The following is a 135,269-nucleotide window of genomic DNA, read 5'->3' as shown; positions in this document are numbered from 1 at the left end:
TATATATATATATATATATATAATTTGATAATTTAACGTACATCAACTGGGTTTGGATTTTACCTGAACTCAAATCTGAAAATTGGGTTCGAGTTTTACCCAAACCCAGTCATAACAGGTTTTCCCTAATAAATTTGGATTTGATTCAAATTGAGTATTCACGATTTCAGTTTTCATTGACATCCTCAATAAGAATAATGAAATAATATTATATTTTAAAAGACATAAAATTAAAAAGAATAGTTGTAGAAGATGAATGGTTTTCAAAGGTATATCATTTTACACAATTTAACTCTCTTTCCTCAACTTTCTCTATCTAGTTGGTGAGAAAGAATTTTTTAGGGTCCTAACTCATTTTTATCATCTTTTTCCTTTCTTCCTTATCAACATGAAAAACACTCTTTCTATAATATTTCTCTATCTTCATCTTTTATTCTATTTGGAACCAAATGAAGACTAAATAAACCATATATAATAGATCAACAAGATAGCTATATTATATTCAGATGATCCATCAAACTCTGAATTGTAAGAGAATAAAATATATTATCTTATTTATCTCTGGTCTCTTATTAGAATGATTAAACAAAATAATTTAAAAAAATAGATTTTTTTTTTTGCATAACTAAAAGTATTCCATTACCATATGAATATAATAATTGTTGATTATATTAAAAAAATCATACTTTTTCATTAAACATTTAAACCTTCACTAGTCTTTGGTCATAAAGTTTACATTTATTATTTCCTTATCCAATTTTGTGACTATCACACGTCTTTCCTATAAATATATCACTTCTTTCCTATTCTTGATAGGATTGTGATAGTCTTACTTTTACGTGTAATATCATCCATACTTTATACAAGATATATGTGAGTTATAGGTTGAATATTTATGTATTTTGAAAATAAGTTAAAAAGTAACATGATATTAATTATTTTTAATTAAGAATCAATAATAATGTTATTTACATAAAAGTGTATATACATTAAGAGATTTTGTTGCTATAATAAAGAATATTTTCTTACCTTACGGATAATGAACTAATCTTTTTTCGGAGTTTATAAATGTTATTATCAAGAGTCAAATATTTGACATTTTAATCATTTTAAATATATAGTTAGACTTTATAATACTAAATCAAGAATTTGTTGGTTAAATAGAGATTTGAAACAACTTCATTACTCATTTCAATATATAATCTGCCTTAACATCTCACATGTAAGTATGAGAAATAAAACATATAGGAAACTATGGTTGTTATTATTTTTTCTAGAATGATATGATTCTCTATATGTGGTGATCCTTTGAGTAGGAATAGTATTACATAGGTTTAAGTGACACGTATTTATGAACATATATGGATATCTAATAATTCTGAATAATTTCTTCAAATAAAAAATTAAATACATACAATTTAATAGTATATTTTAATTATTTAAATACTTATAAAGTCTAATATGCACATGGTTGGACAATCCATCATGTATCATAAAATTTAAAGTATATACTATATTTCATCTTATAACAAAAAGTAATGTGTAATGTTTATATATTGTTCATATAAAGTTTTACATATAATTTATATGTATTACTTATATTTAAGAGAAATGATTGTTAAATATAAATAATTGATGATGTACACTATTAAGTACATAATTTTCCATCTAAAAAAGTAATGTACCATGAGTTAAATATCTATACAACAAAGTATTTCACACAATTAATATATTATTAATATTTATTTGTATTACATTTTGTTAAGATATGAATTATGAATGATGATTTATATATTGATAGCATAAAAAATATGGTGTATAAATATTAAATCAATATATATATGTATACATTGAATTTCTCACTTTTCTATGTTGAATGTATTATTATTCTGCTTCCTCCCCAGCCTTATTAATGAGTATTTATTTTATTATAAAAAGAGGAAAAACAATATGTTGTGATAGAGATTTTTATAGTTTCAATGGATTATCCTCTATTTATATTTAAATATTATTGATTCTTAAATATAAGTAATATAAATATATAGTGAATGATATATATATTATATATATATATATATATATATATATGTATGTATGTATGCAACTCTATTATTATAAGCATGAGATTCCTGAGGAAGTAATCACTTTTGAGATGCATACTCTTCCAACAAATGTCATTTACAATAATCAAATATTCGACCTTTTGATTTTTCTAGGAATCTGACAGAGACTAATATCATTAGACCAACATCTTATTAATATTAACTAGAATAAATTCAATAAGATTTAATTTAGAGGAAATTAAATATAAATTTTACCAACTAAATATTGTTTCCAAGACAACTTTTTAAGGATAAAGTTTAATCCATCACACCTTTGACCTGGAATTAAATTTGACCATAGTAGATAAATTATTAATTATGTTATTTATTTTTTCAAATGTCAATAGTTTAAAAATAAAAATAAAAACAGAGACTATATATAGAAACGTGTACCTTAAAAAATACGAAGATTTCTTTTAGAAGGTCAATCAAGTATGAATACTTTCCATGCATAAACAGTAAGAAGGATAAATCTAGGTCTTATAATCATACATAAATTATTAGAATTAAAAATTAATTATTGATTATATAATTACTTAAAAGAATAATATGCATTTACCTTTTAATCATGGCCGTTTAAATAAGAACAAATTATTTATATTCATTGTTTTATTTCTTAGAACAATAATTTTTTTTGAAGAGATGCGGTTTTTATAAGATTATTTATTTAGCATGTACATGAAATTATTTTATGAAACAAACACTAGACCCAAACCCTTTTCACTTGGACTAATATACATGGAGGTATTTTTATCCTTATAAAAAAAAACTTTAGCTCGCAGTTTTTTCATAAATCTTTTTTCTCTCTCGCTTTTTTGTTTCCTCCAGATATGATCTTATCCAAATTTAAAACAAAAAAAGGAAAGGATTAAAGTTAAAAGATAAATTTTGAACTTTTACCCTTGCTTTTATATAAATGACTTCGAGAGGAAAGAAAGAAAGAAGAATGAGATTGAAAAGAGATTTATACTTTCCTTCGTTTGGTTAAGGAGAGAAATATAGTAGATAGGGAAAAATTAGTGAGTCTCATTCAAAATCTTTTTTCCTCAACTTTTAGAAGAAGGAGAAATGACACTCTTTATGTCATGTTTACAAATTTGGCGTGTATTCATTTGTCATTAGTAATATGTATTTCTAAATTAAAAATAAAAATGCACCTTCTAGAAATTATATTCTATACAATGTTCAATCTATAAAACTTACCAAAATTAAAATTAATAAACTTAAGTTGATGGTATATATATAAAATTGGGTTATTGCACATTATATATACTTGATTTAATGCAATCATACATATATGATAAAAAGTTAGAATAATTAAAAGATTATAAACTATAAAACAACATTTCCCTCTCTCTTTTCTTTATTTTAGAGGCATTTTTGTTATTAGAACCCCAACATTATCTATCTCTTCTCATTTTCTATCCAACCAAACAAAAGAGAAACAGAATAAAATATTTCTTTCTATTCATTTTATCTCATTCTTCTCTTATATAAAATATCACAAAAATCTATTTGTTTCTTTTCTTTCTCTTTCTCACATCTTTCTCTCTTCTTATTATTTTATCTTGTGAATAAAGAAGTTGTGAAGAGAGAAACAAGATAGAGTTTGTATCTTTCTCACCTTTGGATTACATGAGAAATATGAAAGAGAGAATGAAATTGTGTGGACCCATGCATAAAACCACTCTCTCCTTATATGCAAAGAAAAGAGAAGATAAATATTTAGCATTGACAAAAATATTTATTAATTATCTTCTTTTCTTACACAAACTACTACCTAATAAATTAATTTATTTAAAATGTTGTGACAATTGTATTAAATGAGCAAATTTTAATATTTACTTTACCATATTTAATTTAAAATAAACTATAATATTAATATTTAATTAGTAGTGAAAGTGTGAAACACTCCTTTATACTCTATGTGTTGCATGGATATTTTTGTCATTCAAAAATTTCTTTCTTTTTGTTGCTTTTTTCTATCTCTTTTTTTTCTCACATACCAAACAATACAAAATATAATATAATTCTCCTCTATCTCTTTCTCGGAGGAGATCCTCTATCTCTTAAGCTTCATATTTTCCTGACCCAGAACAATTGATGATTATCAACAAATAAAAAATAACATTTTATTTTAATTTTTATTTTACAAAAATAATATATTAAATCTACATGTCTAGATAGAAGTGAACGCACTTGATTTTGTACAAAAAAGAAAGCAATATTAGTCTTAAAATAAATAGAAAAAGAATAGAAAAAAGGTGTAGCATGTAACCGTCTATAAAAGCTGGTCACGCTTTTTCTCACTCTCTATTGCAGTTAGTAACAATGGTGAGTGCTGCTATTGCTCGTAACGTCGTTGGTGCTATCGGTTCGTATCTTTTTCTCTCATCATATTTTCTCTCTTTTTATTCAAATCGTGCATGAAAAGAGATTTTCACTCTTCAAATTTAATAATGCAGGTAATGTCATCTCTTTCGGATTGTTTTTCTCACCAGCGTAAATTAAATTCTCTCTTTCTCTCCTTTTTATTTTATTTAATTTTAGTAAATGTTCTATGATCTAGTACTGCTGATTCGATAGATTCTGCATTTTTATGGATATGTAGTCAAATTTATTGTTGTATATTTCTTTATTTGTTCAGTATTTATTTATTTACTCCAAATTTTTGACGTCAAATTATTTATCGATTTACCTGACTTTTATCGAATATTGATTTATTTATGTGTATTTGGATTTGGTTGATGATGCATCCGGTGCATGAATTAGTGCGATTCTCTTCAACGCACGCACCATGTATTGTTAAAGCTAAACTAGATGCTATGAGCAGTGATTTAAATTGAGGTTATAGTGATCATCGCAATTATATCATATCATAATTATGGTATAATTCCGAATTACGATAATATGGTGGCATTTGGTTATAATGTAACCGCATCAGACTGTATTTAGACCGCATCCAACCATATCGAACCACATCATATTCAAAAATATTTTTTAATTACAAAATAATTCATACTATAGCGACCATAAACTATATCACAATTATCACAATTACTATCCTAATCACAATTTAAAACATTGATTATGAGCATTAAGTTAATAATTATTTAATATTGAGATGAGTTTTGCATGTTATTACAGGCGGGTGAAAATGGAAAATGGGTACTTGGACCCACTACTACCTGAAGTTGTAATTCCTAAATTTAGATATTTATAATAATATAACTAGACATATTCTCTGTTATAATTTAGATGGTAATATGTTATATTGTTAAATAATAATGTTATCTAATCCATAATTATAATGAAATATTCGATTACCGGATGTTAGATGTTTGATATATTTTATTTTAAATTATGTTTTTTAGTAAAAAAAATTATGTTTAAGTGAAAATTTAAACTTTTATAATTATACTTTTAATTATGGATTTATTGATTTATCTTGAATAATGAGGTTGGATAAGGTTAATGACCACTATTAAAAATCTTCATCAATTACTGATAACTTTGTAAAGAGAAGAGTAAACTTAAAAAATTTATTCATATCTTAGCCATCAATTTTAGAGAATTTTATCCACTTTGTAAAATTAAAAAAAAAGACATATGTTTGAAAGGTAAATTATGATAAGGTAATATACAATTACTTTATTTTAATATATGAATTTTGAGTTTATTGTTTTGGTTATTTGAATGAATTTCAGACCCACATTCTATGGAATTATAAAGAAGAAGAACGTGGAGGAGTTCAAGCCTGATCCATACTTAGCTACAGTGTTGAACTGTGCCTTCTGGGTGTTCTATGGTTTGCCTTTTGTGCACCCAAATAGCCTTTTAGTCCTTAGTATCAATGCTGTTGGGCTTGGATTTGAGTTCATCTACCTTACCATATTCTATGTCTATGCCCCCACCAAAGGAAGGGTGCGTTTACTTCCTCTTTTCTTTGAATCTTCTAATATCTTTGGCCTTTCATTATGTCATTACTTGCTTATTTCATGATTTGAATCCTACCCCATTATAATTTAAGATCCCTGATTCAGTTGCTTATAATGTAGGTAGTGTTTGGTAAAAGACTAAAAAAATGCCCTGGAAAATGACAATGAAAAAAATTTCGGGGACATCTATGTGCAATATGTGGGTAGAAATTTTTTATTCCTACACTTTTAGGTGGGAAATTTTTTTTATATATTTTTGGGCATCACATTTTGAAGAATGTAATCAAAATCACACTGATAACCTAATGCCTAGAATGGATCCTTTACTATTCCCTCTCAGTCAAATTTTTGGGAGTTATGTGGGAAAGATAATGAGAGTGATCATGGAGGAAGGTGAGGAGGAAATGAAGAAAAAAGGAAAGAAAATCAAGTTAAACTTCTTCTTAGTGAAGTGTGAATTTTAGATGAAGATAGAATGAATGATTTATTAAAGAATAGTGCAAAAATGTTGTTTTACATTCCGTTTAAAAATCTAGTTAATAATAACAAATTGATAAAAATATAATTATAGATTTTACTAAAATATTTAGGTAGTTTAACATGTTTACATCTAAAAAGTTTAAAATGTGGAGAATAATGAAAATGAGCATGCACAAGATTTTAGACAGAAATTAGAAAATCTTCAACAACAAAATTGTCACTTTTCAATGTCATTTTTTCCTTATCAGGAATTTGCCAATTTAGATTTGAATTATATACTCGATTCACTTTTTATTAATTAAGATAGTGTTTAGTTCCCCAATTGTTTTTACATTCACTGTATTTGTGAATCTCTCATTAGAATTTTAAAGGAAGTGGAAAATTTGGATTTCTACATTTTAGGTGGGGATGTTTTTTCATTTTTTTAAGCATAAAGTTTTCAAACCAAGTGATGCCTTATGTGTAAAGTGGTATGCCCTTTAATATTCCCTCTAAGTCAAGCCTTTACTTATTGAGTTATTGGTTACATAATTTAATCAATTTGCTATATGCATTGCCCTGCTTTGCCCCTTTTACATTTTGTCCCTCTTGTTAACTATTTTTAACTTACTACTTAAGTTTTATTATTATTATTATTAAAATCTGACTATATTTAGTAAGTGATTTTTTTAAATAAACTATACACACCAAATGATTTATATACACTTTCAAAGAGAGCCAAAACAAATTCAAATTTATACATACAACATAACACAATTAGTTAGCTCTATCCCCACCAAAGGCAGGGTATGCAGTTTTGATCACTTCCCCCTGTTCCAGGAACCATTAGAAAAAACCAGCAAGACAATGATTTAATGGTGCAAAGTTCCGCTAAATCCCAGAACAACAAAGATCGAGAGTTTGATTCTTATGAGTGATATTTGTTAAGATGGACAATCATATACCTCGAAAGAGATTAGATCTTTACCTATAAGGGGATAGACATTCTTGGTAGTACCAGAAAAAAAAAGAAACAGTTAGAAAAAGCATCCCATAGACTATTTGAATTGTTCTGTTTTTTATTTATTTAAGTAGCTTTGATGTCCCTAAAACTAAGATGCTTATTTGAATCTTAAAGGGATGCTCCAGTAGCATTATGTGAAGGTGGACTTTAATTCCTGTTTTGCCACTCATTCTCACTTCTCAAATTTCAGAAAAAGGTGCTGCTTTTTCTTCTGATTGAGGGTATTTTCTTTGCTGCCGTTGTTCTTATAACAATGCTGGTACTGCATGGCACTTACAAAAGGTCATTAGTGGTTGGAATTATCTGTGATGTCTTCAATGTTATGATGTATGCTTCTCCTCTTACAATCATGGTAAGTCTTTAATTTGTATCTCATACCTTACATTATAAGCTCATATATACTTTTATATATATATATATATATAATATATGAATTGAAGTCTTCTATCTTATAAAATGATTTCACTCATCACTCTTGGTAATATATAATAAACAGGCAAAGGTTATAAAAAGTAAGAGTGTGAAGTATATGCCATTCTGGCTCTCTCTTGCAAACTTCCTTAATGGTGTATGCTGGACAACATATGCTCTAATCCACCCTTTTGACATTTATGTCCTGGTAATTAACTAATTACCTCAATTTTCACCTTGCTCTATGCCAATAATTGTCTCGAGGAAATGTGTACACGACAATGGAAGAGTTTTATATAGTATCATCCACTATTCATATTAATCATCATTGACTCTTAATCACAAAATTCTTAATCAGAAAATTAATAATAACGGTGAATATTATGTTGATTGTGTATAAATCTTTAAATTAACGATACATAACTATTATCCTCTCTCGTAATTGTAAGTGTAGTTGTTGAATGAATTATTTGTTACATTGTTGCAGATTAGTAACAGTATAGGAGCATTTTCTGGACTTATTCAACTTACATTATATGCTTGCTACTGTGGCAACAAGGGACAAGACAAAGATGATGTTGAATCAAAGCCAAAAGAGGTTGAGCTTCCTACCTCAAAAGCAAATGATACAATTTTGAGGACACCTTAACTTCAAACCTTTATCTTTTTTGGAATTCTTTACTACCTGGTTGAGATATTATATTTCTATTTTTCCTTTAAGCTTTAGGTGACAACCCAAAATTTATGTTGAAAATGGATACTACTATGGTATATCATATGCAAAGATAGAATAGGTAGTTGGATTCATATTCTGGGTTTATGCATTATCAAATACTCTATTATTGTTGCATTTATATATAGGTCTTGATAAGAATGGAATGAAGCAAGACTACACACCTTTGTTTTGTTTGAGAGTATGATTTTGGAGGGGAAAGAAAATGATGGTTTTGGAAATTTTCCCCTTGTTGGATGAAAGAGAGAGGACAAAGTTTTAGACGGTTTCTCACCTTCTCAAATTAATTTTCCATGTGTCTATTTTTAAAGTTATCCTAATTTGAGTTTTTTTTAAGATAAAATATCAAAATACTTAAATACTTATAGTAATATTATATAATTATATATTATTGTCAATTAATAATTAATAGTATGATGACACAAGTATTAAAGGTGATTTGCATCAAATTATCCAACAATATACCAATAAAATTAGTCAAATTGAAAAGGTTACTAGCCTCAAATTAGTACCATAACAAGGTAGTAGGCTAGTAGGAAAGGTGAAGCTACAAATAAACAAGATCAAATTTTCAATCATTCATTGTATTTATTCTCTTCATGTTTTGTACACCAAAGAATTCAACATCAATCAAATTTACAAAAGCTTAAACATTTTCCTTTCTCTACAAACAATATTTGTCATCAAGTCAATCCCACCTCAAACAATAGATTGTTCACTTAACTTTGAATCAAAATCACCAATAACTCTTCCTTCCACATAAGCTTCTTAACTCAAATTTATTTTCATCCACTCATATAAACTCCTTTCAATGAATATTAATTAATAGAGAATAAAATATTTTTTCATATTAGTACATAAATTATCCGATAAGAGTGTAAGACTATTGTTTTCCATTTGTCCAAGAGGTGAACAAAGATCCAAACACTTGCATATTATAATCTGATGTTGGTCCTATAATATTATATATTGAAATCATAATCAATAATAATCCTATCAAGATGAGGTACCAATAGTCTTCTCATTGTATGTGTGGGCTCAACATGATAGTATCTTATCTATAGCATCAAGATAAATGGATGATGATATCCATCTTCTCAACCAAAATAATTTCTATTTCACATAAGATAATAAAACCTTATCTTTTCTTCCAACTCAATTAAATAATATATTTTTGTGTATTCCTCTGCTAAGGAACTAATATATTTTAAGATATGTGGTGCCTCTCCCGACAAATGGTGTTATCATAAATCAAACCATTGATTTTTTAGTTGTCTAGTAGGACCTTGCACTACTAAAGTAATGACTTGTTGATATATTAGATTTAATATGTATACATTTATAATATAAGTGTTTTTTATACTGACAACAAATCATCAATGGTTTCTATGTTAATCACTATTGACTTTGAAACAAAAATAAAAGTAATATAAATCAATGATAGATGATATATCGATAAAATAAAAAACTTTTCAATCATGTTGCATAGATTTTAACTTTATTGTTTAATGTTTATGTTGTCTATCTCTGTCTTTTTACTGAATACACTTCCTCACACATGACATAGATACATAGATTTTCTTCAATGGCATCATCAACTATTATCACTTGCCACCATTACTATGTTCCTTCATCCATTGCATTCTTCAACTCCACTCCTCTTTCTCTTTCTCTTTCTCTCACAAATCCTCCTCTACTTCCAAATTTCAATCTTCGTTGTTCTTATCAATCACCCCATCATTCTCATTTTCATAACAATCATGTAAGTATCTTCAAATATTTCATTTTTATTATCATTTCATAACTTAACTTCAATTTGGTTTCTTTCATTAACATCATAGCTTAATATGACAGATTTATCTATACTATTCAATTATCCATCAATTTGGTAGCTGTGAAAAATCACCAAATTGATCACTAGATCAATTGTAGGGATGAAATTGACATTTTACACCATCTATATTCTTTGTTTCACATGATTAAAGATTGTTTTTTTATTCTCAAGAAGTTAGAATTTTGCACTTGAAAACATTTTTTATTGAATGGGGTGTTTCCAAACCTATAGTTAAGAGCATTGTAAGCAAACTAGTAGTGTACTAAGTGATTGCGGTCGTGATTACGGTCGTTGTAGTGTGAATTATTATGATTAAAAAAACATTTTTGAATTCGATGTAGGCTGATCGAATACGACATTGTCATTCAGTGTCATACCACAATTCGATGTAGGCTGATCGAATGCGACGGTCACCACAGCAGCAGTATTGCAGTCACATTACATGATGCAGTCGCAATTTGAATGACTGAGTGTACTATTAGTGACTTATTGTGCCCTTATGAATACTATTAGTTGCTTCAAATTCAATTTCCAATACCAACGGGTGTTGGTTCAAATGGTACATGCTTAATTCCCCTTAAGCAAGGTCTCGGGTTCGAGTCTTGTTGATGAAAAAATACCCGTTGGAAAAGTTAGCTCCACATAAATGTGGATGTTCCCTGCTCGGACAGGATTGCCTCCAGTGCAAGGATACCTATGGAAACCAAAAAAAATTCAATTTCCAATGGTACTTGCCAAGTTGTTATTATCTCTATGTACTTCTCTTACTTTTCTGTTCTGAATAGAAACATTGTACATAACTATACTTTCTTTAGTTGCCTTGTCTTGTTATGTTTGTTTTGTGAGAGATTGCTGCAATGTATGATCATAGCCCCTAAAGCTTATTGTGTTACATTTTTTGGTGCAGAAAGGGAAATCATTTTCGTTGAAGCAGTGCGCGATCTCTATAGCACTGGCAGTTGGGTTAATAACAGGAGTTCCAACATTCGGATGTCCTACCGATGCGCATGCAGCTAACCCTGTGTTGCCCGATCTGTCAGTGTTAATTTCAGGACCGCCAATTAAGGACCCCGGGGCGTTGTTGAGATACGCTCTTCCTATTGACAATAAGGCAATTAGGGAAGTACAAAAGCCACTTGAAGATATCACTGATAGTCTCAAGATTGCTGGAGTCAAAGCACTTGACTCTGTAGAAAGAGTAAGAGACATAAGCTTCATATTCTTTTATTCGTAGATCGTGTATGAGATTTTCTGTTTATGTTTGGTTTTCCATTAATGGATAGAAATTGAGTTACTTTACATGGAATGTAGAATGCAAGACAAGCATCGCGAGCTCTCGAGCAAGGGAAGACTTTAATTGTATCAGGTTTGGCTGAATCAAAGAAAGAACATGGAGTTGAATTGCTTAATAAGCTGGAAGCTGGTATAGAGGAGCTTCAACTGATAGTACAAGACCGGAATCGAGACGCAGTTGCATCGAAACAGAAGGAGCTTCTTCAATATGTTGGAGGGTGAGTCTCTCAACTATCCTTCAATTCATGTGCTCAAAGGATGTCTTTACTTTAATATAAGATGGGGTATGGGTGTGTGCATGTCATTATATGTTTTCACTGTGTCAAGATGAATTTTAGTATGATGTTTGACTCATTTTCTTCGATGAAAAAAGTGCTTTTATCAAGAAAAAAGCCAAAACAAATAGGCCCTTAGTCAATTATCCCATGAAAAGCCATTGGTGCAAGTTGGTATTGCAAACGAGATCGGCAACCAGTTCATTGGTACTTTATATCTAGCCCGGGTATTATACCTATGCTATTCATATATATGAATTTCAATTAGAGAACTAACTTGACTTGCCCCCTGGAGCATTGGTCTATTCAGCCGACCCAGTGCACGAGGCTCCCACCTAGTGGTGTCTGTCCTTATCATCCCAAGCGAAAGAGACTATTTCCAGTATATAACAAAGGGCTATGGAGGGAAATTTCCGTGATTTCAGATGTCAACAAAAACTGTGTCCTCTTTCTAACGAATAAAAATTGAGGAGGACTTGGAAAATTAATCTTCTTGAGAAAGACTTTTCTCATATAGAACCTTTCATTTACTGCAGCTGAGATGTTCCTGGGGCATTGCATTTCTGCAGTGTTGAAGAATACATGGTTGATGGCTTCCCATATGAGGTGCCCGAGGAATACCGGAATATGCCATTACTGAAGGGAAGAGCAGAAGTGGATATGAAGGTCAAAATTAAAGACAATCCTAATCTAGAGGAATGTGTCTTCCACATAGTTCTTGATGGTTATAATGCACCTGTAACTGCTGGAAATTTTGTTGACTTGGTAGAAAGGCACTTCTACGACGGCATGGAAATCCAAAGAGGTAATAAATCGGATATTCATACTCGCACTTTATCTCTTCAGTTCTTTTTAGTTATAGCTGGTTTCGTATAGAAGATAGAAAATAGATACTAGGTACAATGGTTTTGCTCATTGCACAAACCCACAAATGCATGCAATGAAATGAAAAGATTGTATTATGTATTATTACTTTATACTATTACCAATGTATGACACTAAATTAACAATATTTTATACTGCATTATCCTCTTTGGTTGCACTATCACTAAGAATCCAAGAGATAGTCTTGAAATTTCTTCGTTTATTTTTTTCAGCCGACGGGTTTGTTGTTCAAACTGGTGACCCTGAAGGTCCTGCTGAGGGTTTTATAGATCCAAGTACGGAGAAAACAAGGACAATACCGTTAGAACTTATGGTGGAAGGAGAAAAGGCACCGGTTTATGGAGCAACACTAGAGGTAAGTGTCAATTGTTTTCCACTCTAGGTACATGTTATGTTTGTACATTTGCTTTGTTTAATGCGTTAGACTTACCACACAACTGTCGTGACCCAATTTTCGGTTGGAAACCGGTTCTACGACTGGTAGTTTACATCTATTTCATTGATCATAAAGTGGTTTTTTATGAAGATTTGGTTTTTACTTATTTTACATCTATTTCATTGTGGCCTTCTTTCAAACCTTTTCCTCATATCTTATCAAAGTTTAAAACTTTCTCATTTGTTGTTGGCAATAACATGTTTTGAGCAGGAACTTGGTCTATACAAGGCTCAAACAAAGCTTCCATTTAATGCATTTGGAACAATGGCAATGGCAAGAGATGTGAGAATCTATTCTTTGAAATATCTCTTTTTTTAAGGGTCGATTTCGTTTGCGAAAACATTTCCTATTTTCATTTTGTTCTCATTAACAATTACAAGTATGTCACCTAATTTTTATGTCCTTAAGAAATAGTGAAAACATGTTTTTCCCCACTGTTTTAACAGAAAATAGAGTGAATACAATGACACAGTGTGTGATTGGTAGAGCTTCTATAATTAGATTATACTGAACCAGTGTTTTAAATTGCAGTCATTGCAGCTATTGCAGTGTGAATTATTTTGTGAGTAAAATGATATTTTTGAAATCGACGCAGTTGCATTGCGGCCCAAATGTGGTCCGATGCATTTCGTTCGGCCCAATGCAGCCACATCATTATAATTAAGTGTCACACAGCAATTGCGGTGTGATGCAGTTGCAGCAGTCATCACAACCGCAATATTGCGGCTGCATCACGCGATGTGGTCCGCAATTTGAATAACTGTAATGAACACAACTTTTTATGCAAATAAAAACCCATTTTTTCTTCAAAAAGAAGCTCTACCAAACACACACATACTCTAATTATTAATAAAAGTCATTTTCATAAGCCAAACAATCCCATGCATAGTAATAATCACTTTTTCCTTTTAATCACTTTTTTATGTTGTTGAATAGGAATTTGAGAACAACTCTGGGTCTAGCCAGGTATTTTGGCTATTGAAAGAAAGTGAACTAACTCCAAGTAATGCCAATATATTAGATGGTAGATATGCAGTGTTTGGTTATGTAACAATCAATGAAGATTACTTAGCAGATCTCAAAGTTGGTGATATCATTGAATCAATTCAAGTGGTTTCTGGCCTTCAAAATTTAGTGAATCCAACTTATAAGATTGCTGGTTAAGGATTTTTCTGTGCTTTTGTTACTACTACATGAGTGTTTATCTGAACTTGCTTCAACTTATTAGTGCTTTTCATGGTTAGAGAAGATTGTAACATTGCTTTTTTTGCTTAATTCATTGTCAAGTTTGTAACTTTAATTAAACCAACTTATTTACAATAAAATTTTGATTGTTGAGTGAGGACATTGTATGATAGAACACATATATTCATTTTTCTAATTTTTTTTTGGGAAAGTTTTATCACACGACTATTAGACCTATAATGTTATATGAGACTGAATGTTTGACGATAAAATATCAACAAAAGAATAGACTGTGTAGCATATATGAGAATATTGCGTTAGATGGGTGAACACATTAAACAAGATAGAATTAGAAATGAATGCATTTGGGAGAAAATTGGAGTAGCTCATGTAAAAAAGATGGTAAAATCGCATCTTATGTGGTTTTGACATGTGCAGAGAAGGTTAGAAGGCACCACAAGGAAAGTAGATCAAATAGAAACTAATTAGATTCCTAAAGGGAGAATAAGACCAAGAAAAACCATTGACGAAATAATTAAGAAAGACTTAAAGATTAATACTTTGCCGATGAATATACTTATATTAGAGGATTATGTTGTCATTCGATTCACGTAACTGAGCCAACTTAGTGGGTTAAAAGCTTAGTTGTTTGGGGTATGGCTAAGCTTCATCTTGATCCTTACATGACAAATATGCAAACAAACATACTTTCAATACAACCATGCATTAGTTGGTTCATATGATATTGGTTTTGGACAAATCCATGGTACCAACTACCAAGTGTTAATTGTATAAAAACTTACATAGAAATATTATAAAAATGAGTGAAATGATAAGAACCATTAGCTTTACAAAAATTATAGCTCCAACAAAAGTAACAATAAATTGCAGAGCTTTTCATTGCCTATTTGGCTTTCACACTTTTTTGTGTATATTCCATCTTGAGTCTTCATCCTTACCTATGAAGTAAAAATACAAACTGATTTTCCAGAATACTGTATAACATCCCTTGTATGATCGATTTCGTTGACAGTGAAACAAATACTTTCAAGGTCCTCGATATCGGCGGAAACATAAACAACCCTGAGGTTGGTCACCAGGGATCATACCTCCACCCTTCGAAGTGTCAATAGCTTCCAACATTGTCACCACTTCATCCATCTCTGGCCTCTTATCAGGATTGGCATCCCAGCATCTTTTCATCACATTTGACAGCGCGCTTGGACAACATCGCGGAATCTCCGGCCTCAGGTTCTGCAGTTTCACAAAGAATCTAACTACATAAAAAACAGACAGCATGGACACTAGAATATGCCACATTTTAAAAGTTATAAGACATGGCAAAGCATAAAAGAACAAAACTTGATTGAAAAGTTAGAATGAGTCATTGTAAAATGCTAATATTTACTTAATTATTGTGCCATTTTCATCTTAAATAATATAGATATAAGTGTTCAATACAAACTTGAACACAAAATGAACATGGCAACTACATTGATGTATCCGCGCTTCATAGGGGAGAAGTTGTAACTCTTGGTTTTTACTAAGAAATGTTTTTTTCTCTTTCTACAAGTTTGAATGGTGAGGGTGAGCTTGGCGCAACGTAAGGTAGTTGCTTAGTGACCATGAGGTCACGGATTCAAATCCTGGAAATAGGCTTGCGTAGATAAGACTGCATACATCTACCCTCCTTAGATCCTAGTAAGTAGGAGCCTTGTGCACTGGGCCGCCCTTTCTTACTGGTGTGTTCGGTTCAGATTGTCAAATAATCTGAATGATGCTTATTTACACCAAAAGACAGTTGCAGGATTAGATTATACTTTTGCAGTTTTGCCAAACACCTTCAGCACTACCCTCTAAACTTATGCTTATTTGATCTTCCAACCACTTCTTTGACCAAACACAGTTTGTGTAAATTTATGTTGGTAGAGATACTTAATACATTTCATATACCTGTCGTACGACGGCCGATGTAACTTCTGAGAAACTAAGGTCGGGATATGGCATGTCACAGCAGTATATCTCCCATAAGCATATACCAAAACTGTAGACATCACACTTTCTATTGTATGGATTACCATTTAGAACCTGCCCAATATAGAACAATTCTTCAGTTTAATATACCAATACCAAGGATCTTAAACAATTCAAATAAAGCATGAACTAGTTAATAATACAAAGGTATGCAGAATGAGTAGAAAGAGTGAATGGTACCATAAGATTGATGCAAAGTGAGAAGGAGATATACTTTTAATGTTATTGAAGCATATACCTCAGGAGCCATGTAACCGAGGGTGCCGGTTTCACCAGTCATATCATGAGGATTGGAAGCTTCGATACGAGCTACTCCAAAATCAGCTATTTTCAAGGTTCGTGCCTTGTCAAGAAGCATGTTTTCTGTTTTAACGTCTCGGTGGACAATCTTCTTCAGGTGGAGATAGCTCAACCTATAAAGTAAAACAATTAAAAGTTCTCAGGCTTAGAAAGAAGCTTCGTCGTATTAAACTGACATGACAGAGATTAAGCATAGATAGGGATTCAACCCTCTCGCAAGATCAAGTGCGAGTTGAACAACGACTTTGAAAGCTAGCTTCCTTCTCCGATTTTTAATCAGATAAGACTTCAGCGCACCACCAGGACAATATTCAACAACAACACAACAAACATTACTTGGCATGCCTATATGTCCATTTTCTGTTTGTATCTGTAGCTCTGAGGATCCCATTGTTGCGCCAAGAAACTGCAAAAATTGATTTGGAAGTAAGCACGAATGAGGAAATTCTCACGTAAATGTTTGAAACTATACCAGAAGTAAAACTTGTTGCTATCTATTTCCTTCAATACCATTTCAACCATGGATACCCTTAATCAATAGTCGATAATAGGTTCTTAAATGCGGTCCGTGGCTGCAATTGCAGCTGCAATATTGCACTGTTTGCAATCTCCGCAGCCACAATTGCGATCACTTCGGCTGCATTTTCCCACAATTCTCTATGTTATTGTGACAAGAATCAAGTTATGATATCACATCTATACTACCAATCATTCAATCCCTGTGCTCTTATTTATCATTCATTCGTCCCATTCCGTTTTGTTTATTTATTTTCCCTTCTTATCTGATTTGACTCATAGCAACAAATAACAGCATATAAGAAACACAAAGCAAATAATGAAGGGCTAAACATTACCTTGGTTACATTAGGATGATCAAGCTTGTGCCAAACAGCAACTTCTTGTGTAAAAGCTGCTCTCAGAGAAGCTATTTCAGCATCCGACCGATGACCCTCTTCTCCCCAGTCAAGGAGCTTAACTGACAAAACAGAAAAACAAAGATAAGCTGCTTGATACTAAATCACTAGAAATTTTAAGCTGTTCATTTGTTTAAAGTTCAGCGAAAAGTTGCAGGGTTAACAAGTTCGGAATGAAAGAATCATTAAGGTAGCGTTCGGTAGATATGCTAGATTGAGACGGAACAAAACATATTAGTGTTTGGTGCATTTTGTAAATAGAACAAAACATGACGAGGTTAAAAAGTGGTAGTTTTCGGTTCCATTAGAAGAGAACGAAGCAGGACAGCGCATTATTTCCGTGTGCCGAACGCTGGCTAACAGAACGATGTTCGACTTTCACTCATAACATCATGATTCATGACAATCATAAAAACTAAAAAATGGCACTGATATTAGTGATGATTTTAATTTGAACATCTCCTCTAGGAAACTTTCAGTAGAAGAGTATCTGCAGAATGAGAAATGTAAAACTATGTGGCAACATATTAACCAATAAAAATTTTCAATTAATATTTACTAGTTTTTGTTGGACCAGACTACGACCGGAGAGCCTCCAACCACTAGTGAATTCCATTGTTACTGAGGTATGGGAAGAGCGGAGAGTTACGAGTGAGACACCACGTCTTGAACCAAAACCTTAAGGCATTAGTTCCATTGGCCTTTTCCACTTATAAACTCTTTCGCTCCTCCCCTGATATCCAATGTGAAACTTCAGACTTGAATAAACCCGACAGTTTTTATTTTCTAGCCTTATGCTGCATCATAGTAGTAAAGTTAGGTGCACATGAGCAATAAACTAGAACACATGAAAGTTCAGAAAAGAAAAGAAGAATATTAATGAAGTTCATGCACATAACTGTTAAGTCAACTAGATCTTGTGAATTCTAGAAAAGTAGATGAAAAAATAAATAAAGTAAAAAGAAGTGAAGTACACTCAATCTTGTGAATCACGGATTTTAGAAATCTAGATCTAGAAAGTTCCATTACTTGTGACTTTCAGCTCAAAGTCAATACAATATTTTCATTCAAGAAAGAACATATGAACATTATGAAACTAAAAAATAAAATAAAAATGAAAATCTTAGCAACTTATGATCCTGCTATATATATGTGTGTGATGTTATACAAAAGGAAAGGAAGCAATGTGTGTTGTTTCCGGTGTTTTAAATTGCACTATGTAACCGCGATTGTGGCTACAATAGTTCAATTTCGATAGTTTCCACAATAACATCGTCTACCGCAATTGTGTCACATCGGTCACATTTTCCACTAAGGTAAATGAAATGCAATGTAACTACAACCGCAATTTAGAACAATTGTTACAAATGGAAGGGTTTGAGTAGCTTAAACGTGTTCTCTTTGAGTTTAATCCCAAGATTTAAGTGTTTGAGGAAAAGAACATGCTTGAGAGATAAAACTTTGTTGAGAGGAATCAACCCTTAAGTGCCTTAAAATATTGGATCTTCTCCTAATGTTATCTTTTAAGGACCACTAACTACATTCCAAAAAAGGGAAGTGGAAAAGTTAACTAGAACTCTATGAGAATAAACATTAGAACCACATAAAGTAAAAAATGTGTCTCGAGTTTTATACCGATAGTGCATAGATATTAGACTCGAACAGAATGCAATGCATGAAATAGAATAAGAATACCTGCAACATCTATGCCATCATAAATCCCACGATGAACAGTACCAAAAGTGCCACGAGCAATAACAGTTTTGATAATAAGCTTAGAAGGATCAATCTCCCACTCTTGTCTTGTTCTTGAAGTAGACCTTTCTCCTTCACACTCTTCTTTTTCTTTCTCTTTATTCTTCTCCATTGTACATGCTCTACTTAGATGCCTCTGAAGTTGTTCATCTAATCTCTTTAGATCTATCTGATCTGCTCTTACATACCCTCCACTTTCACTCTTCTTCATTCTTCTTCTTCTTCTTCTTCTTCTTTTTCTTCTTCTTTTCTTCACTTCAAGCTACTTCAAACTCGAAAATAAGTGATACCCTTTATGGCTTTTGATTCTGGGGTTACTTGGAAACATGAAAAGTTAACAACTTTGGATTCAAGTTCTGATTTTGAGCAAGTTTTGGTTGGTGGGTAGTTTTTTGTGTTATGTCTTGTTTTGTTACTGATGTTGTTGTTGTTGGTGCTGATGTTGAGGTCATAAATATAATGGTGTCTGTGTGTACTTTACTAGTAAGGAAAGAACTTTTGATTATGTCATGTACTTCTCAAATAAGTGTATATTTTGTTGGTTACTAGTAATTAATTTGTTTCTACTCTCCCAACCAATGTTGTAAAACCGGTTTGTGTCGGCATGTTTAATTAGTAAACTAGTAAATTGGTCTTAATATTGGTATGTTATATTAATTATATCGGTCAAAACTAGTTATATTGGTCAATTTTCAATTGAACCATACTGATCATACTGACTGATTTTATTTAAAATTAAATTTGTATTGAAAAAAATTATTGGTTTTAATTGATTTTTCAACATTAATGTTAATATATTATATATGAATATCTAAATTCACCGGTATGCGATTTAATTAATGAAATACTAGTTGAACTGCTATACCAGTATACTAATACCCTGACTGGTTTGATGACCGATACAACATCAATAACACTGCTCCCAACAACAAATGTTTTTTCTAGAAATTTAATCTTTGATTTTTTGGTTAATCTGAAAATTTATTTCAATCTTATATTATTGCTATACCATCATCTTATTGGTGGATAAGTGTATATAAAACAAATTATTTGAAGTGAGATTATATATAATGAAGCAAAAAATTGAGAATCTATCCATGTTAAAAGGATATATATATATATAGTTTTGGAAAGAACCCTATTTTGGAAGATTTTGTTTTCTTTATAAAATAGAACAATGACATGTTTGTTTAAGCTTACAAAGATAGCTTTTTTATTATATAGAAAGAATTATTTTTATAGTTTTAGTATAAAGTAAAAGTTTTTTTTGTACTATGAAGATTATTCTCTCACCTTTTTTAATAAGGAACTAATCTCTTTTAGGGCGTGTAACTGCCACTCCCAACAACTGTCTCACAGAAATCGAACCGTTGAACTTTTGGGAAGCTACTAAAATAACCCAAATCAAATAAGCTTAGAAAATAGGATAAATATATTGAGTGTATTTGATAGTAAATGGTTTATAAGGTTTAGTGGGGTAAGGTCTCACTCGATCTTTAAGATCGATGGTTTGATTCTTGATAGTGACATTTGTTGGGTGGGTCAGCCACGAATCCCAAAATAGATTAGTTCCTTACCTAAAAAGTGAGGGATACCTTTGGTAGTACCAAAAGAATGGTTTATAAGTTAATCAACTAACATGTGATTTTTACATTTTCAATTTAATAAGCTAACTTATTATATTTTAATTAATTTATAAGTTTTTAATAAGCCGGACAATATTTTATATCCCGCAAATTGTGTCATTTACTATAATTGATCAAAAAACACCTAACTTATAAATTTTTAACTTAAATATATTTTTCAATCAATCATAATAAATAATATATGAAATGATATACATTTTGAGGCAGTAGATATGGTCCTCGTATTAAGATATGGTCCCCTTATTAACAAGTACCTCTCTCAATCTCATTCTCTCTTATTCATGTGGGCACATGGACTCTCAAAATAGTTACTAATTCATCAAAACCAAATATATCTACGTAGAGAATATATCTGTTGTCTCACTTTTTATATCATTTTATATCTTATCATTTCTGATTGGTTGAAAAAATTATTTAAGTTAAAAATGTAATTATTAAATAATTTTCTGAACAATCATGTCTTCTGACACATAAAATGACACAACATATGTGACCCATCTTTGTGCGTATGTGGCTATGCATTTTTGGGTGTTGTTTATTTGTTATTTTTGTACTTTTTTTTCAAACTTAGTTTTTCTTTTATGGGATTCACGGTCATTGTACCTTTCCTATGGCCCATCTCTTTCACACAAGATTGGCTTCAATAATCAATGATGATGCAAACAGTTGAATAGAGTCGGTGGCACAAAAAAGATAAAAACATTTACATTGAATTCATAAAACAATTATTTTGAATAAATATATCATTATTCATTTGTCATTATTAATAATAATGAATTTGCAAAAAACCACACTTCCATGATTCCAACCTTTGGAATCATTTGTGTATAAAGTAAAAAGTCAATGAAATAGAACCATAGTTTTGATGAGGTGAAGCCCATGAAATAGAATCATAATTAACATTTAATTTGATCATTTACCACACATATAGACGGAAACAAGTTAAGCCGCATATCAGGGGCCTATAACAAGTTAAGTTGATCCATATTTTTTTATGAATAGGTCAAACTCAGGCAATAAGTCAGACTCATATTTTCTAAAAAAACGTATTTAGTTTAACATGTTAGATTTTAGGCCACCTAAAAAACATATTAAGTTTAACAGATCGACCTATTTAGTTATATATAAGAATGTCATTATATAGAAAGAATTATTTTTATAGTTTTAGTATAAAGTAAAAGTTTTTTTTGTACTATGAAGATTATTCTCTCACCTTTTTTAATAAGGAACTAATCTCTTTTAGGGCGTGTAACTGCCACTCCCAACAACTGTCTCACAGAAATCGAACCGTTGAACTTTTGGGAAGCTACTAAAATAACCCAAATCAAATAAGCTTAGAAAATAGGATAAATATATTGAGTGTATTTGATAGTAAATGGTTTATAAGGTTTAGTGGGGTAAGGTCTCACTCGATCTTTAAGATCGATGGTTTGATTCTTGATAGTGACATTTGTTGGGTGGGTCAGCCACGAATCCCAAAATAGATTAGTTCCTTACCTAAAAAGTGAGGGATACCTTTGGTAGTACCAAAAGAATGGTTTATAAGTTAATCAACTAACATGTGATTTTTACATTTTCAATTTAATAAGCTAACTTATTATATTTTAATTAATTTATAAGTTTTTAATAAGCCGGACAATATTTTATATCCCGCAAATTGTGTCATTTACTATAATTGATCAAAAAACACCTAACTTATAAATTTTTAACTTAAATATATTTTTCAATCAATCATAATAAATAATATATGAAATGATATACATTTTGAGGCAGTAGATATGGTCCTCGTATTAAGATATGGTCCCCTTATTAACAAGTACCTCTCTCAATCTCATTCTCTCTTATTCATGTGGGCACATGGACTCTCAAAATAGTTACTAATTCATCAAAACCAAATATATCTACGTAGAGAATATATCTGTTGTCTCACTTTTTATATCATTTTATATCTTATCATTTCTGATTGGTTGAAAAAATTATTTAAGTTAAAAATGTAATTATTAAATAATTTTCTGAACAATCATGTCTTCTGACACATAAAATGACACAACATATGTGACCCATCTTTGTGCGTATGTGGCTATGCATTTTTGGGTGTTGTTTATTTGTTATTTTTGTACTTTTTTTTCAAACTTAGTTTTTCTTTTATGGGATTCACGGTCATTGTACCTTTCCTATGGCCCATCTCTTTCACACAAGATTGGCTTCAATAATCAATGATGATGCAAACAGTTGAATAGAGTCGGTGGCACAAAAAAGATAAAAACATTTACATTGAATTCATAAAACAATTATTTTGAATAAATATATCATTATTCATTTGTCATTATTAATAATAATGAATTTGCAAAAAACCACACTTCCATGATTCCAACCTTTGGAATCATTTGTGTATAAAGTAAAAAGTCAATGAAATAGAACCATAGTTTTGATGAGGTGAAGCCCATGAAATAGAATCATAATTAACATTTAATTTGATCATTTACCACACATATAGACGGAAACAAGTTAAGCCGCATATCAGGGGCCTATAACAAGTTAAGTTGATCCATATTTTTTTATGAATAGGTCAAACTCAGGCAATAAGTCAGACTCATATTTTCTAAAAAAACGTATTTAGTTTAACATGTTAGATTTTAGGCCACCTAAAAAACATATTAAGTTTAACAGATCGACCTATTTAGTTATATATAAGAATGTCGAAATTATATTATTTTAATATAAGTAATATTATTATATATGTAATATTAATATTAAAATGTATACAAAAATATAATTTTATTATAGAATTAGATGGACCTAACTAAAAATAAGTCTATAAGTCCATTTAAATGTAGACATTGTAACCTATTTTACGATCATATAGTATAATATGCTTTTAAATAGGTTAGATGTAAGTTTTGAATTTTTTTAAACAAACTAACAAATCAAGCTCAGGTTCCCATGCTATATCGGCTGAGTTTGTTTAAGGCAAAATCTGGCCCGACCTAACTTGTTTCTACTATTGTCAGAAGAAAGTTTTGTATTAATTTTATTTCTTACCCTCTTCTCTTTTATTTTTATTGGCTTTTCCCTCTTTAAAATAAAAAGGAAAACATTACTAACAACTAGCAAGTATCATAAGGATTTTGGTTGGGGAGTTAAAATTGATAATAATATATATTTTTCAATAAAATTTCAATTAAAGTGTAAGTAACATTGCACTTGGTATATTGATATGTATAAATCATAATACTCACACGTGAAAGTTTACTTTATGAATTGAAAATAAAAATGTTGCAACTAAAAGATTTATTGATTCACGAGAAGAAAAGGGAAGGTACCTTTATATCATAAAAACAAAAACAAAAATTAATAATTATAAAGAATTATCTTTAATGTAGACATGAAATATGTTAAAAAATGTGGTATATCGATATAGCACCACAAATTCAGTGTCACGAGATGCACGTGTAATTAGATATTTAGGCAACTAGAGTCATAAATGATAAATCCAATAATCATTTTCAACTTTCAACCAATAATTTTATAATTGATTAATAGAAATCAAGTGTGAATTGGGTATTGAAAAATTCCAACTTTTTATAGGAAGCTTGGTTTTAATTAACTAAGGTTATCCATATATAAGGAAAAAGAAGCATATTTTTATATGGGTTATTAAATTCGAATTGGGTCTTGATTCATCATGGTACTTGATTAATAAGTCATTGTTTGGATATATTGATTCAATTTTATATTAAAATTTTATAATATTAGTTAAAATTATTTAATAATTTTATTTTAAAAATATTATCTTTACATGAGTACTTAATTAAACAACCAACAATAAATACATCTTTGCAACAAAATATCACAAATAAGTTGAAAACATGTTCAAACAAAATATATATTTTAAGCTTTAATGACAAAATAATTCATAAATACGTTTAAAACTTTATTAAAGATATATATGTAAAAAATGTCTCATTTTTTAGTAATATAGATTTAATGTTATTTTTCTCCTATTCAAGAGTCCAAGTATGAACCATCCATAATAATTTTGTCCTAGCTATCTATAGATCACATGTAGACAATCTTCCTCACAAAAGGAAAAAGGATGGAATTCTATGAATTCCATTTTATTGTATGATATTTATATCTTATTGGATATATATTCGATGAAACACAATTACTAAGATAAAATATCTTATTTTAGTTATGAAATCCAAATATATCTTTCTCCTTCTCTTGCTTTAGAAAAATATATTATTTGGTGGTATATCACAAATAGAAAGTATAACCATTAGAAAGGACGATTTCGTAATTGTTTCATGCTTAAGCTCGACCTCAATCGAAAAGGAAAATGGTGGTACTTTGAGATACTATTTTGAAATAACTAGAATTCTAACCTTATGCTAAGACCTATGATCCAAGAGACAATTTCAGGTAGAGAGTTTGTATAGGGAGCAGAAGAAAGAAATTACCTAGTACACGATCTCGTCATTTACTTTAAAATTTGATGGTCTATTTACTCGAGACAATTGATACTGAATAAAGGAAATCTTAGTTTTTGTTTCTCGTGTGGTGTACCAAAAAGAGGTATTGTTAAGTCTCACATCGAAGAATCCGTGTTTAGCATCCCTTCCTTTTTCATATATATAAAGGTAACACACAAATTCTCTAATCATTCAAAACCCAATAATACTTGGGCCTTTAAGTATATTTTGGGCCTGTTGTTTTTGGCAAACAATCTTTTGCTCTGGTTACTACAATTAAGGTAATTTCATTCATTTCTCTCTTTATTTTCAGCACTTATTTATCCAAATAGTTTCCTTTATTGTTTTTATTTTGTTATATTGTTTTTTATTTTAATATTTTATTCTAATTTATATCTTCTTTTCTTAGTCAATTCATTTATTTATTTATTTTATAATTAGCTTTGTAATATATATTATTTAGTTTTGGGTTGTCCAATCAACAATGCGTATCTAGTGGTGGAATGTCCCACTAGATTTCAAGATCGAAAATTGGGTTATCCTTAAACTAGTTTTTGACTCTTGCCACTGATATTTTCGAGCTATTTTCATATTTTGTCCAATTCAATGATTTCCAATCCTTTAAATAAGAGTATGCCCCGGTAGAAAATTTATATTATATTGAAAATCTGGATGTAGAAATAATTTTAAAATTTTTATATTCATTTTTTTATATTAACCTCTTCATAAATATTACTTTTAAATTTTAGATCACTAAAATTTCTTGTTGTTTATGAATTCATTGATAGGGCTTGGAAATTTTGAGAATGTTGATAAGAAGACTCAAGAAAATAAAGAAGCACCCTACATATATGTTAGGTGAGTATTACTATTTTCTAATCTTATATTCATCATTAAATTATGTAATTTACTAATACCTTTTATTGGTGCTTATTTATAGATACATGGTTAATTTGCCACCTAGACAAAATAATATTCAATATCCTACCTACAAGGTATGTGACTTATGATTTATGGTATATTGCTTAATCATATAAAACATATTCTATACTTAAAAGTTTGATGTTGTTATAAAATCATTCTAAAATAGAAGCTTGAAGATTTTTAATGAGAATAATATTAATAAGGAATACCAACATTATAAATCTCCTAATTCAATAAACTTTTCCCTTAAAAACTATGCCAATACACTACTTGTACCCAATTAATAAGGTGTGCAATATTATGTTATCAGTGTAAAGATTTATAATAATCACTATATCATTTATTAATCATTTGTATTAAATTTTTTGAAAAATCAACCGTAAATGACATAGTGACAGTATATAAAACTCAAACAATATTTTTTTTATTTAACTTTCTTTTTCTCTTATAAAAAAACATATGGTATCTTTATTTTCCTATTTGGATCATATGAATTTTGTTTATATTATGTCTTCAATATGCACTACCTTTTAAAGATATTGTGCAAGATATGCTTGATATATGATTTACTTTACTAATCATAATATATATTATGCATGTAGGGATTATTCGAAAAACAAGAATTATTTACACACCAACAATTATATGAATCAATTGGATGATTGGTATGCATTTCATTACAACACGTCTTAGTTTTTTAAGGTTATCAAACGTTGTTGTTGATGAAAACTATGACGTCACTTTATGGCAGCAATGTCATAAGCTTTTGTGGCATCTTTGGTGTTGAATGTTCCTAAATAAAGATCTTTATGTCCTCCAATAGATTAGTTGTAAGAAAATTATCAAACCCCACTTATTTACCTTGTATTTATGTTTGTGTCTTAATTTCACAATTTGTAACATGTTCAATATTCAAAGTGATTCAATACATTTTATTCTTTAAGGTACCATTAATTTTGATTAGTCACAAGGGACAAAGCTATTGTTATTTTGATTTAATTTGGCACTTTCATGCTTTAAAGTATCTTTAGGTCACAAATTCAAAGGCTCTTCCATTTAAAATACTTAATTGAAAGACATCTAGTGTTAAATTTTGGTATGAATCATGAAAGAGACTTTTTGATGAATAAATAAGTATGAGAATATGCATGAATGAGAAAATGAAAACTTGAAGAAAGAAAGAGAAAGAATATAAACTCTGTTTCTTATTATTGAATGAATCTCTCAGTACTGGATTATATTTTAAATTATAAGGAATAAGAGAATTACCATTTATATACTATAATGCCTAAGTAACAACTAATCAGTTAATCGACTAACTATACTGTTAATCGATTAACGAATACAGTATTACAACTAACAAACTGAAAACAATCAACAGTTAATCGATTAACTCTTACATAATTACAACAATTTCAATATTCATATAATCGATTAACTATAGTGTTAGAATCATTGTCATTCTAACATCTACATTGAGTAGTTTGATTAAAACCTAGATTTCTACAAGTAAAGTTTCACCTTGCTTATGATCAACAAATGAATGTACTTATATTTTTACATAAGTTTCCCTCAAAAAATAAGATATGATTATCTTTAGCCTTCACCAAAAATTCTCCAACTCCACTGACAAACTCATCTTTTAGGCCTCTCCTATAAGGATTTACCCTATCATAAATCTAGCTACACTCCATTTTCTACATATCAACAATAGTATGATATAAATATTACTTTTGCAATATAGAGATTTTCAATGAAAAGAAACCCAATTGGTATTCTAAATAATTTTCATCCACCTCATACATTATTGAATTTGAGACAATCATTATATATGATAAGCATTATATCATATTCTCACTCATTTTGTCCAATCTAAAAAATTAGCATTATGTGCATATAACTTCTTGAACTAACAACACGGAGAAAATAAGGAATTAGAAACTCTTACCAACAATATAATATATAATATGTAACGTCTCAAAAATTTCTCTAACAATATTACCTAAAAATGTGTAATATCTCACTCATTTTTACGGTGTTACATAATGAGGTGGAGGAACTCTTACCCACAAAAGGAAAGGTTGCATCCAATAACTTGTTGACAAGGGGGCAATCTTGTATGCTTTATTTATACACATTTTGTTTCCATATTTGGATTTTGCTTTGTATAAGTTGATATGATTGAAATAAAATGATGTTGTGTCATGGACTATGCCAAATCATTCAAAAATAAAATGATTGATACACAAGCTAAAATAGCAAGACCATTGGTGCTTGACCGAGTCAAATTGATTTGTGGTCGAGGAATGATGGATTGTGATTCATGACTAAGGAATATTGGATCGTAACCGTAGAACACTTGGTCATGATCAATGGAGGCTGGATCGTGACCAAATATCACAAGTGCATAACCATGATACATAGAACTTAGCGCATCATCATATAGCGCATAAATTTTCAATCTGGCCAAAGTAAGCCACACATGACTTAGACACATGGGCGATATGACTCGATCACTTGACACGATTTTAAACATATGGGTTGTATCAAGTTTTTATTAATTGTCTATTGACTTGATTGTTCCAAAATGTTATTTTAACAAAATTTGTTAAATTGTTTAAGTAGTTAGTTGTTATTTTTCTGTTTTTGGAATAGTAAAATAGTATTACTTGTTAGACAAGTAATGGGATCTCTTAATCTTTGTATAAAAGCCTATTCAAGGCATCACTAATAATTAAGAATTAAGTTTATTTTCTCTCAAGCAAACCTTATCAATAATATTACTTAGAGATTAATTAGGTTACATTGTTGAGAAAATGATGTATATACCAATAATATAAGAGTTTTTACACTATTATTGTATCATCTACTATTCATTGTTAATTATAATTGATTTTTAAATAAAAATAATACAAATGAACAGTAAATAATGTACTAATTGTGTATAAATCTTTACACTTCGTATAGATTTTACACTTTATTTGTATTTTACACTTTATTTGTTTAATGGAAATTAGTCACTAACTAATCACTTTCTTTCTTCTAAACAATATGTCACATATATGGTTGGTTTGTTATACATAACTTTTCTCATTCAATTAATATCACTTTTATTTTCTCACGTCATTCATCTCTCAATATTATTTTATTATTACATGACTTTGTTTTTCAACATTAAACTTTAAACATTGCAAAAATCATCTCTCCTTCATAATTAGTGTTCAAAAGTCATCTCAATGCAATACCCTATAATACAGGGTAAATAAGATTTATTATTATTTTTTTTAAAATGAAGACATATACTAATACTTAAGAATAATTACATACATGTAACCTTAGAAATAAATAATTAAAATAAGTATATGTCCATTGTTAATTATTAGTGGTTATAGATGAGACATCCCATTAAATCCAGAAGAAGTTTTAGGTAAGGATGCATTAAAAATAATGAAATTGTTTGTTGGTGTATCAATTTAAAATTCCATATCATGGAATTGGTGACTTGTCTACTTCCCTATGAAAAATTATGCATCACCAAAATAAATATAGTGTTTGGTGGTGTCCAATTCTAAGATAGTGTCTTATTCATAGTGATGTATTATTTTTTGTACTATCATTTTCACTCTTTTCGGGTAAGGAACTAATCACTTTTGGGATGTGTGGTTGTTCATCCTAATAAATGTCACTATTAGAAATTGGATCATTAATTTTTTGGTTATCTTAAGGATCTAGCAGGACCTTACATCACTAAACCAAAATATTGTTGGTTGTGTTGTATATTTCTTTAATATCACAACTCGTTAAAAAGAGAAAAAATATATTAAACAAAACTATATAAGAGTAGCACAAGATTCCTATCAAGTTTGGGTTCATATCTTTTTCAATCAACTTCAATTAACATTCATATATGTTCCAAAATTGGGTCACTTAATTAAAGTTCAGAATTAATTAGCATAGGGTCTTTCTTTTTTCCTAATTTATTCTAACTACCAAAATTAGAACCAATGGATAGGAATGTTAATTGAAGTTGCACCACTTAAATGAATCTCCATCCTCTCAAGTAGTAGAGGGTCCAATACTAATAGAGATTGTGACATGTAGTATTTAAAACTATTTAACGGTGTAGATTTTAAATAATTTTTAATTAATTATTTTTAATTATCAAATCATTTTGGGCCTTACATTCCAATAATGGATAATACTAAAGATGATCTCAAACCTCACCTAAATACATGTACCTCTTAACTTTTGGAGGGTTGTTTGGGACTTGAACTTTGTTCAATTTTGTCTTAAAGTGTAGGTCAAAAAGTTAGTGTTCCCCTAATGATTTAATTTGTCTTGGTTTGGTTCTTTTGTTGTTCATAGAATCTATTTTGCCCATGCCCTTAACTAATTAGCTTAGTCAAATAAAAAATAAGCTACTTAATGTCTATAGTTGAGACATGAAGGTGTTTGAGAAGAAAAGAGGGAGCATGTAGTGTATAGGCATGGAAGTATAGGTTATATTAGTTCATAGCTTAATTGGAAATTAAATGAAACTTATTGGACCCTACCTATGGCTTGGACCTATATGCTAAATTTATGATCACTTTGGTTAAAGAGAGAAAAATGTAAGAAACACTCTCATTTATAATAAAAACATTCTTTTTCACCTACACTTCCATTCTCATGGCATGCAAGAAACTCGTATTTCAAGAAAGGAATGAAATAACATTTATGAAATTGCATAATAAAAGCATGTAACAAATTTCAATTTCATAATTAACTTGCTATAATTCAATTAATTAATTACACAATTATATATTCCCAATTACACTTACATTTTTCAGATAATTTGAAAACCTCATAACTACAACTTACTTTTATTATAAGGAATTAATTAATTTTTGGTATATGACTATCTATCTCAACAATTGTCCCTCATATAAATCGAACATTTAACATTTTAATCTATCCGTAAATTTAATAAAATTTTCTTATACTATTGTACCAAAACTTTATTTATTTTAGTAGTGTGACATATGTCAATTAGTTTTTACATAGGACAACTTGTCTCAATTAAAAAAAACTCCTAAGAGATTATGTGTTATCTACCTACCAATGTTCCAAATCAAAGTTTATAAAATAATAATATTGATGGGAATATATAACTTTTGGAAAGTGGGCCCACTCAGTGCTGCTTACCATTTAACAGCCTCAATGCAGCTGGATATTGTCCACGTCGACATTCTCCTTGTTACAAAAACTTGTCCGAAGACATATATAATATGTCACATTTAAAGATAAGTGTATTTTTTTTCTCCCACAAATATTCTCGTACTAGAGACAATCATGTCCGAGCCGGGAACATCCAAAGGTACGTGAGGCTAACTCTACCAGCAGACATTTTTTCCATCTACAAGACTTGAACCCGAGACTTTACTAAGGGAAATCAAACATGTACCACTTGAACTAATGTCCGATGTGTATTTATGCTTGTTAGTATTATTACTTATGATTAAATTTTAATTAAAATTAAACTTTTAATATTTTGGCAAGATTTAATTGGTTGTCTCTACATACATACATCTTCATGCAAGTCTTTCTCTCTCTTATTCAAAATATTCAACCAATCATTGCTCCTACTTCTTATTCCGTTGCCACGTGGTATCTTTTTATTGGAACTTTGAACTTTCACCTCCTGAAGCGTAAACGAGTGGTAACTTTAACATTTCTCTTTTCGCGTGGAAAAGCCGTTAATCCCGCCACCCTATGCTTCTTACATCTCAACTGCAACTCTATAAACATAAATAATAAATATTCTTAAAAATATTAATTTAAAATATCCTCAAAATTCAAAAATATGTTACTATCTTTTGAAAATACTAATAAAAATTATGTTGGGAAAATGTTTAGTTTTTAATTCAATTATAAAATTTATATATATAGCAAACAAATACTATGAAGAAAGGTTTTTTTGTCTAAGTAAAATTAGCATCTCAATTATTGGGTAAGAGACACTTTAGGAAGAAAAAAATGTTAATTTTGAAAATTTGAGATAGAAAATATAAAATAGTCAAATTAGGATTTTATGAGAAGATAATTAATTTTATAACATGTTATCTAAAAACTAATTTTTGATATTTTCACAAACATATAGTATTTAATATGTAGCACAATAACTTTTTATGCTTATGTTATCTATAGGAGAAGATTCACTTAATAAAATCAGCAACTAATAAATGTTTGAGAATTAACCAAAATACATATACCAAAAACACAAACAACCTAATTTTTTTTATCTCTTCACAAACTAATTTCTTTCGAGATGCGTGGCTGCCCTCCCAACAAGTATCGCTTCCATAAATCGTATCATTAACATTTTGGTAATTATGGAGATTTACACTACTAGATCAACACCTTTTGGTACCTGAAAATCTTTTTACAAAAATTACCCACATAACAAAAAGAATTATTATTAAAAAAATAGAAGTTGAATATGAAAATGATAGAGTAGGAGGCATGTCACGTTCTTCATTTTGCTTCAACATTCCAACTCTTACACATGCAATATCTAGATAATCTCAATAATTTCATACATAATTTCATCTTTACCCTCCCCATTTTCCCATAATTCCAATATTGCCACTACCAATTTTTCTTCATATTATTCTTCTTGTTCAATACACACCCCACATGTATATAAATTCATATTAAGTACTAACATTATACAGCTATATTCATTGACCTTATATATCTTTATATGTACATAATATAATTCTAGTAACACCCCATTATACATTGTTCTAAAGTTTTTTGCTTTTTATATTTCTGAGAGTACTAAAGGTAACACTTCATATTTACATTTATTGTTAATCCTATGTTGTTTCACTTTGGTTCCGGTTTCTGATTCTGACTTAGATACGTTCAATCATAATAATTTTTCGTGCATGTTGTCAATAAGGTGCTGCATTTTTTTTACTTGGTTCTTGTTGCTGCTTATGTTTTAAGCTATTTTCTTATGTTGTTCATTAATTTGTTCTGTTTTATGTTGTTTGGTTTTTGATGTTGTGTTCATTGGAAGGAGCATATATGAGAAGAAGTAATAACAAGCAATTAGATGGAATATTTTTTTTAGCTTTTTTTTCTAGCTTTTTTTTTTTTCATTTCTCTTTTGCTTTTTCTTACTTTTCCCTTTCTTCTTACATAATTTTTGTGGTTCATTTTATATGACAAGAATCACCAATGGTTTTTAAGCTCTTGATTTTGTGATTGAGTGTACATTTAGGTAAACAACTTACTCTTACTCTATTAGCTTTTTTGAAATAAGCTAAAAAGAGTTTATAGAAAAGTCATAATCAGAAATAAGCTCTGCCATAATCAACCCTCTTGATTCCACAACATATATGTATTGTGAATTGTGCATTCTGAATCCTTGTGTAGAGTTTTTTTCTTCTTCTTGTTATCATATTTTCAAGAATTTCAAACTTTTTCTATTAATATTTCTGTTATCAGTGTTTATGGTAAGGTGCTGATTATAATATTTGATAGTTTTTTGTGTGGATATTACCGAGAGTATCCTCTTCACCTTGTTGGATAAGGAACTAATCCCTTTCAGGATTCGTGGTTGCTCCTCCCAACAAGTGTCGCTCCCAAGAATCGAACCCTCGATCTTGGAGATCCAGTAGGGCCTTACACCACTAGACTAACGCCTTGTTGGTTTGATAGTCTAGTTTAGCTATGTTTGAATTAAATATAAAATGGAATAATGCATTCTGAATCATTATGCAGACTTTGGTTCTTGTTTTTTTTTCTTCCTATTTTGAAAATATCAAAGTTTTCTTTATATTATTTTGTTATCATTGTTTTTTAGGTAAGGTACTGATTATACTATTCCAATGCTTGATTTAGCTATGGAAGAATCAAATGTGAATGGTTCAGCAGAAGAAAATAATGGTTTTCGGACACCGCACAAGGAAAACTTCACAACGCAGCAACAAGCATCACCAAGGAGTACATTGAGTCCAAGAAGCATTCAAAGTGGTGATTCAATTGATTTAACCATTGATGGTGTTGTAGATACATCTATTGAGCAATTGTATCACAATGTATGTGAAATGAGGAGTTCTGATCAATCACCTTCGAGGGCTAGTTTTTACTCGTATGGAGAAGAGTCCTCGAGGATTGATTCAGAATTGTGTCATCTTGTTGGAGATATTGTAGATTTGGAAATCACAAAGGAAGTGGTCACTGAGGAGAATAAAGAGGAGTCATATCCCGAGAAAGATGTTGTGTCATGTGGCAATGACCCTACAAAGAAGGGTAATGGCCAAAGGGTTATTGAAGGATCAACCAAGTCGACTCGAAAAGGAAGAAATTCGTCGACTTACAAGACGAATAATGAGAAGGGTGTACGAAAAGTAAATGGTGTTTTTCATATGAGGAAGCATAATAGGAACCTTGGTTTGAAGGAGATCGAGGAAAGTGATGCTGAATTGGGGCCATATTTACTCAAGCAAACAAGATATATGATCTCTTCGGGAGGGAATCCGCGTAAAGCTCTCAGTTTGGCTCTTAGAGCTTTGAAATCATTTGAGATGTTGAGTGAAAGTAATGGAAAACCAAGTTTAGAAATGGTGATGTGTTTGCATGTATTGGCAACAATATATTGTAATTTAGGACAATACAAGGAGGCAATTCCCATTCTCGAGCGTTCGATCGATATTCCAGTGCTAGAGGATGGTCAAGATCACGCGCTGGCCAAGTTTGCAGGATGCATGCAGTTGGGTGATACTTATGCAATGATGGGGGAGATTGAGAATTCTATACTGTTTTATACAGCAGGTCTTGGAATCCAAGGACAAGCATTGGGGGAAAGTGACCTAAGATTCGGCGAGACGTGTCGCTATGTGGCTGAGGCGCATGTGCAGGCACTGCAGTTTGATGAGGCTGGGAAGCTTTGTCAGACGGCTCTTGATATTCACAGGGAAAATGGGTCCCCTGCTTCGCTCGAAGAAGCGGCAGATAAGAGACTAATGGGGCTTATCTGCGAGTCGAAAGGTGATTATGAAGCTGCTCTTGAGCATTATGTTTTGGCAAGCATGGCAATGTCAGCTAATGGACAAGAATTTGATGTAGCTATGGTCGATTGCAGCATCGGCGATGTGTATCTCTCATTGGCGCGCTACGATGAGGCGCTGTTTTCTTACCAGAAAGCACTCTCCGTTTTCAAATCAGCAAAGGGAGAGAACCATCCAACAGTTGCTTCAGTTTATGTAAGGTTAGCTGATTTGTACAACAAAATAGGGAAATTCAAGGAATCAAAATCACACTGTAAAAACGCGCTGAGAATTTTCGGGAAGAGCAACCCGGGAATTCCCTCAGAAGAGGTTGCAAGTGGTTTAATAGATGTAGCTGCAATCTATCAATCAATGAATGATTTAGGGAGAGGATTGAAGTTACTCAAAAAGGCTTTGAAGATATATGGCAATGCACCTGGTCATCAAAGTACTATTGCAGGAATTGAGGCTCAAATCGGAGTTATATATTACATGCTAGGGAACTATTCTGATTCTTACGACATCTTCAAAAGTGCCATCGCCAAGTTTCGCGCCAGCGGAGAGAAGAAATCCGCTTTGTTTGGAATTGCTTTGAACCAGATGGGACTGACATGCGTGCAGCGTTATGCTATAAACGAGGCTGCGGATTTGTTCGAAGAGGCTAGGACTATATTGGAAAATGAATATGGTCCATACCACTCAGACACTCTAGGAGTTTATAGCAATCTAGCAGGAACCTATGATGCAATGGGAAGGTACTATGTTCATTGTCCCCTTTACTTTCATGAGTCCATATTGTTTCGGTCTCTTAGCTTTTCGTTCGTGTATAGAACAGGACTGAACAGAACAAAATATTCTACTTTTTAGTCTTTTGTCATGTTTATGTTCCATCCTATTCTAACATGATTATTGTAACATGTTTATCACTACTAACACTTGTTCTTTGTAATTATGTGCAGAGTGGAAGATGCCATTGAAATTTTGGAACATGTAGTTGGCATGAGGGAAGAGAAACTCGGAACAGCAAATCCCGATGTCGACGACGAGAAACGCAGGTTGGAAGAGTTACTGAAAGAAGCTGGAAGGGCGCGGAACAGAAAATCAAGAAGATCATTGGAAACTCTCTTGGATGCCAATTCTCACCTTATAAAAGAAAATTTCATTAAGATTCTATAAAGCTGAGGATGTATATAAAACATGATGAGGGGAGCTGCTTTGCATATTTTGATCATTGTTTTCATATATTGCCGAGATGGAGAGTTCTGCATAACAATGACTTTATCTGTCTTATGACCTGAACATCATACGTTCAGATCCGAGAAACAACGTTCCCAAACCCTATTAGGTGGGAACCACATGCACTAGACCGTCCTTTTTTCGTATTTTACCTAAAAACAATAACAAAGTGGACATAGGTTCCACTTCCAATTGTTCATTGCTCAAGTACATTCACAGAAATTACTTTAAGTTTAGTCTACTTTTTACAGTGCATAGGAAACTTCATTATAACTCAATCTATAAAATGTGAAAAATGCAACTTTCTATGTAAATAAATGGATGGTGAAACTTATTTTTCCTTGCTGGTAGACCAAACTATTGGAAAATTCAGTTGCTTCTAACCAAGTTTGATATGAAACCATACATTTGTTATGTTTTCTTGTCCTAGTCAAAGCATGTTATGAATGTGACAAACATGAATATGACACTGCAGAATGTGGAGAAGTAACATTATACATCAAAAGGTTGTAGATGTTTAGATATGTACATTGGTTAAGGATTCAATAGCAGCAAAGTTGCATCAGAAAATGGTACATTCAATATTTTAAAAATCCAAACATTGTACTTTATAAACCACAAAAAAAAAATACCAAAATAGCTTTTTTGAACTAAAATCCATTAATGACTTTACAAAATTATAAAAGTTAAGATTTTATAAAACCACAAAAAATAACATTCTCATCTATAATGTTATAAAAGGAAAAAAGGAAAAAAATAAATGTAAGATATTTTAAAATGCAATTATTAGTGCCTTAAAGTATATGTGAAGTTTTCATTCTTCATTGGCTATATTTCTCAATACAAAGAGAATGAATCAGATGATAAGTATAAAAAGGAAAATATAAAAATTATGAGAGAGGGAAATGCATATTAGCCTTAGGATTTTCCCTCTCTGGTGCTGATTGTGCTGTATTTCAATTATGTTCCCTATTCATATATGAGAATAAAGTATCTTCTGATATAAGAAGACAAATTATCTCCTTCAGCCACATGTCATACTTTTACTGGTCGGAGGAGATAACTTATCTCGAGGAGAAACTTTATTCTCTTCATATATAATGGCAGAAACTGATAATGCTTTACTGCCACAAGGGTTGCTTGTGTAACTGTCTAGAACTCCATGTACTGTTTACAAGTGAACTTGGCATAATGATTGTTGGCAATCTTTCACTTTCCTCAAGATCAGGAAAATCAATGGTGTAATGCAGACCTCGGCTCTCGTGCCGAGAAAGGGCACTGCTGACAACAATCTTTGCACAACAAAAGAGGTTTCTCATTTCACATATCTCAGGGCCCACCATTGTTGGTTTCCATCCATGTTGAGTTATGTACTCCTCCCATTTAGCCTCAACTTCACCAATTTTCTGCTCTGCAGTTTCTAGTCTCATCGTCGACCTAACAATTCCGACATAGTTCCACATTATAGATTGCACTTCTTTCCTCAATTCCCTTGTCATTGATAAAATCTTGCCTCTGACATCGTTTCCAAGTGATAAAGGCACGACCGGTCTTGGCCACAAATTTGAAGCAGTCAGATCAAGACTAGAGCTCTTCATTTGATCAACCGAGGGAAGCACGGCTCTTTGTGCGAAAACCAGTGCCTCGAGCAATGAGTTGCTAGCGAGTCTGTTAGCTCCATGCAAACCGGTGCACGCTACTTCACCAGCTACATACAGACCCTGCACATTTGTCTCTCCTTGTAGGCCAGCACGAACTCCTCCGCACATGTAATGTGCAGCTGGAACAACGGGGATCGGATGACGAGTTATGTCCAAACCATATTGGAGACACGTTGAAGAAATGTTGGGGAAGTGTGACAGAATTTCATCCTTTGGCTTGTGGCTTATATCGAGGAGCACATACTTCTCGTCGCGTTTTTTCAGTTGGTCATCTATGCTTCGTGCTACCACGTCCCTTGGAGCGAGTTCTGCCCTTCCATCATACAAGGGCATAAACCTTTCCATGCCTAAGTTATACAGGATGCCCCCGTCACCCCTTACAGCTTCAGATATCAGAAATGCGTTCTCCCGAGGCTCGGTTGGCTTAATAGGAAGGCCTTCATCTGCTAAGGCGGTTGGATGGAACTGCACAAACCTGCAAAAATCATGATCAATAAGCTCGGAATAGAATCCTACACGACTTAGGAGGCGTTTGGAAGAACTTATAGAGAGCTTATTTTTAAGTATTGAGAATAGATTATGAAAATAAACTTCCGAAAATAACATAAGAAATCAGCTTATGACATCTTGCATGCTCTCTTTATAGTTTATTCCAATAAGCTTGTTAATGAAGCTTATTAAAGTTGTTTACCGAATAATAACTTCAAATCTTTGCAGATTATTTTGTCGACTTTTATTTGTTTAAAAATATGTTTAGCTATGTTCTACAGAAAGAAAAAAAAACAATATTCACAGTTTCGAAACAATCTACTCACTCCATGTTGGAAATCACAGCTTGAGCTCGGTGTGCAATGGCAATTCCATCTCCGGTGGCGACCTGTGATAGTACAAAGAAGATTAAATTAGCATGCAAAAAGTCTCGCCATATAATGCATCATTTCGGTGCCATATATGTATCAATACTCCAGAGAACAAATTAACCGACTTAATGACAACAATTTTTGCTTCAAGTATATTGTGTTGCTCAATGATTTTTATTTAATAATGTGCATCACTAAATTTATATAGTTATCATCCAAATAAATTAATGATGTTATTTTGAATAAGCAATTAATTGCAATAATGAGTAGTTTAATTTTCAATTTCACCCTCTTCAAGACGATACTATATTAACATCATAAACTCATTCTAGAATATTAAATTTTCCGACATGATTTATGTCATTAAGAAAGTAAAATGAAAAAAGAGAAATACCAGAGGATTTGTAGTTTTAGGATAAATATGTCCAGCTCCACCCGAGGCAAGTAAAGTCACCTTCGAAAGAAATCTTACAACCTAAAGGCTAAAAAGATGAAATTTCAGAAAATATATTCAATGGTGACAATAATTTAAAATCGCACATGGTTGCTTTTCCCACCTCTAGTGTTTCAGTATTCAGTGTATCGACACCAAAACAAGTTATATCAGAACCATCCTGCGACACAGTAACATGTTTTAGATAGTCGATGCAAACATTCAAAAAGACGGAAATAACACGGGTTTGGTTATATGTTTGGTGTATTTCATAACTAGAAAACAATAGTAGACAAAGGTAAAAGTGAGACATTTCGGTTTCACCAAAATAGTTGAATCAAAGAGAATAGAACATTGCATTCTGTTCCGTTCTATTCTGTTCGTTTACCAAATGCTGCCTAAACCTTTAGTATAATACGAAGAGAAAAGAAAAAATAATTCCGAGAACAAACCTGACAAGTGAGAAGATCTATAGCGAAGTGGTGTTCGAACACAAAAATATTAGGATTGTTGACAATTGCCTTCAGCAGAGCCCGTTCAATCTCTTTTCCGGTCATATCAGCTGCATGAACAACTCTATGATGTGAATGACCGCCCTCTCTCGCTAGATGCAAGTTACCATCTTCCCCGTGATCAAACGATGCACCCATAGCAATTAGTTCTCTGACTCTGTCGGGTCCTTCAGTACAGACAACCTGGAAAAAAGAGTCAATGTTAATAAAATGAGAACGGTTGCTTATCGTGAGAAATGAGAAGATGGATAAAGGTTATCGGCAGATATTAAATCCTAATTAAAAAAAATAATGTGACATTCCATCAGGTCCTCACGCGCATATATTTACTGCCATCTATTCCGTCGTCTTTGTGACATCCACATCCCCTTGCTTCCTTCCTTTTATAGATAATGAATTAGACACGGACAAATCCCTCTTTGGTTTGTCCACGATATTTTCAGAGTTTCCGACCATGATTTATAGATGGAAAGGGACAAGTACTCTTGTTTTCTAGATTACTTGTCCTCCACCGCCCTTCCCAAAAATATTTCGGTGAAAATTCCTTAATCATAAATATTTTAATGGAAATTCGTACCTTGCGAATAAAAAGAAGGACAAGGAAGGAATGAGCAATACCAACGAATAACGCTCCATATATGTTATGGCTGGCTCACGTATAACAGCGATGGGTGAAGTTCACCTCGGAAACGGCAGTGAGTGAGAGAGACAATTACGAATGTGTAAAAACAATTAAGAAAATTGTTCGACTTACAAAACCCGGTCTGGTAGTTTATGAAGTAGTTTGATTCAATGCGTGATCTCGGTAAAAGAAAGGAAGAGGAGATGTATGTCAAGAAGGCAACGGAATAGATGGAAGGAACTATAGGCGCATGGGGAACTGATGGAATGCCACATGAGTTTTTAAATTAGGATTTAATCTATGCCATTAATCTTTATCCGACGGAAAATAAACAAGCGTTCCCACCTTAATCGCACACTCGCAACCTATATATATACATGTATATATATCATCTAAAGGTGCATGAGTAATTCTTGCATGTTCAAAGATCTCCTAAGAATTAATGCAGAATGTTATTCAGTTCCATAAATTAAAGATTCGCTACGCTTTTGCGGTTATCAATCAGAAAAAGTAATTGAATAACTGAATTGCATTTCAAGTTGAAAACACCTTGTTTATAAGTACAAAACGTCGCTGTCATCAATTTGAGATAAGCATTAAAAATATGAAAAGTCGGTTCATAAAACAACTTAAAAGAACGAATCTTCTTAGGTCATTGCATATTCAGTTGTATTTATTTGGTTTAATGTTCATGAGCATAGATCGAGTTATACGAAAGATTTACGTGCTAGATGTGATAAGTCTAGAACATTACTCTCACAGTCTCCTCGTCACAAAGGTAAGCCCCGGCCACAATGGTGTCCTTCATGTGACTCTCGACAGAGTCTGAAGGGCATAGCACAGCACTAACACCACCTTGAGCATAATTGGTGTTGCATTCATGAGACTCAGCCTTTGTTATCACCGCAACAGTTCCATATTTTGCAACATCGAGCGCATAGCGGAGGCCAGCAATTCCACTCCCAATGACGGCAAAGTCAAAGTGTTTTGTGGAACCATCGTTTTTGCATGAGGAAACGACTTTGAAGAGTTTCCGGTTCCTATAAAGCTGAGGTACAGAAAACTCACATCTTTGCACCTTCAGGACTTGGGATACCCCTTTAGACCTAAAATTGAAAAAATAATTTAGTAAAGAAGAATAAACCGGAGAGTGAAGTACAATGTGTAATACTACTACATAATTAATCGGTTCAAAAAATTTATTTTCTAGCCACACCCGACAATTACTTGCTTCAAACAAATTAAATAATAATCATTTCGCAAGTGCTACAAACCATGACGATAACTTGATCTATCTACATCAAAATTTCCACTTACGAAACCTAGCAACCAATCAAAGCTGAATATGCTTCAGATCTGACAAATTTAACTGCGATGAAAAATGAAAATCGTACAAACTTGTGCAAACAGGTAAGATTTCACGACTAATATGATTCCAGGATTAAAATATTGTAATGATACCACCAGAATATTAAATATAAAAGTTTTAACAGAAAATAAATCATATGATCTCCGAAAATTACATAAAGGAAAAAACTCGTGATCTTGTGCAAACAAGTAAAAATTCATTCAACAACAATAACTCCGGAGAAGCAAACAAGAACTCCTTGGTAGACATCAAAATACATATTGTGAGACTTAAAGTAACGATTAATATGATTATTGGATCAAAACCGTTACCATGAAAACTCTTTTTGTAAGTATCTCTTGAATGGCATATCAGAAACCCAAGTAGTCCTTCTACACCTTTGTATGTTGCAGTCGGTCACTCTACAACGCATCGTGCCAATTCCAGCAGGTATGCAAGTTGCCATTGCGATTCCTTTCTGCGAAAAGCAAACACGGATTAAATTAAAGAAAAACTTCAAACAAGAGGCCTTCACTTTCGGCGTGAATTCGCACCACCACAATCCATCATAGAATGCAGATCACATAAAGCAATAGTAATACTTTGTGGAAACCAGTGAGTGACAAAGTTATCAAAGTGATTCTCCACAAACACTTTTTGCAGATTTTTATTTATTCATAAAAACTTTTTAGTAAAACCCAATCAAATATTAAGAATATGAATATATCAGATTCAGAAGTGATTTTTTATATCAAAGTATGAACAAACTGGTTCCAAATATCTTATGATATTTTAAATTTCTCCATTATACTATATAATTAACAGCAACAATACAAAACCAAATTCTAAGCATAGCATATACAAACTCTTAGAGTTTAAATTTATGTAAAAGAAAATACATCAAATCAATTCAAAAAAATTAAAAATCCTCTCTTTTCCAACAAAATATAATAAAAATCACATTTTTGACTTACCCCTGATACTAAAATTTAAGAAACAACATGCAACGATGAAAAAGTTGTTGAAACATAGAAAAATGGGTTAGAGAGAGAGAAAGAGAAAATGGGGGTTGGAAAGAGTTTAAGAATCACGAGAAAACGTGAAGAACCAAAAGAACACACACACAAAATATGAATGATGATAATAAATAAATAAATAATAAAGTGAAGAAAGAAATGGTGATAAAGTTAAGTTACCAAAAGCTCTGAAAGAAAATAAGGAAGAAGATTATGTGTAATTTGTTGTAGTTGTTGTGAAGAAATAACGAGTGAGAGAAAAAAGAAGGAAAGTAGAATTGTATTGGGTAGCGTTGTTTTGCAGAAAATGAATCTAGACAAAACTACACTAATAATTATTCCTCCAATTTAGGAATATATAGATATATAGAGAGATACATAGATAGATCCATGAACATAAACCTCTTCATGTTGTGTTGGTTAATGAAGGGTACTTTTAAAACATGATCATAATCTCAAATACTATTATGTTCGCTAGATCATGTTTTTCATGTGTTGGAGTAAATATTTCGCTCATGTTTTTCATGTGTTGGAATAAAATGATACTAAAGATTTCATATATTGATCAAATTAGTTTCTACTAAGTGTTGTAAAATATGTTAAAAATGACTAATTTGACTCACATTTGAAATTTTTGGGACTATTTTAAGTCTTTTCATTTTTGAATAACTAAATCGGTAAAGTTGAAAAACATTAGGGACTAAATGGATATTTACTCTTACGTTTTTTATACCACTAATGATGTCATCTCACTTTTTTTTTATATAATGAATTAATACCTTTCGGAATGTATAGTTATCCCTTTCAACAAGTTTTATTCCAAAAAATTGAACTATTGACTTTTTGTCATCTTGGGAATCTAATGGAATCTTACAGTACTAGACTAACGTTACATGATGTATGTTTGGATAATATTTATTCATTTGTTTTTTTATTTTTGTATATAAGGAAAAAATGATTATAAGTAGCTTTTACAAAATCATTTAATTGTGTTAAAGTGATAAAAAATATATTTTAATTGTCTCTAATTCATATTTAATGTATAAAAACTGTATGACAAACCAACAAGACGTTGATCTAGTGGTGTAAAGCTTTATTGGATCTACAAAGTTGATAGTTCGATTCTTGTGAGCGATATTTGTTGGGATGGACAACTACGAATCCATAAAGGTTAGTTCCTGACCAAAATGTGAGTAAATACCTTTTGTAATATAAAAAAAATAGCTTGAGAAAAGTCACTTGAAAATCAAATTAAATATACATTAATAATGATAGTTTTGGCACACTAATACTTATATTTGATAACATTGAAATAGTCAAATTTACTTATATTTCATAAGTGGCATAGCACTATTTAATGAATATGATTAAAAAAATAAGAAAACATATAAAAAGGTGGAAACCAAAAATTCAAATTTCATCCTCTTCCCATCTTAAAAATATAAGAATATTACTTTCCTTTACATTTATTTCTCCTTAATCTTTTAACAATTATGAAAACATAAACATGGTAATAAATTTTCTTTTAATAATATGGTTTATGTATATAAGTGGGGACGTGACCCCTCTTTCCATAATTACGTAAAAGCTGTTAAATTAAGCCATTTTTACTTAAACAACAAAATTGATTTGAAAAAAAAACTTTATACTAAATGTGGAAATACGCTAATTGCCATTGGCTTTTTCAGATCTAACGTACTTTTGGTTTTGGGTCATCCTAGAGAGGCACCGATTAAGAAATACGAGGATTACTTTAAGAGTACGTTTTTTAAATTTATTTTTCATCCAAGTCATTAATTTTAATAGTTTTAATTATTAAATAGATCTAAATCACTAAATTTTCTTAGAATTAATAGTCATGATGAAAAATAAGTTTAAAAAATTTATTCTTAAAGTAAGTGGATTCTCACTTCAGAAATAAAAAAATAAATGCTTAATATGTAACTACAAAAACCATTACTCTATGTATATTTGTCATGCATACTTTTCACAAATTATATCAACAATCCATTAGTTCAATGATATAGGGTTCTATACATTCTAAAATATTTAAAAGTCAAATATTTGATTTATATTAGTGATGTTAGGTGATAGATATAAGATACAAAAATAGAGTATGCAACATATATTAAGATAATAAATATTATCATATATAAGATGATGAAAATATTCATATCAAAATCACTAAATTTTAATATAACTAATCAATATAAATTATATATTTCACAATCAAAATCATATTAACTCATTACAATATTGTTTAACATTTATCGCTTAATATAAATCATTGGACAATCATTCATAGTTGAAAATGCTATTTCTATCATTATTATGACAACACGTAAAGTCATTGCCAACTTCATAAAAAGATAAACTAATGTGTAAACAATGTGTATTTCACTTTCAATTAACTTATGTGAGAGATTATTGATTCATTTAAAGAAGTAAATTTAACATTGATACACTTATAAATGATGTAAGTCTCATTGATTATCAAACATCACCAAATCAGTTGGAAAAAATAACATGGACTTCTTTGCAAATTCAACTGATTTTGTTATATCAAAATTATAAAAAATATTGATTGAGACTCAAACAATACATACAAAGAAGTATATAAATATTTATTTTAGAAAAATAATGATGAAATTCCTTGCATATTCTCAATAATATAAAATAGTTCAGGAGGATAATGTTTCAAAAAAATATGTATGTCATTTGCAAGAAAATAAAATTTGGACTAATAAGATTACAAATGGTATATAGATATATTGAAAAAAAATCAGTATGTGCATTAGAGAACACCGTCTATAGCAATACTTGTTAATCTACTTACCTATAATTCCAGATAAGGTGAAAGATATTATTGATTATACAAAAACAAATAAAAATTAAAGACTAATCCTCTATAATTTGTTAGGAGAGTACATAAAACCACAAAATTTATATATTTTACAAGTATCAATCATCAATTATTTTTTTCTTTTTAATTACTTCTTAAATTTTATTTGTTGATGAAATTGATTCATAAATAAATACAATGTTAAATTATTTATGATGACAAATTTATGTTGATGTATTTTATTTTAATCTCAATTGTCATATCATTATTATTTATTTTAATCTCAATTGTCATATCATTATTATTTATTTTTAATTTTATTTGGTTTCTCAGAGGTATCCTCGCACCGGAGGCAATCCTGTTCGAGCCGGGAATAGGAATGACAACGGGGCAGATCGGGGTCGGGTTTGTACGTACCCAAACCCGAAATTCAAAACAGGAACCCGAATCCAAACTCAACGGGGTTGAAAATAAAAATATCATATCCGAACCCGAAAATGATAAAGTATTAAGGAAAATATGATATTATTTTCGTGTAATTTTTCTCTAACATTTCTATTTTCTCTTGTATTATTTCATTTTTTTTGTTTGAAGATTCAATAGTATGTAAAGTAAAAGTAGAAATTAAAAACAATTGACAAATGATAGAAATTTCAATTTTAAATTGAATTACCTTACTTAGGGGCATGTTCGGGTTAGAGTCTTTGCTATACCAAACCCAAAATTTAAACCCGAGTAAAACTCGAACCCGAACCCAATCACATCGGGTTTCCCGTTAAATTCGTGTTCGGTTTGGGCGGGTACCCATGAGTTCAGTTTTTATTGTCATCTCTAACTGGGAACATCCACATGTATGTGAGACTAACTCAACTCTCTCAGCGGTTATTTTTTCCATCCACAAGACTCGAACCCGAGACCTTACTTAAGGAGAATCAAACATGTACCACTTGAATCAACATCCTGTTGATATCTTTAATTTTTTATAAAACATTACTATGTTGTCCATTTTTTATTTCTGAAATCTATTTATCCTCTTCTTATATAGGGATTGGTGTTAATTATCAAATATAAGAGGGGTAGTATTGTAAATCCGCAAAAAGTGTGTTCAAAGTTGAATTCGTCATGAGAGAATCACGAGTGAGATTCGCTTCATATATATAACAAATTCCCATTATTCCAAACATTCACAAAAAGAGAGAGAGAGAGAGAACAATGTTCGTATGGAATTGGGTTCGCGGGAAAGGTTCAGCGCCACCGCCACCTCCTCCCAAAATGGTGGTGGTGCCACCGCTCTTCAATTATCCTCCGATCGGTGCTCGCACAAGGATGTTAGATTCTTCATATAATGTATTGTTTGGGAAACTTGCATTGAAATCCCTATTTCATGATTATTATCAAAATCCAAGGCATTTCTCTACAACTATTATGCTTCAACCTATTGATGATCCTCATGTTGATCTCATTGCTACTGTATCCTTATTAATTTACATTTCACTATTATAATTTCTTTACTTTTATAGCTTTTATTCATAATGACGCCATATATAGTGGAGTGGAGGTTTTTATTTTATTTTTTATACGACATCAATGTTCAAATCCGAGAAATAGTCTATCTGCTTGTGTGCGCCCTTTTTATTTATATTTATGAGTAAAAGATCAAATTAGTATCTTATGATGATGTGTTAAGTGAAAGATCGAATTGACATGTGTTAATTTAGTATATGATGACGTGTCAATTTTGACAAGGTTGACGGAGAAAAACTTGTGTAGACACATAGATTTATGTTTATTGGTGTTATTATGTAGGATTAAATTTTAATTTAATTTAAAATTTTAATGTGTTGTTATGATTTTATTGGTTCTCTTTTTATATATATATATATATTTTTTTTTTTTTTTCTCGGATCGGCAACAGTAACTCTACCTACATCCTACATGACGGGACATGAGCCGCCTTTTTATTATTTATCTCTTCGAACCTATTTGTTTAGCATTAAAAAAAATGCAAGATCTATTAATCTTTTGGTAAAAGCACTTTTTTTCTAAGAAGCTAGTGTGTAAGTATATATTGTGGTAATTGATTACTAGCATGTTAACCAGACAATACACAATCAATGCTGTTAACTAAGTTTTTGGAAATTGTTAATCAGTGTAAAACTAGTGTGTAAGTATAACTCTCCCTTGTACTTCAAAAGTTGGAACTATGAAAAATGAAGAATTTATTGCATTGCCCTTAACCTGTTTAGGTTTCAGGTCCTCTTGATAATAAGCCAGAAGAGAATGTTATAGGAAATGCATTGTTTCGCTGGCAAAGGTATTGTTCCTTCTTTTTCCCCTTCTATTACTTCTGTTGTATTGATTCCATTGCATACATGCCTTTGTTCTCTTGTTTGTTGAGGTTTCTCCTTTTTTCTTGATGGGCTTGCAGTGATGTTAATGATCCTCATACATTCATGGACCTTTATGTATCAACAACGGATCCGTAAGAAACTCTAACTGAATTACGAAGCTCCAATTGTAATGCCTAATCTGCTGGTGGGTTTTCTCCTATTGACACAGTGAATAATGTGGATTTTGTATCTGTAGGATTTTGCGGATGAGATCATGTGCATACTATCCAAGATATGGATTTGGGGCTTTTGGAGTGTTCCCTGTGCTATCGAAGAAAAGGTGTGTTTGATGGTAGCAGAATGTGTGTATTAGGTTCTTACTGTAGTCCATGTATTCACAAATTGCAACATAATTTATTAACAAAGTTTACCAATTCTTTAGAGAACCCTCTGAAGATCATGGCCTGATGGGATTGAGATATGGTTCAGAAAATCTATCTATTGGAGTCACACTTATGCCTCCAGCACTTATGCCTTTTGCCAGTAAGTTTCCTGAATATTATGTTAATGAGGTTTCTATTTGTTAAAATATCGATTAAAGGGTCCTCGAGAGTCAACTTTGTTGGTTAAGTTGCGGGGCGTGAATTGTGAGTGCTTAGGTTCTATTTATGTATAATTTATGTAATCGTCGTACTATGCAGTGAAAGATGAAGTACCAAAAAGTGCATGGCTTGTTAGCAGGATGGGACGGGTGACTGCTGGGGTGCAGTATGAGCCACAGCGTAAGAACTAAACAGATTATATTCCTCTGATTTTTTTTTTATATTTGTATTTACTAGAAAGTTGTCATTATTGCATCAATATTTTTGCCGGTGATTTGCATGATTCATGCATTAGTGTTTTGAGTGCTTTTGCAGTTTTTAAGCTGTCATTTAATTGGTAGGGAAATTGGGTAAAGTTATCATTATTGCATCAATATTTTGGTGAGTGTGACTCATATGATTCATGCATTAGTGTTTCAACTGAAGATGTATGTTAAACCACACACACATATATCAATCATATATGGCTACAATTAAATGAAAGAAGTGTAAATAGAAAGCAATCTACAGAGAGATGAGGGGATTGAAGAACTTGAACTGTGCTTTATTATTTCGAAGTAGGTTCAAGAATTATGATTTTATGAATGAACCAAAACAGTTAAAAAAACTAAGAGCATTTTTTCAGCATATTTATCTAACATGAAGTTTACATGTATTAAGTACGAATTTTAAACAAATATGAACATACTGACCTTGTGGTGTTACTTTTATAGGTGGAAAGGAAAAACTTTCAAATTTGATGAACTGGAGTTGTGCCATGGGTTATGGTGGGGGATTAGGTAGCCCTTTGAGCCCATCCTTCAATTTCAGTCTCGAGCTTGTGAGAAGCTCTCAGGTATGTTCTACATAAATTGATTATTACTGTTTTGCATTTATTCAATTAGTCGGAGATCCTTTTGATGGGTTTGATAATTGTCATACTGCTCTATGATATGCCTCTGATGCATGATGGCGTGATTTAAACTTCAAGCCAATTCAATTGAATGCATCTAGGCATTTTAGTCCCATAACATGTGCTTCACATAGTTCTGATTATTATTTTGAAGCACTTTAATGAAATTCCAAACTTTGAAAATTTTGCAGTTTGTTGCCTCATTCTATCAACATATGGTTGTACAAAGACGGGTATCTTTCTTTGGTCTTTGCTCTCTATTTCTTTTGTTTTTTTTTCATTGCTCGTTTGTATTCATATCACACTCAAGTTGTATAAATTATTTGTTGTTTGTAGCATCTCTTAAAATTAAACTTATTAATGAATGCGTTTACCCTGAAACTGATTGATACTTTTATGTTAAAGACGTGATGGAATATACTCCTTATAGAATGTGGTTGGTGGAGTGATAATCTATACTTGGCTTCTGTTCTCTGGTTTGATTTTCATCATTGCAATACCTTGCAAGATAAAATGCATGGATGCACCAAATTGGCCCTCAACTCTATATTGTCTTAATATTAGATACATGTATGAGGCAGCTACTCTGTATTTTGTCCATTTAAAAAAATTATTGTTTTGTCTGAAATCAGTTGGTGCAATAATGAAACAGATGAAACCTGATTTAAAATGGTCAGAATGCATTATGTCATGTGAAAGTGTGAAAGCAATGAAAGCGTATAACTACGTAATAGTTTTTGTACATTTTAATTGATTCTGGCTTGTGTTATATGTAATTTTATAAGTACATACATTTATGTATAAGGCGTTATACGTGTATTTGAACTTGTTTTCAAACATAACTATATCCCTGTATCATATTTGGTCAAATACCAATGAGGCTTGAGTTTCTGTAAGTTGTTAAGTTGGTGACACTGCATGAAAAGATATTTGAATTAGAAGTTTATTTACCCAAAATCTTCAGCCTATTATCCTGAGTTATATCTTGGATGCAGGTTTACCTTTATATTGATAGAATTCCATCCTGGAATTGCTTATTTATTCTTGTTAGTTTACCCATATTCTATCTTATTGAGATGTGTTATCTGTTTGCTGCAAGTTGTGTAATCCCACAGGTTTTTAATTTCTTGTTGAATCAGAAACAAAACATATCATATCTGACAAATCACATGCTTGAATTGAACAGGTGAAGAACCCCCTTGAAGAGAATGTTGTTGTTGGAATTACAAACTATATTGATTTTGGGTTTGAGTTAGAAACAAGGTATTCCTTTTGGCTTAACATATATTCAAACTTATGTATAATTGTGCATCCACATGGCACAATCTGATTTTCTACTTGTCTGAAGTGTTGATGATGCTATAGCAACAAACAACATCAAGGACTCCTCTTTTCGAATAGGCGCGTCCTGGCAAGCCAATAAAAATTTCTTGCTGAAGGTAAAAATAATCTGTGCAATGTTGTACAAGCTTCTATAGATTGTGTAAATCCACTCAGGTAGAAAATTTCGCACCTTTGCAGGCAAAAATTGGACCTCGTAGCTCATCAATGGCATTTTCATTCAAATCATGGTGGAAACCCTCTTTCACTTTCAGCATTTCAGGTACCTCTAGTGAGACTTTTCTATTCAATATCCTTTTAGCTCTTTATCCATTGTTCTTTCCTTTGGCATTTGCTTATTTGTATGTGTGTACTAGGATCAGAGGCTATGGCACTTCTAACCTATTAGTAAGTCTGTAGTTATTACCTATCCTGCATTATCTTGTTGTTTGTCAACGTTTTTTTTGGATGAAACCTATATATAACCAAATTATCATGATCAAGGGTGGACTTAAGTTAAGGCTCTTTTTGTGGGGAATGCATGGGGGGGAGTTATGTTCCTAGTGTTGGGGAAATTCTAAATGTTCCTTTTCTATATAACCTCGTGTGCTGGACCCTCCTTTTCACATAGGGCGAGCCTCAGCACAACCAACGGTAAGGTTGCTTGTCTTGTGTGACCAGGTCATGAGTTCAAATCCTGGTAATAACTTCTTCGATTGCAAGTGGTAAGATTGCGTATATCTAACGTTGTGCGCTGAGCCACCCTTTTATGGTAGAATATATGTTTTCTCCCTCTAGTGTCATAAGGCTATATGATTTGGAGGTGACGTGGATCTGCTGTTTTTCTACAGCCACTAGAGATCATGCTGATGGTAAAATGCAATGCGGATTTGGCATCCAAAGTGAGAGTCTTCGAGAAGCCAGGTTCGTCCATTTATCTTTAATGCAAATTTTAGCTCATGCCATACTAATATGTATATGTTTCTAAAATCATACCTTACATTGATGAGTTTTTATGTTTTGCGGGACATGATTTACTTGTTTACAGTTATGAAAGAGCTGATCCGAATTTCGTAATGGTCACGCCAAGCAAGGAGCACCTAGCTGAGGGCATTGCCTGGGAAACAGGGAAGCGACCTATGCTACAATCGGATGTAGATGCAGGACTCTTTGATGGCTTGCCCAAAGAATTAAGACCTCTTGATAAAATTTTGTAAACCAAGGCCTAATTGTCTCTTTGCTTGTGAGAATATCTTGGAAATTTTGTTGACTCCAATTTTTTCGCTTTATTTTTCCTCTTACGGATAATGTTATCAAACTGGGATTGACTGGCGAAAGCGCTTTCAAAGAATCTAGTGTAGTGCGCGCTATGTTAAATCAGCGGCTAGAACATGTTAATATTGAGTATCATTTTTGTGTGCAAGAACCTGCAACAAATGAGCTCTTAATCTCTGATTTTTTGTTACTAGAAATGTCTCCATACATTGGCTAAAAATATTAAACTCCTACACCAATTTGAAGCTAATTTAATATCCTAGTGTAATAATATTTGATGGTATTGGTACTTAGGTGATTGTGGAAATGTTGAGAGGTGATCACAAAGAGAAGATCACTATCATTCTTGACCCAAAGGCTTATGGAACTTGAGATCAAAGTCATCCTTCATATACACATTTCATATTTCAGGTAATGCTGCTATTTTATTTGTATTCATAGATTGTTTCTTCATAAGAAGAGGTTTCAAATGTACATATTTGATTATTAAACTTTGCAATAAAAATAAAATACAGAGAAGGGGGAAGAAGCATGCCATTTAATATATTCCAAAGGTGATAAACACTCATTCATATACAGATCCCAATGTGAGATAAGTGCTATTCAATATAATAAGGTAATTATTAAAATAGTTTTTTTTTTTTGCAGAACTATTTTCTAGATGTGGATTTATCTGTGGTAACCAAAAAAATAAGTTGTTTGTAAGATAAAACAAAAAAATATAAACTTATTTCATAATCATTTAAAGATCATTGCTCATTTGAAGTGATCACCTTTAAAAATAATAATAATTACTTTAAGTGGTCATATTTATGTATGCATTTATCATCTAAAATGATGTACAATCTATTCATTTGAAAGTTAAGTTCTCCTAATAAATTAGTTTAGAAATCATTTCTTACACATATGATCATAGTAGGAGATAAGTTATCTCCTCCAGACAATAAAAGTATGACAATATTATTTTGTTTGGTTTTAGAAATATTTTTATAGAAAATAATTAAATATTATATTTAATTTTTTATATTTCAATATTACTCCTTTGATCATTTTAACTCTAAAATTTATTTATTCCCTTCTTCTCAATCAATATGTATTTTGACGTCAATTTCTTTCTGTCATCGATGTTCACTAACATGCATTGTTGGTTGGCCTACTGCTAATGTTCTAAGTTGGTTTAAGTGTTTCCTTGTTGGTATATTAGTAATTTAACACTATCTTTATGTAGAGATCAATTTCACTCGCAAATAGAATTTAAGGAGTAATTATAAAGAATAAATAGTTCATAATGCATACTTCACTTTTCCCAAAATAAAATAAAAGTAAAAACATGTTGCCTAGAGAATATTTGTATGTCCATGTTTGATTGGGAGTGGTCCAAATCAAGTAGGGTAACTTCAACATATGAAAATCTATAGCAAAAAGTCATATTGGTAAAGCCAAACGATGAGTTAATATCTACTACAGATTCTGGTTCTTTTCTGTATAAAGAATGGTGACTTGAAATATAGAATGAATGATCACGAAATCCAAAATAGATTATTTCTTTATCCTAAAATGTGGGGAAGAGGAAGTAAGAGAGAGTATAGTTTAATAATAACAATATGATCAAAATGGAGAAAAGGAATTGAAAGTAGAGGCATAACCGATCAAGTTTTGTTTATACGGCAAATACGTTCTTCTCTTATTCTTCTCTTTTATTCTTCTCTCTCTTTTCCCAAAATATACTCCTTCATACGCCGACGTTGTTTTCGGTAACTTTCCTTCTCCGCCGCCGCTATACTTTTTTCCGGCGAATTCATTACTGCTTCCAAAATCACGCCGCTCTTTCGAATTCTCCGATTTCACTTCCTTATTATTCTTCAGGAACATGAACATGTTCTTTCCATCGCTGTTGCTTCGCCGGAGTAAATCCAGAACCTTCCATCGCTTTAACGGAGACGCTGATGAACCTGTGGAATTACTCTTCTTGCATCTGTTCGGTGAAGCTTGAACCGATTGAGCTGATTTTGGAGTCCATACACAGTACGTACTCGCCGGAATCCCGTCAAGTTCATCCACCTCCGATGACGACGACGACGACGACGGTGAATCACGACGGTAATCCTCACCGGAGATTAACAATTTCCTCATCTGAAAGTGAAGCGACAGTGAATCGACCTCCTCTGCGGTAACCCGTCCTCCGTCGTCACCACCGCCGTTGAATATCGGAAAAAGTGGAGGATTGTAACCGTTGAAGAAAACATCATTTGAAGGTAACGTAACGAACTCAAAGCTGTGATCGTCGTTTAAGTGAATATGATTGTCGTTTTGAGAATTGAAGTGATCACGTGTTACTTGATCTGCTATATTGGCAAGTTTATTTGATGAGTAAGTGCTGAAACTTGGACACGTAAAATACTCTTTCTCTTCTTCTTCTTCTTTCTGCATTTTTTCTAACCCTTTCATTTTTTTGGTTTTAGAAGTTGTGAGGAATAATGAGAAAGGGGGTGGGTGGAGTGATGGATATTTATATGAGGGAGTGGAATATGGATTGGAGAGAGAAAGAGAAGCCTATTCTATACAAAAAAATATTATATAATATAATTACTATTTGTTATAATTACCTTTTCAATAAAAATCAATTAGCATAAACATTTTTTACAATACTACACATTATTTTTATTAATAAAAATATTTGAAAAAATGGTTTCATTTTTATCACTTTAACCAAATAATAAAATAAACTTTTACCATAATTTTAAGGTATGATAAGATGTTGGACATGAGATAGGGGTGAGCATGGGCTAGGTTGGGACGAGTTAAAGCTTGTCCTTACCCTACCCTAAATATTGTTTGAGTCACTTTTTTGGATCCGGACCTGGCCCTAAATAGTGATCGGATCAGCCTTTAAATCTGACCCGACCCTAGACTCGATTAAATATAATGTATACTCATTTTAGATAAAGACTTCTCAATATTATTTATTATTATGGATATGTAGTTTGATATATAAAATGATATATGTATATATATTATTAATCATGGATATATTTAGGAAAAATTAAAGAATAAATGATACTTTCGACCAAAAGGGTATCATTACTCTATACATATTTGAGTAGAAATACATACAAACATGATGAGCGAGTGAGTCTGAGATGGGGTGGGTTGGGTCATGCTTGGTCCATACTCAGTCCTAAATATTAACTGAGTTTATTTTTGAAACTCGAACTCAACCCTAGACTCAATCAGACCCGATCCTATTCAGACCCGATCATGATCGGGCCATGTCGGATAAACGGGTAAGGTCGAGTCCTGCTCACCCCTAACATGAGATATGCACTTCACTTTTTTTAAATGGACGAACAATTAATTACTCCTTTCTAAAACACCTTTTAAAAGTAAAAATGATGAAATCTTATCTAAACTTTAAAATTCAATTTATGCTTCACTTATTTACGTAGGGATGATATATTAAGACTAAACATTGTTGTTTTTTTAAAAATAAAACAAACACAACTATCAAACTATTTTTTCCATAAAAGAACTACTTAATTTTGACTCTCTAATAGTTATATGGATATGTAAGAGCAAGATATTATCTTTTGGGATACAACAATAAAAATAAAAATATAATTTTCATTTTAATAATAAATATTTAAACAAGTTTATGGTATAAAATAATTCATGCAATTAGCTAGAGGTATCATCTTAGCATAGGTGGATAGAGTGCTAATATATTTCTTAATTTGTAATCGACTCATAAATCTAAATATCTGATTTAAAAGACCACTTAACTCCAAATTGAGCATAAAATAAAGTTTTCTATATTTTAGCCACAAAAAATTATTATAAGGACTCGGAAAAGTCGTGTAACCGATAATCGGGTTGAGAATAAACTTATAACTAACTCACATTTATGGAAAAGTGATGAACTTAATTTTTTTTTGTTAAATTATTTTTGTATAGCATTTCTTAAGGAGCACTCCTAATTAATTACACACATAGTTTGCCAGCTTGCTTATATTTCTGCATGTCCTTTGAGAACCAAGAAAGGACACGAATTTTATAGGAAATTTCACTTCCATATATATAAAGTAATAGCAATATATATATATATATATATATATTTAAAAGTGTTCCAAAAATATTTGTGTATCCTATTCATATCCCATGATTCATTGAACACACACATGAGGCTGTTAATGATTTTGGTATACAATTAGAATTCGAGTAAAATATATAACACCTCTCATATTGTACTATCTCTCATACTGAAGAATCTAATACTAAGTATAATTATAATACATGATAGAAAAAAGTTTTATCGACCATGATTTTAAGTATTTTAATAAAAAAATTAAATTAAAAATATTTTCATTCTCGTCATATTCCAGTACTCGAAAATCCGGACAATATCTGCCCTCCTTTCTTTTGTAGATGTAAGTCCTCCAGCATTCCCGCCTCCAAATGCTCCATACCAACAACAATAATAATAAATTGGTAAGTGGAAAATAAGAGTGAATCCAAACACTTGGCAAGAATGCAATGATGATAATGAAGTCTCCACTCTCCACTAACCACCACCCTCCAAATCAAATACCTTTTAAAGTACTCCAACTTGATTCTTTCATTAATTGAACAATGAATATTAATATTAAATATCAGAATAAAATATCCTATAATATAAGAAAATAAATTATTTTCTTCAGCCATTAAAATTATGATATATTACGTATTTAATTATTTTCTATAATATTATTTCTAAAACTAAAAAAAATATTAGTCATATTTTTACTGATAAAAAGAAATAAATTATTTCTTAATATGAAGAGATATTTTATTCTCATTAAATATTAATATTAGTTTGCTTGTTGCCCAAACCATGCATGGACTTCTAGAAGAAAACAAGGATACATAGGTATCCGTGTTTTTCACAAGGAGAAAAACAACACCCAACATCGGCTACCTATCTGCTGATCTACAAGTTGTGTCACTACATGTATCATAAGATGTAATTGATCAGAAAAATAATTAATTATTAATACTTTAACTTAAAAATATTTTTTTAACCAATCATAAACTCATAGTACATAGAATGACACAAGTTGTGAAATAAGAGATGTTGTCCCCCAACATGACCAAGACATTGTTTAACGAGGAAGATAGATTATTAACCAATGTTGTAGGCATGATTTAAGAAGGTAAAATAACTTCAATAAGTATTTTTTTGGGGTTGGAAATGATGTATTTACCATTTCCATGATGTTAGACTTAGTTTCCAAGTCGTTAACATTTCCATTTGTTATTTATGTTTTAATCATCATCGATTTTGATATGAATAGTGGATAATATATTAATTATGTATAAATTTTTACAGTAACGATGAATAGATATTATATTCAATATCAAAAGCTAAGAAGCCATGTTACTACTAAAAAACTAGCTGTAATTCTTTTTTGAAAAAAATATGTTTTGTTAATTGTGTTATTCAATGTGTCAAACATTTGTTATTGATATAAAAAGAATATTTCATTAAATTTTTAATTAAAGTATAATTTAGTGATGATAGTGCTACTTAACTAATAACTGTGGCTAAAAGTATCCTCAAATATAAAATTACATTCAAAATCAGAATTTTAAACACTTAATATACTTAAATTCATAATTTTTATCACAAAATTTAATATTAAATTGTTCAAAATTGAATGGTAATGGAGGAGGTTGGTTGTTATTTTGTTACTATATATTTATTGAACACCTAACTACTGAGTACTACTGACAATTTTCCACCCACCATTTCATGTGGGATAATTTAATTTTGTCGTTTTGTTGTGTCATTAAAAATATCTTTATAGTAATATTTTGAACAAATATATATCTTACAATTTCAAGAATGTTTATATCTTTTTTTTATAAGTAAAATTTTTCATTAAAAGATTGAAATATTACATACCAAAAAAATACAAAATCAGCACATTGAAAAAAGTGTTATCTCAAATGAAGCATCTACCAACGGATGTTGGTTCAAGTGATATATGTTTGATTTCCTTTCAGCGAGTATCGGGCTCGAGTTTTGTGGATGAAAAATATATGTTGGAAGAGTTAGCCCTACATACTAATGGATGTTCTCGGTTCAGACAAAATTGTCTCCAACGCGATGATATATGTGAGAAAGCAAAAATGAAGCATCTCAACAAGCCAACAACCATTCACCATTCATATTTAATAATCCTTCTGGGGTTCCCACATAAACAAGAAAGACAATTATAATATAACTTAAAATGAGAAAAAAAATGTATCTACTAGGAATATATAAGTTTTATATACTATTATTACATCGGTCACCATTCATATAATTATTATTGACTCTGATCTTCAAAAACATAATTCAATGAATAATAGATTATACAATAAAGTAAATGTGTATAAATCTTTGGTAACTATGACAAAAGCTAGTAATTAAGCTCTTTAATGGTTATAAAATGATTGCATACACTTCAACCACACGTGCATGCACAAATAATGCAAGTTCATCTTTCGAATCCTAAAAGGGCAACTACTTTTTGCCCTTAAACATTAAATAATTAGTGGATTATGGATAGAAAATGTTATTAATTAATATTAGCCACCCCATGCATGCTTTTCTTATACCCTTTTACTTATTGCAAATAATCAATTTAATATTGCGATGGCTAGATTAGCCTCTTGTGATTGTGGGTATGACACAATTTTCACATGCAACCTAGATTGCTTCCTAACCTATCAACTTTATGGATTATTCTTTATTAATTGTTTTTTTGTGTGAGGATGAAACTATATCAAGGCTCTGGTAGATCTCATAATGACCATAAGGTTAATAATTCGATTCCTGTGAGTAATATTTATCGAGATGAATAGTCACACACAATGAAATGGATTAAATCCTTACTAAAAGATCAATAGTTTGATTCCTCCAAACAGTACTTATCGTAAAGATTAGCCACTCACTCTGAAATGGATTGAATTCCTAGGGAGCAACACTTATTAAGAGGAATAACCACACACTCTAAATGGATTAAATTCTTACCAAAAAGTTCGTTGGTAGTACAAAAAAAACTATATGATAACTTTTTACATTTCCTTCCTTTAATCTAGTTAGTGCAACTCATGTGATATAGGTTGAGATTAACTAAGCTTGACCTAATTAAACAATTTTATATTTTGATAAAGTTATTTGCTTCTATTCTAAACTTCTTTGACCTTATCTCAATAACACATGGGATAATAAAATCCTTGTAAAAAATTAATATATAACTATGATAAACAGATATTGCAACCATGTATATCAATAATATTAGCAATTTATTTCAAATTCTACTATGCCACAATCAAGTTTATGAGTTAAGTAACATTTGTGTAGTTCTCACTTTTTCTTTATTTGCCTATGTTGAGCTTATTTACACATATTTGGAATTTTAAAAATTTCATCTTCAAATTAATTTTTATTGTACCAAAAAAAATTCTCCACATTAAGAGTATGCCATTAAACACAATTATTTCAAGTAATAGAAAGGGTAACAAAAAATGTCATACAATTTACATGGATTTAATGATTATAATCTCTCCATAACTCATCCACAAAATCTTAATAACTAAGTTTGATATCACATCCTAATCTAACCTTAAACATTAGATTCATTAGTTTATGAGTAAAATCACTTCATTTTTTTTCATATTTATGCCACCATCACCCATAATCTAACCACTTATATATATTACTTATTTATATCACTATAGTTCATAATCTCACAATTCATATTCTCCACATAGTTAGAAGACTTTCCATTAAACATATTTGTCGACATAGATCCAATGATTATCATAATAAATAAAGTTAACACCAAATCTTACAATATAGATTTACAAAACTAAATCCACTTATATACTTGTTATTTCTTTTAGAATACCTATTTTAATCATTCAAAATTTTTACTTATACCAATTTCATCTCACCAAACTTAAAAAGCCTCTAAAATGGTCCCAACAAATATCAAATATAGTTTAAATTAGTTATTTTTAACATGTTTTATAACATCCGAAAGAAACTATTTTGACTTATATCATAATCGTTAACTACTAATTTAGATATTGATTTTTTCGGGATCAAATTAGTACATACAAAAATCCAATATACTTATATCTAGAGTTAGAAGTTACTGATGCTGTGGAATTGCTTCTTCCATTAACACATATACATATGCCATTTTTACCACAAATCATGTCTCTACAAATTACTTAAACAAAACAATCGAACATATCTTCTGCCCCACATTTTGTGTCAATCTACGTGTCATTAGTTATGATTGGTTGACAAAATATATTGAAGTTAAAAATTTAATTATTAAATATTTATCTAACTAATCGGCACAATATTGTAGGACAGGAGATTTGGTCCCCTTAAACCATGGGAAACCAAAAAGGAGAAAATTAAAACAAAATAAACAAAAAATATATATTAAAAAAAGCTCTTTATAATGCTTATACTACTTGAATGCCACTTCCAAACTTAGAATAAACCAAATACAATTGAAGTTTAGAAACATTTACACTTGTATCAAAGATATTAATTTTCCATGAACTTTCCTAAACAACTCAAACCCTTCTTCTACTTGTTTTTTCTTTGTATAACATCATGGTACATTGGTAGAAACCTAGTTTGGAAACTCCTATAACAAAAATAAGGTAATAAAACACACACAAGAACCAAAAGTGTAACTAACCAATATAAAGCACTAAAAGCACATGCTTCTAAAAATACCCTATAAGCTGTTGTAGATATAGTTGGTGAAAAATAACCATATACTAACAAAAATATATACCAAAATCCAATGCTACCCCATATGAAAAAATGTTGAATCCATGTGAAGTAGTTAATGGAAAGTGCTATTTGGCAATTTACTGTCCAAACTACACATGTGTACATTGTTACACCAAGTATTTCATAACCAACTATTTGACCATCTTTTCTGAAGGCTTGGTTTAACGATGAATTCGTGGTTACGAAGAATATGAGTAATGAACTAATCACTCCGTTCAGCATCCAGCCGATAATCCGTGGCCAGCTGAAGAGAGTGTCCTCTACTCCCTCTAGATATAGAAAGGGATGCTGTAAAATGAGAGTATAGTTATTACAAGGTCTATAGGCTTCCAATTAATGTAATACTTGGCTTAAATATGTTTCTAGTCTATGAAAATATACATAATTACGATTTTTTTGGTACTACTAAATGTATCCTCTCATCTTATAAGTAAGTAACTAATCGCTTTTGGGGTGCATTGTTGTCTCTCCCAATAAGTGTTGCTCTGAAAAATCGAACTCTCTAATAGGGCCTTATGCCACTAGACCAAAACCCCAAAAAATAAATTTTAGGGACTAAAAACAAAAGTTAAGTATATTTTCAGGGACAAAAACATATTTAAGCCTTAATAATTTAAATGAAGATAATTTTTCGTTTAAATGTGTGAATGACCAATGAAATTTTAGATAAATTATAGATTCAATGATATGCCTTTTTTCACGACACTTCACAGCCACAGAGGATTTCTTAGGGTCCGTTTGCAAGTTGGGTTTAGAGGACAAAAAAGGGAAATGAAAGGCTTCAGAGTCATCTTACAAATGTATTTCACGGCTCTGAAGCCTTCCATTTCCCTACCAACTCGCGAACAGACCATTAAGAACGAGCTTGAGTAAACAACTTAAATAAGTATTTAATCAATAAACATTTTTATAAGAGTTGTTTTTTAAACTTTTTACATGTACATAAGCAATTTAATGCATGACAATGCATTACCTTTAGGCAAAGATGAGCCGAAACATCCTGATCGAAAACACCAAGAGCGATTACCGGAAGTGAAGTGAAGAAGACGTTGTAAAATGACATGTACCAATCGTTGTACGCAGGTTGACCCGAGAAAGAAGCGTAGGCCTCGAACCAAAATAGGGTGAATCCAAATGCAATGTTTTTATAGAAGAAATAGCATATCTGCATCAACAAATAAAACAAGTTATCAGATATGAAACTTTTTTGTCGAAGAAGTTGTCGAAATTTATTGCTGAACAGATTAGAAAAGATTCCTAGAAGGAAAAGGAAAAATGCTAGAATCTCGTCATGATGTTCATTTCAGCATATTGAAGGAACTAAAATTCGAACATGAAACTTTGAGTGGTAAGATTTTGAGAAATAGATGGTGTGTGGTTTTACCATCATCGATATTCGCCTATAGCACCAATGACCATGAACCAATAACAAACGCTCCAAAAATCGGAATTGAGCTATTGCAAAATCACTTGCCATTACAGCCTGTGGACGAAAAAAAAGTTTCTTGAGAAGAAAAAGAAATCAGAAGCTAAAGATAGTCACGTAGACGACGTAACTCACCATTAGTTTATCATACATGCATTGTTACATATGTGAAGGCGGAAGAAAAAGCTATTGAAAAAAGCAGCAAAGAATCATCGATGTCGATATCATGTAACAGAAAAATAATAGTCTGCAGTATAAAAGAATGATACAAAAACAATGTACAATCCCAATCAACTTAATATGTTTGCTATAATACCATATTTACATTACAAAGTAAAAAGGAAAAAATTAAACAACTTGAAAAATCCGATGTTATATACACTTTGTTCGATAGCCACTCTCAAACTATATATCTGATTCAGCGCCGCCAATTTAGACAACTTTATCTACATATATATAGCGATGTTAATAACTCTTACAAGTTACACATTAGACTATGTTTTAATAATGTTTCGCAACATTCTTCTTAAAGGTAATGCAAATATGTCAACCAAATCTAACTTGTTTTCGAGTTTGGAAAAAGTGCTTAGCCTAAAGGTTGAGCAAATAAAATCATATAGTGCACCGATCACCAAACCCGACATAGCAAATTGCACCAAACTTTCTAATCACGAGGCTTCGATTTTCCGATTTTAGGCATAACTTACATAGAAGCTTCATTGTCACAAAACATCATGAAGCTTAGCTGAGCATGCTTCTTGTGAATATTTCATGGCTCAATGCTCGAATACCATGTTAAGGGTTTATCTAAGAAACAGAAAATAAAAGAAGAACAATTGACGAAGTGGATGGATTAGCAAAACTTATTCTAGAATAACCGATTCCTTACATAATAATATGATTACTAATATTATGTTTTATGCGAGTAAGGGCAAGGTAGATCGTAGATTGTGTTTAAATTTACGAATCTCTTCGATTTCTTCATTTATTTTGGACTCGATAGAATGTTTCCTTTTAAATAAAGAACACCTAAAGATACAGCCCAATCATGTCAAACAAAATGTATGTTCATACCTGCATCCCTTCAGCACCACTAATGCCAACACCAATATCAGCCTCCTGAAGCATGCCAACATCATTCGCCCCATCGCCGATAGATAATGTTGCCTTCCCTGTTCCCAATTTCACCAATCTTGTAACCTGCGTTTTTTTCGGGACGTTGTGATATTAATGTTTTGACATCCCCAGCAACAACTATAGACGAAACTTTTATTATTTACATGACATGGAAAATCAAATTGCACATTCTTAATACTCACACGAGCTTTCTGTTTGGGTGAAGATCGGCAGCATATGACAGAAGCACAGTTAGTCGCCAGCTCAAAGAATGAACTCTCCAAATTCTTGCTAAGAGAAAAATCCAAGGACTTCCCATCGATTATCAAGGCAAATGAAGAACTTCCCTTTTCTGTATTAAAACTCTCTTTCGCTGACTTGATTTCGGAAATTCCCTCAAAAATTTGCTTCTTCACGCTTCCAAGAGAGGCCTAAGCAATATTTTTATCAAGGATCTAGAATAACGAAAAAAACTAAATTCCATAAACTTCCCAGTTAAAATATACTTTTGATCCCTATATGTGCCGCTCGTTTTCGACTTGGTCCTCGTACGTACAAAAGTTTCAATTCCGCCATTACAAATACAAGTATTTTCAATTTGGTCCTCACCACTTATTATTGTAGTTACGGTAGATGGACCGAACTCAGATTGATTGTTACATTTAATGGCTAAAGTGAAAATGATTACCACTTGTAGGACCAAAAATACAGTCATTTTCAATTTGGTTCCTATACTTTAAATCCAAGAAACGGCGTTATACGAACTATAAATGACGAGGACAGCATTGAAAATAATGGTACACGTAAGGACTGAATTGAATTTTTTTACATATAGGGACTAAGTTGCAAACAAGCATCACATATAGGAATCGAAAGTATACTTTAACCAAACTTCCAAGATCATGTCATGTACCTTCACTAGAGCCTCCGTATCTCCGTGTTTTTCCAAGGATAAAATGTCAGGTGAATCAAGAGAGATCACTATCTGCTTCATATCTTGCCTAAGTAAACTACAAGCATATCTATAAAAGAAAAACGTGTTAAATTTACGCTACTTCCGTATAAACAGAATCCATCACAAGCCTTGTTGATGTACCCGATGTTTACTGCAGTTTCCATCTTGTCCCCGGTCAATATCCATAACTTGATTCCGGCTTGTGCAAGCTTATCAATACACTCAGGAACCTGCACTTCCAAGTAAATAGATTAAACTTTATCAACTAACTAATAACATAACTAATTATGATCATAAATGCATAACTTATTTAAATAAAGGTTCAAAAATCAAAACTTTATACAGACCCCGCTTTGCAGCCGATCCTCAACCGCGGTAGCACCAAGAAGTATCAAATCTTTTTCCATCTTATCAACAGATGTATCCACCAATGCATCTCGGTTTGCAGATACTGAAGCTTTGGCCTTTGAAAACTCCTCTTCCCACAATTTATATTCTTCTTCACCAAGTTTACGGTATGCGATTACAAGAGTTCTTAAACCAGCTTCGGCATATCTTTTGATATGATCTTTGGTTTCAGCCTCAAACTGTCTTCCATTTTGCGAGAGTCTCTCAAACATAACACTGAATATAGGAAGAGAAATGCAAAATATGACATCACTACATGCAACTCACTCACAATTCCATAAGGAAAAAGTCCAAAAAAACAACCTGAATTGTGCATGATGTACGATTTAGTCCCCGAATTTCAAAAATGTGTAAAAAATACCTCAATTCTGGTTTGGCTGCAAAATGCTCCTTCGCCATCCAAAATGTTAAAATTGGATGGAAAAGTCATGTGGAAAATAGAGTTCGGGGCCCTTTTTACACATTCTTGGAATTCAGAGACTAGTTGCACTTCATGCAATGTTTGGCGTTACTTTCGAACGATGAAGGACTATTTTACACCGAAACCAGAGATCGAGATCTTTTTTACATATGCTTCAAATTTAAGGACTAAATCGCATCATACAAAGTTTAGGAGGTGTTTTGGACTTTTCCGTAAACATAAAGCATTGTGGTTATTCATTGAAACCTGTCTGCACCCTTGCAGAGGAGCAATAATTGATTTTCCTCATTCCTTATTATCACGGACATTCTTTTCCGAGAACTGCTGAACTCTAAGACATGCAGAAGCTGGTACACTCTAGTCATCAAAATTCGGTTAATGAACAATAAATTAAATACAGATTTCCATAAGAATGAAAATGCGCCAAAAGTTGCAATATTAATACAAAAACATACTTGAAAGCATTTTTAATCTGTTTTGGTTAGAAACCAGATGAAACTTTGTTGAGAATAAGCACTGAAATAATATTTATTAAATAAAAATTGAAGAATTTCACATCCGTGGTTACGATTTCGATAGCAACAACCAAGCCTTTACCCAACTCGGTGGGATCAGCTACATGGATCGAATGGCGCCATAATATTCTATCATAAATCATGTTCATTGACAAAGCATTGATCTATAAGTCTTTCTCAACCATTTTGCATATAGTTTTTCTTGGCCTCCCTATTCCTTTCGGAATTGGACTAACCTCCATTTGATCTACTCTCCTTACGAAACTTCTACCGGTGTCCTCCACACATGTTCAAACCACCCGAGGCACGATTCTACCATATTTTCTACAATAAGAGCTACTCCACCTTTCTCCCTAATGCATTCATTTCTAATCCTATCTGAAATTACAGGTTATAAGCAAATAGGGTGAAACTGTAGTTCAAAATATGGTAAAAGGAGCTCGCGAACCTGTCAACCTTTTTTCCGCTTTCATTGATCAGTTCATGCAATGATATGCTTGTTTGCGTCCTTGCACGAAGTTCAAATCCAAGTTCCCTTGCAGCTATGACAAACGCTGCTTCATCCGGCGACTCAGCTTCATACAAAACTTCTCCCGATTCTTCATCTACATCAGGAATAGCTGTATTACAAATACCTAGAACTTGAAAGAACTTCTGTATTATGTCTGAATGTGCTTCATTAACCCATTGTCCATTCATTATGCGCTCATCTCGAAAATTAAATCCCTTAATCCGCTGTTGAGATTCAACTGCATCACTACTTAGGCCTGTCACATCGGATGAAACATCGTCAACTCCAGATTCATGACTTCCCCTTCTCCTTGCAAGTGCTTTCTCCACTTCTGTCATACCACGGCCATATGGAACACCGGCTATGGAACATTTGACAAATTCCATCGAGTTACATGTCAAAGTACCAGTTTTGTCGGACAATATCGTCTCAACCTGTCCGAGTTCCTCATTCAGATTAGACGTGCGTGCACGAGCCGGCCTATCGGTTTCTTCATAATACATTTCCTGATCTCGGTTGATGAATGTACTCTGCAGAACTTTCACAAGTTCTATGGACACGTAAAGTGATATTGGAATCAGATATCCATACAACATAAGAGCAGTCAAAAAATGAAGAATAGCTGCAAACGTCGCGTTCCTAGGATCGTAAAATACAGTCGAATCAGACGGAAGAAGATACCATCTTCTGTACCTTCCATCACTAATATCCCTTTTTGTCTCGACACCAAAAAAGAGAGAACTTATAAAGGATACGAATATCAAGGAACTGAAGAGGATGTAGATTATCTTATCCATTTTCCTCTCGATTTTGCTTCTCTTAGATGGAGGGTCCGTGGAATTCTGCATCACTTTTGTATCCGGGCCAGTAAAGATAACAACACCGTAGATATATTCGGTGTTTTTCAACTTAGAACCTCTTAAAAGGATTTGCTGCAAGGAAAGAGGATACTCTTTATCATCATAGTATAAATTTCCAATAAATAAGTAAAGATTTTCATTTGGATCTTCACATTTGACAATAGCACTAAACTTTCGGAGAGAATTTTCATCGCGAAGATGATTCGTCTCCTCCAAGGCATGCTTTAGTTTTAGATTAGTTTCTCCATCAAGATTCATTGTCTCGACATAGCAAACCCCGTCGTCATATTTTGATGAAAGCAGAAGTAGATCAGCAGGAAAGTATTCGTCCTTATACACTTTAACGATATCACCAACACGGAGTTTCTTCCATCTACTCTCCACAAATGTATGACTCCTACTATATACCTGAACCTTTCGGTTATTTGCCTTTATATCCTGAAGAAATTAAAAAGATTTAGCTCGGAAAATGTTTACTCTAGTAATAATATATTAGATATATAAATGAAAGTCGAAAACATGGCAACACGCATAAAGATAAAAAGAATAAGCACTTTTGAGCTTATCTCAAACTACACTCTTAAATAAGCGCATAACTAAGTTGATTACCCAACCACACCCTGATACATAAACGTCGACCTACATCGAAACTTCCACGTGCTTTAAAGTAAAAGTGGGACATTTTTACCTGCCTTCTTCGCTTCCAATCTTCGACAGCTTCCTTTACCATTGTAGCTCCGATCACAAACAACAAAGGCGCAACAATACTTACGGGCGTATAAGGTGCCAATGCACTAAACGAAACACATGCCACAACAAGAAAGTAGATATTCGCAACCCTCCGGAACTGCTCAAACAATGACTTTGGGATAAAGTTGAAAAATGTATACTTGGTTGTTGAAACATAGTTTCTTCTATAACTCAACCGAATCACTTCCGGATTATCCGGATCGTTGCAATACACAACCCTAGAGAACCCTCTCTGCCCAATTTGTGAATGACCATCTCCATTTACAGATTTGAAACAAGAAAAGGAATATAATTTGCTAAAACTTATCCTCTTTTTGCACCTTTCAGCCATTATTTTCAAAAGGGTTTCTCTTATTTTCAACTATAAATCAAGTATTTCAAACTTATTCTCTAATATACTAATAAATCAACTATAAAGCACAGATTTTTCTTCCTATGTGTTAATAGTTGAACACCATTACCTACTCTTAAGAAAATAAAAGCACCAAAAATAGAAGGAAAATATAAAAACAAATTAGGCCAATCCCTTTACCTAAAATTGGGCACACTCAATAAATGTGAAAGCCAAGATTGAACAAAAAAAGCTAAAATCAAAAAATAAGCTTGATCAACAAAATGAGCTTAAAATACTGAGTTTCTTAGCTTAAGCATACAACAGAAAATGGATCAAGAAGATTTTGCAGCAAACAATAACACAAAGCTGCAACTATTTTTCTCTCTACAATTTGCACCAACCATTATACTCAAATTAAGGTTGAAACTAAGATGGAAAACAAAACAGGTAAAGTTTGAATTTTGAGAAGTTCCATGCACTGATTGAATGCTTTAGATGCAACCCTTTTGTGGGTTGAAGTGAATTGCATAGAAAGAAAGAGAAAAAGTTGAAGATAGCTTTGGTATGTGTAAGTAAGTGTAGTAGTTAATTAAGTAGTTTGCGAATTCTATAAGCAAAGAAATGAGAGAGACAGAAAAGAAACATTGATAGAAACCGACTCCCAAAGTTAAAGTGATTAAAGTATTTGGATAATGAATCGTGTCTCGTTCTGTGTCTGAAGTCAGTCATATATTAACACGTGAATAAAATAAAAAATTTAAAAGAAAAAGTAATAAAATGGAGCACACTCGGATTTATTTGGAATATGGAATAGGAGACGATTTAGGACAAGTGATCTACATCGAAATTATTTAGTATTCAGTATTGAGTACTTGGTCTACTTCTACTGTTTACTGCATTCACTTCAAATGTTGATTCTGTTTACTCGTTCATCACTAATCTCTCTCCTACACGTTTATATATACATCATACTATACCCCACAACATTCATTTTTTTATACTTCAATCTCACTTTAACATAATATTTTAAAATTTGTGCATTGACAGTGTAAAATTTTTTACATTCTCAGTGTATCATTTACCATTGATTTGTATTATTTTTGTTTGAGAGTCAATGATGATTAATAAATCAATGATGGATAATTGACTGACAATGATACATTATTAAATCCTTAAATAAATTAAATATGTGTTTGATTCTCTTTCATAAAATAGTCTAATATGTAAAAACTATATCTTTGATACTCTTCAAGCATTTGAATATATATTTTTTATGTGAAGGATGGTAATTTATCAACAATAATGAATATACCATATTTATGGTAAACTATTTTTATCTAATATTTTATTAACCAATACTCTTATCACATTTGTTAGCAATTGCCTAAAAAGATTTATCAGACTTGTACTCACTTAAAAACAAAGAAAATGGCTAAAAATACTGTTAAGAATAATTGTTATTTAAAAAAATATAATAATTAGTTTCTCTCAAATCCCAACTTTTAAAATCATAATTTATTTAAATACATTAATGAAACTAGCGTATTGACATGCACTGTTGTATCTGTCAATCCGTTTTCCTTTCGTTTGTAATGTATAGTTTGGATTTTATAAATTCAAATATAATTTTTTGCGCTAAATTTACGGTTGAATTTATTCAATTAGTCTAATATTCAATTTTTTAAATAGACTTTTAAAATAAGAGGATAATAAGGATAAAATAAGAAAATAATATTATATGGTTTTTTGGTAGAAATAAAAACATATTGAGGGCAAAATAGGAAAACACAAATTACACTATGATGAGTGATTATTTTGTATTTTCCCTTTATTAATAGTATAGATAAAGTAATCATTTGCTTTGTTGTTTAAAAAACAGTCTTCCGACTCTTTCATTCTTAAATAAAAATAATATAAATGATATATTATTTATATATAAATTTTTACATTTCAATACATATATATTACAATTTTTATCAATGTTCACTTGAAGTTGTCATTGTTGTATACTTTTTTAATACTAAATAAGGAACTAATCTTTTTAAGCATACATGATTGTCTCTCTTAAAAGTATCGCTCCCAGAAATTAAAATCTTGATATTTTAATCATATTCTGAAGATTTAGCCGAATTTTATATCACTAGATTAATATCTTATTGGTCGTGATTGTTGTATACTTCAAAGTATGTTGTCTGCATCAAATGCCACTTTAATAGGAAACTTGATAGAACACTCGAAACCATGTAACACTTTTATGTCTTTTTTTTTCACTTATATTTTGATGTGTTACATTACACGTGTTGTTTTACATTCATAACAGCAAAGCGTCGTTACCTTTGTGGCACTACTACTATTAGATGTGTCTTTATTCTTCATGTCTCAAAGTGAGAATTGTAATAATAATAATAATAATAATAATAATAATAATAATAATAATATTCTTATTTATTTTTATTCACCTTTTGGAAGAGTTGATAGAAAGAGATTGATTGTGCATTTTGGACCACATTTCAATTTTCATTAAAAGGATAATTAGAGCAAGCTTAGGAAATTATTAATGGAAGTCATAAGAATCTAACTTTTTGACATTATTATATTTATATTTTATGTAATTATTTAGTAGTTTATTTGATTTAATTTAGTTTAATTTTATGTAAAACTAATGTTGTAAAACAGGTGAGACAACCATACTCGAAAAATATTAGTTTTTTACCTAAAAAGTAAGAGGATACATTTGATAGTACAAAAAAATTCTCATATAAGAATATTTTGATTCAAGGGAAGAGAGACAAACTCATTTAAGATGATACAGTTATTGATCACAATAAGTGTTATTCAACAAAATTTAACTTCGACTTTTATAATCTTGTAGGATTTCTAAAAACAGGAAGGATTCGCTATTCCAAGAGTAAGTTTTTAAACTTACTTTCTATCTTAGTATCAATTTTAAGAAAATCCAATTATTTGAATTAGTGAGTAAATCTAAATCATTAAATTTCCCTAGAATTAATGGTTAGGATGAAGAGTAATTTCTCACTCACCTAAAAAATTAAAAACCTTAGGGTCGAAGAAATAGACATATAAAATGATAACATCCAAAGATATGAATAGAATGTTCTATATATTACCTTGCCATGTATAAGCATGTGACCAGCATTAACCCTACACAAGGGCACAAGTACCTCTCATGTGGCTATACATACCAAACATCTTTTAGCATTAATGGGTAGGGATGCCCCATGTCATTTGTTGCTTCCTACATAGCTCGGAAAAACTTGTATAGCGATATATATAACACGCCATATTTAAAGATAAATGTATTTTTTGTTTGTTTTAATGACTAAATTTTAATTAAAATTGGATAATAAAGTATTTCCTTATACCAGAAGATAACTTATCTTATCCGGCCAGTAAAAATATGACATGTGTACTGTTTTGTTTAATTTTAAAAACATTTTTGTAAAAAATAATTAAAATTTTGTTAGCTGAATGAGATAACTTATCTCATCATAAAGAATATACATTATTTTCTTAAAATTAAATATTAAATGTATTGTCACTATTTTATTGGTTTCATATACATACATTTGCATATAAGTCTTTGTTAGAAGCTTCTTTGATTATATATAACATAATTACAAAAGTATAATATATATGTTTGTTAGTGTAAAAATTTATACATAATCATATATCATTCACTATTAATTTGAATTACTTTTTGAAAAGTCAATGATTATTAATATGAATGGTATATGAAACAGTAACAATATATAAAACTCATATACAATCAATGCATACCATTTTTTTCTCAACTAGAAAAAATGTCATTTGCATACCATTTTTTTTATATTTACACCAGCTTTCTAATAATGATGTCTCAATTATTGATTGACTAGAATACAAAACGGTTATTATTACATGCATGTTAACTACTTTATATCCATTATTTAATTTAGTAATCAAAGTTAAAAGTCCAAGTAACCTTCTATGAGTAATATTTGGTGTGTAACAATTGTAATATTACAAAGATGATTAATCCTAATCCAAATATGAAGATATTTCTTTACAAATATCGATCAAATTAGTAATTTTTTATGACAAATTTGTGACACTTTATACTTACTATAAATTAATTTGACAAATATTGGTAACCTTTAAGGACAAGTTTGAATTATCATCCTTTTAAAATGCAAATTAGTTCATACAAATTTTTTGATGGATCAAGTATTCACTTTAATTTTAATGTAGAAGAGTTATTATAAAATAAATTAAAATATTAAAATAGCTTTTAAAAAAAATTAGAGGATGGAGTTATTTTATTAAAACATATAATATTAATGAGGTGAAATTGCAAGGGATGGAGTTCCATCACTAGATTTTTATGGTAAGTATGGAACTTTAATATTTTCCATGCTGTGCTGAGCTCATTGAGATAGAAGAAGAATGGTTATGATTATGAGTTTTATCATTTATGTGCATAGATTTAAACTCTATTATATTATGGTCATGCATCTATCTTTTCAAATTAATACAAGTTGTCCTTAGTTAAGTCCCCATGGCCCATAATATTTAAAGTAACCTTACAATTTAATGGGTGCTTACAAATATATTGACAATTTATAGATTGTTTATTAAGAAAGTCCTCATGTCCATAACAAAATTTAAACTCACAATTGGACCAATTCTTTATTAATTAGTTTAGTTTAGTTTGGTTATGATCGGGTTCGAATATAGTTAGGTGTCATTGGGTCTAGGGCTATATTCAAACAATTAGACATAGTGAATATTTAGGGTCGGGTAAGTGACAAGTATGACTCGACTCAACCTATCATATCAATCATTACTCATTCATTATATTTGTATGTATACATATTCAATTGTGTACATAGTAATATCATCTCTTTGGTTAGTAGTATCATTGATTCTATATATATATATATATATATATATATATATATATATATCGATTCATATGTCAAGTTACATATCTATACTAATAAGTAATATTGAGAATAATTTATCTAAAAAGAGTATGTTTTATATTTAGTCTAGAATCGAGTTCGGGTTCAAAGACTAATCTGATTAATATTTGAGATTGGATTAGTAGTTTCAGGTCTAGGATCAGATTTTGATTCAAAAAAATAATTTTACCAAATGACTTATGCTATTGATATGATGCAAATAATCCCACCAAATTTGACAATCATGCAACTATCTCTTAAGAAATATTCATCAATGACTTGTGCTATTGATATCACTATACTCAAATGGTACATCAATCTATCTATGAATTAGTTCCAAAGTTACACCTTACTCCTCTACTAGACTCACTCTATTTGGTCAATGTTGGAATGTGATGTGTCCCTTTCTTATAGTTAACCATAATAATTGTCTTAGGTTGATTTGGATAATGTCATTAAAATCACAACATTTTTCACCAACTTGTTGCCTTGGAAGAAAATTAAAGTCACAATTTAAAACGTAAATCTTAAGGCTTTATTCATGAAAGGAAATATACAATTTCGATTCGTGTCCTCATATATGTCCTAAGTTAATTAAAATACATCATTCAATTAAATAGAAAAAATATAAAAACAAAATTATATTTTCCAACCTCTTTTACTTAATGAAGGATATGCATACATGCCCTAAATATTTTTAGATGGTGAAACTAATTTTATTTCAGTCGCTCGATAATACTATTTACTACCCGAGTCATCATAAAATAAAGTTTCATAGCCACTTAATATGAATTATGGCCTCAAAACATGTCACAAATTCAACTTCCATAGTAGATTTAATAATAACAATATGTTTTACACTCTTCCATGAGATAACACCTTCAGCTAATAAAAATATATAACCGAAATTAGACTTTCTTGTATCCATACATCGGCAAAGTCTAAATCCGAATATCGAATCACCTCAAGATGATCAGTTCTGTAATTGATATGTGTTTATATAAATAATGTTGCACGCTAAATACTAAATAGACTGCTCAACAACAAAAGAGAACAAAAATGCTATCTTAAGATGGTCAATAATTATGCATGCAGATTGTTCCAACTTAAATAACTTCAAATCGTGACAATTAAAATATTACTTATATTTTATCAAAGGTTTAATTTTGAATAAAAACGAGAAAAAAATGTATGTATTAACAGTATATGAATTTTATATATTGTTATTGTATTATTTATCATTCATATTTAATCATCATTGATTCTTAAGAAAAAGAGAGATACTTTGATCTTAATAATCTTTGTAATGGCAACAAAATATTACTCATTGCATGTTTTTTAATCAATCAACTCATCGTTTATTAGTTATTTACTTTTAAATAAAAATAATACATGTTAATCATATATAATGTAATAACCATACAAAAATTTACATTAAAAATACATATGGGTGGATTTAGGATTTGTTGTAGGGGTGCAAGTTGTATCAAATGTAATGTTATTAAATTCAGTTTAGACCGGCCAATTCGACTTAGAACAAACACCTAACCGGTCTAAGTGACTCATTAGATAAGCCATGAAATAACCTTTATGAATCAGGTATACCTAACTACTTTGTGCATAAAATCAATAACTTTGTTGATCACACCAGCATGATCAATTTATTTAAAAATGTCATCTTTGGAAGGAAAAAATTGTTGACCTTTTAAAATATTTGTAGTTACATTTATTGTTATTGGAACTTTGTTTGTCATTTGTTAACTTATGTTGTAACAAATCTTTAGTTTTAAATTAAGTTTTATACTTATTTGACCATTTTATTTTTGCCATTAAAAACTAAAATCTCTGTTTTTTTTATGATGCTTTAACTTATTTGTAAGTTAATGTTAAATAATGTGAAACAATTTAATTTGTCTAATTAGTGACCCACTAGACCGATTATTCACCCAATAATAATATAACTAAGTTGATGACTAATTTGAATTTAATAAAACTAATTAAGTTGTTTAAAATGTATGAGAATATTACAAATAGAAGAGAGTGATACAATTTTATATAATCAAAATGTATTACATACCATTTTTTATTGGGTGTGCACATGCATGCTCTAGCTTTTATGTGGCCCAACCACTCAATATTAAACCCTTTTTAAATTAATACTTTTCAATTTTTTCCTAGGTGAGTATGTCCATATATTAATTTTCTATTTTTTCATGACATTTGTAGCTTAGGCAAAACTTTAGATCTTGATGCTCCTCACATAAAGTAAAAGTGCTAGGGGATTTTGAATATGAGGTCATGGTATTTGAATAATGGAAAAAGAAATTCTAAAAAAGATGATTTTATTTTGGGAAAGGTAAATTAATGTTAAAGATTATTCTAAAATAAAACAAGTTTAATTAGTATAAAGATTCATATGCATTCAATATTAATTTGTATTATTTTTTAAAGACTTAATAATGATTAAATATAAATACTTGATAATATGAAAATGTATAAAACTCATATACTATGAGTACGTATATTTTATTCTCAAAGAAAAATTTGATAATAGGTTATATAATGTTATATCTAATTAGAGCGTATTGATTAAGCTCTTAAAGTTCCTCACTGAAAACTCGTTGTAAAATATATCTATATTATCTATACTATTATATGAAATTAAAACTTTTAAAAAAGACATGACCAATTTTACAAGTGTAATTTATGTATTCTAATTTCGTCTTGAATTATAAAATCATTTACATTAAAAAATTCAATATAATTATATAAATTATTTCTTTATTATCTCTAAAGAAACTTACTATAACTCACTTGATTACAAATCCAATTGGTTTAACCAACAATTTGTATAATAAATGTACTTTATTGAAAAGGAGTCAATTTTGACATATGCATGCAAAGAAAGAAGTCTTCTCCATTTTTTTACAATTCTTTGTCCCTTAATTCTTTACCAATTTGAATTTGTTAAAGTTGTACTCTTTTCTTTTTGTGATCACTTTAGTTTTTTATTTTGTAGTGAGAATATATGATAAAGTTAACATTTTTAAAGATATGTCAAAAAACAATTAGATCAAAGACTATTGACTCATTCTTTATAATAAGATAATTCCTTTGCAATAATTTCATAATGTGAATCGAGGAATAGAGCATTATTTATCAACATGCTAGTATATAATAATTATCATATAATTGTACACTCAATTAGAGTCTTTTTGTTTCGAAACTTCGATCAAAGTAAATCAAAATAAATAGTTAAAAAAAAATAATGTATCTAAAAGATTTCTATAAATGATATAACACTAGCACTCCTCATAAAACAAGAAATTGATTTTGATTCATTTCTATACTCAAACCTAATTCATTATTCCAAGCAAAAATAAAAACATAACTAACGAGTATTTCTATTTTTTTGGTATTGTCAGAAATATTCTTTTATCTGATTGTAAAAGAACCAATCTCTTTCAGAGTGCGTGAAATTCCCTTTCAACAATTATCATTCTCAGGAATAATCCAACCTTGACTTTTTTATCTTTTCCAGGATCAAACAAAATCTTAGGTAAATGAAAACTTTTAAAAAAACAACTGGTTGAAAAATATGAGAGTCTACAAATATCTAAAAAGAAAAGAAAAGAAAAAGAGAAGAAAGAGATTCAATGAGAGTTGAACTGTTACAAACACAAAAACCATAGAGTGAGTGAGTTTCATTCATTCACATCACTACTTCAAATCTATCTTCTCATTCTTCTTCTTCTTCTTCTTCTTCTTCTTCTTCTTTTCATTCTCCGATTCGGTGTCGTTTTGATCCCATTCTCAGATTCAATTCAAGTAAACTACTCTAACCCTATTTTCCTGTATTTCTGTTCATTATTCATTCTTATGTACTAATTCAATTCGATGATTTGTGTTTTTAATCAATTAAGCTCCGAATTTCAATTATTAATTGAAAAAATTGAAGAAAAAAATAATTTTATTTATTTATTTTTTCATAGTGTTTTTTGTTTTACTAATTCTTGGCTTTATGGGGTTTATTGATCAAATGCATGTGTATATAGGGATTTGTATTTTGTTGAAGTTGGAAGTTATGTCAATTTTGTGTGTCTTTTGGATTTGCTATAAAAATGCATATCTACATGCTGAAGCTGAAGGAAAAAGGTTTTGCAGTTATAGTGCTGTTGAAAATGGAATTCTTTTGAAAATGATGCAAATTTTTCGGAGAATTGATGAGAAAGATAGTTTTTTGTTTTTGAAATTTTGGTTTTTTTATAGGAGGTATGAATTGATTTTGTATGCAAATTAATCTGACAGCTAAGAAGCATGCTTTGCCAGTCGGATGCTTGAATAGGTTTTGATTTTAAATTTACAAATACACATGGGGCACAACAACGTTTTGATGAATGATTGTATTTTATTGTATCTAGGAAACATTGATGTGGTTATTCTACTTTTGGATGTGTTCTTTTTAATATTATGCCATTTATTTGTCATATGTTAGACATGTCATTTCATGTTAATTGTTAGAATTTTCCATTTCCAAGTGTTGGTAACTTGGCATCGGCATCATGTTAGAATTTTCCATTTCCAAGTGTTGTTATCATCGTTGTATTAGAATTTTATGTTTCCAAGTGTTGGCATCATCATCATATTAAATTTTCCATTTTCAAGAGTTGGTATCATGTCGTATCTGTGTCCAGTAGGTTACTAGTCTAGCAGTCATTCACATATTGTTAGACTTGGTATCATATTGTTTCTTAGACGTACACATAGTTTCTGGGAGTTGGCATCATGCCATATCTTAGATGTGTTGTTTCATGTAATTATTAGAAGGTTTCACTTCCAAGAGTTGGTATCACGTGGCATTGGGGTCCAGTAGTTTCCTAGTCAAACGTTCATACATAACCAACACTGCCATTTCCCCAATTTGATGAAAAAAGTGGAAACCAATTCTGAGCAGTGAACAGGCAGCCCACACAACACACATATCAAGGGAAAGTGCCTTGTTTGGGCTTTGCACTTGCAGCATATCATTTGTATTAATTCCATCAACCACCACAACCCAAATGAAATACATGACCTTAGAGGGAGCTTTGAACTTCCAAAGGGTTTATCAAGAATGACTGTTGCACTATCCAGACAACGAGTAAGGATTTGGATGAAAACACCCGGTAAGAGTCCACGGATAGAAGACAGATAAAAATAGTCAAGGAGACCCGAAATAAACTTCAATACAGAAAGTTTCCTATCATCTTATGAAAAAGTGAAAGTTCCATGACGAAACAGAATCTTGAATGCTATGAAAATTGTGGATGGGAGAGTTATGTAAGGAAGAAAGACAGTAAAGATGTGGGGAAGCATATCTAAAAGGCTTTCTCCTACCCAAAGATCCTCTTGAAAAGGACATGAGAATCGATACCCACCTTCAATGAAAGCAAAGACTTAAATTTCCACGGACTAAAATGGGCGCTCAGTTTGATATTTTGGCATTCCACCCATTCCTATCTAATTTTTTTTAATATAGAACCATTTAGCGAGTGAAAATATATCATAGACTGAGTTAGATGGTGGATTTTGTTAAGCATCATGGTTGGTTGGATCTAGTTTCGGGCCTCCTAGTTTAGAAGTGTTGAAAAAGATTGGAACAAGATGATAGGAAGCATGTGAAGGTCAAAGGTAATGAATATGACAATGTGCTACATATCCCGACCCTCAAACTACTATTTATACTAATTCTACAGCTACACAAAAAACATACACCTTCTACTTTGGATGTCTAGCATACTACAAGAGACCCCTCTCGTAATACTGAAGACTTGCCTAAAACTTTAATTCTCCTTTACTAAATGTGACGAAGACTAGTTTACTGTGTTTGTATGTGTCATTAATTTTCTATAGATCCTATTAATTTTTTTCTATACATTCATGCTTGTGTGTGTTTATAGATACATACAATTGGTATCGTTCCTCGAGTTAGTGTTGCATTAACTTATGATTCTCTCTTCTAATTCTGTTCCATGACAGTTTTTGAACTTGTAGGGACAATTGTTAGTTTTATCAAATACTGAGTGGGCCTGCCTTTTCTCACTTTTGTTGCAGATATTGGAGATTGATTTCCTCTGGTTCTTGTCTCATGGTGTTTTAGTCACATAACACATGATAGTACCTGTTAAATTATTTGAGTTTTGAGATAAGTTATTTGGATTATTAATTAGTATTAAATGAGAGCAATAGTATGTTATTAATTATCATTGGAGTTGAAAGGAAATTTTTGGTTGGATAAATTAAAAAACATCTTCACAAGGTTGTTGGATGCACTTTCTAGATTGTTATATATTTTTGTTCAGTGGTATATTTAAAGAAGGGGGTGTAGATATTATGATATAAGAAGAAAAATGGAGCATGCATCAGAAAAAAGGTTTCCTCTCCATGCAAAAGATTATGAATTATATGAAGAAGTTGGTGAAGGTGTTAGTGCCTCGGTATACAGGGCCCTCTGTATTCCTCTCAATGAGACAGTTGCCATCAAGGTTCTCGATCTCGAGAAGTGCAATAACGATCTGGTATGGAGGCTATCCTCTTATACAATATGTGATGTTTATTAATTTCAGTTTCATTTTTGTGCGATAAGTTGATTGCATATTTGGTTACTATCTTTGAAATTATGGAAATCTTTATGATTTTATTAGGGTGTAAAAAATATTGTGCTTGTAACAAAAGGGCCATTGCTTGTACTTGCTTAGCTGCCATGGGATGAGGCTCTTTACCTGCAAGGCTTCTTAGAATCCTATTGTCCGGTCCAGTCTAACCAATAACCATGTATATGGCATCACTATTTTTTTGATAGAAGAAGGATTTATGAGAACAGTGAGAAAAAATTACAAAGAAGGGGGAGGACAAGGAATACTGAAGCAAGAGTAAAACAGAAACCAAACAAGAAAGCAGACAAATAAACGTGACAAGGATTTCCAGTACCTTGACATATATGTTAATGAAACCGCATTAACAAAGCTTCCAATCACTATATTTAGTGAAAACATTTAAATATTGCTGCTACATGCTTGTATTCAATGGTTAATGAAAATTTAACAAGGATGGTTCCTGTCATCATTACAGTGTTTGGTAATAAATATGTATCTATGTCTGTCAAGTTCACTCTTTCAGTATATTGAATTAAAACGTGTAGTTGCATGGTTGACTTCATTTTCCTTAAAAAGGGATAATTTCATTAATTGTTCAATGTTTGATATTAAATTGTATGTTCATCCATGCATGTGTGTATTCGACTGCTGTCATATTGCTTGCATTTTTAATCCTAACTAAGCAAATTATACAGGATGGCATTAGGAGAGAGGTGCAGACCATGAGCTTGATTAATCATTCAAATGTTTTACGGGCACATTGCTCTTTTACCGCTGGACACAACCTTTGGATTGTGATGCCATACATGGCTGGAGGGTCTTGCCTTCACATAATGAAATCTTCTTATCCTGAGGGTTTTGACGAACCTGTTATTGCTACTTTATTGCTTGAGGTTCTCAAGGCTCTTGTCTATCTTCATGCCCATGGTCACATACATAGAGATATTAAGGTATTGGGATGCATCTTGACCGGCATATGTCTTTTTTTAAAAGACATGCACCCTTTTGATTTTGAGAATATGACAGTTAGAATTCTTAATCTTAACTTGAGTTTAATTGTGCGATTAAATCTGAGATTTCGAAGGAACTCAATTTTCTGCTTTTGTGGTGCTTTTAGAGCTGTATCTGAATCGAGGAATAAATTTCTATTTTTTCTCTCTGCTCCCACTTGTTTGGATTTCTGGTCTTTTCTTTCTCCTCTTAATGTTTTTAACTATGCAGGCTGGGAATATTTTGCTTGATTCTAATGGTTCAGTCAAAGTAGCTGACTTTGGGGTGTCAGCATGTATGTTCGATACTGGAGATAGGCAGCGTTCGAGAAATACTTTTGTTGGAACACCTTGCTGGTACCATTTACTTTCTATTGAGCATCTTCTATTGTAGTTTTCATAGAAATTTGGCCACCATCATCTTAACATGACTATGAAAGCTTTAAATTGTGTTTATTTTTCACAGGATGGCTCCTGAAGTCATGCAGCAATTGCATGGATATGATTTTAAGTGAGTGTCTTCTATTCGTCACGCCCCATAGGCTTAATGACTTTTTCGTTTTCGATCTTGCTCCCTGATATCTTAGTCTTTGCTGAGTTATTTATTTTTATTTTATCTATAAACAGAGCAGATATATGGTCATTTGGTATCACGGCACTTGAACTTGCTCATGGTCATGCTCCATTTTCCAAGTATCCACCGATGAAAGTAATTTACTTGTCTTCTAAATTTACTTGCATTAGCACTTCTCTGCTTGTTTTTTGTAAACTCGGGGTTTTATTCTTTCCCTTTCTCTCGATGCAGGTTTTACTAATGACTTTGCAAAATGCCCCTCCTGGTCTCGATTATGAAAGAGACAAGAGATTTTCAAAGGTTTGTGGTATTCACTCAAAACTTTTACCATTTTCGCTTCTAAAGTTTGTTCACGTATATTAACTATTCGTCCTCCCTTCCCAGTCTTTCAAAGAGTTGGTTGCCACCTGCTTAGTGAAAGATCCAAAGAAACGTCCAAGTTCAGAAAAGCTTTTAAAGCATCACTTCTTTAAACATGCCCGTCCCACCAGTTATCTTGCTCGCACCATTCTAGATGGCCTTGCTCCATTAGGAGATCGTTTTAGAATGCTGAAGGTTTGCTGTTTATTTCCAGATTCTTCTGTCCCAACTAAAAATGGTTTGCTTTAGCTACCACTCTTCTCACTTGCTTTTTGCCTTCCAGGCAAAAGAGGCAGATTTACTGGTGCAGAACAAGGCTCTTTACGAGGATAAGGAACAATTATCTCAGGTAGGATTGTTTTAAATTATGTTTAGTAATTAGTTATGTGTGCTTTTGGTATGGTCTATGCAAGATGGTGATTTTTATGAGTGCGGCCTCTTGTCATGCCAACAACATTGAGTATATTTTGTTCTGTTATATCCCCACGTCCGGTGCTTCATTTTGCAATTAAACCTTGAAGAAAAATAGTATATCATGTTTGATCGTAAAACTATTTCATGTACAGAAAGAGTATATTCGAGGAATTAGTGCCTGGAATTTCAACCTGGAGGATTTAAAAACTCAAGCTGCTCTCGTGAGTACTTCCATGTTCATACTTTTCTTATTTATTTATTTTAATTGGGTGGAAAAGTCTGGCATTATTATCTATTTCCTTGTAAACATTTTTGTGTTGCCTACAGATTCAAGATGATGGCATCCCAAATGCAGAAGTGCTACAAATGGATAAGAAGCAGGACAACCAATATGATGACTTCAAGATTCCAGCAGAGACGCTATCTGCAGTTGCACCTAATCATTTAGATGCTGCACCCACATTGGATAAGGAGGTACTGTTATTGTCCTCAAATGATCTATTACATTCTTGAATTTCTTCACTTCACTCCTAAGCCTTTTTTTAGTATACACATTATGTCTGGATTTGTAGTATTTACATTTAGATCTTATTTCAGGATGGATTCAACAATCTTCAAGATTTGGAGAGTTCACTTGGTTCATTTCCTATTAAACCTCTCCAAGCACTTAAGTATTGTTATTCCTCCAAAAAAAGTTCTACTTTATTTATTTCTTTTCAAGTGCTAGCGTGTTTGGGTTATGATATCATGTGTTTCTAGTTTTCTAGATGCTTATGTTTCTAGCTAACACAATGTTGAAATTAGTTAAAAAGTTGGTATAATTTTTTTGAAGTTATTATAGTGTAGTGCTTATGGAATACGAAGTGAGTTCTGTGTTTCTTTCCAATATCAATTCTTCATTAAATCCAGTATCTAGTATACAATATCTCAAATTTTCTCTCTCTTTTTATCTGTGTATAAAAATTCCTTTAAAAGTTTATGTACTATTCTTTCAGATCCATTTCATCATTCATCTATAGAAGTATAATATGCTATACAATGATGTATTGCATGATAAAGAATTAAAAAATTGTTGTGGCTAAGAAGATAGGAATTTGAATAGTCAACTGAGAAGTTTTTGTGCCGAGTGGTTTATTTTCTAAAATTATGTACAAGTCTATTTGGCAATGCTGTTCCATTAGAGATTATTTTATATTTTGATATGTAATTTATGCAGAGGTTGTTTTGATATATGTGAGGATGATGTCAATAATACTAGTCCAAGAGACAACAATGAAAGTTCTGGACCAAGTAGTTCGTTGCCGCAAAATGCTATAAATCAGAATAAAAAGTTTTCGAGTGGTTCTTTGTTGCCTGATAATTTTCTTTCTCCGAAAAAGGTTGTTACTGATGGGGACAGGTATGTTTTTATCTTCTACAGCAACTTGTATTGCTTCATTTTTTCTCTGTTTTCCAGATTTGTTTCTAGAACTTCTACACATATTCTTTCCTGGAAATGAGTTATTTATTTAAGGGATTTAAGCTGGCTGAAGAAAATATCTGAGATTTGTAACAATTTATGCAGTCTCCTTATCTCTCTTATTTATGGGAGCTATCATTAATAAATTGTCATTGCTTTATATAATGAAACATGATTATTGAGAATTTTATAAAGAATTTGGTATCTTCTGAAAGCCTGACTTTGTAATGATCTTAATGTGAGAATTGGAATAATTTCTCTATCTAGATATTCTTGTTGCTGTGTTTGACTTGCAATGTTTGTATTTTGATATGCTCTGTGTATTTTCAAAGGGATTACCTACAAACGAAATATTATTCTGAGCGCAATCATAGTGGTCCATTGTTACTTCGGCAAAAGAGAGATACCAACAACCTTCCTTTGGGTATGCATATTTTTCCTGCTAACGTGACTGATATGTGATCATCTTTCTTTTATTATTTTTCTTGGGAAATGGTTCTTACATATTTTTTAATGCTTTTTCTCTATGCAGTTGATGACACATCAGAAGGTGCAGTTGTCCAGCGCAAGGGGCGGTTTAAGGTCACATCGGCAGATCCAATGGTATGTATTACATGACATATCATATTTAACTATTTTCTCTCTCACTACCAAGCTTCGATCCTTGAAGAAGCTTTCTTTGTGTGCTGAAACAAAGGGTACAGTCATATACTCATATGTCTGAATCCTGAATTTTTCCTATTACTTTCTGGTTAGCTCTTTCAAGTCTGATTCTATGTAGACTATATTACTTATTAAAGTATGTACTCCTTCCCCTTGCTCCGCTGAGACAATATAAAAGACTTGGTTGGATTTATGTGTTCTTAAATGTTTACTGCACTGATATTGAGGATGGAACTTCGGCAATTTATGTTTTAAGCAATGCCTTTGTAACTATTGTCATTTATTTTACTCATTCAGGGTCCTTCAAATAGCAATTCTGGCCCAGTTTTTGGAGGTCCTAGCAGTCCACCGAATCAGAAATCCGTGGCTGCCTCTATTCTTCATCCACTGCAGTGTATCTTGCAACAGAACAGTTTGCAGAGGGTATGTTTCTATTGCATCTCTTTTTTCTTTTTTATTTTCAATTGAAATGACAAGTCTAGGCATTTTTCTAATGTATTTTGACAGGAAGAAATTATTAAATTAATAAAGTATGCTGAAAATTCTTCTGGTAATGCTTTCTCTCTTTTATTTATATGCATATCGACCCTTAAAACTGGCAAATACATTATTTTAGATTATTTTCTTCACTTGTTACAGCCAAGAATACAGAATCGGCCGAGGCAGGGGCAGTTGATCATTCACAGGTACAATTGTGCCCTTATTCTCTGAATAGCTTTGAAAATATACATTATGCTACAAAAAAATGTGTCTAATAAAAAATTGTTGTAATTTGTAAATATCTTAGATCATTACTATGGATGTAGTAACATGATAATGTTATTGTTGCTTTATGTTATGACGTGATTATAACTAGCATGTATTATGATCTATCAAACAAAGTGAAGATTTTAACTAGCATGTAAGCACATCCAAATGCATTATCTATTTATTGTGCTTGTGGTTGGAATGTTGGATACAACTTCTTAAAATAGATGAACTTGGCCTACAACCCCTCCTTGCACAAGGTCATAGATATCCTTTGTTAGCATACAATAAAATAAAGGAAAATAAGTTCTGTTGGTTTTTTATTCACTCAATTATACATACAAGCAAGTAAATAGAAAATTGATTGCTGATCCATTCAGTTGGGAGTTAGATATGTGAATCAATCCAAAAATGTGTAACTTTTAGAGAGAGATTTGTTTTGTATAGCCAAGGGTATCCCCTCACCCTATGAATAAGAAACTAATCACTTTCGGGGTGTGTGACTGCCCCTCCCAGGAATCAAATTTTTGACTTAGTACGATATCCAAGGATCCAATGAGGTCTTATTCCACTAGATCAACGCTTCGTTGGTAGAGAGAGAATAATATAATTAAAGAATGCATTTTTTGGTCTTACCATGACTTATCTCTTTAAGAACAAATGTATTTGTTCTTGTGTTGTATTTGCAACATTCCATCCATTCCTAAGTCAATTCCCTCCATTCCTAAGTCAATTCCTTCCTTTCTCTTTCTCAATGTTCTAAAATTGTATTTCTATTGTCAAATCATTCTTGTAGCTGCTCATGCTTGGTTTGGTTATCTTGAACATGTCTAATTGCTTTATATGAGCATGCTGCCGAATTGTTTTTAATTCCGATACAATTTCGTAACATCTTTAACTATTGTCCAATACAATGTTTTGAAACAAAAGTTAGCACAATTTGTATCAAATTAAAAATGAAGTTAAAGCCTAGTACAAAAACAGTTATCCTTCTTCTTTTTTTCCCTGTTCGATAGGAGTGGGTCAAGAAATATTTTGATAACTCATGTTACATAAATTTGCTTGCTTTCTTTGTTAGATAGACTCATTTGTGCAACTTGCAGGTACCACCTGTGACAAGTAGGGAGAAAGAGCTGAATTTTCAGGTGATTCAACTCCAACAGAGGTATATGATTGTTATTACAATTATGATTTGTTTCTTTAAGTTTAAGTTCCACAATCCTCTTATTTTCAACTCTTATGTCAGCATTGGGACTCTTGTTGAGGAACTTCAAAAACAAAGATTGAGAAATGTTCAGGTATGTTAATCACAATAACACATTGAAGAACAACAAGTATCTTACCTTCTCTTTGGTTTTTTGGCTCACCTGTCGGTCTATTTACGAGTTGAGTTTTAGTGGGGAAGGGAAGGAAATGGAAGGCTTCAGAGCCGTGAAATATACTTATGAGATGACTCTGAAGCTTTTCCTATTCATTTTTTCTCCTCCAAAACTCAACTCAGAAACGGACCCGAAGTTATCATTTAAGGTATCTATCTTACCTTGTGTTTGGTTTGCAGTTAGAGAAGCAATTGAGCTCTAAGGCCAACAAAGTTGAAAAATGAAGAACAAGATAATGAATGGTTTGATGGATAAGATTGAGAACATATGTGTGAACTTACACCATTTATTGAGATGATATTCCTTAAGTAATTGGTATAATGTAATTTATTGAGCAGATATAATGAGATCATGTAATTAAAACACCTTCACCCACCCCTCATTTATATCAATGCATGTAATAATAAACTATAAGATTGGTAGAATTATTGAACATGAGTATAGAATTATTCATATGGATTTTTAAAATGTGACAATGGTTTAAATGTTTTTTATCATTATATTAATGTGTCATGATGGTTTTAGTTTATTTTCCACATAAGCATCATAGTCTATTTTCTTTGCAAGTAACTAATCTATTTCGGGTTGGTGTTGATTTTCGCTCTCACTGTTAATTTCGAGGTTTGGAACAACTGCCTCCCTTTCCATGTGACACTTAAACGTAGCACCCGAGTTCCTTAAAATTCATTAGTAATTTATTGTTCTGAGATTTTTTTAGTATTATTAAAGGTATCTCTTATCTTTTGACAAGAAATTAATTTCTTTCAGGGTGTATATTTGTCTTTCCAATAATATTGTTCCTAGGAGTTAACCGAAAACAAAACCAAGGGTTGGTTTAGTGGATAAGATAAGAGAGACATAAAATGAAATTATAGTTTCTCTTATCATTTTGCAATCTAAAATTTGGAAAGCTAATAATTAATATGATAAATAAGGCTATCTCATTGACCTATATCATGTGAACATAGTGTATTGGCAAATCAGATATTTAACGATCGACTATTAAAGTGTTGTAATCGATTACTTCATTTTATTTTAAATAGATTAAATTTATTCATACATGTTGATTCTTTCGGTAAAAAAATGTCTGAATTTGTTTATCGTATGTTAGCATCCATATCAATAAATTTAATACCTTAAAGTTTTGGATTAAAATATAAACATCTACTTACATAATTATTTGCTAAGCCCATTTGTAAGTATCTCATTTCTTTAGCTCACATTTGTTTTATAACATTATAATTTTCAACGTTGAAAAAAAGGAACGATAATATTTTCATTCAATCAACTAGAAATACATAGATAATATTGTTTTTGTTGACATCTCTATATCAAAAAGATATTGGACTGTAATTAATTTAACTCGAGTTAAAACTCATTAAATGAGGCAAAACTCTACCATATTTATTATTCTCATCTGTTATAATATTCAAAGTTGAGATCTTAAAAAAAAAAACTTCTTCACTTAGACAAATAAAAAACTATAGTAACGTACACATGAGTTTGAATGTTGAATTGTTGATAAATGTTAAATCATATATAATTAGCTGGTCTCATATTACAACTTTTTTTTGTCTCCCTTTGTTAGATGATGCCATAATATGAGTATTATTTTGGACCGTGATGTCAATTTTTGGCTAAAGCTATTTTCAAATGTTGCCATATTTAATCATAGAAAAAAACATAAATAAATAAAAGAACGTGCTAATTACTAATTGGTATTCATGATTTTTTGGATTTTACCAAATACAATTGGTGTTGTAAACTAATAAGCTAAAAACACATGCATAGCCACATGTGAGTCTATTATAGGATTATTAATATTTTATTTGGAGAATCAAATGAGACCAATGTGGCTTTAAATATTTGTATAGTTGGTTTATGTATTCATAAAAATTAGTGTTACATAAAAAAATGTTGGTCTGGTATTATAAGGTTCTATCGGATCCTCAAGGTTGAAGATTCGATTCATGTGAACAATATTTGTTGGGAGGATAGTCATGGACCTCGAAATAGACTAGTTCCTTACCAAAAAAGGTGAAAAGATATCATTAATAATACAAAAAAACAACTAATTGATGAAGCAATTTATAAAATAATATAAAAATCCATTTATTTAAATTGACGAGGATAATGGTGTGGCAATATAGATCACCGCCAAGCTGGACTTTGACCCAAATTAATAACTTTCAATATATGACTAGACCTTATGACTAAAATACATTGAGTCATCATCATATATAAATTTCAACCTTTTTTAATCAACACCACCAATTAAAGAATAATATATAACCTTTTCATCTATATCTTCTTTATTGTACTCAAAACCTTTATGCATAATATAAAGTTATAATATACAAGTCATAACCAAATACCCTTTTCATAATATATACTTTTCATTATATATATATATATATAGTTTCATATTCCTAGCTACCACCATCACATATATACTTTGGTCTTTGAAAACATGGGTGTGGTGTGTAATTGGGAGAGCAAGGTGGCGGAGGTGGAGGCGTTTCGACGGAAGACGATGTCGGCTGCCGGCATACAAAGGAGGAAGGAGGATGAGGGACAAAGGAGGAATAACTTATTTGGTTATGATGATGAAGAAGATGAAGGGAATAAGCTTATATGTGTGACTAGTGGTGTCTCATATTTGGGACATGCGTTGGTGAATCAACTTTTGCTAAGGGGTTATTCTGTTAGAATCATAGTTGATAATCAAGGTACTCTTCCTTTGTTTTTTCTTTCTTTCAATCTAATTTTAGTTCTTTGGTTCAATTTTTTTGGAATTGTTCACCTTCACCTCATTGTTATGGTTCTAAATTATGATCGGAATTACGAGTAAGACTCATCTCCAGTAATGGAGAGGGAAGTACTGTGAAATAGTAAACTAAAAATAATATATATTAATATTTGCATCATTTTTATTTAAAGTGATATTATATTTTTACTCTTAAAAGAAAAAAAATTACTTCCATTTCTATTACTTGAGAGAAATCTCACTCCAGAACCACATATAGTACATATTATGTTTGTCGGAATGGTAAATAAAGTTAGTATAATTAATTTGTATTACATATATTTAAAAAAAATTATAAATATTGAATGGTGCATTAATAATGTAAAAAACTTTTGCATAGATTTTCTCAATTAAAATATGGCTGCAATTATGCTTATAAAGAATAGATATTTTCCAAATCTAAATATTGATGTTATAATTATTGTTTTTTCTTTGTTTATTGGTCACGGTTTGGATGGTTTTGAAAAAAATAATATTAATTTTATAATTAATAATGGGTAAATTCAATGTAAGAATAAGAAGCTAGAGCAACGACCAGAGAAACTATGAGATCATGAAGAATATTTTTGAAGACATTCATGACACAATAATTGAAAAGATATTGTATTGTATCTTAATATGAATGTGACTAAGTATTCTATCTTTTACAAGTTAGAACTTAGAAGAAAGAAATATATGATAATATTCACATGAGAGTAAAGTATTCTAAATATTTTATTATTAAAGTTCTACCCTTTTGAAAAAATAATTAAATTCTCAGTTGCAATATGCAAAGTAATTGTGTTATATATAATAACTAATTGTTAAAGAAATTAAATTATTTTTTTGGGTATAAAAAACTACTTATGGCTGGCACTTGACAACTTAATGTTTTTTTTATTGACCCAAAATCCCATCCACATGCAACAAAATACAAAATAATATATTATTTTATTTCAAATTTTTTATTATTGGATTTGACATTTAGTGAACTACTCCTACTTTATTCAAATTTATATTAACTGTTTTCTACTTTGTATACGTAGACATGTTTACAAAAAAACAAATCATGAAAAATAATATATTTATTTTTTGTGATATGTATGTTTAGTTTTTTTTAAACCATTCTTTTTTTCATCCTAAGCATATTCTAATAAATAAGCAATAGAATTCTAAAATAATAAATAATTTCATTTATATAAAAGTATAATGTTATAAGTATTGAATCTCATGTTAATGATAATGGAATATTTATGCATGAATAATATAAATTTTTAATTTTTTAGTGTGAGTACATATATTAATTAATTATATAATTAGGTAAGTAGTGGTTAGAGTATTATTATAATTAGTCCATTAACAAGGTGTTGGTCCAGTATAGTAAGGTCCAACTGAATCTTCAAGGTCGATGGTTTGATTCCTGGGAATGTCATTTATTAGGAGGAGCAACCACGAACTCCGAAAAAAATTAATTCCTTACATAAAAAAGACGAGAAGGTATTCTTGTTAGTACCAAATATTCAATACATATATTAATTAATTATATAATTAGGTAAGTAGTGGTTAGAGTATTATTATAATTAGTCCATTAACAAGGTGTTGGTCCAGTATAGTAAGGTCCAACTGAATCTTCAAGGTCGATGGTTTGATTCCTGGGAATGTCATTTATTAGGAGGAGCAACCACGAACTCCGAAAAAAATTAATTCCTTACATAAAAAAGACGAGAAGGTATTCTTGTTAGTACCAAATATTCAAATATACACTTTTGAATAAGGACTTGGAATATTAAATCTCTGATATTGGATTACTTTAATATATCTAATATCCTATGCCTAAGTAAGCATTTTATGTATGCTCATAAAAATCAAAAGAGTGCTTCCTAGAAGTTAGTTAATTAATTATGATGCTAATATTTTATTACCCTATTTCTACAACACGAAAAGAAAGCTCACATGTAACCAAAACTAAAGTGGCTTCTCTACTTGAGTTTAACCCATTATTCAAAATACACTATTAATCAACTTAGATAATGATTACATATCTAAACACAACAAAAAATAAGTAGAACACTAACCCCTTGTTTTGATGGTATAAGGCTCTGATTCCTGAGAGCGATATTAGGGGTAACCACACACTCTGAAAGAGATTAGTTCTTTATTGAATGATATCCTTTGTAGTAGGGCTGTCAATGAACTGAAACAACTTGATATTCGTTCGAAACTATACTCGTTATTTAGCTCGATAAACTTGACTCATAAATCAAATGAGCTGAACATTGAGCTCATTAAATAAACGAGTCGAACTTGAGTTAGATATAGTTCGACTCGTTAGGTTAATGATTTGGTTATATGTATATATATACTAATTTTTTGTTATGTTTATTGTTATTATATAATTCATTCATTATTTTTTATGCTTATTGTTATTATATATAAACAATGTAATATTTATATATAAACCTTTTCTATTATTTCTAAAAATGAATTAATTATTTGAGTTGTTGAAATTAACTAGGAATTGAGTTCATGAATTTTAATCGAGCCAAACTCGAACTAAAAAAATAACTCGTATCGAAATCGAGTCGAGTTTCGAGCTGAGCAAATCCTTATCGAGCTGAACTCTAGTTTGATTCGGTTCGGTTCGTTTCCAACCCTATTAGTAATGTTGGGAACAAAATAGTTGTCCTCATTCGATTAATATTTATTTATGGTGGTGTCAATTAATACAGAAGATATAGAGAAAGTGAAAGAAATGGAGATGAGTGGTGAAATGAAGAGAAGAAGAAAAAGCAACATAGAAGTAATTATGGTAAAGTTAAGTGATAATGTTCAATGTTTGGAGAAAGCATTCGAAGGTTGTAGTGCTCTTTTTCACACCTCTTCTTTTATTGACCCTGTTGGTCTCTCTGGTTACACTGTGAGTCTCTCTTTCTTCAAATCTTACTTAACATGTTTATGATTATGTTACTAAAGTATAATAATGTTGGAATTTAAATTTATTATAAGTTTTTATGTAATTTTTTATGATTAAGATGTATAAAGGGGGAAATTATATAAGTCTAACATATTTAATCTCTTCTTAATAGGTTCTATTTTGATGTTTAAGGTACAAGAATTAAACATGGACTAAGTAACCTTTAATTTTTCTAAGAGTGGTATCTCTAAGCACATAAACATATATAAAATTTACATCAATTAATTAATTGGTAACCACAATAATCTATTTTAAAATTATAGGCCCCCATATATGCAAGATAAAGAAATAATAATAAAATAATTTACTTTAAAGTCTGACTTGTTAAACTAAATATGTTTTACCAATAAAAAGTTGATCTAGTGGTGTAAGACTACATTAGATCTCCAAGGTCGAGAGTTTGATTCCTATGAGTGATATTTGTTGGGAATGACAACTACGAACTCCGAAAGAGATTAATTTATTATCCAATAATGTGAAGGGGTGCTCTTAATAGTACAAAATAAACTAAATATATTTTTTAAAAAGTTCGAGACCGACTGGTTTATAGAAAAAAGTCCTACCAAATATGTTATAGTTCATGTAATAAACCATCAATAGACAGTCTGATCTGTTTCTACCCGAGCCTCACCCCAATCTCATCCATGTGGAAGGTACAAATTACAATTGATCTGCTATATATTTTTTGTACCCCATGGGGTACCCCTCATTAATAGCTCTTATACTATTATTGATCATTGTCTTGCACAATAAGACATAGTTTGGGCCATACATTGAGAAAGGTAGTAAGATCTCATCACATGTATTTGCATGATCCTCTCTTTAATTGAACCCACATCATCATTTTGTACATCTTATGATGAATATGTAATTAATAGTGATATAGATCACCCGTCTTCATTCATATCCCATTTTCATGTCTTGGTCCAATAAAAAACAACACTTCATTAAAAAAAATTCTAAAAACATAAATAACATATTCACATTACTTGGAGAAATCTTATTAGTTAGGAACGTATGGACACACTCATTTTAAAATAGGTGACCCAGTTGAATTAATAAACCCAAATATATGTACCAAAAAAACAAGAGATATAACAAACCAACAAATAATTAAATCCAAATTCAAATGTTCAATTATTTGCTTTACTTTCAGAACAGAACATGCCTTCCAAAAATCATTGATCTCTATGTTGCATTTCACGTGAGAGAATAGAATAAGATGGATTGTTTTATTATGTTGTTTTCACTTGCTACAATTTTTTTAAGTTGGTTCTATAATTTTTTCCCCTGATTTCAAGTTGTTACAATAAATTATTTTTTAATAATTTTATAGTATAGATAGCTCAATTTTAATAGTAATAGTATAGAGATTTGTTAATATTTTCATTTTGAACTCAATGTTACAAAAATTACATATTTTAGATGAAAATTAAGAGAACTAAAAACCTATCATTGTAATCAAAACAAATAAAATTTCAAGATCAAATTAAACATAAAAAAACAACCAAATTAATAATTTTGTCCACTAAAAATGTTCACATTTGAAATTTCTTGTTCCATGCAATTTTTATTAATTCATAACCTATATCTTTTATTCCACCATGTTCTAATATGTTGATAAAGCACTATTTTAAATTGTAAAAAATGAGTAGTTAGAATATATTATCTTAATCATTTGGTTCTATTTGTAATATAGAAATCAATGGCTGAAATTGAAGTGAGGGTGAGTGAGAATGTAATAGAAGCATGTACAAGAACACCTTCAATAAAAAAATGTGTATTCACATCATCACTATCAGCTTGTATATGGCAAGATATTGCACAATCAAATCTCAACCATGTTATCAACCATAGCTCATGGAGCAATGAGTCACTCTGCATAGACAACAAGGTAAATTTCTACAACAAATGCACCATTTTTATTTCAGTAAAAGTATATTAGATAATTCAATTGTGAGTTAGTATTCCGAAGAAGTTTTACATCGTGTAAAAATGGATGAGTTAAAAAACATATAAGTGAATGGTATCAAACTCACTTATATGTTTCTTTCACTTTAACTCATGTATGAAGATCTCTCATTGTTTTAAACTTCCCGATCCCAACATAAGACAATATAGTAAGTAGTGATAAGTTTTAAATTTTGTTATGAGTGCAATATCTATGCATTGTTAGTGTAAAGATTTATATATAGTTATCATATCATCTGCTATTCATTTGGATTACTTTTTTTTTTTTTTGAAAAACTCAATGATAATTATACATGAATGTGAATGATGCAATGATAGTATATATAACTCATACAGAATTGGCGAATACATTTTTCTCTCTTTTGTTATATGACCCTAAACTTCCCTAAAATATATGGCAGCTATGGTATGCATTAGGCAAAATGAGAGCAGAAAAGAGTGCATGGAGAATAGCTAATGAAAAGGGTTTGAAGCTCACTACCATATGTCCAGCTCTCATTATAGGTCCTCAATTTTGTCATAGAAATCCAACACCAACTATTGCTTATCTCAAAGGTACTATACTAATTCTATGTAACTAATCTTAATCGCCAACAAACAAGACGTTGATCTAGTGGTATAAGGTTTCCCTAGATCCCAGAACGACCAAAAGGTCAAGGGTTCGATTCTTGTGAGCAACACTTGTTGGGCGAGACAGTCATATACTCAAAAAATGATTATTTCCTTACCAAAAGATAAAGGGATACCTTTTATTAGTAAAGAAAAACTTAATTTCGAATTTCTGATGTCATTTTAACCTAATAGTATCTATTTTTTTTTTCTAACTTTTAATATATAAATGCAAATGTAGGTGCAAAAGAAATGTATTATCAAGGTTTGCTAGCAACAATTGATGTAACAAAATTGGCTGAAGCTCATGTGAGTGTATTCAAGGAAATGAATATGAATGCTTATGGAAGATACATTTGCTTTGATCATATAATTGATACCCAAAATGAAGCAGAAAAATTGGCCAATGACATTGATATGCCTAAAGAAAAGATATGTGGGGATACATCAAATAATTATTTGCATAGATTTGTAATGTCAAATGAGAAATTATTTAGACTTATGTCTAGGCCACTTAGGTGTTATAGTGAATATTATTAGATGGAATAATTATATGATTTAATCATAGCCTTAAATGTTTGTTTGTGGCATGTTTGAGATTAGGAGAGAATATAGAATGTGTCATGTTCTACAGTTTAGTAAATAATGGCAGTATTAATTTATAACTTTATTGTTTTTTTTTTATAATTCTGATTAATTTTGCACTAACCAATTTTCTCATAGTAAATAAAATTTGCTAGGTTACTAGAACAATATGCTAAATTTGGGTGACTTAAAACAAAGAATGTTACCAATATCCATTAATTTCTTTTACAAAAATTATCTCACCATATTCTACTAAACAATCATGGTTTATCATCCTTATGTTATAAAATTGGGAGGAAATAGAGGCAAGCATTTTTAGTTAAGTTGGTTATCAATAAAAAGTTTAATATTTATGTACCTCTAATTTTTTATATTGTTAAATCATCTATATTCATTTGTATTACTTTTATTTAAAAGTAAATAATGTATAACACAAATAAGTAATTCTACTCTTCATAACTCATGCTCAACTCTTTATAATAATAAAGATTTTTTTTGTACTACCGAATTATCATTTATCCTATGAATAAAAAACTAATCTCTTTTAGAATATTTGGTTATCAACCCCAAAGAACATAACCCTTAACCTTTCAATTTTCCTCAAAATCTAACCAATTCTTAGAACGTCTTTTTCTTAAGACCAATTCATTACATGTAACCAATTCTTAGAACGTCTTTTTCTTAAGACCAATTCATTACATGTAATAACAAATTTGTTTCATCATTATATCTAATGGAAACAGTTTAATTGATATTATGAAATAGTTAGATATAAAAGATGAAAAGTCCAATTACTGACAGTAACACTTATTGTGAGAGCAACTACATGGTTGAATAATAGCGTATAACTCAGTCCCTTAGATGTTCAATAATAATTGCGATCATATCCGCAAATCATTACAGGTCTGTAGACTCATCACCGTTATATTCACAATTATTCATTCAAATATAAATAACAATAAGCAACATAGGACATAACAATTATTTAAATTCTTAAAGTGAAAATTTAATTAATCAATTTGAAAAATAGTGGCCTCAGAGATCTTGGTGATAAAAATCATCAAATGGGTATTAACCCATCAAGAGTAGCAAATATTTTCTACCATCATTAGCCAAATATTAAATATTCATAATTTAAGAAAAAAAGTACAAAATTAAAAGATGTTAAAAAGTTGCATGACATGTAACAAAAAGGTAAAAGTTACATTAACAAATCGAAGTGTGAATATGATGTTGTCAGAAATAGGCTGTGATCTCATGCATAAATATGTCAATGGGAATCCGAATGAATTTTTATCATCACTCAACATCATAATTAAACACCATAGACACAAAAAGTAACCAAATTTAAATGTGTGACAAAAAACTATAACATAAGTTTAATGTTCATATAACAAAACTACAACATGGGAGTACATAAACTATGTGACAACATTGTCATCAAAGGATCCTATGATGAAAAATAAAGGAGAATAGGAAATTGCAATATTAAGGGAAGACCCTTATAGGGAATTGTTGAAAGAGAATGGTGGTGAGAGGAATATAAATAGAGTGTAAAATCTGTATACACAGTCAAAGATTTATACACATGCACACTATCATCCACCGTTCATTTGGATTACTTGTCAATAATAATTAAACATCAATGGTAGATAATACAATGACAATGTATAAATCAGTGCATATCTTTTTCTCATATAAATAAAAGGGTTAGAAGGGAGAGAGAAGGTACTAGGTATGGTTTCGGCTGCTGAGCTCTTGAGTTTTGTTGAGGGTTTGGTGAAAACTTGAAGAGTTTTTATAACTTTTTGGGTTATGGGCTTTTGGTCTAGACATAAAAATTAATGGGCTTTTTTTGGTCTAGACAGAAAAATTAATGGGCTTTTTTGAGTCAAAAAATCCCAAATCAAAATTGACCAAAATTTGAATGTTACCTAAAGCTATGCCTTTTTTGCACTTAGATGGGCTTTTTGAGAGCCATCTAGACCACCCTTAAGCATGACTAGGTTCAAGCCATATTACTATATGCTAAAATGGTTTAAGTCTATTTTTTATATATATTAAGAATATTCTCTCATTCGATCGGAAATAAACTAATCCATTTTTTGTGTTTAATTGTCTTTTACAACAATTATTATTCTAAAAAATTAAATTTTTGACATTCGATCTAATATGATATTTGGGAATCACTATATCAATATCAAAGTGTATTCAAATATATGTTACCTATCAAAATCCACTCATTTATAGAGTTAATCAAGCTACCCTTTTTGTCAACTCTACTTTGAGAAATTTAGAAGGGGTTACAAAATGATTTTTTATATTAGTTAATAATTTCAGTATTTAAAAAAAATGTGTGGGTCACACATAAATTGTGAGAAAGAATAATGACACAGAGTAAGAAAATGTGTTCCTCAAACTGAATCTACTAATTGCTAATGGAAAGGTATTATGAGCATCAATTGCAATGCAGGATTTATCAAACCTATTTTGGGTAAGTAATTAATCTTTTTTGGGATTTGTAGTTGTTCCTTCCAACAAGTGTTACTATCAGGAATCGAACATTTGATCTTTTAATTATTTTGAAGAACTAGCAAAGTCTTACACTACTAGACCAATGTCTTATTAATTTATTTCACTTTACTCCCAAACACACTACAATTCTAAACCAAAGTCCAAACATCCTTTTTTTTCTTTAAATACAAAATTAATACTTTAAGTAAAGGCTTTGCATCCTAACTTTAAAACCGCCCAAATCCATCTTTTGAATAATAAATAGAAGAAAATAAATCAAATCCCTTATCCTAATCTTCTTTCATATTTATCTTTTTTTCATGGTAGATAGAAAGTTGTATCATTGTCCGAATTTAAACTAAAGTATTGTATACATTTTATGTCTCATAACTTTACTAACTGAATTTAATCTTATAACTATTTTCAATTTCATTGGTTCCTCTCATTGATGTCAGAACAGAAACTTAAATTGTTTGCAAATAACCAAACACCGAGAAAATGCATTAAAAATAAAATGACAATGATATTTATGATTTTTAAATTTATATTGAAGTTACAATTTTAATCTTAAAAAGATATTATAAAATATAATTGTCCTCTCGAGTAATAGTGAAAATTCTTATGAGAACTTTTGCCTCATTTGAGTTACTTTTGGTAACAAGTTTAAAGAAATAAATAAAAGAAAAGCTAATGTGGGTGAACGTGCATTCTGTTTCTCACGTGCCTGAACATTGCTCATTTGTTCACGTGAGGGTGTAAGAAGTAAAAAATGCCTAAGATATGTTATGATTGGATACACATATGCTACCTTATAGTTTGTGTTACTTTATGTATTATGGATTTGTGATTTGTCAGAAAAAATATATTTAAGTTAAAATTTAATTATTAAATATTTTGTCTAATAAATCACAAGTTCATGACAAATGGAATGACACAAACTATGAGACTCAATACTAGTGGAAAAAGAGCATCATTTCTTGAGTGAGACTCCTCTCCTATACTCAAGATGAGATTTTTTTTTTAATTTTAAGAATAAAAATATTTTCTTACTATAAATAAAGTAATAAACTCTTATCTGAAATTGGAAAAGAATCTAAATCTCTTTTTCCCATATGGCCTCTCATTGGGGATAGGTATCATTTGTCTTGAACGGTGCCTTATTCTATATATTAAGCCAATCAGCGTACTGCTTTTTATTACTTTTTGTTTTTAAAAATATTTTTTTATTCTCATGTCAACATGTGATTAATTTAGGACATGAAATGGGGCATGGTTGGGGACAGGTGAACTCGACTCTTAACCCCACTCCCTTCCTTCTCTAATTGGTTAAATATTTTAAATTCAATAACTTTTTTAATTAAGTAGTTTGTGTTTTTACCCATCCTAATAAGTTGCATAAGAGTGACATATTAAGATTTTATCTCCTAATTAAGGAATCAAGAAGAAGATGTAATCTTGTATTTGAAAATTACTAACTTCACTTTGAAATACATTACCTTCATCATTTTCTCATAAAATATTCTCATTTTATAAGTTTTTAACCAAATTTATCACATCATATGTTACATATTTTTCCTGTTAAGTGTAAATAAAACTCATTTAAGGTAAATGTGTTATCAACATTTACCATTATTTTAATATATGAGACAGTTTTTCTACACAGAGTCACATATATACTATTTGAGATTAAAATGTATGCATCCGGAGTATAAAGTTTTTTACACTGCAATATATCATCACCGTTGATTTGTATTACTTTTGTTTAAGAGTCAATGGTAATTAATAAATCAATACTGAATGTTTACTACCAATGTAAAAAACTTTTACACTCTCGGTATATACATATTAAATCATATTATTTTACTGCACTTTAATAATTATAAAATGGGTTGGCTTTGAATTAATAAAGTTTTACAAACTACAATGAAATAAATTATAAAGCATGGAGAGAGGTAGAGAGAGAAAGAGATTCTTCTTATCTTGATAAAATTTGTTACCTAATATCAAATGGGTATTTCTTATATATCAGATCAAGTTTGTGATTTCAGCATCACACAAAAAGATCAATCTAATCATAACAAATTGAAGAGTTTCACTACAAGTTCATACACTAAAGCTAAGAGAAGAAGCCACTCTCATTCTAATTCTTCATTCATTCACTAATGAGGTAAGTATATATATGCACATCTTTTTTATTATTTTCCTTAAATATATTTCTTATTTTTAGCTTCAAAATATGAATATATATAAATGCATGCACCCTTTTTTGTTGTGTTTATTATTTTCAAGTTGAAGTTTGGTTACTGTTCTATTAGACTTTGAAAGTTTATCTTACATTATCATGTATTTGGGATCTCAATCCCTCCCTTTGGTGCATCACATTTGTGTCTATTTTGTAATGGTAGCTCAATGATAATTGATAGGTGACTCATTTGAAAAATGACTATTTGTCTCTGAGGTTATGGGTTCGAGTCGCGGGAGTCTCCCTTTTATGGGTGACACACTTAGTATATTTATGGGTCTGGATAATTGCATGTTACGGTTGTGTTCTCTAATCTTATATAACTATGTGTCTTCCCATAATCTAAACTTTACTTTTAAAAAAAATAAAAAATAAAAGTTTTGGTTTAGGATATAAATCAAGAACCATTGTCATTTTAATTTGGACAATCCTCTCTATAAGCTAAAATATATATACCGAAACTTCTAACTACAAATTAATTAAAGTTATGAACAATATACACAAACAAGTTATTACATTCATGGAAGCTCTACTTTTTTCAAGCCCCCTTTTTTGTAAGTTTGATCATTTGGTGAATAAGTTCTGCTTGTGTCAAGAAAGTTACTAAATGTGCTATCAAAATTAGAAAGTTAAAAATCAACAAGACGCTGGTTTAGTGGTGTAAGATTTCAATGAATCCCCAAAATCGAGAGTTCGATTCCTAAGAACCGCACTTGTTAAAAGGGACAACACGAATATTAAAATAGATTAATTATTTATCCAAAAAAAATAGAAAGTTAAGATATATGTAAATTCTAGTAAATGTAAGAAACAACAAAAACTTATTTGCAATTAAAACCCTTCCTCACTCTCCTAAGAAAATTTATAGATAGGTTTAGCATTTCAGCCATATTAAGGCCACAATTATTAACTAATATCATAATGGGAGTCTTATTAATTTACACATAGAACCTAAGCAAAAATTACTTTACCTATAGAATTAATTAGGAGTGGTAGAAAGTTGGTAAAATCTTGGTTAATGCCACCGCCAATTTAGATCTCACTTCATAGAGTATAGTCCTCTAGAATTGGAGCCAACTTATTATAATAGTCAAAGTATTTGTATTGGTACTTGCATATTTTTCCTTATAATATAATTACACTGAGTACTCTCATATTTAAATTAGTTATTTTTAACACGTTTTATAATAATTGGTGGAAATTAATTTGACCTTAAAAAGAATTTATTTAATCCACATTTAAACTTTTTGTGAATCATTTTTTGTTCTTCAATTTTTAAAAGATCAAATTGGTAAGATCGAAAAACATGAAAGATTGAAATATGTATTTACTCTGGAAATTAATTAATAGCCCATGTGAAAGTATGCATTGTGATATGTGTCACATCTATATTCTATAGTATATTGCTATGATATTATCCTTTTCTTAAACAATAAATATCCAAGCCTCCACTAGCTACTACCATCTAAATCTGACTATTTTGAAAATAAATTTTTTTATCCATTAACCAAATCTATATAAATCTGGAATTTAACTGCAGTGACATTAACTTACATAGTCAATAGATCCATAATATTATAAAATTAAAACTGAGGAAAATGATCACATAAAACTAGAAAATCATATCTTAATCAAAAATCTTAAATTATTAAACTATGGATATATTTGCTTATAGAACTTCTAAATGACTCGAACTTAATAAATGTAGGACTTTAATAAATCATACTTGACTTCAAAAATCTTTCCATCAAATATAAAACCGAACATTAGTATAATTAAACGTAATATTAAACGTGAAGTAATATAAAAAATCTTCTTCATAAACTTGCATTGTTAAACGTGAAGTAATATTAAACGTAATCAAATAATAAAAATTACTATAATAGGAACGATAACTAATTATTATTCTGAAATATGGAGGATTCTAACATATTATTCTATGGTCAAAGTATATGTACATGATTCACCACTAGAATATTTGAATAAATACATGTACATGTTACTCAGATGTGGATCTCTTAAACCCAAGTTAATTAATAATAAAAATAAGTTTAAAAAAGAAGTGGTACTTTGCTTCTTTATTGTAAAATATTATTTGAGTAATTCAAAGGAATCATTTATTTTTAATATAAATAACTCTTACTACACAAATACTAGACCAAAAGTAGTCATTCACTGCTAACATAGAAGCAGAGAAAAGGAATCCACGTGAATGAGCATCTTTTTTCATGTTGGGAAACACAAGTTTTCATAAACTTCACTTTTTTCTAATATTATCTTTTGTTTATTTGTGTGCCTATATATGACTGGAAATTTTTTGCTTAAATAATAGTCATATTTTACTAAGGTATGGTTTTAGTGGGACCTCTTACTTATTATAGGGTGGCAATACAGGCCAGTTTGGCCCTGCCTTGTCCAGCCCAGCTTGTCTTTGGCATGTTAAAATATGGGTTGTTTCCGCTTGATCTTATTACTAAAAAGACTCAAAATGCTAGCTTAACCTATAATTGGTAGGTTGACAAGTTGGCGAGTTGACCCATTTTTTTTCAAAACGCACATTTATAACTAATTCAATCATAATTTCGTAAATAAATAATCATTGTCTCTCATAAATATCTTTTAAAACAAAAAATCACATACCAAAGTATATAATAACATACTGTCTTAGTTTAAAACTTGTAATTCCAAAAAAACAAATCAACATAATCTCAAACTTTTAGACTCCTAGTTCACAATAAAGTTTCTAAAAGAACTCAAATCCTCATCCTAGCATGCTAAAAATGACAATTCAAACAGACTGACCCGTCGGGTCAAGCCCATATTGTTATCCCTAATTATAAGGACTTGGTCTAATATAAAAGTTTAGTATCACTTAAAAGTTTATTATTATTGTTATATTTTTGGTGTAGAATGAAAAGTACTCATTCAGTATAACCAAGAATATCTCTTACTTTATTAATAAATATTATTCCCATGAGTTGAACATTTAATTTGGTACGATACTCAGTTAGTTAAAGTTTATATAAATATTTATATTATATGAAGCAAAAATATAAAATTAAGAAATATACTAAAAAAAATTAAATAGATATAACCTTTAATAAATTAATTATATCATATTTAAAATTTATATTATATATACACATATTTTAAAAAGACTTAAGCCTAAGTCAATTGTCAAATAGGTTAAAAGCATCTTAATTTGCAAGATGATACATTCTCATCCCTAATGGAAGGGATATGTAGTACCCTTCATAGTTTATATCACAATAAAGTGTTGAGTGATGTTTCAAGAGTTTGGAAATTGATGGAATTCTATCTTTTTTCTATCATTTCCGTTCACATTAAAATTCAACTTTGTCATGAATAATCACTTCATATATTTGAATCCTTCTTTCCATTTTATCTCTTTATATATAATATTAAAATAATACATATAATCTGGACTATAAGTAAATGATATTTCAGTTTGGATCAAATCATGATTTTATATAGAATAAAGGGACAATCAATAATAAATGACATATGAGTTTAATATCTATGTACCGTAAAGATTTATAAAAAATCAATGCATCATCCATCCTTCATTTGTCTAACTTTTTTTGAAAAGTTAACGATGATTGAAAATGAATCTGAATAATATAATAAAAATATATAAAACTCTTACATTGTCAATATATATTTTTTATGATGATATATACTAGAAACTTGCATAGTGCACATAGAGAAGGCAATAGGAATTTCAATACAAACCAAAATAGGAATAAATAAGTTATCATCTATTTTGGGAACAAAAACACATTGAATTGAAAGAATTAGGAACCACATTTTTATAACCTTGGCTACCTACTTTGTCTCATACATCTTAGTCATATACAAATTTCAAGGTCACTTTTTTCATTTCAGGTAAAAATATGTTTCACTCTATATATTTTCTATGCACTTTGGTTTTACTACTTTACCCCTCTCACCTACAATAGTAGCTTAATAAAGTTAACAACAAGGTTCAAAGAAATTTACCTTCATTATTTCAACACTTAATTTGGATGGGGACCCTTAACTTTATGTAGGTAAGTAGTGATTAGTGGTTATTTTTGTAGAAATAAGTGGTGAACATATATATATATATACATGAGATGATTCAAGTGAGAACAATTCTTATATAAAAACTGTGAGAATAATAAATTTGGGTTTTACAATCAATCATAGATGGTTAGAATTAAAAGTTAGTTATTGGTCATATGATAGTCATATGCATATATCTTTTGATCTCAACTATTTAAATAAGATCTATGGTTCACATCAATTAGAAATAGCCAAGCTGATAATTAGTAATTCCCCATCTCACACCCACAAAGTAGAAATTAAAGTTATTTAAATCAATTATAGGAATCAAAACTTAAATTTTTAAAGGCTAGCTTAATACTATTATTTGATTTCATAATCAACTATGACTTCATAACTTATATTAATAACATTTTGCATAACATGAAAATACTATAATATCTAAATAAATCTGAATATTAGGTATGTAAGAGTTTAGGTATGAGAGTTACCTATATACCTTCATCATCTATATATAAGCAAATCTCTATTGTAGTTAACTCGTTCTTAACAAAATTAGAATATTTAGTCAAAACTATATATATTTTCCATTAATGGGAGATAATTCTAGGGAAATGGAAATCGACAATAAAACTAGATGTAATTAAGTCTAAATAAATGACATAATCAAAAATTAAAATCACAATTTAGTAAGAAAAAACTCTTATGGACCATCTCATGAACAAAGAACACATCAACCTTATGTAGTAAAAAAATAAAAATAAAAAACATATTCGAAGAAATTACCCAATTAACAGAGGACATTTTTGTTTATTTATTCCTAAATAATTATATTTTTTAATGTAGTTATTCAATAAATCTTAAAATATAATACCAAACTAAATACAATCTACTAAATAAGATAATAATCTCACTATTCCATAACTTTTATTGTTGCGTAGAGAGATCGAGAAAGTATTAAAAATATAATATTTTGATTAAAATAGTGTATTTTGTTTAAAAAAAACATAATTTTTTAAGAGGAATAAAATTAATTAATGATATACATAATTATTGAACGAGTTCAAATAAAATTTGACAAAGTCTTAAAATTGTAAATAAAATCTAAAAAAAGAAAAGGTAAAGAATGGGGAAGGAGGTAATATTTATCCCAGTAAAACTAAGTAACCATAATATAAGGCTTCTCTATTATTCACAATTAGATAAATAGTCAATAGTTACTATTTTATTAAATCTTTTATGTTCACAATTCTGATTAAAATCCAAAAATATACTTCTTATTTATAAAGCAATAGTATTCATTAGGTTAAAAGGAATAAAAATATTATAAATCCAATATTATATATCATTATTTTTCGCACTAATAAGAAATAATCACATCATTAGAAATATTAATTAAACAATAAGACATCAAAATCTTGAATGAAGTGATCATTTCTTATTGGCAATAAAGATAATAGCACATAAAATAATAGTGGTATAAAATATCTCTCTTAATAAAAAAATAAGAACCTTATTTTATGTGTTGTTGAATGGTTGACTGGATTTATTATGACTAATCATTTAAAATAATATTAATATTTATGTATTACTAGTGTAAACATTTATATATGATCAATATTTCATATATCATTAATTTATATTACTTATACTGAAAAATTGATAATGATTATAATGATGTATAATTCACTAATAATATAAATTTTTTACACATTCAAATATAGTCTAGGAAGTCCAACCATAAAGAGAAGTCACCAATCACATTCAAACTTAATTTTTACTTTCACATATTCGTATTTAAAAGTCGGATCTAATCTATAATTATATTTAAAATAAATTACACCATATATTATCAATATGACTCTATCTCTATATATATAAAATATAATATATTTACTATATATCATACTTTATATATATAGAATATACTACGCTATATATCATACTTTATGTATATAAAATATACTATGCTATATATATTGGATATGACTCTATATATAAAGTATATGATAATAGTGATGAAGTTGGTGATCATATAGAATAGCTTTATTCAGGTATTATTCATCAAGAAGAATAAGGAATCACATGATTATGGAGGAGAATAACAACATTTCTCGAGTTTCGTGTAGCGACGATGGACCCACTACTGCTACTACTGCTACTATCACCACCACCACTACTAAGAGTAGCAACAACAACAACAACAAGAAGAGTCGATTCGCGACGACCACGGAAGATGGTGGCGGATTAGATTGTTCGGGAAAGAATTGTAAGTCATGCATAGCATGGTTGATAGCTGATTTTGTAGCACTATGTTGCTGCCCTTGTGCTGTTCTGCATTGTTTTGCATTGGCTTTTGTGAAGGCACCATGGGTTGTTGGGAAAAGGTGTTTGAGGTTAGCCAAAAACAAGAACAAGAACAAGAAGAACAAAAGCAAGGACAAGAAAGTAGTGAAGAAGAAAAGTTGCAAGAGAGGGTATGATTATGACGATCACGACGATGACGACGACGATAACGACGATGATATTGTTCGTAGAAACATGAGAAGGAATTTGAGAGTGGACACAAATGTTGTTGAGGAAATGGACAGTGTCACTATCAATGCTGCCTTTGAAGCTGAGAAGGTTTGGTTGGAGCTTTATCAAATTGGGCATTTAGATTTTGGGAGAGTTTCTTCATCAAATGATTGAAAATGGAAGACTAGTTTTTTTTTCATTTTCATAGAAGGTATGTGTAAAATTTCTTGAGTTTAAGGAAAAATCATATGCATTTTAGGATCATTTTCTATCTCCTTGGGTCTTAGATTCAATTAAAGACCTGTTTTTTTACATTATTGACCTGAGAACTTAGTCAAATTCATTGTTGTTTTGATTGTATAAATGAAATGTTTAGAGCAAATTAACAATAGTTGGATCCAAGTGTTATTTGTATCTATATTTACTATTGTTCTTTCTATAGCTTCTTGTAAATAGTATGCATTTATCTTCACCCTAAAGTGTCAATTTTATATGTTTTTGCATTTTTTTTTCTTTTCTAGTTTTATAGTATTTTCTTCAAGAGTATCATTTCATTCTATAGTAAGTTGATTAATTTCCGGTCACTCACGTGAGAATAATGTATTGCGAGAAATGAAAACATTTAATACGAATCACTAGATCTTGATTTAATAATTAAGATTAAAAGATACATGCACATGACTATCATGTGATCATAAATAACTTTTAATTCTAAAAATCTATAATGAATTATAAGACTCAAATTTATTATTCTCACGATTTTTATATGAGAATTATTCTTATATATTTGATATGGAGAAATGTTACAATATATTGCATTATTGGGGGGCTATATGTTAAAGAAAGATAATAAGGTAGTGTACTAGCACTCTGAATAGGGTATCCCTGTTTTCTAGTACTAGAAATGGTAATTAGTATGTCCTAGATTTAGAGTCAAGGAGGCACTTTTTCAAAGTGATGTACAAAACAGAACAATGTTTGGCCCACGACAAGACAACCCAAAACTCATGTTATATTATTGGGCCATGCTCATTTGTCCTACACTTTTACAAAGCAATAATGTGTTTTTTCAAACCTTTAAAAGGAACAAGTTATGTCCTTGCAACTCTTATACAGTAACAATAGTATGCAAGTTTTTACTTGGTTCAAATCAATTTTTGTACCTTATAAAAAAGTTTAGAGGTGATGGAAAAATCTTACACTAGGTTTGATTTTTACATTTATTTTGTTGCAATGTAGTTTAGAAGATATATAACTTGAGAATATGTAATATGTCTAGAGACAATGTTAGGATTTTTTCGATTGTTAACATATCTTTCATCTTTCGCGTTTTAATAGTTATCGACTTTTGAATAAAATTAATAGACATAAATGATACAGTAATAATATAAGATCTTTTACACATCAATATATCATTTGTCATTCATATTTTAATATTTATTAACTATTGAATGAATGATACATTAATCAATCATGAGAATGAAAAAACATTTACACTATCTTTCCATAAGCTATATTCTCTTTTACATATATTTCTTATATATCATAAAAAATGAACCTGTTTATCTCTACTTAGGGCCTAAATAATTCAATTCTTGATAGCAACATTTGCTGGGAGAGATAATCACGAATCTCAAAAGAGATTAATTCTTTATCCAAAAAAAGGTGAGAAAATATCATTGATAATACAAAAAAATAATAATTCATATCTAGCTGAAGATCACAACATATTATATGTATTTCAAAGTAAGGTTTACCTTCATAAATCTCAAGTTGTCAAATTACAGCATATATATGTATAATTTCAAGTGAGATTGAGTCCAATCTATGTAACCTCAAATCTGAATGGTCTAGGTACTCTAGCATTTTGAACACTACAATGAAGAACCAATGGATTGTGGTCCTAATGCAATCTCCATATAAAAAAAAGTCGGATCAATGCATGAAACTCCCACTTTGTAGGGTCCTAATAGAATCTGCATGAATAGTATGAAAATCATGGACCTCACAATTATATAACATTAAAATCACCAAGTAAAGTAAATGGTTTAGTGATGTTATGTCAAAGGTTGCTCATACATATCTACCACTTTGTACCGAAGATAATATTTACATATGGCCATAGTGACCACATAATAGTTAATATCACATTCACATGAAGACCTTCATATATAACTATAAATGTGACCTCTCAATTTGTACATACCAACCAGCACTTTGGTCACTCTTGCATAATGTCCTCTATTTGCCCTGAAGGTGTAGGATGCTAAAGGGTGACTTAAAGCACGAGATTCTCATTTAGTAGATATGGAAAAAATAGATGTCTGTAACATTACTCTAAAGTGAAGATGTTTTCAAAATTTGAATCATTGATCTTATGGTCATTCAATAACAAACTTACCGGTGTGGATGCTAAACCCGAGATAACACTTCCATCGCGATAAACCATGTTGAATCCCATGGACTGCAATATCTTTGTCTTGTTCTAGACCAAACTTCATCATGTAAAAAACATTATGGATATCCACCATATCAAAACCTCCTTGCACTATCTTTCCCTTGTTTCTTTGCATGTACAAAACTTTATGCTAAGTGGTTAACTTGTTAGTAATCTTGAGCATTTAAGAGTTTATTGCTATTTTTCAATATCATCTATGTAGATACACCAACATGGCTTTGATACCGATATTTTTGTATACTACTAAAGGTATCCTCTTACCTTTTTTAGGTAAGAAACTAATCAATTTCAGGGTTTATGATTGCCTCTCTTAATAAGTGTCGCTCTCAAGGATCAAACATTCGACCTTGAGGATCCAGTAAAACCTTACCCCACTAGACCAACACCTTATTGGTATACCGATATTTGATACATATCAAGTTTGATATTTTTATAAGAGAAATGTTCCACTCCAATAGTAAGTTTTTTAAACTTAATCCACATTCTAACCATTAATTTTAAGGAAATCTAATGGTTTGAATTAGTGAATAGATCTAAACCATTAGATATCCCTAAAATTGATGGCTAAGATGAGGAGTAAATTTAAAAAACTTACTCTTAGAATAAGTGAATCCCTACTCTTTTTATAATCCTGAAAATAGTCTATTTACTTACAAGATTAAAGTTGTATATATCCTCAAAATTCATTGAGTGAGTGTCATGTACTAAGTTGTTTTTTTTATGAATTTAATTTTTGAGAGGCCAATATAATTTGAAGTTGATACGGGCAATATCTTACATGTGTTGATTATTGTTTGTTTTTATATTATGATTATTGGAAAGGATGAGATAAAGATCCCCACAACTTAAATGCATAGATCCAAAATATACAACACAAAAAGAGAAGGGTATCTGAACATGAACACCCATATTCTCCTTCTCGAAATAAGTATGTCTTCATATTTCGGACTAATCAGTTTCATCCAAATACTATAAAAATGTAAATTTATATTTTCAAATTTTTCATTTTTAATTCAATGACACTTTCTCATTGAACTAAAACAGGAAATTGGAACAGAAACGAGGACAAGTGATCTGAATAAGTTTATGAAGAGTTACAAACATTTTCCATTATTATTTACAGTGAAATCTTCTGGTTAAGGACATGTGGATAAGGGCAAAGAAGTAATTTACTTACCCTACTTTTTAATGTGTTTTAGTTCCTTCCAAGTTCATAAAATCAATATCATAAATGACCAATAGAAAATTTATCTATGGAATCAGCTTCAGAAACTCATTTCACCCAAAATAAAACATTTTTTAACATCCAAAATAAAGTATTTAACATAAGACAATCTTAAAAAAGAAAACATGAAACCATAATTTGATCCTTAAAGCTGTTTGCATAAACTACAATAACAGACAGAATAATCTAAACATGTTAATCTCCATATAGAGTTACACACAATGCATGCAATAGGTTACATATCCTAGACCAGAACTTCACATCATAACATAACCCCTATTATATAAAAAGACATCTTGGTCCTATAAAGCTCTCGCTATCCGTGGGTCGACCCAAATTTGCAAGAGGTTGATTCGACAATGGAACCAGTAACCTCCTTGCCACGCAGCGGAACTTTAACCAGGATACGCCGAGGCTCAACTTATAACTGAACCTGGCTACGCCGAGGAGTTTTATCTCATATATAAACTAGGCTGAGAGTCAAATAGTGACCCTCAGGAAAAGATGGACATCAAAAACTAAATGGCATATTATCACTAAGCCTACCATGATATCATTAGCTACATAGTTATCATTCTCCAAATGCGTTATCTATGATGAAGATTCAACCATCTTGCTCACATCCTCCAAAAGATCTTTTACCTCGCTCAACAATGTCGTCCTCGTATCATGTGATTTGCCATCGGATGCTTCTATCATTGAGGTCACGCCTTCAAGTTTTTGTTTTATGTAGTTCAATTTCGATGCTTCATTACCCCATGAAAGTGAAACAGATGGTGTGGTTGGGGGAGTCTTGTTTTTCTTCTTGGCTGCTGCAGCTGAAGGTTTGAACTTTGATCGTTCACCGCGTTCTAGAGACTTTGATCCAGCAGAAAGATACTGAAGTTGGAAAGTAACCTCAGAAGGTTCAAAAGGATTCGAGTTTTGGGAATCCATTAATGCCTTTTCGGCATCAGAAGTTCTCAGGAAGGACACTCGGGCGGTGTAATTAGTCCGGAACATTTCTGTTTCTGCTTCGTTCAGAGCTCCAAACTTGCTATACACATTGATAAGATCAGATTTTGAAGGTAGAGTTGATAATGGATAAAATGAAACGAAAAGTGCAGCGGCTGAACCATTTTCATCACCACTCCCATCCTTGACAGTGTTAGTTCCTGGACTTTTCTCCTTTCTTCTCTTCCTTGGCTCGGAATCATGATTGTGTGATACATGATCAGTTTGATTTTGATCCGTATTTCTCTTCCTTCTAGGTCTGCGCTTGTTGTATACTTTGTAGTAGGACCCTCGGAGAAATAATGAGCTTCTGAAGGCAGAAATAAAGTCCACAGTGTTTTCAAGAGAAGTGCTTTCCCCGGGAGATTGTGGATTAACAGCAGCATACTGGGCTTTGGACAGAACTTCCACCGAAGGAATATGGATTTTCGTCAGATCAACAGTTTTTTTCTTATCATCTTCTTGTTTGTTGTAGTTAGAGCCATCAGAAAGCTCCCACTCAATGGCAACTTCGTCCGAGAAACTGTCCTGATTTTCCGCCCCAAAATTAGCCATTCCTTTCGACTCTCGAGCTTCGTTGGAAAATTCGAGAGATTCAGTTTCAATGTCCCCCTTCCATTGCCCCGAGACTGGAGAGGTGAAGGGAGGGGACAAGTACTTACTTTTCTTTCTTTCTCTTGACACATAACCCTTCACGTTATGTTCTTTGGTTTTCATTTCTTCTTCTTCAGTTTCCTTTTGGCTCCCACCGCTTATGTTTTCATTGCCGAAAGCTTCTTTCTTTTCTTTTGACCGCAAAGATCTGCCATTATTTTCAGCACTTGGCATATTTCTATCAGAATAATCCTCACTGTTTTTCCTCTTCTTTCTACCAGTTGAAACAATTGCATCAACCACTTCATCGGATGCATCCCCCTCCTTAACATCTTTCTCCTCCCCCAAAATTTGAGCAATGCTTTTCTGCTTCCTTCCGAAGTTAGATCGATTTCCTGAAAACCCAGGAGAACGACACAGTTCACCGTATGGACCTTGGAATGGTGTTTCCCCCCCACCGTTACCGTTACCTACATTCACTCTTGTGTCCATTGAAATATCTTCAAGTCCAGGAACCGGTTGTGGATCCTCATAACTAGGTAACTTATAACCTCCTCTTGATAGATGAAAGGCCGAAAGCTGAGCCTTCAATATTTCCAACTCCAGAATACTAGCAATGGGTATAACTTTCCCGATTCGTTTCACTTGAGAAAGTAATTCTGTTGGTACAATTGCAACAACTGAAAACCGCTCTATACCGTTTTCAGGAACAAGAACACCTTCCTTGATTCCAGAATTCTTCGCCATAGGTGCAGCGAACTCAGACCCGGTTTTCTTTGCAACAAATGAATGACTTATCTTCAAAAACAGAAGCGTTCCAACCTCATTTACAGCTTTTTGTACAGCATTGACGAAAGATTTGGAGCTACTTTGTTTCACCATATCCTCAAAGTTCTCCTCAAATGGCTTCAACTGCGATGGATGGCACCAAGCGAAGGTTCCATCACCAAAGTACGCCACAAGGAGCCGATTCTTTTGCTTCAGCTTCAAAGCAAAGTCTGACGCATCAGAAGGGTTGTAAATCCGGCCAGGCCACCATGGATGACTCTTGATTTTACCCCAAACGAAATCACCAACAGAAAACTCATATCCTTCATCACTTAGATCCTCCGATTCCACATCCACTTTCTCACCCGTCTCCATATCCGGAACATCATTACTCACAATTTTACCACCACAATCTTCATCCCTTTCTTCCTCCTCACTTTTCTTCCCATCTCTTCTCTCACTCACACCATCACCACCAGCAAACACCGCACATGCACCACTTCCTTCCATTTTCAATAAAGACGATGCGCCATTCGTCTCACAATCAGCGGAACCTTGACAATCATTACCCCTCGGAACCGAAACCTTGGTCTCGGAAACCCTGCTCTTAACAACTTCAACAACCCCATCATCACCCAAACCATGGTTCTGAATGCTAGAACCTCCTTCCTCTTCTTTCAAAGCACCAAGAACTTCTTCACTAAGGTCCTTTTCCTCAGTCTCTGAATCTTGAACACTATTTTCTTCTTCTTCTGAAGATGATGTTCCCTCAGATGGTACCTTAGATCGAGTTTCAACCATGCCCATCACAAAAGATCAAAACTTTCTCCACAAAATCAACCTACTATGACAAAATCACAACAAATAAATAAATAAAAACAAAATATTCAAAATAAAAATCAATAGATTTCTAGGGTTTTGACTAAAATAGCTAGAACATTACCCACAATGGAAAATGAAAACAAAAACAAAATTGTACTATTTTTACATAATATAAAGAAATAAATCAATACATATAAATAGAAAAAAAGAAGAAAATACCTGAAGAGCAAAACACAGAGTTGCAAAGGTTCTATTATTTATGCTTTTTAAATTTGATTCTTAGAAGTTTATGTGATGAGAAAGAACAGAGTACTGTGTGATATAAATAATTAAATAGTACCGCAAAAATAAAATTTGAAAGTAAATATCACAACTTAACCGTTACACTTTTCATTTTTTTTTGTAATATCTATGAAATGATGGTATAAAGATGTATACATAATCATTGTATTATCTATTTTATTTGAATTATTTTTTTTAAAGAGTCGATGATAATTAAAAATAGATAATATAATAATAGTATAAAGAATTTTTACACTGTCAGCGTATACATCATTTTTTCAAAACAAAAAAAATATAAGATTGAGTTTTACTAAAAATGGTTACTTATCTTAAATGGGTTTTACTAAAAATGGTATTCATTATAGTAAGAAATTAATTTTTAGATTTTCAATGTTACTTGTTTGGATATGGGTAGGTGAGACTATTAGATATCTTATAGATGTAACATAGATTAGTCAAATTTATATAAAAATAGGGAGAATAAGAAAAAATAATAGGCAAAATGATTTGGATATCAAAGTTTTTATAAATGAACATCATTTATGATATATTATTATGTTAGATGTTATGACTCTTTTTTTAATTATCTTCAATTACACCACTTATGAAGAATAGAATTAGAAATTTCAACATCTTACTAATAATTTAGAGTCGTCGCCACGTTTTTAGACACATGTAGAAAACTTTATTAATTCTTAATTTGGAAAATATGGTTATTGAATTAGAGTTCTAAATTTGGGAGTCGATTATAATTCGGAGAAAATATTAGCATATTGTTTCCACGTATTAAGATGGTACTCTTGCTAAATAATCCACAATTCATACAAATCTAAGAAAATTAAAATCATCAATTAAAGCTATTATATTTAAATGAATACAATCTAATAAATAACTTTATTGGATGAATATCTAATCTGTTACAAAACACAAACATTCAAAATGATGTTTTTTTGATTTTCAATTTCATTTCATTTATTATCTCAACTGTCACTTTCTTGTAACGTTTCTCAGTGTCACTTTGATTTTTTTTATTAAATTGAGATAAATTATAGGACACCTGAATATAACTAATATTAAAAATTTAATCTTAAGTACATTAACACCCTTGAGTTTAGCAAAATTACACAAATCACCCATCACTTTTCTATACCTATACAAATTTCCCAAATTTTTATACTTTCATTACATTGATCATCTTCTGCATGAGAAATAAGTGTAATCTTTTAAACAAAAAATATAATAAATGCAATTAAGTTAAGCAAAACATGGTATATTGTGGAGACAAATCTAAATAATATACAAATCAATGTATCTTTATTATTTTTGGTTACAACATACATCAACAATTCTAAAGAGATATTGTTTAAATTGCTCTTATACTATATCGTAACAAACCTAAAATAATAAAGAGGTATTGAATCATATATTATTTGGACTTGTGTCTAAAATATATCATGTTATGTTTAACTAAATTGCATTTATCACATTTTTGTTTAAAAGATTACACTTATTTTTCACGCAAGGGTGGTCAGTGTAATGAAAATAAAAAAATTAGGGGGTTTGTGTACGTGCAAAAACGTGAGGGGTGGTTTGTGTAATTTCGCTAAAACTCAGGGAGTGTCACGGTAACTCACTATAATATTTATTAAAACTTTACATGTAAAAACCTTAAGTTACATGCTTGTAGAATATTACAATTTTTTTAAAAGCACAAAAAATCACTTTAAAAAAATAAAAGCACTTTTTCAAAAGGTGATTTAAAAATTATTTTAAAAAGTTTTTTTCCTAAAAAGTAATTTAAAAATGTTTTTTAAAAGAATTATTATCTTCAAATATGTTATTAGTTCCAATTAAAAAATCAAATGAATTGAATATTCATTCAAATCTATAAAAATGAAGTAATAGATGGATTTGAATTCATCCATTAAGTTTGTATGTGAATGGATTGAATAATTTAAAATAAGATTTAAATGAATTGATGAATTACATTTCATCCATCCATTAGGATTTAAATCCAAATTCATCAATTTGCAACTCATACTTGAAATTGCTCCATTAAATATTTATTTATTATAACAACAAAATTATTAGAGTGTCTGACAATAATTTATCTCACTCCTATATATACCTAAGTAGAATAGAGAAAATAAAAATATGTAGTTCTAGATAGAAAAATAGATTTTAATCAAAGACTACCCTAGTTTATGAAATAGAAGAAGAGACAATAATGGTTGTGAGATAGAAGAGACAATTTAATTCAAATAGTGTTTCATAATATTTACTTTCTTACTATAAAAGTGAAGAAATTATTTTAATTAATTAATAAGGGAATTATAGAAAATTACAATAATGGTTGTGAATTGTCTTCCTGCCTTGAGAGATGACAAATGAAATACTAATAACTATGTAATTATTCAACATAGAATATAATGATATGACACGAGTTGTAACCTTCATTATAATGTTAAAATTAACATTTAATTAAAAATAATTTTATATTTAACTAATAAAACATTTTTGAAATAATAACAATTTATAGTAATTAACTAATAAGAGTAAATGTTGAATTAATAAATTAATTTTAAAAATAATTAAACTAAAAAGATTAAGAGAAAAAAGAACACATTGATCGTGAAGTACTCCTCTATCTCTAGAGATAATGGGACCAATACTAATGATCATGATCTCTTTTTAACGCAAAACAAAAAGAAAGATACAACATGAATCATAACTTCCTATTAAACTCTTCAAAATAATATATTTTAAAATATTTTTATTTAATATTAATTTTGTTTTTTATTATTTAATTAATATAATTTATATATTATAAAAATAAGATTATTATTGTTACTTTATAAAATTAATTATTAGTAATATATTAAATAATAAAAAATAAAAGAATAAACAAATAAAGAAACGAAAAAATGGAAATTAGTTGTTGTATTGGCCACATGGCGCAACATGACTAGTGTAGTTGTGGATGCATAGTGTAAACACTTAATTTTGTGGGTCCCATTATTTTTTACATATTTAAAATAAATAAATAAAAGTCAAAAAGACATTCTCGTCATTTTTGTGATTTTACAAAATCAAATAATTATTTTTATACACCTATGAATACTTTAGTTATTTTGAAATTTTGTAGAGTCACTAATGATTTTCCCAAATAGATGCTCTCTAGATTTTTTAACTTTACAAGTTATTGTTTTCCTTTCTTGGGTAAAATTAGTAGGACTTTTTGAAAGTAGAAAATTATCATAATACTCAAAATCAATTATCAGAATGTCCATCTTGAACAAAATTATTTTTTCCTTATGTTCTCTTGTTTTCTTGTTAAGATTTATATTTAATTATTGTTTAATATTACACTTATGCATTGGGTGTTTGCAGAAAAAAGATAACCAAATTGTAAAAAAAAAAAATCAAATTGAGATTCCAAATAAGGCTGCTTCAAATCAACCCATACTTATTAAGAACTAGAGTAAAACATAAATAAAGAATGTAATAGTTATGCACATTTAATATTAGAATTTAAATATATTTACTATATCATCTAGCATTTATTTGAAAAGGGAATGCCTATTAATAAGAAGGGTGAATAATATAGTGACAGTGTATAAAACTCATACATTATTAGTGTATAATTTTTTTTTCTTCTAAAAGATTAAAAGGTAGCCTAGGTAGATCTTAATTTGAAATTGAATAAATGGGATATTTGAAATTGATAAGATGGAGTTATTGAAGAATAGAAGTGAGAGTTTTGATAATAATTTGCAAAAATAACATGAAGGAACTACCCTAGCCAAATTGACATTGAAAATTTTGGGGTAGTTCTACTTCTCATCATACATCCTCATTTTTTACATTATTATAACACTTCATTAATAAGATCGGTTATTAACTTCCCTTTCAACACATCACTATCAAATATTTCTTTTGGTATTACGAAGAATATTCCTTCACTATTTTAGATAATAAACTAATTTCTTTCGGGTGTGTGACTGCCCCTCCCTTTCAACAGTTATCGCTATCAGGAATCGAACTTTTGACTTTTTAGTAATCCTAAGAATCTAACGAAGCCTTACACCACAAGACTAACACCTGACTAGTAAATGATATAACAAATATGAACCAAATTAGTTAAATTTTGCATTTTTCATCACAAACCGGGATACTTTCATAACAAAAACTTACCAATTTCTTCATTGTTTTCTTATAATTCAAAGAATGCATAACAAACCAATCATGTGTCAAATGCTGAATGGATATAGAGTAAATATCAATTTTGATTCCTTACTATTTGTGCATCTACTAATTTAATCCAGAAAATATAAAGAATCCAAAATATTCATTTAAGATCTCAAATGTAGGCTAAAATAGTTTCAGATAAAAGCTAAAGTATCCAAAAAAAGCTAGACATAAAAATGACTAATTTTAGGATCAGGTGAAATTTGACCGAACAAAATGGATCCTCACTCAATATACTAATCATGCAGCTGATATAAAACAAGAATCACAATGTAGTAACTAATAACGAAATAATGAGCTAGGAAACTAACCACAGTAATAATAATGTAAGAGTAAAGTGCAATTTTTTGAGCTTGATTTTGTTGTCTAATTCAAAGGAATAACACAACATTGATGTTGGGGTACAATATGAATTATCTCAACACAAGTCACATTTATCCAAAGAGCACTTAATTTAACATTTTTTTCATTGATTAACCAATCAAATCATACACCTCACTATGTAATTCTCAAAAGTCAAGACTATCTTATTCATTATGATAACTTCAAATGTATTACACAAAACACAATTGATGCAGAATAAGGATAACAGCAAAAGAACAATGCAGCAGATAATTCCAATTTCTTCTTTGATTTTCTTATCCAATTCAAAGGAATAACACAAGGAGAAAAAGTTTTGGTGCAATCTAAACCCAAGCCCCTAATTATCCATACTGAGGCTAAAAGGATAATGCACAATCCAACAGCATCTCAATCACTCAAGAAGAAGAAGAAAAAGAAAAACAATCACTATGAAATTGAACAACCCACTTTGTTAAATGAAGCGCATAACATAAAATCAAACATCAACAGCTTCAACACAATAAAAGTATGATTCATAAATAGAAAGAAATTGCAATGATTACTTGTTCCATTCCATAAGATATTCAAAACAATGGTATAGTTACTTCATACCATTCTCTTAATTTCACTCCATTTTATTCAGATCTAATCCATTCCATTATCATATATCCAAATATCTAAACATAGCCTTAATTATTCAAAGGAATTATTTCAACCCAATCCATAAACAAAGGCATTATGCAATTTACATTCAAAGTTCATGTCATTTCAGATTAACATCCACTTTGCAACAAGCACCTCAAAAATGAAATCAAACATCAGCGCAATATCGGTCTCTAATTGTATAAGGCCCCGCATCATCTCCAGAAACACCAAAAAGGAAAGGTTCGATTCCAGGAATGACACTTATTGGGAGTGATACCAAAAGGTGAAGGTGGTGGTCTAATTATATAAAACCACACTACATCTCCATAAACACCAAAAAGACAAGAGTTCGATTCTAGGAGTTACACCAAAAGGTGAAGGTGTTGGTCAAATTGTATAAGACCACGCAACATCTCCAGAAACACCAAAAGGTAAAGGTTCGATTCCGGGAATGACACTTGTTAGAAGTGAACATATAAACGAAAGAGATTAGTTTTTACGCAAAACCGAGGGATACACTTGGTAGTAACAACAAAAACAACAGCATCACAATAAACATGAAAAAAAACTAGACAACAATTCTAGACAACTTTCTCACAACATTGACTCTTGTAACATACACTAGTTATCAAATATGCAGTTTTCAATCAACATTGAAAATGAGAATTAAATATGATTAACAATAAATAGATAAAAAACACTTATCTTAAATCCTTGTTCGTATTACAAGTTAAAAACATTGCAAATTCAAATAAACAAACCCTAAACAATTGCAATTTTAGCACCAGCATCTTGAAGCTGCTTTTTCGCTTCTTCAGCTTCTTCCTTCGACACACCTTCTTTGAATTTCTTCGGCAATCCTTCAATCAAATCCTTCGCCTCCTTCAACGCCAAGCTCGTCAACGCTCTCACCGCCTTAATCACCGCTATCCTCGCATTGCTCGGCACCTCCTCAATCAACACATCAAACTCCGTCTTCTCCTCCACCACCGGCGCCGCATCGGCCGCAGCACCTGGCGCGGCGGCGACTGGCGCGGCGGCGAATGAGGCAGCGGAGACGCCGAGCTTCTCCTGGAGGTAGTCGACTAGGGTTTTGGCTTCCTCGAGGGTGAGGGAGGAGATCTCGGCGCCGAGGGATTCGATTTTCTCAGGGGCGGAGACGGCGGCGAGGGGGCGGAGACGGCGGTGGGAGAGAGTGGGGAAATTTGTAGGGTTAGAAAACGAGAGAGAGGGTGTAGGATAAGAAGAAGAGGGTGTAGGATAAGAGAGAGGGGTTAGGGTTGAAATTGAAAGAGTTGTTGAAGCCATTGCTATCTTGTTTCTTCAAAAAACGAGAGAAGAAGAACAAAGGTTGAACAATTTATATAGTGTACAAGATAAGGGAGAGAGGGTAGCGAATGTACCAAAATGGCCTTATCAGATACGTTCTCATCAGTTCAATGTAAAAGGGTAGAATTGGTATTTCAACAATGGACTAGGAGTGAAAGGACCAAAATGCCCAATTTATATTAAGTTATTCGCTTTGTAATAGGAAGTAACTTACATGAAAAGATTATTCATGTAGAAATGATAATGATTAATATATATCATTATATTTTATTTAAATGATCAATATTGAAGATAAATAAGATACAATGATCGATCATATTAATTGTTACTTCGTATATATATATGGGAGAATATCCACTTACTCCAAGGGTAAGTAAAAAAATTTACTCCACATCCTGATAACTCATTCTTGAGAAATTCAATGGTTTGAATTAATGAGTAGATCTAGACCATTGGATCTAAGAGATATATTACAATTACAATGGACCCACATAGAAGAAAGAATATGCCATAAAAACCTTCCAATATATCATCAAGATTGTGCTCAGAGTGGTAAATAGTTTACCTGTTGAAAATGCAATCCCAAGTTTTGCAACCAATAGCTTCTAAGGAGGTTTTTGTTGTTTTTGGTACATTATGAAGTATGAACAATAGAACCAAGGATTTGGTGCAATAAATTGGATAACATACAAGGTATATGATCTTATATCCTAGGCCTATATCAAATGTTACAATTTCAGCATCTGCCTAGAATTTTCTTACACCAATAATCTTCGTTATCGACGACATCTTCCATAAAAATACACGAATGCAGCTTCGTGAGGAACAAGAATAAGATCACTTATTCCATACTATTTGTGTCAATTCCCCATGTCACTCCCTTGAACTGGTCAAGGGAGTGACATAGGGAGTTAACACAGATGGTCGAACAAGTGATGATATCTAAATCATAAGTCTCACCATCTGCGGCGTCTTCGTCCATAAACATAGGCGAGTGCAGCTACAGAAGCAGCAAGAATAACCCCAGCAGTAGCATGCCAAGCAAACAGTGGTTTCTCCAAAAGTAGGCCAGAGGAACTAACATCGACTGGTGACGATACTGGTGGTGGTTTCTGACTAATCGTTACCGCGAAACCCAAACCCTGCCGCTGCAGCTCACTCAAGTCTTCGATTTCTGGCTTTAACCTAGTGGTCTTGGCTATTGCTTCGTACTCTTCTTTGGTTCCACCTTCAAGGAATGCCCCAACAAGGTGACCCTTGCTAACCCAATATGCTCCAAATGTTTCACCACTTGACATGTCTCCATAATACACAACTTCACCAACATTATCCCCGTAAAATTGCCATGACAACGCGAACACTCTGGAGTAGAAAAAAGGAAGATAGTCAAATTCGCCACTTTTGTCTGCATCAATTATGGCAGCAACAGCATGTCTTGCTGATTTTCGCGCTGCATCGACATGTTCGAGTCTGCGAGTTTCACCGAATACTTTGACCGGAAATGCTGCAACGTCTCCAATTGCATAGACCGAGCTGTTGCTCGACTGCAACTTTCCGTTCACTTTGATGCCACCCTTCTCCAAAGTAAGCTGGCCTTCAAAGAGTCCTGTGTTGGGTCGTATACCAATTCCCACCACAACCATGTCCACGGATATCTTTCTTCCATCTCTAAGGTTAACAGCTGTAACCTGCAAAAATGTCAGTTAACTAATGTTACCACGGAACCGTTGTGAAATACGGTGTTGTTTCTTTAAATCATTTTCGTATCGGAAAATAAATATGATTACCGGACATCAATCCACTTAACTTCGTTAGTTTTTAAATAGAAAAGTTTCCGTAAAAAAAAATCTATTATCAACATACCAGATCATTAAAAAGTTCCAAAGATAATTTTTTGTACCTTTCCGTTGGAATCAAAATCAAACGATGAAAGCACAGTTCCCTTGATGAACTCTACTCCTTTTGATTTATAATATTCTTCATAGTAGGTTGCAATCTTTGGTGTTAATAAACGAGCCACTGGGTAATCAACAAAAAATGTATCAATGTTTGAAGTGAAGACTTCTGATAAAATGAAGAAATTATACGGGGGCGACGAGAATAGTCCACAGTTACTGATTAATACATGCAAAAATACAAATTACACAAAAAACATTGAGTTAACCGAAAACAAAACTTGAAGTTAACACTCACTGCAATGTGCTTCGGGGAAGACCATGGTTACACTTAGTTTATTGATCACTAAAGATGCAGCACACTCCATGCCTATGTATCCACCACCGATGACAACAGCCTTCCCTCCAGGAGCAGATTGCATAGCGTCAAGAAGCCTATTTGCATCTGCTATATCTCGTAAATAACAGACGTTTTCAGCATCTGATCCGGTCACGCCAAATTCTTCAAGCTTCAGAGCCTGAAGACGACATTGTACATGTGTTTACTACTGTAAATAAAGCGAAGTCGACAACTAAAGTAACTTGATGAAGTAATTGTCTTCGTTCGAAAATTAGTATTTGGGATGATCATGATTCATTAAGAAGATACGTTAGTCCAAGAGAAAATATAATGTTCCTTGGTCCTCTGATTCATGCAGCAAATTCCCGAAGGTCAACACTCATTTCATTTTGTTCTATGAAAATCCATGGCGTGTAGGCATGAAATTATTTAGAAAGATAAGCACATTGATCTATGCTAAGAATGTTCTCGATAAGAGATTAGTTTTAATACCCGAGCACCTGTGGCAACAATAAGAACCTTGTAACTTATGGTCTCGCCAGTTGCTGTTAATAAGGTCTTACGTTTCACATCAGCAGACTTAACTGCGGTTCCGAGAATCAATTCAATTCCTGAAACAAAAAATAATAACAACTTCAAGAATAAGATATTTGGGAGAGGAAAAATTATTGTTCGCTTAGTAAACAAGCTAGAATCTTCGGTTCACCAAAAAAGTATCCTTAACTTATTACAAGATTAAGAACTCAAAACCGAAAAAACAAAACCCCTGTTCTTACTTTGAGTTAAATGTAGCATCTTACACGGAATTGCTTCTCAACAATGCAAGTGGATATGATCAAACAGTGTAACAAATTCAAAGCAGTAGTTCAGCATTGACATTACAGAACATTAAGCATTAATTTCCACTCATCAGCCTCAAAGCTAGAAAAATATTTTACCACAATCATAGACTCTAAACCACAACACATATTAAAAACGAGTCAACTTTTCATCTTGTCGATTATTTACTCGGAATATGTTGATGATTTGTTCGTGCAAAATTTTGATCTAGATGCACCAATTGTCAAACCAGGTCTTGATACTTGATACTTGATAGAATTATATGTGAAATATTTATGCAGGATAAAAACTACCACAGAACATATTCAAAATAGAAAAAGACAAGGAATAGCCGAACAAAAGAATAATACATCGTGATAAAAAATATTTATAATTACCATGTTCTTTATACCATTTTGGAGTCAATCTTTCCTCATTTGCACCGACACAAGTATGAAACGATGGAAGGCGAGCAGGAGCTGCACATTACGAGATTATTTCAGCAATAATTCATTATGTAAGCATCAAGATCAAAGAAGCTGAGCAAATAGGGATGAAAGATTGGCAATGCAAAACAGGAAAGAAGTAGCATAATCTATCTGTCATATTTGAACCATACAAAAACAAAGCATTCAATCTTCCCGATGCAGTTACCAACAAGGCGTTGATCTAGTGGTGTAAGACCCGACGGGATTCTCAGGTAGACCAAAAGGTCAAATTAAAAGGTCCCATGAGCATTTGGGGAGAGTCTATGTATACCTTCTGGAAGTAAAAAACCTTTGCTTAATGCAGGTCTCTCATAAGGAGCAACCTGAAATATAGTCATTGAAATTTTATAAACTTCCTAATACAAAACAACAATTAACATATATCAACATAAATTTGTTACTTCATACATGAGAGGGTAATAAAATTGGCATTATTCCACTAGGTGAGATCGGCTACAACATCAAACGATACCATAATGTTAAATCATTAAATCGTGTCTATAAACAAACCACTATTACCTAAATCATTGTTAATTTTCTTAATTCACAATCCTAGAAGCTTAGACACTACTTAAAATCAACACAACATTCATTAAACCGTAACATCAAACGATACCATAATGCTATATCATTAAATCGTGTCTATAAAAAACCATATTACCTAAATCATTGTTAACTTTTTTAATTCACAATCCTATAAGCCGAGACAATACTTAAAATCAAAAAAACATTAATTTCCAATTAAATCAAAAGTAACATAAACATTAGAGAAATCTGAAAAAGTGTATGAAACAATAAAATAGTGAACAAAATGAAAAATTGATTGTGACCCAATAAAGATATAAGAAGAAAGAAATAAACTTTAGAATAAAATCTCACTGGTTCTTGAGAAATAATACAAAGTTCACCATTGGAGATGCCTCTATTAACGAATTCAAGGGCAGCATAACCAGCAGCAACACCACCACCAAGAATAACATACACAAAAGCTCTTCCCATTTGAATTTTTGTGGGTTTTGGGAGCGCTTGTTTTGATTTCAAGTCACTCCCACAATTATGTTGAAGATCAATAACATAACCCAATGAAGAAGAAATGAAGATGAAGATGACAAAGATGTGTTTACGTTAATGCCCCTATACACGTAAACTCTATCATTTCACTTATTATATATTACTTATTATAAATGTATGAGGAAAATATATATATATATGGAGAAGAGTTTTATATATTATAATGTGTAGATAATGTGATAAATGGTATTGAATGTTTTTATATATAATCAAGGTTCTCACTACTTTATTCTAAAAAACTAATTTTTTTTGGAGTATACAGATGTCTTTTTTAATAAATGTGGAAATAGGTCAGATTCTTTATTCATGGTTTATTACTTGACCTATATCAGGCCAAGTTAGATTAGGGTTTTTTCCCGTAAATAGGTTATGTTCAGGCTTTTTGAAAAACCTATTTACTCTAACAGGTCAGACTTTAGGCTATCCAAAAGGCTTATAAGTCTAACAGACTATCTATTTAATTATATTATATAATATGTTCATATTATATAACTTTAATATAAATAATATTATATATATATATTTTTAATATAATTAGGGTTAGAAGAATTTAATTAAAAGTAGGAATATTAATTTATTTAAATATAGATATGATGATCTATTTTAATATTATATAGTATAACAGACTTTTAAACAGATTAATGGATTAGACCAGACTTTTATACAGATCATACCTAAATTTTGATTTTTTTTAAACAGACTAATAAGTCAAATTCAGACTCCTACATATTATATAGACTATGACTATTTAATACAAAGTATGGTCTGACATGTTTCTACTTATATTATTTCCAATTTTTAAGAAACTTATTATGATGCCTTCTTGGCATACCATGCCACTTGTGATTGGTAACGTATGCTTGTGTATGAATATGATTTACCTGAATTGTGGATGAGACTTGAGAATTCATCACCATTCAATGCTTAAAGTAATTGTGGCTATTCTGACTTATCCTCTATGATCCATAACTTATGTGACGTGTGATTCATAATAAAATACAATATATTTTGAATTTGGCTTCAACCATGAACAACAAACTTTAATAAAGCCTAGATGGGTTTCTTATATGTAGAAAAATATAGAGAAACAATATTTACTATTCAAGGGTGCTTAAAATAACAATTCATTTTTTACCATTGTGTCAACAATGAGATAAAAGAGGGTGGAAGGATGGAAGAGTAGAAGAGGAGGGCTAGGAGAGGAATGTGATTCAAGATAATCCAACAAGGGGTAAGCATGAGCCGATAATGTTTATTCTTTACCCGACCATAAATGTTGGTTGAGTTATTTTGAACTTGAATTTGATCATAGACCCCAATGTTAACCTGATGACAAATGTTGATTAGGTCAGCTTTTGAACTTAACTCAACCTTAGACCCGATTAAATATAATACATATATCTTTTAGATAAAATATTTTCAATATTATTTATTATTATGAATATGTAATTTAATATATGAAAAGATATATATACATGTAGACATTTTGTTAATTATGTACATATATGTATATATGATAAAAATAGATAATCAATGATACTTTGGGCTAAAGAGATATCATTACTCTCTACAAAATTGAATAGACAAATATAAACATGACGAGTGGATGACCGTGGGGACAGACTAGGTCATGTTTATCCCTTACACGACCATAAATATTGTCTGGTTCTAATTTTGAACCCAGACTTGGCCCTAGACTTGATGAAACCTGACTATATTCATATCCGATCATGATCGAATCAAACTAGGTGGGCGGGTAAGATTGAGTCCGGCTCACCCCTAAATTCAATAGTGAGAGTGTTGTAAGAGCGAGGAATTGTGTCAAATGGGTGGTGTGGAAGGTGAGGTTGACCTAGCTGGCATCGCTTGACGAGGCGATAGTGAATAACATCCCAACAATGAATACTTATTAGGCACATATAGAACCACAATGTAGAAAGACAACTAAGAAAGACAAAGTAAAAGGATAATGTAGAAAGACGAGGTCTTGGAGGTTCTAGAGAAAGATATTATCGTGAGCTCTAGGAAAAGCAACCAGTTATGGGAAGACGACGTTATTAAATGCGTGTTGTTAACAATTGTTGTTAAGTCATTAAACATGTGTTCTTAAAACTAGATTGGTGAATGAAATAATATTTCTCTTGCATCATACTATTTTTTATTTACATAGATTTTTCATGAATTTAATTTTTAAAACCGATTAAGTTATAAGGAATACCTATAGAAGTATTTAAGGTATCTTTGCAATCCATCTTTGCCTTGTTTGCAAAGCTTTATGTATTAAGGCTTTTTTGTTTCACGGGTCATTCAAGAAAATATGATTCTTAAGGCCCATAGCATATTCCAAATTCATACAACGATTCTGTCCTTCTATATCAAATTAATACTATGTATACAAACAAAATATTAGTTTAATAGTGTAAGACCTATTAGATCTCTAGGATGACCAAAAGGTCAAGAGTTCAATTCATTAGAACGACATTTGTTGAGAGAGGCAGCCACATACCTCAAAAATGATTAATTTCTTACCCTAAATCAATACTACTTTTAATCATGAATTTTGAAGAAATTCTTAAGGCAGACTTTAAAAATTCATGTAAAAAAATCAATTGGAATTTTCTCAACTATATTATAATGAGATTGAACAAATTAGGTGGGGCTATATTAAATCTTTGTTTATCTTCGACCATGATTGTAGTGAAATGATTCGGGTGCTTACCTAAATGTAGAGAAATTTCTTATTGAGTACTTATTTGGGAAGAACTTAATTAAATGGACTAGATAGACTCAAATTTTCTAAATCAAATAACTAGAGGGTATTGGAGTTAAGGACCAATTTAAAATCACTTTGGCCTTTAGTAGCAAATGGAAAGCTTAACTAATCATTGTTATGAAAATCGTATTGTATTGGTCAATTCCATTACAAAATCATTTGGCTGGTCCACATACTAGTATGATACGATAATTATATCGGTCATACAATCATACCGATTAAAATTTATTATATCGGCCGATTTTTATTTAAATCGCATTAGTCATACCGGTTGATTTCATTTAAATCGCATTAGTCATACAATATAATATGCTTTTAAACATGTTAACAGACTAGGTTAGACTATTAAACATGTTAAACCTAAACTTTTATTTTTTTAAGAAACCAACATGCCAGACCTAGACTCCTTTATGCTATATAGACCTACAAGTGAGTATGAGCTAGGTTGAGATGGATTAAGGCTTGTCCTTACCCGACCCTAAATATTGGTCGGATCACTTTTTTGAACTCGGCCCTAGACCCGATCCTAAATAGCGATCGAGTCACCCTTTATACCCGACCTGACCCTAGACCCGATTAAATATAATAGATACTTATTTTAGATAAAGACTTCTCAATATTATTTATTATTATGAATATGTAGTTCGAGATATAAAACGATATATATATATATTATTAACCATGTATATATTATGGAAAAATTAAAGAATAAATGATACTTTCGACCAAAAGGGTATCATTACTCTATACAAATTTGAGTAGAAGCACATACAAACATAATGAGTAAGTAACCATAGGATGGGTCGGGTCATGTTTGGTCCATACCCGATCCTAAATATTGACCGAGTCTATTTTTTGAACCCAAACCCAACCCTAAACCTGATCAGACCCAACCTGTTTAGGTAAAACCTTACCTGCCCTCTTTCCACCCCTACCTATCATTCATGGAGATCTTTTTCCCCTTTCCATGCTTTCTTCTCCTTTCTTTTTCCCCCTTTCTCCTCTTCCATCTTCTCTAAGTGTTAGGCTTTATGGTTTAGTTACTAAAATCTAAAGTTAAAAGGCTTTTCTCTCTCATCCTCATATACTAATTCAAATCTTTATTAGTCCTATTCTTATTTTTTAAAAGGTAAAATCTTTTACTCAAAATTATTTATTATTTATTTACATCAGTTATAAACTTCTAAATATTATCACAAATCAAATATTTCAACATATTATCACAATAATGATAGCGATGAAAATAATAATAATACTATTTTATAAAGTTGAAAGAAAAATATAAATTATATAAGGAACCAAACATATGTAATAATAAGGATAGAAAAGATAAACTATATATAAAATTAATTTCCTTCAAAATCAAATAATATATTGACATACATATATAATGAACAGTGATAATAATGATAATCAAACAATAAGAATATAATAACAATAAAGTTCTATTACTATTTCTTATCTTGACATTAAATACCTTATTAAAGTAAATTCATTATATAACTGTACTTATTTTATCATAAAATAAAACTATAATATGCTGTTCAAAATTAATTACGAAAATATAGTTTTTTTTGGATATTACAATTATCATTATTATTATATCAATAAAATGTTAGTCTAATGATGTAAGGCACCACTAGATTTACAAGATGACTAAAATTAAGAGTCCGATTCCTAAGAATGACATTTGTTAGGAGGGACATTCACACAACCCAAAAAGATTATTTTGTTATCTAAAAAAAGGTAAGAAGATACCATTGGTACAGAAAATTATCATTATTATTACTATATAATTATATAGGTTAAGATATTATTTGATTTTGCAATAGACTATTTATAATTCATCCTAGTCAGCATATGTGTTCACTTTCTTATATAATTATAGAAATCTCTTAAGTTTATAAAATAGCAGTAGTTGACATATATTGTTGTATGATTGATTGAAATATTTTGTATGTGATAAAGATATAAAAGTTGACACTCGTTATCAAAGGTGAATTCTTTCATAAAAAATAAGAATTAGGAAATGAAAATTCAGGTTAGTAGTGTAAGGGGTTAACAGAGAAAAACTTTTTAATTTTATATTTTAGTCTTCAAACCAACAAAAATCAAGCAGCACAACCAAATAAGATGAAAGGTATTCTTTATATTTACCAACAAGCATCAGTTCAAGTAGTACATGTTTGATTCCCCTTAAGCAAGTGGTACATGATTGTCTCCATTGCGATGATACATCTGGAAAACCAAAAAAAAAAAAAGGATGAAAGGGGTGCACATATCTTCTTCTGTCCTACACTTAGGATCACTCCATATGCTAGGACCTTCTGATTAGTTAGGAAATTACTTACAAATTAAATATGTTTTTTCAACCAATTATAGGGTCATGCCACATAGAGTGACATTAAACGTGAGACAACAGATGTGCACCTAGATGAAAGAGGAGAAATAGATTAAAAAGAAAAGATAAACCCAAGAAAAATGAAAAAGGGTTCTCTATAATTATAATTATAGGTAACATTATTTTCAATTGACTTCACTCTAAGTTTTCTTCGCGTGTTTTATAATTTTTATTTATCAAAGAAATAACATGCATTTAAAATATTTCTTTAAAAGATAATCATAGTGCACTTAGTAGGTTGTTGTTTATTGATGGGATCCATTGAGTGGTTTTTAGCACATGCAGACAAATTCTCAAGGCTACAATTGAGGGGAGGCAATTTCACAATTTGATCATGTTTTCATGATGATTCATCTTTATGTTCAAAGTTATTATATTATAATTTAAAGTAATGAGATATATTATGAGTTAATATAACGATTATCTCCCTACATCATTCTTTATAAAGATTTTCTAAACTCATGACGACTAAAATGTCATAGTTTAAAGTTTTTAGAATAATATTATTGGGTGATATATCTAACGAGTGTGAGTTTAAAAGATGTTGAAAACTAATTGTCCATCTGTCATGCACTTATTTCCTATTGCATAGTATTTATAGTGAATCTTTTGTAACTACTACATTTATGACTACTTTTTATTTAAAATGTAACATAAAAAAACAAAAAGTTTTATTCATTATTTTCTAAATTTATAAATTAAAATAAAATTGTTTGTTACCTAATGATTTTCTAATTGATGTTTAAAAAACCAAACAATTAAAAAAATATATAATAAAGTTGGTTTCGGACATTTAAAAATAATTTTTTATATAATAATTAAAAAAATCCCTATTCTGGCAAAAAATATATTTTATTAGACTTCAGAAATTATCAAAATATTTTTGAACAAAACATTATGTGTTATTCTATAAAATCTCAAAAATTACAAAATATCATACATGTGTAAACATGATTAGTTGATTCTATAAGCTCACAAAATGACCAGAATATCCTTTTTAGTAATTTAAAATTTTATTTTTTGTAAAAAATGTAAAAAATACATCGGAAAAAATTGCATGTTCACCTTGGGAATGTAGAATGAATACATGTTAAATGATCTCTATATTAGTGTAATTGTTTGTTTTGTATATGCAATGATTTGAACTAAACTAGACTTGATGTAGGCAATAACCCTAGTTTTCAAGTACACTTAGAAAATAGGGAAGTACATTGGAAGGTTGTTAATCAAAACTTTAGATATTTTATAGGAATTATAGGTTATTGTTTAATTTTATGTTTTGCAACCAAGAAGGTAATCCTTTAGCGGTTGGTTATGTGGATTCAGACTATGTAGATGACTTGTTATCTTCACTCTTGCACACAGGTCAATTATGTGAAAATTATCGGTTCAATATGTTGTTGTTATTTCAACAACTAAAGCTGAATACATGACACTTTGGTACATCTTCTAAGAAAGCTATGTGACTTATGGGACTAGTAAATGAGTTATGCGTTCATCAAGGTGAAGTTTCATTACATTACAACATTTACAATGCTATCTACTTATCAAAGAATCAGATATATCATGCTAGGACCAAATATACTGATATGAGATTTTATAAGATGAGAAAGTTGGTAGCATATAGGCATATATTACTCTAGAAAAGGCACACTTTAAAAAAGGCAACAAATATGTTAACCAAACCGATTATGATTGACAAGCTCAATCATTATATGAGCTTATTAACCATTCACTAATATTAGATGTCAAAGCAACCCCAACCCAATTACAATAGATGGAGACCATTGAGATTCTTCAATGAGAAGATTATTATGTATGACATTGCTTCTTATATATGTAGGGTTGTATATTTTTTCCTCTAAAACAAATTGGATTTTAGGTATGGAATATATATTGTCTTTGGATACAATGAACTTATGCTTTCTATAAAATTTATCTAGAATCATTAGACCATTTGTTAAAATACTGTCAAATGTTTTTTTTATCAGCAAAATAATTTTATTAAAAAAATACGGAAGGTACTAAAAGATGCACATAGACATTCCAGAAGAATAGAAAAAAGAAAAAAAAAAGAAGAAAAAGAAGTTAATAAATATCTTAAAGACAATCCAGATGATTTGTGAGCCAGTCCCCATAAACCGTAGTTTTGTTGTGTGATTTTCCATTGAAAAAGCCATATTTTTACTTTTATTGAGTCAACAATGTCCTTAATAGAAGTTTACTTGAAGTTGAAGATAATGTTATTTTTAGATATCCTATGTAAAATGATTTCTACGATGATTAATGTCATAGTTGTCTCCCATTAGTCTTATAACACATTATAAAATTTATGAAAGTATAACTTAGGCCAAAGAGGAGGACATTTATGCATCTTCTGCAACGTGTGGACATTTATGCATCTTCGATCTACCTACTATGTTTGACAATCAATATATAGTTGGGTGGACAATAGTACTCTTCTACCACTTGATGCAATTCATCATTTTACTATGCACATGGGCATGACAAAGCATAAAAAAAGTAGAAACTCTGGAACATAAATTGGTTAGCAACAATATGGTCTACTTGGTTGGTTAGAAATGATGTTATCTTCAACTCAATCAAGCGTTCTCTTCAACAATCTGTAATGATGAAACTCTGAATGTGGATCAATGGAAAGAGGAACGAGGCTACAATAACCTATTATGATTGGATTGCAAAACCTACCATATACCTTTTATAATTGCCCCTCTTTAAATATCTTCTAACTTCAAACTTGTAATTTTCTCAACTTACAACATAATGTACCTTTATTTTTTTTTTGTCCATAACACATTTAATACTCACTTTATGCCATGCGGGTTTTAAGGTTGGGAATAAATTAATCCCTTCGTGGTGAATGCTTTCATTTTGGTCTGTTTGATCTATAGACTATTGAGGAAAGAAAATGGTCTTAGAGACAATTTTTTCAGATTACTTACAAGTGATAGATTTGATTAAAAGTAAGGATTCAATGAGGATTTTCAGCTAAATTGATTTCCCACAGGTATCCTCACACTAGAGACAATTATGTTCGAGCTGGAAATATCCACAAATACGTGAGGCTAATTAAAGGACTTGTAATATGGTAAAGGCTTACAATTTACACGAGTATAGAAGAGAAAGTGAATTATAGATTATCTCTCTATATATAGCTGGTGTACCCTTTATACTATTTTAATATATATTTTTCCTTCATAAGATAAACAATTAGAGAAATAGTAATTTGTTCTTACGCTGTCATAATATTAGTGATGGCTGGTTTTACTTCAACCGGTTTTTCTTGCATGCGGCGGTTTTAGCCGTCACAAGACACATTTGCGGCGGTTTCAGCCGTCACAAGACACATTTGCGGCGGTTTCAAAAGTGGATTGAGTTTTATGACCATTTTGGCAACCGCTGACCCAAACTTTTGTGATTGTTTAAACCCGGCTAAGAGTATCAAAAGTTAATCTACTTCAAAATACAGCGTCGATTTTTGGGTGAAACTCGATTCCACAAACTCATTCATCTCATTCCTTAAACTCTTTATCCTAATTATTGGACAACTTTAAGGCTTTACACAAAACTATGCTAGCCTATAGTAATGTCACTGGGATTCATAGTTTGATATTGTGGAGAACATCAACCGTTATAGTTGTGGTATTGTGTGTGATGATCACCACAATTACATCACTTTGCAATTGATGCATATGTGGCCCTAAATCACAATGATGCAGCTTCATCGAGCATCATCTTACCATATTGGATTTAAAAACAAATTTCCAGTCACGTTTTTTTCACACTACAAAGGCTAAAATCTACATTGTGATGACGATAATGACAATGTTCATAATCAAGAGTAACAATCATAACCATAATCATAATCACAATTGTTTATAAGTACAAGATTTTGCCAAAAATGTATACTTTTACAAATGGTAGTACCCATAATCAGGAATGCTTATAGCCTCATATTATCTATGGCTATGAAGCTATTGATAAAAATCCAACTTATGCAAGAAATTTGTATGAGTGTATTATTGGTTCAGAAAAAGATGTAGAAGTTGGCCATAACTTAATATTTCCACACACTACTTATCATAACTTAATATTTCCACACACTGCTTATCATAACTACTTCATCTAACACTTAGGGTTATGTAGAAGTTGGCCAATTTTGTTAATAAATTCGTACCCACTTTTGTTAACACTAAATAGTTCGATTTTTTATTTATTTACCGTTCACCTATACAAAGGTAATAGACTCGACTCAAGTGCCATCATGAAGATGGTTTCGGGAAAAATGTGTATCTCTAATTACAACTTTGAAAAATGGTGTTATAATCATTGATTTTTGTCCATCATTTATATTTGGTTAATCACCACTTATACCCTCGTTATATTAGTACAATTCTTTGCTTAGAAAAATTAAAGTATTAATCCATTGAAGGCCAATTTGTAAGAGTTTTTTCAATAGGAAAAATGCCATAAATGTAAACTTTACAATGTCATTATTGTTTATGAGCAAGCACCCTATGCTCTTTAATATATATATTTTGCTTATAAAAAATGACCAACCAAC

The 135,269-nt window shown here is 30.8% G+C and overlaps 14 protein-coding genes and 1 long non-coding RNA gene across 27 annotated transcripts; 8 read left to right on the top strand and 7 right to left on the bottom strand.

Moving 5' to 3' along the window:
* LOC109347291 (bidirectional sugar transporter SWEET6b-like) lies at positions 4,367 to 8,835 on the top strand. 2 transcript variants are annotated; one of them, XR_002107589.1, is made up of 7 exons: positions 4,367 to 4,476; positions 4,568 to 4,604; positions 5,810 to 6,026; positions 7,714 to 7,875; positions 8,020 to 8,142; positions 8,422 to 8,728; positions 8,796 to 8,835. XR_002107589.1 is itself a non-coding variant. In XM_019587034.1 (6 exons), exons 1-6 carry the CDS (start codon positions 4,434 to 4,436, stop codon positions 8,581 to 8,583), a joined length of 744 nt encoding a protein of 247 aa, XP_019442579.1. In that variant the 5' UTR covers positions 4,367 to 4,433; the 3' UTR covers positions 8,584 to 8,773. The 2 variants fall into 2 exon arrangements, 1 of the variants encoding a protein (XP_019442579.1); XM_019587034.1 differs by lacking the exon at positions 8,796 to 8,835 and having other exon boundaries at positions 8,422 to 8,773.
* On the top strand, positions 10,212 to 14,679 carry LOC109347290 (peptidyl-prolyl cis-trans isomerase CYP38, chloroplastic-like). Of its 2 annotated transcripts, none has more exons than XM_019587031.1 (7): positions 10,212 to 10,429; positions 11,403 to 11,699; positions 11,813 to 12,012; positions 12,639 to 12,874; positions 13,167 to 13,309; positions 13,601 to 13,672; positions 14,327 to 14,679. In XM_019587031.1, exons 1-7 carry the CDS (start codon positions 10,253 to 10,255, stop codon positions 14,552 to 14,554), a joined length of 1,353 nt encoding a protein of 450 aa, XP_019442576.1. In that variant the 5' UTR covers positions 10,212 to 10,252; the 3' UTR covers positions 14,555 to 14,679. The 2 variants fall into 2 exon arrangements, with proteins under 2 accessions (XP_019442576.1, XP_019442577.1); XM_019587032.1 differs by having other exon boundaries at positions 10,213 to 10,429; positions 11,409 to 11,699.
* On the bottom strand, positions 15,273 to 20,070 carry LOC109347287 (serine/threonine-protein kinase HT1-like). Of its 2 annotated transcripts, none has more exons than XM_019587029.1 (6): positions 19,519 to 20,070; positions 17,764 to 17,885; positions 17,119 to 17,315; positions 16,848 to 17,022; positions 16,529 to 16,663; positions 15,273 to 15,829 (listed from the first exon to the last, which is right to left on the bottom strand). In XM_019587029.1, the coding sequence occupies exons 1-6, from the start codon at positions 19,787 to 19,789 to the stop codon at positions 15,623 to 15,625; spliced, it is 1,107 nt and encodes a 368-aa protein (XP_019442574.1). In that variant the 5' UTR covers positions 19,790 to 20,070; the 3' UTR covers positions 15,273 to 15,622. The 2 variants fall into 2 exon arrangements, with proteins under 2 accessions (XP_019442574.1, XP_019442575.1); XM_019587030.1 differs by lacking the exon at positions 19,519 to 20,070 and adding an exon at positions 18,798 to 18,864.
* Positions 25,906 to 27,571, top strand: LOC109347289. Its single transcript, XR_002107588.1, has 4 exons — positions 25,906 to 25,980; positions 26,488 to 26,557; positions 26,640 to 26,694; positions 27,226 to 27,571. It is a non-coding gene; the product is annotated as an uncharacterized LOC109347289 (long non-coding RNA).
* Positions 33,154 to 37,305, top strand: LOC109347286 (protein KINESIN LIGHT CHAIN-RELATED 2-like). The gene is made up of 3 exons (XM_019587028.1): positions 33,154 to 33,449; positions 34,475 to 36,416; positions 36,621 to 37,305. The coding sequence occupies exons 2-3, from the start codon at positions 34,501 to 34,503 to the stop codon at positions 36,835 to 36,837; spliced, it is 2,133 nt and encodes a 710-aa protein (XP_019442573.1). The 5' UTR covers positions 33,154 to 33,449; positions 34,475 to 34,500; the 3' UTR covers positions 36,838 to 37,305.
* On the bottom strand, positions 37,626 to 43,682 carry LOC109347285 (L-aspartate oxidase, chloroplastic). 5 transcript variants are annotated; one of them, XM_019587026.1, is made up of 9 exons: positions 43,308 to 43,356; positions 42,666 to 42,811; positions 41,740 to 42,091; positions 40,304 to 40,546; positions 39,976 to 40,032; positions 39,813 to 39,893; positions 39,374 to 39,435; positions 37,990 to 39,033; positions 37,626 to 37,853 (listed from the first exon to the last, which is right to left on the bottom strand). In XM_019587026.1, the coding sequence occupies exons 2-8, from the start codon at positions 42,797 to 42,799 to the stop codon at positions 38,019 to 38,021; spliced, it is 1,944 nt and encodes a 647-aa protein (XP_019442571.1). In that variant the 5' UTR covers positions 42,800 to 42,811; positions 43,308 to 43,356; the 3' UTR covers positions 37,626 to 37,853; positions 37,990 to 38,018. The 5 variants fall into 5 exon arrangements, with proteins under 5 accessions (XP_019442571.1, XP_019442572.1, XP_019442570.1 ...); XM_019587027.1 differs by having other exon boundaries at positions 37,626 to 37,876; positions 37,995 to 39,033; XM_019587025.1 differs by lacking the exons at positions 37,626 to 37,853; positions 43,308 to 43,356 and adding an exon at positions 43,530 to 43,682 and having other exon boundaries at positions 37,920 to 39,033.
* LOC109347284 lies at positions 47,337 to 52,881 on the top strand. The gene is made up of 13 exons (XM_019587022.1): positions 47,337 to 47,661; positions 48,438 to 48,505; positions 48,620 to 48,673; positions 48,778 to 48,861; positions 48,964 to 49,064; positions 49,223 to 49,303; positions 49,837 to 49,958; positions 50,207 to 50,248; positions 51,202 to 51,278; positions 51,364 to 51,454; positions 51,537 to 51,618; positions 52,187 to 52,259; positions 52,384 to 52,881. The coding sequence occupies exons 1-13, from the start codon at positions 47,404 to 47,406 to the stop codon at positions 52,550 to 52,552; spliced, it is 1,302 nt and encodes a 433-aa protein (XP_019442567.1). The 5' UTR covers positions 47,337 to 47,403; the 3' UTR covers positions 52,553 to 52,881.
* On the bottom strand, positions 54,092 to 57,071 carry LOC109346919. Its single transcript, XM_019586659.1, has 2 exons — positions 56,993 to 57,071; positions 54,092 to 54,952 (listed from the first exon to the last, which is right to left on the bottom strand). The coding sequence occupies exons 1-2, from the start codon at positions 57,069 to 57,071 to the stop codon at positions 54,219 to 54,221; spliced, it is 813 nt and encodes a 270-aa protein (XP_019442204.1). The 3' UTR covers positions 54,092 to 54,218.
* On the bottom strand, positions 61,141 to 71,959 carry LOC109347283 (probable phospholipid-transporting ATPase 8). Of its 4 annotated transcripts, none has more exons than XM_019587021.1 (12): positions 68,353 to 69,429; positions 67,079 to 68,102; positions 66,742 to 67,042; positions 66,025 to 66,135; positions 65,297 to 65,573; positions 65,091 to 65,179; positions 64,908 to 65,016; positions 64,198 to 64,425; positions 63,953 to 64,078; positions 62,837 to 62,935; positions 62,426 to 62,617; positions 61,141 to 61,740 (listed from the first exon to the last, which is right to left on the bottom strand). In XM_019587021.1, the coding sequence occupies exons 1-12, from the start codon at positions 68,743 to 68,745 to the stop codon at positions 61,240 to 61,242; spliced, it is 3,450 nt and encodes a 1,149-aa protein (XP_019442566.1). In that variant the 5' UTR covers positions 68,746 to 69,429; the 3' UTR covers positions 61,141 to 61,239. The 4 variants fall into 4 exon arrangements, with proteins under 4 accessions (XP_019442566.1, XP_019442564.1, XP_019442563.1 ...); XM_019587019.1 differs by having other exon boundaries at positions 66,742 to 67,063; positions 67,094 to 68,102; XM_019587018.1 differs by adding an exon at positions 71,948 to 71,959 and having other exon boundaries at positions 61,142 to 61,740; positions 66,742 to 68,102; positions 68,353 to 68,824.
* LOC109347282 (serine/threonine-protein kinase BLUS1-like) lies at positions 77,325 to 87,405 on the top strand. Of its 2 annotated transcripts, none has more exons than XM_019587015.1 (21): positions 77,325 to 77,537; positions 79,803 to 80,266; positions 81,040 to 81,294; positions 81,566 to 81,690; positions 81,800 to 81,844; positions 81,961 to 82,042; positions 82,139 to 82,207; positions 82,292 to 82,462; positions 82,551 to 82,616; positions 82,834 to 82,902; positions 83,009 to 83,155; positions 83,279 to 83,352; positions 83,898 to 84,080; positions 84,473 to 84,564; positions 84,673 to 84,743; positions 85,101 to 85,226; positions 85,311 to 85,353; positions 85,431 to 85,489; positions 86,654 to 86,715; positions 86,797 to 86,848; positions 87,109 to 87,405. In XM_019587015.1, the coding sequence occupies exons 2-21, from the start codon at positions 80,099 to 80,101 to the stop codon at positions 87,151 to 87,153; spliced, it is 2,004 nt and encodes a 667-aa protein (XP_019442560.1). In that variant the 5' UTR covers positions 77,325 to 77,537; positions 79,803 to 80,098; the 3' UTR covers positions 87,154 to 87,405. The 2 variants fall into 2 exon arrangements, with proteins under 2 accessions (XP_019442560.1, XP_019442561.1); XM_019587016.1 differs by having other exon boundaries at positions 77,326 to 77,537; positions 85,443 to 85,489.
* Positions 89,348 to 95,945, top strand: LOC109347281 (cinnamoyl-CoA reductase-like SNL6). Its single transcript, XM_019587014.1, has 5 exons — positions 89,348 to 89,658; positions 92,444 to 92,631; positions 94,388 to 94,582; positions 95,061 to 95,214; positions 95,510 to 95,945. Exons 1-5 carry the CDS (start codon positions 89,400 to 89,402, stop codon positions 95,806 to 95,808), a joined length of 1,095 nt encoding a protein of 364 aa, XP_019442559.1. The 5' UTR covers positions 89,348 to 89,399; the 3' UTR covers positions 95,809 to 95,945.
* On the top strand, positions 106,702 to 107,365 carry LOC109347127. Its single transcript, XM_019586852.1, has one exon. The coding sequence runs from the start codon at positions 106,760 to 106,762 to the stop codon at positions 107,363 to 107,365; it is 606 nt and encodes a 201-aa protein (XP_019442397.1). The 5' UTR covers positions 106,702 to 106,759.
* On the bottom strand, positions 110,962 to 114,397 carry LOC109347280. The gene is made up of 2 exons (XM_019587013.1): positions 114,271 to 114,397; positions 110,962 to 114,070 (listed from the first exon to the last, which is right to left on the bottom strand). Exon 2 carries the CDS (start codon positions 114,034 to 114,036, stop codon positions 111,466 to 111,468), a length of 2,571 nt encoding a protein of 856 aa, XP_019442558.1. The 5' UTR covers positions 114,037 to 114,070; positions 114,271 to 114,397; the 3' UTR covers positions 110,962 to 111,465.
* Positions 120,222 to 120,916, bottom strand: LOC109347279 (50S ribosomal protein L12, chloroplastic-like). The gene has a single exon (XM_019587012.1). It carries the CDS (start codon positions 120,874 to 120,876, stop codon positions 120,331 to 120,333), a length of 546 nt encoding a protein of 181 aa, XP_019442557.1. The 5' UTR covers positions 120,877 to 120,916; the 3' UTR covers positions 120,222 to 120,330.
* LOC109347278 (monodehydroascorbate reductase 4, peroxisomal) lies at positions 121,466 to 125,566 on the bottom strand. Of its 2 annotated transcripts, XM_019587010.1 has the most exons (8): positions 125,319 to 125,566; positions 124,711 to 124,762; positions 124,350 to 124,430; positions 123,625 to 123,743; positions 123,091 to 123,310; positions 122,798 to 122,916; positions 121,840 to 122,585; positions 121,476 to 121,715 (listed from the first exon to the last, which is right to left on the bottom strand). In XM_019587010.1, exons 1-7 carry the CDS (start codon positions 125,436 to 125,438, stop codon positions 121,854 to 121,856), a joined length of 1,443 nt encoding a protein of 480 aa, XP_019442555.1. In that variant the 5' UTR covers positions 125,439 to 125,566; the 3' UTR covers positions 121,476 to 121,715; positions 121,840 to 121,853. The 2 variants fall into 2 exon arrangements, with proteins under 2 accessions (XP_019442554.1, XP_019442555.1); XM_019587009.1 differs by having other exon boundaries at positions 121,466 to 122,585.

Source organism: Lupinus angustifolius, chromosome LG05 (assembly GCF_001865875.1).
Source record: "Lupinus angustifolius cultivar Tanjil chromosome LG05, LupAngTanjil_v1.0, whole genome shotgun sequence".
Classification (NCBI taxonomy): Eukaryota; Viridiplantae; Streptophyta; class Magnoliopsida; order Fabales; family Fabaceae; genus Lupinus; species Lupinus angustifolius.
Note: the sequence above shows the minus strand (reverse complement) of the source record. Positions and strands in the feature narration are given on the sequence as shown.

Bases quoted from the DNA above. Each gene is read 5' to 3' on its own strand.
- LOC109347291 (XM_019587034.1), top strand. From the start codon at position 4,434: ATGGTGAGTGCTGCTATTGCTCGTAACGTCGTTGGTGCTATCG. The intron at 4,477-4,567 runs GTTCGTATCTTT...TTAATAATGCAG, and splicing joins TAACGTCGTTGGTGCTATCG to GTAATGTCATCTCTTTCGGA. The intron at 4,605-5,809 runs GTAAATTAAATT...AATGAATTTCAG, and splicing joins GGATTGTTTTTCTCACCAGC to ACCCACATTCTATGGAATTA.
- LOC109347290 (XM_019587031.1), top strand. From the start codon at position 10,253: ATGGCATCATCAACTATTATCACTTGCCACCATTACTATGTTCCTTCA. The intron at 12,875-13,166 runs GTAATAAATCGG...TATTTTTTTCAG, and splicing joins CGGCATGGAAATCCAAAGAG to CCGACGGGTTTGTTGTTCAA. The intron at 13,673-14,326 runs GTGAGAATCTAT...GTTGTTGAATAG, and splicing joins CAATGGCAATGGCAAGAGAT to GAATTTGAGAACAACTCTGG.
- LOC109347287 (XM_019587029.1), bottom strand. From the start codon at position 19,789: ATGAAGAAGAGTGAAAGTGGAGGGTATGTAAGAGCAGATCAGATAGAT. The intron at 17,316-17,763 runs GTAATGTTTAGC...CAATTTTTGCAG, and splicing joins ATCATCCTAATGTAACCAAG to TTTCTTGGCGCAACAATGGG. The intron at 16,664-16,847 runs GTATATGCTTCA...TATATTGGGCAG, and splicing joins TCGGTTACATGGCTCCTGAG to GTTCTAAATGGTAATCCATA.
- LOC109347286 (XM_019587028.1), top strand. From the start codon at position 34,501: ATGCTTGATTTAGCTATGGAAGAATCAAATGTGAATGGTTCAGCAGAA. The intron at 36,417-36,620 runs GTACTATGTTCA...AATTATGTGCAG, and splicing joins ACCTATGATGCAATGGGAAG to AGTGGAAGATGCCATTGAAA.
- LOC109347285 (XM_019587025.1), bottom strand. From the start codon at position 42,799: ATGGCAACTTGCATACCTGCTGGAATTGGCACGATGCGTTGTAGAGTG. The intron at 42,092-42,665 runs GTAACGGTTTTG...TTTCAATTTTAG, and splicing joins TTACAAAAAGAGTTTTCATG to GTCTAAAGGGGTATCCCAAG. The intron at 40,033-40,303 runs GTTTGTTCTCGG...ACTGTGTCGCAG, and splicing joins TAGATCTTCTCACTTGTCAG to GATGGTTCTGATATAACTTG.
- LOC109347284 (XM_019587022.1), top strand. From the start codon at position 47,404: ATGTTCGTATGGAATTGGGTTCGCGGGAAAGGTTCAGCGCCACCGCCA. The intron at 47,662-48,437 runs GTATCCTTATTA...TAACCTGTTTAG, and splicing joins ATGTTGATCTCATTGCTACT to GTTTCAGGTCCTCTTGATAA. The intron at 48,506-48,619 runs GTATTGTTCCTT...ATGGGCTTGCAG, and splicing joins GCATTGTTTCGCTGGCAAAG to TGATGTTAATGATCCTCATA.
- LOC109346919 (XM_019586659.1), bottom strand. From the start codon at position 57,071: ATGGAGCATTTGGAGGCGGGAATGCTGGAGGACTTACATCTACAAAAG. The intron at 54,953-56,992 runs GTACTGGAATAT...CCAATATAGCAG, and splicing joins GATATTGTCCGGATTTTCGA to ATCAAGTAACACGTGATCAC.
- LOC109347283 (XM_019587018.1), bottom strand. From the start codon at position 68,745: ATGGCTGAAAGGTGCAAAAAGAGGATAAGTTTTAGCAAATTATATTCC. The intron at 65,017-65,090 runs GTACATCAACAA...TTTCTTTTATAG, and splicing joins GAAACTGCAGTAAACATCGG to ATATGCTTGTAGTTTACTTA. The intron at 64,426-64,907 runs GTACATGACATG...AATATTGCTTAG, and splicing joins ATACGGAGGCTCTAGTGAAG to GCCTCTCTTGGAAGCGTGAA.
- LOC109347282 (XM_019587015.1), top strand. From the start codon at position 80,099: ATGGAGCATGCATCAGAAAAAAGGTTTCCTCTCCATGCAAAAGATTAT. The intron at 82,903-83,008 runs GTGAGTACTTCC...TGTTGCCTACAG, and splicing joins TAAAAACTCAAGCTGCTCTC to ATTCAAGATGATGGCATCCC. The intron at 85,227-85,310 runs GTATGTTTCTAT...GTATTTTGACAG, and splicing joins AACAGAACAGTTTGCAGAGG to GAAGAAATTATTAAATTAAT.
- LOC109347281 (XM_019587014.1), top strand. From the start codon at position 89,400: ATGGGTGTGGTGTGTAATTGGGAGAGCAAGGTGGCGGAGGTGGAGGCG. The intron at 89,659-92,443 runs GTACTCTTCCTT...CAATTAATACAG, and splicing joins AATCATAGTTGATAATCAAG to AAGATATAGAGAAAGTGAAA. The intron at 94,583-95,060 runs GTAAATTTCTAC...AATATATGGCAG, and splicing joins CACTCTGCATAGACAACAAG to CTATGGTATGCATTAGGCAA.
- LOC109347127 (XM_019586852.1), top strand. From the start codon at position 106,760: ATGATTATGGAGGAGAATAACAACATTTCTCGAGTTTCGTGTAGCGAC.
- LOC109347280 (XM_019587013.1), bottom strand. From the start codon at position 114,036: ATGGGCATGGTTGAAACTCGATCTAAGGTACCATCTGAGGGAACATCA.
- LOC109347279 (XM_019587012.1), bottom strand. From the start codon at position 120,876: ATGGCTTCAACAACTCTTTCAATTTCAACCCTAACCCCTCTCTCTTAT.
- LOC109347278 (XM_019587009.1), bottom strand. From the start codon at position 125,438: ATGGGAAGAGCTTTTGTGTATGTTATTCTTGGTGGTGGTGTTGCTGCT. The intron at 124,431-124,710 runs GTATACATAGAC...CGTAATGTGCAG, and splicing joins AGGTTTTTTACTTCCAGAAG to CTCCTGCTCGCCTTCCATCG. The intron at 122,917-123,090 runs GTGAGTGTTAAC...TTGATTACCCAG, and splicing joins CTTCCCCGAAGCACATTGCA to TGGCTCGTTTATTAACACCA.